Source organism: Mya arenaria, chromosome 10 (assembly GCF_026914265.1).
Source record: "Mya arenaria isolate MELC-2E11 chromosome 10, ASM2691426v1".
NCBI lineage: Eukaryota > Metazoa > Mollusca > Bivalvia > Myida > Myidae > Mya > Mya arenaria.
In genome coordinates this window covers 33,340,422-33,442,326 of record NC_069131.1, presented here as the reverse complement: position 1 = coordinate 33,442,326, position 101,905 = coordinate 33,340,422, and the positions used below count along the sequence as shown (strand labels likewise).

The window sequence follows — 101,905 nt, the reverse complement described above, 5'->3', positions numbered from 1 at the left end:
TATTTTATGTGCCTAATTAAACATTACATTTTATACATATTGCAGCTGTTCAAAAGAGTGTATTGTGTCAATGAATTGCTGTTTCGATGAAATGTACTCAAACGAAAGAGATGAGGCCGATGATCTGACGTGTACTCCTTCTGTAGTCGGAAACAAGCACAGAGAAGATAAGTTTGGGCTGTACATGATCACAACATGTCCAGTAAGTCATTTAATAATACTAACATGTCTCGGAAATGCTGAGGCTATAGCCTTGTTTTTGGTTCGGTTATTTTAAGAGTAGTCGGTATTTTAAGAGTAGTCGATACTCATGACATTAGTTTTCACATAATTACACATAATTGGCATTGTTAGGTTTGCTGACTTTTATTGTAATTTATACTTTTTGATAAGCACGATTCATGTAGAAGCTTGAATAGTATTTGGCACGCAAGCCGATACATCTCTCAGTGTTGATTATTTATTCAAACAAGAGCTGTAGCAGAAGTAGCGCGCTTGACTATTACGTCGCTTTGTAGTTTAAGGATCGTAAATTGATGGTGAAACATGCATGTATCACTGTGAATTAGATTATATGCAAAACCATAACCAGAAGTCAAATAATATAGGGGCATAATCTGCATTATGTGCAAGTTATAGTTAGTATACTTAGTTGTTAAAATGTCAGTAAGAAGTTGCTGAGCTATTGACTTATATTTAATCGTTTAACGAAGTAATGACTAGAGTAAAAATGAACTTTGACGACCAGCAATTTTGTTTTGTTCAGTTCATGTTGCCAAAACAAACATTACACATACCACAAAGGGTCCTACAATTTTTTTCCAAGACTTATAAATACATGCAACGGGTCAGATTCCCTTGCATCACCGGAATTAGTAAATATCTGTGAAAAGGCTCCAAATATGCCTGTTATGTCCGCAGATTATCCTCGTGTTATTTGGTACAGAAATTTGTTTTGTCAGTCCTGCCATAGAGATCAAAAGTTGTGTGAACATCCAAAGCATGCATTCATGTCCTATGGCAAACACTTCAACCCATTCGGGCATGCAGGTTCTTTTACGGTGATGATAGCGGGCAAAACATCTACCGAGATGAGCATGCCAGTCGGTGCTAGACGCGCCTTTTTGAGACGTGTGTGCACAGTATGGGGCATCGACAACGTTTGTATTATTATGATGATGATTTTATAGTACATGTTAGCAAGAGTTTTCAGTCCAAGCTTCTGCTTCGAATGTTACTTAAATTACTGGGACAATCTACCGTTTCTAGGCGCTTCCCCATTCGACTTAATTTTAAGTTTCTATATATTTACTGTGACGTGATATGTTAATAACATTGTTTTTAATTAACCATTTCAATATTCATATAAAACACCTTTCCATCATTAAAGTTTATTTCTTGTGTCTAAACATCAATGTTTTATATAAAATGTCAACGTACAAAATACGCGATATACCTATTCCGTGAAATTGATGTTTTACACCAAAACTGTGACAACGTTTGAAATGTTGTTACATTGAATGAATAAGTATACATCTTGATGAACAAAAAAGACAAACATGTGAACATTAACATATTGTTAATTTTTAATATCATACTTGATTTTGCTTTCTCTTTAGAAGGATGTAAAATGACATTGTCTTTCTAGATGTGTACACCTGTATTTTGTCCCAGTACCCGGTTAGTAAAGCCAGATGGAACTTGTGGACCTCCCTTTCTTGATCTTCTTATTCCAAAGTTCAAGATTTATCTCCACTTTATGCTGACTCCTAATATACATGAACATCTATTCTTAGATGTGATCAGAAAACTTGACGACAGTGGGAAGCAGTTCCCAGTAAACTTCAATTCGCCATGGGCAGAGAACTGGACAGTTATTACAGGAGTAACGTACTACGGTAAAAACGGAAACGTGGAAAACTTCATTTATATGTTGCTCAGAGGAAACAACCGGAAAACTTATGCTGAAGTTGTGTCCGATACTGAACGTTTATTGAACATGCAGTGGCGTATTCGTGTTGATAACAAGGACTTTGTTGTAACACAAACGTTCAGCAGATTTCGTGATTTGTTACAATAACAGGCCCATCTAATGCTGGATCTTCAGATGTTATTCCAGTTGATACTGCATCTGTTACACCGCATGAGAGTTCTATTTTAAGTCAATATTCAGAGGAAATTAAGGCTTTTTCGACTAATGTCCATGGAGACATTCATGTTCAGATCTCTAATTACTTCGTGTATCAAAATTTGCGTTGTTTATAGAATATGTCTTGAGGAGCCGATGATTTCTGGTTCTACGAAAAGTGTATATACCGATTACAGCTACATGATTCTCTTGTATTTATCATTTTTCATCAGTGTTTGTAGCTTCCATCCCTGCTCAATGATTATGTTTAAAAAAAAATCTCGGTAGGTTTTAACTATTGTTCATGTTTACAAAGGAATCACATGTTATTCAGAAATTTTAAAAGAATATATCCAAAAACGAAGTTTCGGAATGTGAATATCAGGTGTTTAAAAAGCACAAATTTTCGACCGAGACAGAGGAACGTTATCGTTATTTTTCCGAAATGAATGTCATATTTTTCATTTTGATCGTCATGTTTGAGTTTTTGACTTTTCATTTTCTTCAAGTGAATATGATTTATTTGTATTTTTAATAGAAACTTTATCTTAAAGGAATACAACTGATGTATCAATATAAGTGTTCAGCTTTGAAGTACATCAAATAGAGATGACGTTTGTGATTACGAGACAAATGAATCATTTACGGAAAACACTTTATAAGCACGGGTTGTTACAAGAAACACTTTTGGAAATCTACGAACATTAATTCAAAAGCAATTGAAAAAGGTATCGTATTACAAATCATCTGAAAATCAAGTAATCGATGTTTGATTATCTGTAAAATAGTGCAAACTTTATCATATCTTACAGAAAATGACGAAACGTATGTTTGAATGATATGGGGGTTCACTCTATCAAATAAAAACTTATAAACAAATTTGCAATTTTAAGCTCTCTTTAACACATTTGATGCTTTCAAAAATATCTTTCGACAAATCATATCCATAACAAGAGCTTTATTCATGCACTAGAGTATTTGGTCATTTACAAAACAAATTATAATAAAAAGCAATTTGAAACAAACTTAAGCATTAGCCGTTTCACTCATGTAAAACAGAACATAACCATTTACTTTCCGAGTTCGATGAACACTTGTTTGGTGTCCTAATTGTTTTAATGTTTCCGGTGTAGACATTATCCTTAACATTATGCGAAATGTCTATACGTTTGACGTTTCTAATGATGAAAACTAAATATTTGTTACTACTGTTTAATACGCATAACATGTTAAAGGGCAGTTTGTGTGTCCCGTTAGTGACGCCTTGTCAGAAATTGAATATCTATGTGATATATTGTACAATTTAAGGGAAGACTATATTCAATTTACTAAACTCTATTGATTTATGAAAAAAGGTTCATGTGCTGAATAATACACTCTGTTTCACTAGGTATGACATGTGAGCATTTGAAATTTTTAACTCGTAAATTACTTTTTAAAACAAAATACTATAAAATGTATCTGGTCGATCACATTTGCAATTATTAGCCTGAATGGATTTTTCATTCTTGTTTAAACATTGCCGAAAGAAAGATGGTTCTAATGGCATGAGTTTTCAATACCATTTATCTAAGTAAATAGTACAATTTGCAATTTATAACGGCCTACTTTTTGTCAGCGGTTTGGAAATATTTCCTAAATGAAAAACATTCATTACAACTTGTATGTTGTTGTTGTTGTTTTTTGAATGATAAAACGTGCGTGTTTTTCATGATGTTTTCACCTGATAAATGACAATACAAATAGGCTTCAAATGATGTTATTTCTCACACTGTCCTTGATCTCTCGGTTTTAATTCATAGTTTTTAGTTTAAGGGTATTGATATAAACACGTTATCGAATGAAAATTGATATGAAAACTACAGCTCAGTAGCCAAAAGTTTAAAAATAAACCCGGTTCAATGGCAGAGGGTAAATGCCAAAGACATATAACACAAAACAAAATGTCACAAACAAAAAACTTTTGCTCTGCCTTTGTAAGCCTCGAGAGTATTGTGATACTTTTCTCTATTAGGTATTAAGATTAAGTTGGTTTATGCGATTTGGCCTTTAACGAATTTAAAATTGCTTTGTTGGAGACATACTTGTTCTTCAAAAGTAGATTATGGTTAACACTACTGAGTTTAGTTGACTAGTATTTCCAAAACAATTGCGTTTGAGGTTGGTATAAAAGGAACGCCGAACACCTGTTTAATAGTTCTGTAAACTACCAAATAGGGGTATTATTATAAAGAAATATTGTTAGCTTGATCAAAACCATATAACGACCAGTCAGCTCGCCACTTACCTAATATAAAAAATGGGAGATAAGATAATGGGCTTTAGGAATACAAATATACATCGTTTACAGTTCGACTACTGGTTGATGCGAATTATGTTCGGAAACAAAGTTTCAAAAACAAGTCTAGGAATTCACCTAAAATATTTCTAGTCAATTCTAAAACTTAAAAAAGAAATGTTAATGAAACAAACATCCAACAGCACTTAAAAATCTCGAGTACGTAGCCACATTAATGTAACGCAAAGTGGTCGGAAGGTGACATGGGAATCCGGATTCACGTTGTAATCAGTAAAGTTTTGTGTTATATCTTCTCATATATCTGTAAAACAATGATTTGCAGTAATTATCAGAAAACAAAAAAACAAAAAAAATCTGACGCAGAAAAAAATAAATGCGATCATTATTTGGTTGCGTCATTGAAATAAGGAATACAATGATAATATGGTTATAATTTACATCATATATCAGTGTTAAGCAGAAAAAGAAAAATCAGAATAAATTGTATTTATGCATAGGTTTACGCCTTATTTACTTACAGGACGATTGATTTACTTAGATTGGTAAAAAACTTAATAATACCCTATTTCTACCTAATGTGATAAACAGGCTGTATGTTTTTAATGAGTTGTCTAACCTTTTGATAAATTTGATTCATGTTTGTTATATGCAGTTCATCGAAATAACTTCCTGAATTGTTCGTTACTAAACTGTCATCAATACAATGAACATGAACAAGAACGGTATGCTTTGAGTTAGATGTTCACATGTGTTTGGTTATAACTGAACAGTAATTCACACACGAGCATTTACTTTTAAACAATGGTCCGATAGTTCAAGGCAAAATAAAGGTTTTTAAAACAAACTTCCTTGTTCATTTAACAAGCTGTTAGAGAATATTTTTAAATTGAAAGTCAGAATTGTTTTGGATAGAGAAGTAGAATCTTCTGAAGGGCGAGAATCAAGAGTACGGCGTCATAAAGTACTACTAGGATTGATTTATCGTCAAACAGGCGAATGGGAAAATACACAGGGAATAGCTGAACCAAGGGAGAACATACAGGGGGAAGAGCTGCTTGTTTTACAAGGGTTACTAGATCCGTGCTGTACTAGGGAAACCTATTGGACAACCTAGAAGTATACAAACAGTCAGGTGACAAACAAACGCTGTGATGACTATTAGAAACTTGGGTTTGGTGGGGTGAAATACAGGCAGTTGCAAATTATGGAATTATGGGCATAGTCACAACACATGTTTTATTATAGAAGCTATGGTAAACCAGTTTCATTGAAAAGAATGTGCTTTCAGTTCTAGCAAAACCGTTGCTTTAGCTCAATTGACTCCGAATTTACCACAAGTGTTCTAGCACTCGTTGGGCTCAAGATATGCACTGACTCACTTTCGCACGAAGGCTAGCGTTACTAATTAAATACCGTTCATGAGTGTGTCACAGTATTAAATCACTCAGGTCAGACAGTCAGTGAATTTTGTTATCCGAAAATTTTAGTTCAGTTGGTAGAACAACTCACTAGCAAGCAGAGAGTATTTTTGTTTTACCGGAGCCAATTATTTCATTTGATAAAGCACGCAACTTGCAAGCAGATAGTCCTCAGTCCAATCCCCGTACTTGCAACACTCTTTTCGGAATGGAATTGAAAAATATAATGTATTTCGATACAAACCAGTCCCCCAATTCACTCCGTCAATATTATGGTTATCTTCCCTCTGCTCTGAATATGATAAATTATATTGTCAGCACCCACCCCCGAGTTACCCAACTCACCGTTTAAAACCTTCAATAGTGTCTTCAACTTTCTGTGGTCCGTGCTTTGGTTGCTATGATGATTTTGTAAATTAATGACAAAGGACTTTATTGCTACTAAATCAGTTTACAATATATGAGTCTGTTTATAGGTCGATTACTTTACTGTTAAATGCACATAACCTTATTTCAATGTTTAGTTACAATTGCAGTTTCGATTTCCATTGTTGTTATCACATATTCAGATTGAAATGAAATGAAATATGTGAGATCTCTTGGTTTTCGTTCATCAACTAATTCTTATATCAGAAACTACTAGCCTTTTTATAAATTTGCGTGCGGATAAATAACGATATTTCAATATATATTTGCTGTTTATTGAACGCTGTTCTTAACAATGTTGTACAACAACAATAATGTCCTTCATTGCATATACGATTAAAACTACACCCTTGTGAAATAAAACATTCACCCTTTGCGTTCGTAATAAATTAAATAGCTCGAAAAGTGGTAGTGCAGTATACTGTTCCTGCTACATTCATTTAAAACATTTATATCATTTTTACAACAATCTTAAAACTAAAAACTTTAAATCTAGTGATACATTTTCTAAAAACACAAACATTTGTTATTTCTGTATATGACAAGAACAATTGAAACATTTAAATGAATCGATATAAGTCGATATAAAGATACAACACAAATACATAAATCAAAGGTGAACAAATGATTATGTCGTGATGTTGAAAGTGCCTACCTGATATATCTACTCAAAATAGATTAATTGAACAATAGAAATCGAAACAAAACGACAATCAGGAAGACATTTTCTTTCAGGAAGTAAATATGAGACTGTTTGTCTAACTGCAATGTAAATCCATGTGTATTTCACAATACGCTCTGAGCTATTTGCATTCTATCAGTGAGCGAATTGATCACTTATTAAAAATATCTTATTTTATTTGTTGAAAGAGCACAGTCTCTTTGTCTTTTCGGCGCCAAATTTTACATAGCACTGTACATTAGCTATGTTTCTTCAACATACACTGCTGGCTCATCTCTCGTTTACATGCGGATGCTAGAGTTTACTGTTTTAAAGACAACCCTGAAGGTATCAATCCCCATATAGGAAAATACCTCACATTTAGGTAAAAGTCTTACCCTTAAATAAACATATCGGGAGTTGTCGTTTCTGAGACAAACTGGATTGTCATTGCATCCTTTATTAACTTCGTCTTATCACAATTGCTGCCATCCCTGTTGAAAACGCTGTTCGTCTATGTAAGTTCTATTAAATATATCTATGAAAATGGTCCGCCACTAACATTTTCCTGAAATATAAAAGAAATGTGCTTAATAAGAAAAAAATCAAACCATCCCCAATTTGAATTCAGTTTAAAATCCGTTCAAAACGCGCGAGTCTTTATAAATTATGTCATTTTTGACATGGAAATGTTCACGTTTTCATCTAATTTCGACGTCAAACATGATCGTTTTATTGATATGTTATACATTTTCTATTATTTTAAATTTGTATTGAGTACATTGAAAGAAACCTTTATGGGCTTTAAACCAACGTACGGTTACATACGAATGAAAGACACAGTGCATGCAAACGGAACACTTATATATATTTTCAACTTGAATAATTGTGGTGGTGGTGGTGTTGGTAGTTTGTACTCCGTGTCCCGGAGTGAGCACATTGAAGGGTCCCGGAGTGATAGTTCAACCACCGCACACCTATCCTAAGCAGACTATCAGGCGGTTAACCAGTACTAGGTGCCTTCATCTCTGTAAGGAACCCTTTCAGTTACAGTTCATTGTCATTAACTATACTAATTTCTTATGTTGAAATAAATATCAAGTGATCAAGTTTACTCATCTTCCTGTTTGATATTACGACAGCGTGTCTTCAAGAGTATAAATTTCATCTCAAATCTGGCTCGCATACTTTGTGTAAAAACACTTCTGTCGGAATGAATTGAATACGAAACACAACGGATTTATGAATACTATACAGACAAATAATTCCATTTTCGGTGAAACGGAGTAGCGTACACCAAAACATAAGCGCAATGTATGCGTGTGTTATTATCTTCATACTGGTGCGAGGTAAGGTTTTCCTCGTCTTACTAAATTTAAAGCTTCAACTTAATGCAATATTTTCAAGAATTATAAAGTATTTGCTTTTATTTTTCATATCTTTGAACGCATTGATTCATTATTAAAAATGTGAATATAACTCAATACATTAAATTTTCTCTGAAGATACAAGTTTGTTAATAAACGGTTTATGGTGTCCTTACATATTAAAAATGATACTTAAAAATAATAAAAAGAAATAAAAATGAAAATAAACACAAAATGATTAACTGATATAATTGAATAGACTATGGATAATTCTTCAAGTCGTAGACACTGTCTTAAACTATGACAAAGGACCATACATATTATTTTGAACGTGGTATTGAAATAGAGGCATTAATTCTCTATATAAATCAATTAAATCAAACTGATATGACGTCATACATTTGATATATTTGCTTCTAAATCCATATAGTATAAGAGACACAGCCCTAGTCCGAAATAAAAACGTGTTTATTTATCCTGAGATCAATGTCAAACTGTCTTTAGATTATGATTTTTTAATGTGAAATTAAATCACAATACCATGCAAATATTTTTTACTCATTTGATTAATATATAAGCCTACAGTAACATGCATTTTACTGTTCATATTTATCGTTTGAAAATGATCTAAAAACATGCCTTCGTTTAACACGTTTTGGCCTGTTTTTCATTCATTCAAAAGATACGTCACTCGTTAAGTGTTTTATTTCTATATATTAACGATGTATTAACTGTAAGCACTGATAATATTACCTAATGCTCAAAACCTAATAAAATAGCTTATAAAATGTTAGTAAATTCGAGAAACAGATGTATTTATAAAACTTTATTTAAAAACCAAACATTTTTTAATGAATACACTAGTATTTAATCGGTTCAAAGATATTAATCAATACACATGTCTGTCTGGAAATATAAGTATACCGCCTTAAAGACAATAAGCAATAGTAACAGAAATTAAATTGATATGTAATTGCATATGTATGGATAATTGCTCATGTATTGGCCATTCTTTACAGCTGTCTGTGCTCAGGTGTGTTCTGAGTGCCAGTGTTGTGCTAACGACCGCCTTACAAATTGTGAAAACGGCTACTGTAATAACGGATGCATAGATGGCATTATGGAGACAATTGTATGTACAAATGTAGAATTCAGAATTGCCTTCAATGTGATCGTATCAATGGCAATTATTGCTCAAAATGTAAAACCGGATATTACTTGAATTATAATCATTGCATTGAGTGTGGCACTCACTGTTCTTCTTGTGAAACACACGGGTGTCAGGCGTGCCAGAACGGTCACTATGGAACTACTTGTAAAAATAAATGTGCTGAACATTGTATATCCTGTGGAAAATTGGATGGTTATTGCAAATCATGTAAAGCAGGATACTTCTCGTATAAAACGTATTGCAATGATTGTGGAATTCACTGTACTATCTGTGAAACTACCGGATGTCGTTCGTGCGAGATCGGCTACTACGGAAATACTTGTGAATGGAGTTGCGCTGCACATTGTTTATCCTGTGAAAAATCGGATGGTTCTTGCCAATCTTGCGAATCTGGATACTACACCCATGGCAATAAGTGCTATAATTGTGGAACTAACTGTGCCTCCTGTGAACCTACCGGATGTCAGTCGTGCGAGAACGGATACTATGGAAATACTTGTGAATGGAGCTGCGCTGCACGTTGTATATCTTGTCGAAAATCGGATGGTTCTTGCCAATTGTGTGAATCTGGATACTACATCGATGGAAATGATTGCATTAATTGTGGCACTCACTGCTCTTCGTGTGAGACTACCGGATGTCAGTCGTGCGAGAACGGATTCTATGGAAATACTTGTGAATTGAGCTGCGCTGCACATTGTACAACTTGTAAAACCTGGAATGATTATTGCCTATCCTGTGAACCCGGATATTTTTTGCATAATAATTATTGCCGTGAATGTGGAACTCACTGTTCTTCATGTGAAGCAAACAGGTGTCAGTCTTGCATGGATGGATACTTTGGAAATACTTGTAAATGGAGAAGCGCTTCACATTGTATATATTGTAGAAAATCGGATGGTTATTGCAATTCCTGTCATTCCGGATACTATCTGGAAAATAATTATTGTTACTCTTGTGAAACTGATTGTGCGTCATGCGAGTCAACCGTTTGCAAAGCTTGTTTTGACGGATATTGGGGAAGTTCATGTGAACATCGCTGTGGCCCTCACTGTTCATCATGTAACCAAAGTAACGGCGTGTGTATATTTTGTAAGGATGGGTACTGGGGAGGTCCATGTACTACTTGTGGATCTCAATGTAGAGTATGCAGTCAGTCAAACGGATGATTGGAGTGTAATGCTGGATACAAATGTGACAAATACCATTGTCATGGCTGCAAAGAATGTCAAAAAGGGTATTTCAAGCATGACAGCTATTGTCATGAATGTAAATACAAACAAGAAGGATGCCCATGCACTAGCTATGAAGAATGCAACGGATGTATAGAAGGGTATTTTCTTAACCTAATGTTGTGTGCCGAATGTCTTGCTCCATGTACCTCCTGTAAAAACCATTCTATGTGTACTTCCTGTATTCCTGGGCGATTTGGACAAACCTGTCAGCATGGGTGTTCTCAGAAGTGCACAAACGGGATTTGTGTGGAGAAAAATGCTATATGTCGGTGTTATCCGAACTATAAAGGGGCAATGTGTGACCAATGTCTAGATGGTCGATATGGAGACAAATGTGGTGAGCTTTGTTCACCTTGGTGTGAATTTGGTACTTGTAAAAAAGAAACTGGATTTTGCCCCTGTAAACCTGGGAGATATGACAATAAATGCCAATCAACATGTCCAACTGGATGTGTGAATGATATCTGCAACAGATCAGATGGGTCTTGTCACAGTTGCAAGAAAGGATATGTTGGAGAACGCTGCAACATAACCTGTCCATCATTATGCAATAATTGTGACAATTTTGGTGTTTGTACCGAGTGCAAACCAGGTTATTCAAATGAACAAAACCAGTGTACATGTAAAAGAGACATATGTGTGCATCAGTTAGACTGCTGCAAATCGTGCACAAATACATCTTTCTTTGCAAATGGTGGTGACTGCTGCTTATGCAGTCTTGATAATTGTGTTTCCTGTTCGAAGGCTTTAGACACCATTAATTGCAAGATTTGCAATGAGGGATATTATCCAAACAGTAGTGGAGAGTGTGAGCTTTGCAATTCACAATGCGTCAATAATGAATGCGATTCATCTTCGGGAGAATGTTATCAAGGGTGCACGTATGGTTACTGGAATAAAATCTGTGACAAATCGTGTGATCCAGAATGTGTATCTTGCAGTCAATCAGATGGATCGTGTACACAATGCAAGAATAATACTAAGTATGGACCTAACTGTAGCATGGAATGCAGCACTACCTGTAAAAAATCAATGTGTGGCATTAATGGAGATTGCAGAAATGGATGCATTATAAATAAGTTTGGAAAACAATGTGAACAAGCTTGTGAGAATTATTGTACGCAAAAGGAGAACAGAACAGTTTGTTCTGAAAAGACAGGAATGTGCTTATATGGCTGCAAAGAGCGTGACAATGGATCATTTTGTCCTTTGGGTAAAACTAATATTATTCTCAAAATACTTTCTATACTTTTAAATTCAATGTTTTTACGCACCAATAATATTTTTAAATTATGAATATAATCTGTTTAATTCACAACTTCTTGAAATTGCCATACACAGAGTTTATGTAAATGCGTTACAATTTATTATATGCATTATGTATCTTTAAGTTTTCTACTCTTGACCTTTAAAGCACAAGCAGAAAAACAAATGTCAACTGCATTACTTGGTGGGGGAGTTGGAGGTGGAGTTGTTGCTCTTGCTGCCATTGTGGTCGTTGGATTGATTTTGCTTCGAAGAAGGTGATATACAAAACAAAAGCATCTGACAAAAGCAAAATACATTATTGGCAGTTCAACTAATACGTTTTACAGTAAATTATATTAATAGATAGCTTGCATATGAATTGGAAACCGCTTTCACTTTCAGAAGAGGCAATTTGAGCAACAAAAGTGAGCGACCTGAAAAAGAGCGTGATAACTCGTGCGCGTTATACGCAACGGTGAACAAAGGAAGTACGTATGCGTTCTGTAATAATGCTATATTTTGTGTTTATTTCTACCAAATATGTTGCTGAAGGATATTGTTTCCAAGTTTTAAAAACTGTCAAATCAAACCGGGAGAAGAGCATGTCACTTATTGTTTGTTAACTAAAATGACTAACTGATATAGCCCGTAGATGTTCATCTTATAAATGAACGCCTTATTAAAATATTAAGCCTTCGTGTCTTTAGGAGCACATCATGCCAATGAAGATACCGATAATCTCCACTCTGTCACCATCATTGAAAACACCAATTACCAGAGTCCACCACCGAAGAGTTCTGACAAGGAAAGTATGCGTATTTTGACTGAGAACAATCTTGAAATCGGTAAGTTGGTTATTGTAATTGTAACATTACTAGTTTGCATTTTGACAAGAAAGTTTCTACTCAAATTGTACGATGTTTCAGACGCAGATGATGTTTCTGCACGGGAAATCGCAAACATGTTTGAGACAAATGATGGTGTTTATTACAACAACGCAACAGAAATCAGCAAATTCAAACTGACTGTGGTCGAATTACCTGAATATGTACAAAACATATGTATTAAGGATCTAGAAGAAGAATTTCAGGTACCGTACACTGCCTTTATGTCTAACTCATGTTTCTTAGTCGTGTGTTTTATAACATGTAATACAGTTGTCTAATTTGTAGGTACACGCTTATGTAAACATTGACGTTTTCAATTTATTTTCGAATATGAATATTTTTAAATTTGTATCGCGTTTATTGATTTCATTGTTTTTTTCAATTTGTAGAAAATACCGTACGGTCTCAGGAGACCTTATGAAGTTTCACAAACGAAGCTGAGCATGCACAGAAACAGATACAAAGGAATTTACCCGTGTAAAAACCAGTTTTCTTCTTTCCTTGTGTGCTTTTTGATGCGTTTAAATGTAGCAGTGTTAAACTTTGTGTCCGAATCATTTCTGTATGTTTTATTGAGCACGATTGCAATGACCTTTTAGTGTTGTACTTGTGTTTGCAAATGTGTCATTGATGTATATTTTAGATGATGATACGCGTGTTGTAGTACGTGGAGGAGACACAGACTATATCAATGCAAGTTATATAGACGTAAGTCCATACATGCAAAACGTATCATAATTATTATTTCTTTTATAATTCTCTTTTTCTTCTTTTTCTTCTTTTTGTTCTTTTTGTTATTGTTCTTGTTCTTCTTGTTTTTGTTCTTGTTCTTTTTTTCTTGTTCTTCTTGTTTTTGTACTTGTTCTTCTCTTCTTGTTCATTTCTTCTTCTTGTTCATTTCTTCTTCTTGTTTTTGTTATCTTCTTCTTTTTCTTCTTCTTCTTCTTCTTTTTCTTCTTCTTCTTCTTCTTCTTCTTCTTCTTCTTCTTCTTCTTCTTCTTCTTCTTCTTCTTCTTCTTCTTCTTCTTCTTCTTCTTCTTCTTCTTCTTCTTCTTCTTCTTATATAAGCGCCAGGAGTTTGAATCGAGCCTTTATTCAGAGTAGAGTCGCACTACGTTTGGTTCAGTAATAAAGGTAGGGTTTAATTGAAATAATAATTTAAATAGGTTTCCAGTAGACTTGGCATGAATAAATACTATAACTACTTAATTTGAATATTGATGTATTTAGCGTATACAGAATATACATGTTTATAAGCGCTAACCAAGGGCAGTAACAATGATAAGCAAGTAGGGAGACTTCACGCTAAGATTGCCCATACCAAGACAGCATTAAAATCGCACCATTCAACATGAAATAAGAAATCGTGAGACTCATATTAAATACAACAGATTTATATCATAATATGATTCGATATTTATTGTTCGTGCGTGAGAGCGAAGGACATTATTATGTCACTTGCATTCAAATCGGTCCAAAAACAAGGTACCGTGTACATTTTAGTTTGTTAGGATAGTTAACCATTTGATGTTTATATACAGTCAGCTGGCCATGTCTCCGCGAAAACGGACTTCTCCATTCTGATATGTCACCGGAAAAGCACGATAATACTTCAGAATCTTATCAATAGTCCGCCAACAACTGACCTAAAAATATACCCGCCCTGAAAGTTATATTACGCAGCATAGAACTGACACTTGCAAGGAAATTGGCCTGAAAATCTACATGTGCACTTACCCCTCACGCAAATTCAACGATAGTTAATTCCATTTCTGTGGTGAATGAACACATGGCACTTACAACAGAAATAAGTTCTCTTTTTGCCGATGTAGTCCTAAACATCCAGCACGTTATTCATTAATATCAACATAAATTAAATCCATTATTATACATGTGGCGATTGTTTGAACACTCGTGATCTTAAACCATTATGTATTAGAGTGCAATTTTGACTATAAATATATTGAATAAAATTGAACAGTTTTTAGCAACATGGAAACAACTTGTCCCCCTTTTTTAAAATGTAATTAAAAAGTATTAATTTTAAGGTAATCCATCGTGTTTTAATAAATAAAGTAATATGATAAATTTAATTATAGTTTAGTACCGTGGATAAAGGAAGTTTATCCTAAATGGCGGAGGATTTTATCTGGTAAACCGAAGGTCAAAGGCCGAAGACAGTTCATTGGTCGTGAACGGTGTACATGAACAGTATGATACTCATCACATATGTGCCCATGAACTCTGATCTTATGAATGAGAAAAAGTCGTTTTTAAATTGATGCATAATTTGTTTTATGATATATTTTTAAATTTATTCATGAACAATTCATAATTAATTTAAGATATTCTCAACAGGAGAAGTAGCGATGCCTCAAGTTTAAAATCACATATATGGTATGAGGTTGGATTAAGGTTATCAAATGCCAATGTGTTAATATTTCCATGTGCTACAAATACCTATCAATGTATACATGTTTTCTTACCACCCCGATAAGTAGATAGAGCCATGCTAAATATCTTCATCTTTCCATGGATAAAATATTAAGACCTACCCGTATGGAACTACTTTTTAATTGTCATCACGTCCCGTGTTGAAAACCGTCAACTGTAGCACCATTGTAATCTTGTCTTGTGGCAATAATTAAATAAATTAATCATATCTCACTAGAAATGGCATCAAACAGTTTTCACGCTGCATTCAAGAAATAAAACTGCAATCTTCTTTGAACATTTAAAAGCGAAAAAATACATTTCACTTTTATTTTGTTTTAAATGAGACGGCAGAAAAAGGAACTACCATGGCCGCTCGTGAAATTTGGTTCATCTCTACTCTTGGGCAAGGTGTTGTGTGGAAACTCTTAAAAACTTCGTATCCGCAATAAACACTACGATCAGGTAGGGATGAACCTATATTACACGAGTGGTCATGAATTTACTTTTAATTTCAAAAACAGAATCATATGTTTTGATGAACGCTGCGGAATTCCTATACAAGATATTGTAAAAATTTAGAATTTGTTTATGAGTCTATGATGTTTACTGTGTCTTGCTTGCCTAGCATACAACGCTACATTTCCCCTAATACAATTTTAAATAAATCAAGTAATGTTAAATTATCAATTCCGTAAACGACTACTTTTAACTCATGTAAATGAGAATACTCTATCGGAAGTAACAATATTTATCTACCTAATTTGTTTTCTTTTAAGTGTATCCGTACAATGTTCAATGGTAAGCACTTATCTAAATTCACTTCCTTATATGTGCGTATAAATATTTATTCGTTGCTTAGATATGACTGGTTGAAAATATGTTTAAATAGAGGTTTGACATTAAATCGTAATCAAGTTGAAAAACATGACAGTACATTTTTGAAGTTGTTATTTAATTGGTAAATTAAAGTAATGTTGGGATTTAAGCGTTGACAAAATGAATTTAAATGTGCGTTAATTTTGTTTCATTTATAACTTCGTTATGGAGATAAGTTTCATTGTGTTGTTTCTTTATCTGAGATTGGTGCAAGCTCAAGGTAAGTATTATCCTGTTCTTCTTTCTATCAACTCTCCATTTCCATTCTTGGTAAAGTTGTGTGTAACAAAATTATATTTTAGATAATATATTCATTAAAACATTATAGTCGTGTCGTTACAATGACGCCTGTAATGGGTTAAAACAAATAATTGTGTATATCAAACCTCCAACATATATGACGCAATGCCATTGATCCAGGACAAGTTACACGGTGACATTTTTCTATATTGGGTCAACAAATGTATATCGTACCAAAATGGCGTCTATTTTCCGATTATGATGAATAAATGAAACATTTAAACATGTAATAGGGTTGTCGATGTGATATATAGGTAAGTAGGTGACCCGATATGGGATTTACGGGACGCAGGAACCCATATTGGGGTGAGATCTTTGCTCTCACCCGATATATTTTCCTTTGCACCGTATATCCCATAAAGGTTCAACTACTTACTGTAACTTATAATAAATGCTATTTTAATAATAGCAATAAAGTAAAATTAAGCTAGTCTTTTTCTTCTTTATATTATTAGACAAAACTGAGGTTTTCACTCTCCCCCTCCTCCCATATATTCAAGCTCCAAGTGGCGAGGGTAGAATGATGAATGCAGCTTATAGAGTAAACTGTATTCGAATTCCATACGAAGTAAAACAATGAGACATCACTACAGATATTAACATGTTTTCCATTCACAATAAATCATCGTTCTTGCGAAATTTCTTAAGAACACATACATACATTCTTTTTGGGGAAAGCCCTCAAACACCTGTAGGACAATTGACATATATCTGTTTGACTCATGGCGAGGGTCATGTTCGAATTGTCCGACTGTCAAATCCAGGAACTGGTGCTTGGCTCGTATATTTAACACTAAATACAACCTTAATAGCGAAATAGCGATCTTCTTTAAAATAAAATGTCATTTTGATGTAGTATGCCAGTATTATATACGTTTGATAGTAAAACATCTCTAAAAACGGAAACGTATGACGTACACGCTGCCTTTAACTGATATTTTTTTCAATTATATAAATGTTTGGTGTAGCTTAATGTTATCCTGTAGAAGTGATCAATAATGATAAACGGCAAGGCAAGTGTAACAAATATCAACATGTAATAACAAGTTATTTGGCGCTAGTGTCATCTTCAAACTATTTAGGTTACAAGCAACTTGTTTTCTAGCTCGGTTTGTTCGCTCGTCATTTAGTTAAACAAAATTCGTTATTCTTGGAATGAATTAAAGAGAAACCTAGGTATACAACACTAGATAATGTGTTATTGTTTGTCCTAATTATACCGGAAAACCCTTATTGATTTAAATTGATAAATCCATCAAAACTTATAGAAACGGGTTTATTTTAATTAAAAAGGCACAAAAGGCAATAACAGAAATATATAAGTATGGAAAATAATATTCCTAAATTGTTTTTTTTTTAAAAGCAACATTCAATACGGATTTTCCATACACAAAGAAGAGTTTTCTTACATGCTTTCGTGTACCTCTGTGCTCTGAAACAGGATGTCCTTTGTGTTCATATTTCCCTTATTAAGCCAAACCAACCTTAGTTTCTTTAATGTATTTACATTTCGAATGCGTATTAAATATCTTGCACTCTCAATGAGCGTATCCTTAAGGATAAACGGGCAAAAGCATATATGATATAATGCGTATGAGACTATTTTTCAGAAGACCCAAATCTCCGTGATAGTATTGAGCTGTAAAATCAGTCCTAACGATTTGTTTTGTATTGAACAATGGTTCTCATTATTCGTCCTCTTCTTGTTTTCCCCAGACATTCCAAGTGAGTGTCAGAGCTGTGGTTGCTGTAAACCCGGTCAAGATAAATGTTTTAGTGATGGTTACTGCAGATATGGATGCCTAGATGGATATTGGAGTACTAGTTGCACTTTGAAATGTAAGTACATGAACTGTAAAAGGTGTGCACCTAGTGATGGCAACTACTGCCTTGAGTGTAAGACAGGATTTTATGACAACGAATGTGGATCCTCATGTGCACCTAATTGTGAAGGATGTCGTAAGCGGGATGGTAGGTGTAATTCTTGTGTGAATGGATACTGGGGAAAGTATTGCAACAATAAATGTGGAGACCGGTGCAAAACGTGTAACAGATCGAAAGGTTGTACCGAATGTAACAATGGGTATTATGGCTCTAAATGTGAAAAGAACTGCAGCGACTATTGTGCCAGTTGTGATATTCAAAACGGATGTACTGCATGCACACCTGGCTACTATTCCGATGACGGAGTATGTAAGCATTGTCAAAATAAAAACACTGGGTGCACCTGTACGTCATATTACAATTGCGTTGGTTGCACTAACGGGTATTTCCTAAACACTGACAATTGTTTACACTGTCCTCATTATTGTACATCGTGCATTAGTTCCACGCAGTGCACTTCTTGTATGGAAGGTCGATTCGGAAATACATGTCAACATCAGTGTACAGGTGACTGCGACAACGGTAATTGTGATTCATCAAAAGCTACTTGTCAGTGCAATGCTAATTATGTAGGCGAGAAATGTAATCAGTGTGTTGCCGGGTACTATGGTAACGGTTGCAAGCAGAGGTGTTCTGTAGGCTGCTCTGGTTCATGCAATCAGATTGACGGATCTTGCACATGCAAATCCGTTTGGCAAGGGGATACATGTGATACATGTGCTGATAAACACTATGGAAACATGTGCAATAAACAATGCATCAGTAATTGTGTATCATGCACTGATACATTTAAATGTCAGATTTGTATAGCTGGCCATTATGGTTCTTTCTGCCAACTTAGATGTGGAAAAGGCTGCATAAATGACACGTGTGATATAACATCAGGGTATTGCCAGTGCAAGAGTACTAACTTTATTCCAAAACATTCTACAACATTTTGCGATATTTGTGTAGCTGGAAAATTTGGTCAAACGTGTGAGCTAAGATGTCCACCTAAGTGTACAACATGCGAAAACGAGACTCGCTGTGACTTATGCCATGACGGATTCCATGGCATATTCTGTCAGAAACATTGTCCGGATGGGTGCTTCGGGAATACATGCAAAAAGGAGGATGGATCGTGTTTTACGTGCAAATCTGGGTATTTCGGAAAACACTGTAATAACAATTGCCCGGAATTATGTAAATCGTGTGACCAATACAATTCATGTTTAGAATGCAAATCTGGATATTCAAACATACAAAAACTGTGCTCATGTAGAAGAGATGTTTGCGTCAATTCGGTTGATTGCGACTCATGCACAAATACGTCCTATTTTGCAAGCAAAAATGAATGTTGCTTGTGCAATCTTGATGACTGTGTCTCCTGTACAAAGACGTTTGGTACCATTCATTGCAATATTTACAGAGGTGGATATTTTCAACACAAACACGGGAAATGTGAAGCATGCAATTCCCAATGCGTCGAGAATGAATGCGATTCGTCTTCGGGAAGATGTATTCAAGGATGCATTAACGGATACTGGAACCCAACATGTGACAAAAAGTGTAAGCAAGAATGTTTATCTTGTAATCAAGCAGATGGATCGTGTTTACAATGCATAAACACTACAAAATATGGACATGACTGTAATAAGGATTGTAGCAATACCTGTAAAAGTTCAATTTGCGACATATCTGGAAAGTGTACAAATGGATGCATAACAAATACATTTGGAAAGCAATGTGAAAACACATGTGATAAACATTGTATTAAACAGGACAAGAACACGCTTTGTTCAGAAAAGACGGGAATGTGTTTATACGGCTGCGAGACTGGCTATGAAGGAACATTTTGTCCTCAAGGTAAAACTGGCATACCTCACAATATTTGTTTCCAAATGGTCTTTTGACGTAATTTGTTGTTCACAAAACATAACGACTCTGTAAATCAATGGAAATTTTAATATTTCTACATGTTCTTTGCAGAGTAAAATATACATGTTGTGCAATTCTGTATTTGCATGGTTTATATTTCATTTAACTACGACAATCTTTCATTGAAACAGATGATGAAAAACAAACATCGGCAACAACACTTGGTGGAGCAGTCGGTGGAGGAGTTGTAGCTCTTTCTGTCATTGTAGTTTTGGGACTATATTTGCTTCGCAGAAGGTAAAAAATAAAAGCAAACTTATGTCTTAATAGTAATGCTTTAATTCTTTCTTCCTTAAAAGTTAACTTTAAATTAAATCACAAACATATGCAGTTTCAGAAGGTCAAATTCGAACAATACAAATACAACGCCTAAACAAGAATCTGAGGACTCTTCATTGTACGCTACGATGAACAAAGAAAGTATGTATGTATTATGTTTAGACTGTAACTAATGGTATTGTTTGTGTGTTAATAGTAATAGTCTGACCGGTATTTAACACAACAAAATGCTGTTGAATGATAAAGTTCCCAAATGTTTGAAGATATATCAATTACGGATAATTAAGTAAAATGAAACCGGGACAAACTGATGAACGTTGTGCGCTTTGTTAAGGAGTTAACTGAAAGGGCAAGTTTATGTTGACTACCTTAAAAAGAAAAGCTAACTACTAATATACTAACTAGTTTGATGTTTTTAGAAGCTAACCGTGCAGCGTATGCAAATGCGGCTACCGACGATGTTCACTCGGTATCCAGGATAAAATATCCCAATTACCAGAGACTACCACCAAAGGAAAATACGCCTATTTTGACTAGGGACAATCTTGAAATGTGTACGTTTGTTATCATAACTGTTATACCGATATGTTGTATTTTGAAACAAAAACATTTCGACTGCAAAATACCCTGTTTCAGACGCAGATGATGTTTGTGCACGGGGATTCACTGTTATGCCTGCACTTGAAAATAATGGCGTTTATTACAACGAAAGAGAAATCAGCAAAGTGAAACTGGATGTGGCCAATTTACCTGAATATGTACAAAACTTATGTATTAAGGATCTAGAAGAAGAATTTCAGGTATCCTGCAATGCCCTGATAAATAACTCATGATTCGGTGTACGTTTTTATTACATGTAATACAGTTTGCCTTTTTTAAGGTACACGCTTATATAAACCTTAACTTATTCAATTGTCGAATATGAATATTGTTTAAAAGTGTATAGTTTTTCATTTATTTATATATTTCTTTCAATTTGCAGAAAGTACCGTCCGGTCTCGTGAAACCTTATGAAGTTTCACAAATGAAGCTAAACATGCACAGAAATAGATATAAAGGAATATATCCATGTAAGAACCATTTCTCATCTTTCTGAATCAGGGTTATCGTGTTTCCTTTCATGCGAAGAATAGAAGTAGTTGTACACTTATTATTTGTTACATATTACATACTAGACGCTTTTAACTGAGATTGTTTTCTTGAATTTTCTGGTTTATTTTCATTTTCGTTGATCACCTTTTTACAATATTGAGCACGATAGCAAGGCAAGGGAATACAAGGCCTTAAATTGCTGTTTTCGTGTCGTATTTATTGTATCATTGATGTCTGATTTAGATGATGATACGCGTGTTGTAGTACGCGGAGGAGACACAGACTATATCAATGCAAGCTATATAGACGTAAGTCCATACAAGCAAAACCTTTTATTATTATATTATTATTTGTTTTTATTATTATTATTATTATCATTATTATTATTATTATTATTATTATTATTATTATTATTATTATTGTTATTATTATTATTATTATTATTGTTATTGAAAATTCTGTCTGCTCTTTGAAATTCCGTCCTATCATATTTTTAAACCGAAATATTATGTGTTTCATTAAAACAGATGTCTTTGTCAACATTGTTGACATGATATGCTTGAATTTACCGCTGCATAAATGTTTTTTTCATATTGGAGTTACTTTTGCTTGAACAGTTCAGACGATTTAAATCAATGATGAAGGAGGGATGGGATTTGAATTTCCTTGAATAGTTAGTTATTCACACGTCTATTCGTATACACGATGTTAATGATTGCAAACCTAATAATTGAGCTATTGGTATTCGTGCATACACCTTGAAACTATTATGAAGTTTAATGACCATAGGCATAATTAACAACCTCTTTCTTCCAGGGTTTCAGGAAACGAAATGCATACATAGCTACTTTGGGTAAAATGATTATTTATTAACGTTTGTTTAATAATAATATTAATGTATACAGAACAAAATTTAAAAAACCCAAACAACTTCATATTTAAAAGGAATATATTTCAAGTTAATATGGTTTAATTATGTAAATGTATTTGGTAAATATTATGCAACATTAAGGTCCAATGGCTCAGCAGCTGGGCGATTTCGGTCAATTCTGGAGAATGGTCTGGCAACAAAAAGTTGAAAAGATTGTCATGGTGACCAACTTAGTAGAGGGTCAGGTAATGTACTTTTTATTAACATGTGTGTGACCTTCTCAGGCAAAGGATGTTGTGGTTTGGTGATAAATGGACACGAAGTGAAAATAATAAATATATACGTATAACTACAACGATCTAGAATTTAAATAACAACAGTATAATTTAAACTATGGTTTTCCATTATCATAATGAATACTATAAACAATATGCAGATGGAATATCATGATCTATCCGTATTTAAAAATATTGAGAAAAATGGTTATGATTATGAAATATTTTATAATTTCACTTTTTGAAATTTTATGAAGTATTTCACTTTTGCTTCTCTGCCATTAAAATGCCATATCCATAAGTCACTAAAATTTTAATACTTAAGGGCAACTTTATTTGATATAGTTAGTAATTAGTTAATATGTGTTTCCTTGCAGAAATCCAAATGTCAGCAATATTGGCCTGATCGTGGTCAAAGTAAACTTTACGGCGATATGGAAGTTATGTGCAAGGTTGAAAAACTGTACGCAGATTTCATTTGGAGACAGTTTACTTTTTCCAAGGTAAGGTTTTATTTACTATGAAGGAGAAGACTATGTGAAAATTAAGATGTCATCTCTTATTGTACGCGGAAGTTTCTCCCTTAAAATATGAAAGAAACACTGCTTTGAATAAGTGTTGTTTCAGGAAGGGAGGCTAAAACTTCTAATTATTTAAAATGACTCAATGTTCACCCACTTGAAAATAAGATCTTTAATCAAGTATGTGCACTTTAAGTGTCAAGGGATCAAGCGTGTGCAATGATGACTTCCTTAAAGGTTAAGTTTTTTTTAAATATGTTTACTATTTCAATTTCAAATCAACGTTTTAACTTACCGATTGTTTTGCTACATGAGCTTTTACATTTTCTTATTAATATTTTAGAAGGAAAGTTAAACAGTAGAGCAAAAATAAGTCAGTAATAAACACACTATAAAAACAATATATACTCATGGATTGCCATATCCATTTCAATATAATTTTCATTTTTCATCGTTAATATAATACTTTAACAGTGCGCTTTCGAAACATTTATCATATGAATAATATGTAAAAATCTTATATTTCCTCTTTCAAAAATAAGTTTAAATATGATAAGTTCATCAAATAATTATTATTTAAATGAAAACAGCATTTACTAGTATCTCATTTTCAATAAAAGATAAAAGATATATGTTAAAGCCTGGTGATTATATTTGGTTTTCTTAATGAAACAGTTCTTTCATCGCTCATAAAAATATAAACGATTGATATAACCCGATGGAATTAGAAATTAAAGTGGTGATACTCCTCTTGGTTTCAATAACGACAAACTTGTCTCCTTTTAAGAAAAACTAGTGTAGGGTAAAATAATTTCAGCGTTCATTTTTTATTCAATGTGAAAACGCTGTCACCTAACTAACACACGTATACACCTTGTTGTTTTCAAAATGTATATTTAATTTACCATTTTAGAAATGGTATGCATCGTTGAAATAAAACATCGTAACACAGGGTTATCAATATGAACCACTTCTTTACTTTCATTTTCATTTTCAAACAGGTTAAACAAAATTCAGAAAAAAGAATACTGCACCACCTTCAGTTCACAGCGTGGCCAGACAAGGACATTCCTGATAACGTCACATCAATTATAGAGTTTAGACAGAAAGTGAACGCCTTGCCGAGTTCCTTTGACGGACCAGTGATAGTGCATTGCAGGTGGGGTGTCAAGCTGTGGTTTAGATTATTTAACCGTTAGCTTCAAGCAATTCTTACATCGTTTCAACGATTGATGAAATAATTGTATGTTAGGAAATCAATTCAAAATATTTAAGATCGAAATAAAAAAATAATAGCGAAGCGATTTACATGGGAGTCTTGATCGATTTTGCAGTGTATTTAGTTTAAAAAAACAACAGGTTTTAAAATAAGTTATTAAATAACAATCAGATAACACTTGCTTGGAAATGTGTATTTGAATTTGATCTATACTAGAATAACCAAGACAATTGTTTGGTGCTAGGTATCGAATACGCCGCAATGATTTGGCTATCAATTCAATTCTTTTTGGACCGGGCTTTTCTGTTAACTTGATCGTTCGATATTCTGTACGCAATAAATCTATATAAGTACATGATGTGGAATTAAAAAGTTTACAATGCATTATATCTATTAAAAACAGATTTACTACATGACTAATTATTTTCTCATCGTATCGTTATAGAGACTACTAAATGGTATGACATTTTCCTAGTAGCATTCATACTGTTAGCCGTATTCGTATAACGAGAAGTGTCCAAGTAGCCTTGATCTGACATGAAACAAATGCAATTATGACCTAACCGTATGTAGTAAGAACATGTCCTTAAACTATTATATATTACTATTATTAAACCGTGATTAAACTCGTAAACATGCATTCCATGTATTTATAAAAGTCAACGGCCTTATCTTAGAATAGTTTGTCATATAATGGTATCAAGTTTTAGTTGCAATACTTAAAAGCATTATCATGTATGTTAAAGAAATTACTTTCACTCATGCAAATCATTTACTTATCACACTATACCAGAAATATTGATATAAATACATTCTACGATTTACAGGAACACTATCGTGGAAAACTAAAAAGTATTAAAGTAAACACATTGAAAATAGTGGTACTGGTAAATCAAAGTAAGCTTAATAGAATTGAGTAAATAAAATGAATGCATGTTCTTATGCTCTCTTCTGGGCAGGTACATAGACAGATATTGAGCTTTGTATGTTTTCAGTGCTGGCGTAGGAAGAACGGGAACCTACATAGCTCTGGACATTCTGACCAAAGAGGGTGAGGAAGAAGGAGCTATAGATATCCCGGGATGTGTTGTCAATATGAGACAGAACAGACCCAGCATGATTCAGACTTTGGTTAGATGTTTACTGATATATCTGCAGTATAAGATTAGTAAATGAATAGGCGTGAAAACGCGTGGTCCGTTAATCGATAGGCGCAGTAGGGCGGCGTTCGATATCCATATGTTTCACGGAATAAATTTCTAAAGTACTCTTTTATAAAAGAGAAAGATGAAAAATGCGATTTTGTCCATTTAAATCAAACAATTGCATTTATAGGATAAAAAAAGTTTGAATTATTCCTTTTTTGTTTTATTTCTTGCTAGTTTCTTTCACTTATTACTTAAACTTTAATCTGATTAAAGTTTTACGACTTAACATTTTTATGCCAAATGCAGTTCAAGGAAATGTAGCATTAATTCATAATATAAAGTATTCCAGCAGTGCGTCCAAAAGTCAACACTTAAATCACTATGACTACTACTTTCAGAGTCAATACAAGTTTCTACACCAAGCTTTGGTCCATTCATTGACTCTTGATTGCTCGATCATAAAAAGAGACCAGTTCCATGAATATATGCATATCATGTCCAGCAAACAGGAGATACAGAAGCAGTTTGAGGTAGGATTGTTACTCAAAGTATCAAAGGTTATAATGAATCAATGTTTAAAATTAATGTAAACACCGTCGGGACCGCAATAAACGATATCGGTATAACGATAACTCGGATTACCAATTTTCGACAATGATAGCGTTCGTGTATCATTGGAGGCTTAAAATATTCAGTCGTGAATTTTGCAATGTCGACTACATGTTAATATGTTGTTTTCTTGTTAGAATGATCGTTTTCAATATTTTTGATAATTGTTTAAAAAATACCAAATTATGTTTTATTAAACTTTTTAATTAACCCAACGCTGTGCATGTAATTCAAATAACAGCACATGCATGCATTCGTAACATAGCACAAGTTATGAAAAACATGTTTAAATAGCAATGAAAATACGTTTCGTTTGGCTCTTCTCCGCTTGTTCTGCAGCGTGTCGTGTGAGTAATTTAAATTCGGCGTTAGACATTTCAAATCATACTCAGGCTGTGTAAAACAGCCATCTTATACAAACTAAAGTCATCCCAAACATATCACTCATGATCTGACATCGATGTATAATACAGACGCGTGCTCAGTGTCTGTCTCTAACAAGAAAAAACTGTACTATATTATCAACTCAGGCCGTGATATAGTGTTAAACTATGAGGATTTCAATTTACGAATCCGAAGGATGATTGCTAACTAGATGTGAAATATCGAATCAGGACTGTAGTTTTGACTTTGAAATGGCGATCAATTTGAAATGGCAATATTGGATTTTTGATCAAAAGTTTATAAAGTCGAACACACCGGAACGCAAACATTAATTATAAACAACGATTTATTTGTTTAAACGTTGCTCGAATTTACAGTGTTTAAATGTACTATGTAATTTCTATATATCAAGTTTGTATAATTTACGTTAATACTATTCATATATAATGTTGCATTCTGATTATATGTTAGAAAATGCAAATAAACCATGAGCAAAAGTCGGATCAGGAACTACAGGCTATAGAAAGAATCGGCTTCTGATAAAAAAGAACAGGAAACACGCAGATATTCCAGGTACCACGATTACTATGATTGTAAAGGTGCAGCATATCTTTAACTGACTGAGATAATATATCGCTTATATCTCAAAAGCAACTATTTAGACGAAAATACAAGATATGAACATTTTCAAAATACGGTTATCGTTAGTCCAGCCACATACATTTAACTGTGATGATGATATATTATAATCTTGTTCAAAGGGCCGGTACCCGTCCTAATGACCGTTGGTATAATCTTTCATTTGATTTGAATGTGCCACCTGCTGTCGTGGCGAGGTCTCTGCTGTTGCCGATTGATCATGCACCCTCATACGTACATGCCCAAATCCCGTCCATGCTTTTGATGAAGAAACGTTGAAGTTTTCTCTATGTTCACATGATCTATATTCTTTGTGTTGTGTATTGTCAGGTGATGCCAACAGACCACGTCTTTATCTGTTTTTGAAACCAGGCGAATCTGATTACATCAATGCGATGTACATCGACGTAAGTATATGCTCTAACATAACTTGATAAATTGCTCTAAATATATTGCTGGATGAGATTTGTAAATCGCTCACTATGCCTCAATCTTAACAACGGGCGTGCGATAACATATTGTTAGATCGTTATTTTATATTGAGGGTTGTAATAATATCGTTGTTGACATAAACAGGTTAATTTGCCAGTTTTAAAAAAGTGTGTTTTATTATGGAGGTACAGTGTTAAAATGAAATCGTTACGCTGGCAAACGTTTTCGTTCAATATTTATGTAAAAAGCTACTGAAACAAGCTCAGTAGCAAAAAGTTTAAACATAAACCCGGTTTAATGGCTCTGGGTAAACGCCAAAGACATACAACATAAAATCACAAACATGGAAGAACATCACAAAACTCCACAAGCAGCACAGTGCATACATACTATATATATAAAACTAGGTATGTTTATCAAGGATTGTTAGGTACCGCCTTTGAATGGTCAGTAAAATGTGCTTTCAATGTTATGATAATTTGTCGAAAGCATGTTAATCTGATAGCTATATAAGTATTTGGTTTGTAATAAAATACACAGTCAGCAGAAGATTTGTTGGCTTAGTTTAACATATTTTACTGAGCAAAAATAAACAAAATTTGAATATATATATACATGATTACATTCCTTATCATGTTATGATAATTTGCAACTGGCATTTGTTGCAGTTATCGCATATATAGTTAATATCATTAAAGCTTTTATCATTTATTTAACACAGATGTACGGATATGAGACTTGATGAGATTTGTTGGTTTGCTGAAACATATTTTTCTTTACATTCGTTTTAAAAAAAAAACTACTCAAAAGTTAACATAAATGTTAATAATACTCTGTATGAAGGCCTACCATACGCTTAAGACATAGTTAGATGAGTAAAATGCGTTTATGTCACTTTCAATTTATTTTTAGAGTTTCAAAACAAAAAACCGCTTCTTGGTAGCACAAACACCTCTACCTGACACAGTTTCCGATTTAATTGCACTGATTGTTCAAGAAGACTGTTCCTGTATTGTTAGTATGGAAGCACAGGTAAATGTTTGACAAGTCAGATACTTTGAAAATGAATTTATGTTAGTACTTTTACACCTACCATTGGATGCTTCACTGAATTTTAATTGTTTTAATTATGTTTAAATCACCAATAACGCAACTATTATGAAATAACGTCATTACACGTTTATAGGTATATACAAATAGTGTTTTAAGTTATAACGTTACGTCATTGATTAAAAGCGTTGCAATTGATACAATTCGCTATAATCATCTATATATAGCGAGGTATGTGTATTAAGCAATAAATGTCATTATTAGAATTGTTTTTATAAAGCTTAAATAGGCAAAAAAACATCCTTATCGGGTTATAAAGCCTCTGTATCTTATTCAGATTTGAACAAACGAACTGGTTTTCGGTTACATATATTGTTTTATCCAGGGGATTGGCTTGTACGTTCCTGGTGACGATCAATCAATGATGAAAGGTGTGATTACCATACTTTCCACAAGAGATCGAAGTACAAGACACTTTGTAAAAAGAGAGCTGCATTTTAAACAAGATGGAACGGTACGATATAAAGCAGTATAATTGTTTCGAAAAATAGCAAAATGTCATTTTTCACTTTTGTTTGAAAACTGGAAATATATTTTGATAGTGTCCTATTGTTGACATAAAAACAAATATGTGCTTTCTAGTCTAAAATAACTGAAAATAACATCAGTAACAACAACCACAAGCCCACCACCACCAACAAACGCAGCAACAATAATAATACAACTACCAATACCACAAACAATATAAATCAGTTATGCGTTTGCGGTATTATATCGCAGGCATTATCTCATAAAATATAAATTCTTTGGATTTAAGACCAAGTCGGAAGTGAGACTACCACATTATGAGTATTTGGATTGGGATAGAAATCACAATACTCCGAAGTCAGCAGAACACTTTGTTGCCTTCATCAAAGAGGTTGAAGACGCATCCAAATCATCTCACATGAACGGACCGATACTGGTGCATTGTATGTACGTACACTCTTTGTTTTAGCTCCAAGTTGCCTTCAGATTTTATCTTAGTGTTACTATCAAAATAACCTTTGATATCACAAGAAAATAATTAATTAATACGATCGTTAACACCAATCTTTACACGACATGTTACCATTGTGACAGGAACGGCGCTGGAAAGAGCGGACTTTTATGTGTTGTCTCGACATTACTTGAAACACTGAGTGAAGATAACGAAGTCAGTGTGGTCAATGCGGTGAGGAAAGTCAGAGCAAGACGACCGCTTTCCATTCCAAATAAGGTAAATATAAAACTACTTTCTCAACCAAATCATATCATATGACTTATGCTTGATATTTTTATTGCATCCCAATGGTACAATAAAATCCACAAGGACAAACGATGAGCTTGTAGAGAGGCGCCAAGTTCAAAACCTAACATACACTGAACGAGAGACACATTGAAAAACAACTGCTTGCTTTATACGAATGTCAATGAATGATATTAACACTTATTAAACAAGAATTCACTTGAAGAGTTTGAATCATCTGACATTTTAAATCCATCGTTTGACTCTTTGTTATACTGATAAATATTTTTACTTGCATTTTAAAGGTCACATCTTCGTTAGTCTTTAAGCCAAGGTGACCACCAGCTTGCATTAGAAAATAAGTAGCGTTGCTATTAAAACGCCAAGATGTCATGATTCGTTTGACGTTGTTAATTGTATCGAATCGCTTGTTTAATTTTTGGAGATACTATTCAACATTTAAAAACACTGGCTATGCATAAATATTATTATTATTGCATTTTTGTACAAGTTTGATTTTTTAGGAACAGTTTTACTTTTGCTACGAGTGTGTTCTCCAATCGTTGAATACAACAGATGACGATGTGTACTACAATACGAGCGCGAATATCCAGAGGGAATGAAGACGACAGATACATTTGGAACTTTGACAGTTGGTGTGTTGCCCTTGACACAAGCACATTATATACATATATAGAAATATAACATATTCAGCTACATTAATTATCATTTGCATGGGGACACTTGCAAACGGAAAATGATTGCAGTTTTATATAACCGTAATCACATACTTTAGAAAACGCTAGCATTTATCTGTCGATCTAAACATTGTGTTGTAAATATCATTGTCAATATTTGCATAATTGCTACTTTTATTTGTACCATACTGTAATGTGTTTTATTTTATCTGAACGATATCTCATATGAAAAGCTTAATTTGCAAGCTTACCGTGCTATAGGTAGCATTTAATAAGATACAGCGATATTTCAATATGTGCACACCACTACCTGCACGGTAAGTTTGTCGATATAATATAGATAACATTTTACTACACCGAACACGTGTGATTGAAACTATTTATAACTGGAGCTTTTGGCGCGTTGTGAATAATTTCAGTCATGAAGTGGACGTAGTGGATGCAGTAAGTATTGCTTTTATGTTTTATGAACGCATTGTACATTAACATTATCATGTTTGTTTCACTGTAAATGTAAACGTGTACAAAAACGTCAGAGCAATTAAACTTTTTTTAATTAAAATATTTTTTCGTTGATATCTTTTCTAAGAAAAGAAGATTTGCGCGTAATAGAACATTTTATTGATTATTTTCATCTGTGTATTTTGGATTAGCATTACTGTTGCTTCACAGCATATATAATGTTTTATATTAGTTACGTTTTAAATTTTAAAATAATATTCTGATATTTTATGTTTTCAATCATTGTGCATTAGCCGTAAACATGAACTCCAAATATCTTGTATACAACTAAACAGTTAATTTATAAATTAAATGACTGCATTATTTTTTACCAAAGGGCATTTGTTATATTTGAATGTGTTATCTTATTCGCCTGGTTTGTTTCTTTGTAAATTATTTTACGCGAAATGTAGAATAGTTAACATGTTCAATAGAACAAAAATATCACGCCTCACTTAAACTTGTTTGACATACATTTTATAGTGCATTGATGATTTAAAAAACAACAACAGGATTCTGGTCTATTTAATTGATGTACGTATGCCATATTGCATTTAATGAATTGCATTGAATGTATTGAAATGTTTTGATAGCTCTCCATATAGACCTATTGCAAACATAAATATGTTGTATATATTCTAATACCTAATAAAATATCTTCTTATTTGTCTATGACGTTATAAAACACTAACTATCTGAAGTTCAAAGATTAGCAAGTTAAGACAAACATGAAAACAAGAAATAAATAAATAAAGTATGTTCTTGATATAAAACAAGTAAGCCTTCACACCATTATATTTAAATTATAATTGGTTATACAATTAACAAACGTGTTAATAGTAGTGTTATTATTACATTAATAGACAAACAATTATTTATTCTGTCCAATGCTGAAAGAGATTTGTCGAGGTTCGTTTTAGAGATTTATTATTTGTACTGAGTTTGAGAGTGTTTCCGTCTTTGATTTCATATGCACCACATGTCATTAGTTACACAGGGGGTATAAACTTGCAGCGATCCTGGGTCGGTGCCGTGACTACTACCTATTATTTTCCCGATTTCGATATCGGATTTTGCTTTTTAACTGGATAAAGTAGGGTTATATCGACAGTATTTCAATAAATTTAGACGACATTAGGCATTTAATTTTAGTGTCGTCTATAAGTGAGACATAATACGTTATTTATCATTGACGACCGAATGCGGCAGCACAAATATATTGTATGCTTTTTTAGGCCTTTTTATAACGATTCATTCGATCGGCGATATTTGTTCTTCATTATGATTTCCTTCTTTTATGTTTCATCCTGCAAATTTAAAGCCATTGAAAAACAAGATTTAGACGCAAAGTCAGGTACATTTTAATCTATAAACGACAATTATACAAATACTCAAATTTCTATTCCTGTTATCTGTTCGTTTTTGTAAGCCATCGTAATGGAAGTCGAGTTTATATGGCCTCTAGCATGACGCATACTACCCTTGTTATGCAAGAGAACTGTTCCTGTATTGTAAACATTGAACCCCAACAGGACAGGAAAAGGGTACATGAACAAAACAAAATTGTATCTGAAAACATCATGTATTTGTGTCGTTATTTTTGTGCGTAACCGAAACACTGTATCTCATGTAAAATCAGTTGTGCATTGAACGTATACTAATTTTAGGATGTTGTGTTGTATTTTCCTGCCGACAATCAAGTACTAAGCTGTGGTTCATTTACCGCAAGCAGTCAGAAAGAGGTGCAGCCGAACTTCACGAAGAGAACACTGAAAATTGAACATTCAGGAGCAACGGGGGTAGTTATTGTAAAAATTGTATAGAAAATGCAATTGTAAGTTGAATGGAATTCAGAAATATGTGGCTTGTACAAGAAGCACTTATTTTTGATAATATTTAAAATAAAAGACAACAAAGAATTCATCAGAATCTCTTTTCTTAGTGTTCCATTTTCTATTTAGAAACATTGCATTTGCCTGTTGTAGTGATATTTTAGTGAAATGATGTTTACCAAGACGGGGCAACCTAAAAAATGAAACTGACGCCGTAGTCACTACAAGAACACATTTTATTTAGCCTTTGAATGTTTATAGATTTTGTGTTTCATTTTCAATAAAACTTTGTCTGCTATTCAATAAACAGCATAATCCATTCAACGTTTTAATTATTGCGAACATATTCTGGTATTCGTATTTCAGTTGCCCTCAATCATTCAAGTATTGTCAATGCATCATATTAAAACTATAAGTAAGTGGTATAACTAGTTTTACCTGCATACAGGTATGTTTGTTAAAAAATTCGATATGAGCGTTGGTTTAAAATATAACTATTCTACGACAGGGTTAATACAGTATTCAAGTATTATACACCTGTAGCAGTATACAATGTATGGGCATGCATGACATAAACTCGTTTACATGTTTTATTACAAAATCATCATTAACAGCAATCTGTTTTCTTACCAACTGCTCTATTCAACATTTTATCTTTTAATTAATCATCGTAGCACGGAAATATCAACGTTTCTGAACTCCTCTCGAAAGTAATAGCTTAAATGATATCAGCGTATGATTTCATGAGAACAAGTTAAATAGTGTATATGTTATTAAACTGACTACCGCATTTTTTAATCGAAACAATTATAGAAATGTTACCAGTTCAATAAGGACTACGTGTGACAACTTCTTACAGATATAGTTTAGAACATGATTCTTATTTATTTTAGTCAACCACAGGACACTCTGTACCGCACCTTCAATTTACTGACTGGGACTAGGAGAAGGCCGTACCCCGCTCTGTTAAAACGTTCCTGCGTTTCATTGAAGATGTGGAAGTAGCTGCAAACTCGTCTCCATACAATGGGCCTATTCTCATTCATTGTCTGTATGTACACATACTAATCAATGTGATCCATAACGTTTTAGATACTTGTTATTGGTAAGACTTAAATAATACGATCATTTACCAAGTGTTTCTCAGAGGTGGTTGCTTATAATTAAATACTTTGTTAATGATTTTATGAAAGAATTTACATTAGTTAGCTCATTTTTTATGCTAAAGCAAAACAAATGTTAATTTTATTCAAAGAAGTATAAACTGGTACATTTACAAATCACATATAGCAATAGATTTAAATATTTGTGGAAAACTGCACACACATGATAAAATATTTAGCTCCTTTTTACAATAAGCTCATTCCCTTCCTTTAACAGGGACGGTGCTAGCAAAAGTGGTCTGTTCTGTGCGGTGTCTTTCTTAATACAGAAGATGACCTGTGAAGGAGAGGCCAGTGTTGTGAATGCAGTTCGCAAGGTCAGGTGCAGGAGAACAACTGCCATTCCATGCAAGGTAAACACCCAATAATTAGTGCAACGTTCAACATTACTATTCTGTTCGGCAAAAGATCATATGAGAAGTATACTTTGTGCTGTCTTCACTTTTGCTGCGATATATTTTCCGACGTTTCGAGATAGCTTTCACATTGATAATCAACAAAAGTATTGATAGATTGCTTGTTTCAAGAGAGCCAAAATCAATCAGATGTTGTCAAGAAATCATCATCTCTTGATATCACAATTGTTAGATATAAATGATAAGGTATCAATTTTGGTCCTCTTCAAAAGACGTCAGTTAACAGTGTTGAATTTTGTAATAATTATACTATAACATTTTCTTTTTTGAAGGAGCAGTTTCAGTTCTGCTACGATTGTCTACTGGAGTTTGTAAACACACATGATGGGAGCACTTATTACAACTTTACATCATCAAATTATATTATTACCTATAGTTCTATTTTGTAGTGTAATTCCATTTCTTTATAAACTGTACTAACAGTTAATCACGCCGGCATTTGTACCTGTTTATACATTTCTAGTTTTGAGAGCAATTGTGTCATTCAGCTGATCTATTTTACTACCAGAACTAACTCAGTAATGTGGAAGACGCCATTGCTGTGAAAAATGAGTTTTTAATATCGAATAGTGTATTGTTTATATTTTGCATATTGTAAATAGTTTGCTTTAACAATAATCAGATTTTATTATAAATAACTAAAAATGCAACTTTAAATATATCAGATTTTACAGAGTAGTTATTAATACGTTTTAATAATATGCTTTCTGGTGTTTTTTCAGAAATTTGCCGGTGAAAAAACATGATATTGAAGTTTTTAAAACAGTCAAAATATCATTTTAAATTCCTTCGAAAGTTAGGCCCGCTTGAAAACACGTCAAAATTAAACGTCTATGCTTAGTCACAATTACCACGAACTCATTTCTGAAATTGGCTGTTCTGTAAATTCAAATTTCATTTGGTATTCATGGAAAATAAGCAGGAAAATGAAAATATAGAATATTTTAGTGTTAGCTCACCTCATGAAACAGCAATGTAAATAGTTTGCCAATTGTGAAATAAAAGTTTAAGGTCTGACTTGGTAAAATATATGTTTCGATCTTGGTCTGAAACAAATAGTTTTTCCTATATGTATTTGTCAATAAAATTGTATACAACCAGAACATGTTTGTTCTCATTTTTCAGTTTTGAATTATACATGTATCTCGCACTGTAGATACAGAATTTTAATCCACAGAGGTCATGATATATACATATATCAATACATAGAAGGTAATATATGCTTTTGTATCCATCCCGTTTTTAATTTTAAACGCTGACAAATTCAATGAAAAAATTGGAACATTGATATTTTAATCTAAATAGATAACTTAATTCACTGAAGGTGATGCAATATATAGTGATAAAAACACATGTCTGATTCCGGTTCAAAACCCCTGATAGAAATAAGTTTCTAAATAACACCTACCGTTCTGTCATCGCGTCAGGCATACATTTGTCAGTCTCCATCCCCTGATCATGAAATAAGGGACTTGGACCACCTTAAATTTGTTGCTCAACAAAATGCATCAGAAAAAAAGTAAAACATAATAACTATTAAATAATGTCAAATTGTTTAATTAAAATGTCAGTTGAGAATGCGATAAAGATTTGACTTGAGTAGTTTCGTGATAATGTGGCCCGACTGGTTAAAACCTGATGAAAACGTAAGAGTGTCACGGAGCGAACGCAAATGCTCGTCTGCGGTTTTAGGTCGCACTAGGAGCATAACTCTTGACCCTTTAAGGCATCCATCTATAAGTCTATCCCTAGTTTTATGTGAAATTTTTTTTCATATGAATAACCTGAACGTTTTGGTGATGGGTAACATTCTAGTACATATTGCCACTAGTATGTGAATATCTTAAACAGTCTGTAACGTTATGGCCGAGGTCATACCTTTAACCTGGCATCATGTTAATCGAGATGTGAAAACCTCATTGTTTCATTCTTAAATATTGACATTCTGTACAACTGATTAAAATAATCTACAGATCCTACAAATTTCTATTGATTTGGCTTTTAGCATTTTGTGAAATGATTATCAGGGATGATCTATAACATAAATGTACACAGTTAATGACCAGATGCGCTATATTTCACTCCCTGTAATAGTGTTGGAGTTGGTGGGCAAGATAAGAATTTCTAGCATGGTCAAATTTTTGGATCTACTTATCTGAGGTGGGAGAAAAAGTTTTCTGTCATGCTTTACGATGAAATATGGGGTTTAAACAGTGAAATAACAACAGTGAAAATATCAATTTGATATTTTCACTGCAAAATAAGGAGTGAAAATATTAACTTTCAGAACTACTTTTAAATTCCTTTGTTGTTACATGTACTTGCCTTGATCAAAACAGAACACTGGACTTCAGTATATTATTTAAAAAAACGTTTAAAAAAATAAAGAAATATTTTATCAATTTAAATAAATATATAATTGGAAATTAACAACTTACCGTTTATTACCGGTTATCCCGTTTATCAAACCTTTTACTGATCTTTGAAGCTGAATGTTCGAACATTTGCTTTCATACCAAACAAATTACAGACAAAAACAACTGTTCGAACATAAATAAAATTTTATATCATCGTTCAAATGTATTTTGAACTGTTAACCGTTGTAGTACTTAAAATGAGCTTCCTGGAGAATTCACACAAAAATTTACAGATAGATCCGATATTTTTTACCCCACGCACACCTCAAAATGTGTCAACAAACTAGCGTGGCATTTACTCTTTATCTGGAAAACAAACATTTTAAAGCGAAACAGACTGGTCTCTGATAGTAAGATGATTGAATATTAACTTACTATAAAAACACGCGTACATGCAGTCTTAAACTAAGAAGAATGGTTAAAATCCAATGAGTATCCACAATTGTTTTGCTAACACATTTGACCTTCCAAATTATCATTTTTTAAATAGCGGCGTAGTAATTTGGTTATGTATTCATGCCCATCTTGTGCACTAATAATACTTAATTGTTTACTGTTCATAAAGCTTTGCAATAAAAACGAGAGAATATTAAGCTATAAGAATGTATAGCAGAGAACTATTTCTCAGCAAACCGAAAGTAGAAAAGTAGACAGCTATGATTATGCATGAGGGACGCCCCACGGGTAGCGGCGTAAAGCCCACTCATTTCAAAAAAGGGGGTAATTCAGAAATAAATACAAACAAATAAAACTCCGAAAAATAAGCATAAAAGAAACAGAAAATTTGTTTGTTTGTTTGCTTCGCCACTCGTGAAAATATGTTTTTCTATGACACTCGTGAAATAAAATACGATCTCACACTGAAATAAACAAATATCCTCTATATCATTTCTCAGAAACAACAGAGAGTGATCCAATTGTGTATAACAATTCGCTTATCAAATGAGTTGCCCTTGTTCGTTATACAATGCGGAATATGGTACGCAACCTAAAAGCAGAACTTTCAACGATACATTACTGCAAACTATATTGGAGGAAATAATTAGTGTATTTGGCATAAATCTGACACTCATTTTTTTGTTGGCAGTTATACTTCATTCCTCGAAATCGAAGTTCATAAAGTGTAATAAGTATTTTCAATATTTCCTTCAGACATCCAATAAAAGACACTCAACCTAACCTGTGAACCATTCTAAACGAGTTGTTTTGGGCGGTATATTTTAACAAAACAGAATAACATACGTTAAATACACTATAAAGTGAATAACAATGTAAAGATAGCCTATTGAGGACAAAATGATCCCCTATATCAAGTGTGACAGCCGTAAAGACATTCCATTTTGCTCAGAACAACTTGTGTTGTTGTTCGTTGTTATAAAATAATCGTCACAATTATTTTCACATCTCTTTTCAAACGTATTGGTAATTCATCCATTTTACCTGGTCCCTTATATACTCAAATTCCCTATTCATACGGCTTTGCCCTTTCTTTTTGTATTGACTTATTTTTTGGCAATGGGAAGGTTTGTGTCATTAGCTGCATGATTTAGTGTGTAGGGGATTTGGAAAGACATGAAGGAGGATGATTCTATCAAAGTTTTGCTCACGACCTTTATACATCCAATAACTGAAGGCCGTAGACAGTGTGAACATATATTACTACCAAACTGTTCGGTATCATACACTCAGACGTTTTAACTTTAAATATATATGATACTAACAAAAGTTAGATATATTGACTTAAAACTGCTAGTTAAAACTAATTTTGAAATCATTAAACGTTTACTCTGACAAACTCAGTATTATTGATATGATAATATCAATATGTACACGTATTCTGTTTCTAATTATGAAATACATGTACACTTTGTATGAAGCAAAATAATTGTTTTAAAATAAAAATGTATTTCATTAAGTTGTACATGTATGTACCATTATTCTACCAACGAACTTTATGACACTTTGCGGACATACAAATCGTTTATTTGTCAACCCAAGTACTTATAAGTCACAAACAATGAGCTCACTGTCCATCGATACAAAATGAATTCTGATCTAAATGAATGCTCATGTAGGATGTATTATTATTTGACATTAATACTGGTTAAACGGAATTGAGAATCCTTTATTTGTTTTAAATATTTCATTACATGTCAATTTAATGTGTACTCGTACTAAGTTGTAAAAACACATGCACACACATGTCTGATTCCGGTTCCAAAACCATGATAGAAACAAGTTTCAAATAACAGCAACCGTTCTGTCATTGTGTCAGACATACATTAGTTAGTCTGTATCCCCTGATCATGAAATAAGTGGCTCGGGGCGTCTTGTATCTTTTTCAAAATGCCTAAATTCATTACTTACCTCCATGTTAACAATATGAGAAATAGCTCTTTAAGTATCTAATAGTATTTCATTATTAGTAATTACAATTGTAAATAATGTAGCTAAACTAAAATGGTTTGATACACTAGCAACAATGGAAAACTGGTATTATTCAGTGAACACGCCGTTAACGACGGGCTTTGGGTTTGATAGACGGATACCCGAACTCATTGTCAACGTGACATATATATGACACGAGTATAATTGTTCATTTCCTCTGAACAGTCTGTTCAAGATAAAGAAAATATTTGTCTTATTTCGACACGCTAATGCACACAGTAGGGAATTCGTATACCAGTATATAAATATATAAGAATGGATGTGCCAAACGTAGAAGACTGGCCTTTAGTGTGTATAGGGACAAGTGGGAACAATTTTAAGGAGAATCATTATATGAACGTTTTCTTCACGATATCTTTGCATCCAAAAAATATCATTACACTACAAAAAAGTTAATTTACCAAGAGTTGTTATATTAAAACCTCATGATAAATGTAGTAATAGACCTGGAACAAGTACAAAAAAATGATTACAGTAAAACAAATTTCATTATGAATGGTTAACAGAGAGGTACTCTTTGGCCCTTGGTCCTAAATATGACTTTTTTATCCACCCTGGCTAATGAACGTCATGCATTAAAACACAAACAAATGCCGTTATTCAACAAAAGGGTAAAAGGCTTGCAATAGAAAGTTAGGAGAGGCGTTGTTGGTTTCAAGATTAGGGACGCATATTTTTCGCATAAAATTTTGTCCACAAAGTGAGCTACCCTCTGAGATCTAGTTTTGCATCCGAACCTGGCAATCATTTTCATGTCTTATATCACAAACAATATATGGACTTATGTAATATTAATAAGTCTATCTTTCGGAAGTTTATGCAAATATTTATCATAAAATGTATTGTTGGAATAAATGTTTTTAAATGTATAATCATATCTGTTAGTATGAATGCATTCAAGCATTCATGTACAGTGTTTGTATTACTAAAAGTTCAGTATACAATAAGAAGCGTACAGTCTTCTTTCAGAGAGGATGCAGAAGAAAAAGTGTTATAAATATTATAATATTACCCAAGCACTGTCAGAAAACTGTCCAGATGACCTTGATGGTACATTTCGTCATCATGTGTCAATTTTGAACAGGTAATATACACGGGTCTATTACATGTTGCCTCTGACCATTTACCTTGCTTGTAAATACAATTCCAATAATCTTTTTTTATTGTAACAGAGAAGACCGCTTATTCGGTGTATGAATAAATAAATTAATTGATTTGTCCAATTTAAAAGTAAATCGGTCTTAAAATATTCCTTGTATGATGTTCTACATCTAGTTATTATTATATCGTATTGTTACAAAGAAGACGGCTTATTTAGCTTATAAATTAATAAATTAATCGATCAATTTGTTCAAAATAAAAGAAAATAAATGGATAATAAAAATAACATTTGAATATGTTTTTGTTTTCCATTTAATCTGGGAAAAGTGTTTGATACTTAAACATGAATGGGTCCCTTCAAAAAGGGAAATCGTATAATAATCTGATTGAAATAAAGGTAAAATATATACCCACCACTATTATGATAACACAACTGCTTGTTCCCTTCACTAGCGCTAATCAGTTAAACTACTCGTGGAATGGAGAAAGTGTATATTTTAACCTGCTAGCAAGCTCATATTTTTTATTCTACGACCAAATTGTTCTTAACATCCTGTGTACGAGCGATTTAAGGAAAGCCATACCAAAATGTAAATGGGGTTCAAACAATGTACGCTTGCAGATATGTACTGTTCCAAGTCCAAGTTAATGAGCATTGGAATATCTCTCTAAGACAAGCATCGACTGAAATTTGAAACACATACATTTATACAGTATAAAATCATGAAAAATAGAAGCATGCATACAAATTGGCCATACAATCGAGTAATTAAGAATATCGGATGTATTAAACAACACAGTATATGCTAGAATGTGGAACTATGTTTTGACGAAAACAAACAGTAGTATAATGACTGTCAATTATCACACTCAAGGAACCCTTGATTATAAAAACAGAAAAAAAGTGATGTGATAAAATTTTGTCTTTACTACTGATGATCAGTGTATCAGCATTACTTATTAAACAAAATACTGAACACACATTTCAACAATACAAGGGTGTTCTCTAACCTATTCGATTAACTTAAAGTCATAAAAGTGAGCATACCAGGAAGGAGATTAGCAAGCTCTTTCTATTTAAAGTTTGTAATGTTTTAGTGCATCTGGGATCATAAGAAAAATGGATAAAAAATCGCGAATTATGAAAAAACGAATTACAAGCTGATAATTATATTGTACTTATATTGTACAGACATAATGTTTGTGAATCATTTATTGATATTTGGCACTGCCACATTAAGAAAATATGTAAACCATAATATTAAAAGGCTATTTCACTTCCTGATCAATCATAACAAAGATATTGGTTTCAAATAGCAGGTGGAGAACAATTGTTGTACATATCGTCAGTATATAAGTAAACGAGCTTCTGAGGTTCATTTTTAAACATAATATAATAATCATAATGTTTATTTTTCTTGCTTCGATACTATTGTGTTTAATAACTGTTGTGGTTTGTGGGAGCTGTCCACCCGGAAAGTATGGTGCCATTTGTAGCAATAATTGCTTTTATCCTCATTGTTTCTGCACTACCGAGCAAAACTGTGATGAGTGCGAAGCCGGGTATTGGAACACGAGTAAATATTGCCAGAGAACATGCATTTCTTTAACATGCACATGCACCAACTATACTAATTGTCTTTCTTGTAAAGATGGCTACTATGGATTGGATAGTAAATGTGACAAGAACTGTTCTTCTGGATGCGATAGCCATAAATGTTACAATGGTGGAACGTGTTTTCCTTGCAAACCGAATCATACAGGAATCAGATGTGATTCGTGTGTAGATGGCATGTATGGAGCAAACTGTTCTTTGCAATGCAGTCAAGGTTGTGAGGGGAAAGTCTGCAGTTCGCGTGATGGATCATGCAACTGTAGTTACAATTACACAGGGGAGAAATGTGAATCTTGTATTGAGGGTCGGTACGGGTTGAGCTGTTCTAAACCATGTAGTCTTGGATGTGTACACGATGATTGCACTTCAATCAATGGAAATTGTGATTGTAAAGAATATTACAAAGGGGAAACATGTGACGTTTGTGTCGACGGGAGGTACGGTCACGACTGTTTGAGTACATGTGAGTTCTGCCAATGGTGTTATTTATCTTTCTTCAAACCATTGACGTATTATTTTGGCTCAAACAACCTTGACATACGATATTATTCTCAAACCCAAACTTAATTTGCATTTATTCGTGAATATCGGCCAAGAACACGTTGTAGAATAACGAATTAAAATATTATACATTTTTCTCCATTTCTGACAAAATGCACGGATGTTTAAGTATGTATAGACAAACATGCCTTTGGTAAAATATTTTATTTTATATAGCCATGAGATGAATATGCATATATTTCAATTAATAAAAAAACTTTATGTTATACAGATATGAGATTTGAAACAATTATATATAAATCATACTCATTTACACTTTTATTAGACGAATTGACATTAATTTCCAACAGTATAGTTATTGACATGTCATTTTTGTTATTCAGTACAAGTGCCAAAAATCAATATTATAAGTAATACGTGTATAGTATATCACTCCTAAGGATATCTATATGTAGACCCGTTTCTCTTGCCAATTTATGACTTAAGCACATAACGTTTGCTTACCTCTTTCTTTAATAAGAAGGAAATATCATTTTACGCATTTTCCAACATCTTAAAAGGAGGTGAGCTTCTTTATAGTGTTATTCCTATCTTTTATGAATTAGTCTGACACCCTATATTCCCGTGAGGAGTTGCATGGTAACATGTTTCATTGTAATTATGAATAAGCATATCCAGACTAGGCACTTCTCTGACTTTAACTGCTAAATTACACATTTAACATCATCCTTCGCAATGATAGCCTCCAGCTAGTCGTAACTGTGTGTATTATTGTCGTCAATATTCTGCACACCAACCCTAGCTTGGAATTAGTCTTACTAAGTCATACGTAGAAGTTCTATTACTATTCTATCACTAATTTATCGTCATATTTTGATGTGTAATTCCATTAGAATGTTTTTCTTATGAAAAACAAAATTGTTTAATTACATATATATTCAGCACAAAACGATGAACATACAGATACAGATAGACCAAACTTTGGGGCGGCTGTTGGCGGTGCAGTTGGTGCTGTTCTTGTAGTGATTGCTGTTTTCGTTATTGTGATCATTAGCAAACAAAGGTAGTTTGTAGATATTTATTGATAACGAACACTATTCATAATACAATTTAGTAAAGTTTTGTATTTAGCCAAAAAGTTTAGAATATAATTGTTTCTTAAAGGTTAGTTTCATTGTTTCATGGTTTTATTTTTAAAGGAACGAATTATGCTGCAATAAGCCAAGAGATGAAGAACAAATCAGTGGCGAAATACCTACATCTCAGCCAGTTGTGTGTGCTGCAGTGCCAAACAATGGTAATGTGATAGTAAAGTGATCGTTTTTTTCAACGACTGAGTTACAAGTTATAACTTCATCATATTAATCATTTTGTTGGCACCTTGTTACACGAGAATGTGGTCTTGTGTTAATGGAGGGAACCGGAATAACCGTAAAAAAATCCAAATTATTCGGCTTGGTGACCAAAAATTAAACACAAATACACGCACGACAGGAACCGAACCCGGTACGCCTTACTGAGAAACGAGGGCGCTAACCACGACGCTTACATGATACCACAAAAGACATCTTAGTCGTATTTGTAATACTTCTTCGACTCAAAATTGACATATTAACAACATATATTAAACGAATTAAGAATATAATAAACAAGAGGAAACATGCTTAACGAATGAGCTAAAAAGTCTTTATTTTAGGACCTGTACACACCCAGCAAAAGGCAGACCGGTCATGTCTATCTAGCAAAACGACCTTAGATTTCACTAACCGAAAACCGTGCTGAGACTGGTTTGATCATTATGAATACTTTGTGGAATAACTACTCAGTAAATCTCGATTACAAAATCAGCTTTTATTAGATATTTATCACTTTCGACTCTATATCCTTTTTCACAGGCCAAGAGAAAGTATTTGTTAATAATATTTGTTGTATGAATTTTTATTACAATGAAATTATCAATACAACATAAATAGGATTGTATGGCATTGTAAACAATTAAACATTCATCAAACTTGCAAAGCGATTGGGCCACGAACTATGCCGTCATCAGCTTCGTCCATCTCAAAAACATCAAATTAAATACCAAGCGAATGTTTTTGAATAGTAAAGATTGTATGAACATGTGTTGTTTTTGAATAGCTATTTTATGGAACAATGTAGTGAGAAAATCTTAGTGAAATATGTGAGTAAGACATACAAGAAAAGGGGGCTTGAAAAGTAGGCTCTTGCTACCAATTTTGTTACTATATACGATATGTATTTTTATGAAACGTTGAACTTCTCTAAAATATATTGAATGAGTTTTTGTTGCTTCGCAATTGTGAAGAACGCTTGACTTATGATATAACGGACGAAGTAGGCTGTAAAAATACAAATACCGTTATCGTTAAATGTATGCGCTGCTATGTACAGAAGGTGTATTAGACCTTTAACCGTTTGCATTCAAACAAGTTACAAGACTAATTTTAGGCTCTGTACTATAGCATCATTTTAAAACGATTGAAATTAAACATTGAAGTATTAAGATTGAAATGACCGTCTTTATATGCTGTAGGAGGTGAAATAGGTGAGCCAGGACGATACGAAACATTAAATACCACCCACACGGAGGAAAGTGATAGGAGTGATACCTACACCGGCATATTTGCAACTGGACAAGGTGGAGTTACAGAAGGTGTCAACCCTGATAGTGAATCGGATATTCCAACGAGAAATCCAAAGTTCCATTTATACGCTAACACGATGATCAGGAAATGAAAACACTGGCACTTCCTATTTCAACATATTCTACAATGGTCGTTTCTGTGTTTAAAAGTGCTAGACTACAACATCGAAAAAGAACCAACGACATCAAAAATCACCAGCTGTGAACAAACTTATTGTTAAAGGAAGCTAGTTTACAATACCTCCAAAGAACCAACATCACATAAAACCACAAGGTGAATAAACTGAATGTTTAACATATACGTGAATGTGTAGATGTTATCTTACTAAAGTAGTTTAGAGAAAAGAAGCACAATAACAGGACAACAAAGATAAACTTATATTTATTGTGTCACCATAGAGCAACAACATAATGTTTGTATATACATATGCACTTAAAGATCTTCTTAAAATGCAGAGTATATATTTTATCAGCTAGTAAAATATATTACTCATTAAGGTCGTGAGTGAAACATTTATTTCCTATTCAAAAATTGCCAACACCATAAACTAAACATCTTCTCTGGTAAAACGTATCCCACATCACGAGTTAGGAATCGGGCTTGTTTTTGGCATCGAATACCTACTGCACATGATATTAAAACGTATTCAATATTTATTAACGACATCAAACTAAATGCACGTTAATGAGTTATGTGCAAAAATATATTTGAACTGTTTATGTTTACCACATACAAACGCTTGAAAGGATCATGGAAATGGAAATCCATTTGGGTTTGAAATGTCTGGCTTTTTGGTGTGAATTCTGACGGCGGCCACTTCAGCAAGAAGAATCAAACACGATATTGTCCGTCCGTAAAATTTATGTCAACATGGTTGTTACAGTTGAAACGAAATTAATTTAACCATTAAGACACTAAGTCTTGTTATACGGTTTGTTTGATCTGTACCGACAGGTGGTCATCTTCAGCAGACTTTTATCTGGTCCCCTACAACTACATCTATCAGAAGACACCTACATTAATGTATACCTTTGCCATTGTAAATTGTATAGTGAGACTCATACACGTATTTGTCTGTAATATAAAAACAACAACAGCAAATAAATATATTGTTAAAACAATATTTTAGTATATAAATCATCAAAAGAGAAAGTTGGGCTCATCAAAAGAGAAAGTTGGGCTTGGGAAATATTGACTTAATGAACGAATTTTATCTCTGCAAAAAAAGACTGCCAAAAAAACCTCGAGTGGCGAAACACGAATACAAACTAATATTCTCAACTTGTATTGATAAATTATATTGTATTTTTTCTCTTTTCAGTTTTAATAGTTAAAATGAAAAATGAAATACACCTTGAAAATCCCTCATTGTCATATCCATGTCATGCTGTCCGGCACCTTTCCCCTCCCCCCATGTTTTCTGTATAACAATTGCTCCACCACGATCTAGAACACTGCTACACGTCTTTTACAAAATGTTGTTCGGCAATTGCCTACCCATTTCAACATAATTTTCAGTACCTCTCACTTCAACTAAAAACATCCGATCAAAATTGTATTGAACCAAAAACATCTATAAGATCGGATTTTCTTAGTGTTGCATTGTTTCTAAAATGTAGTTGTTTGGTACGATCATTTCGCATATTATCGTCACTAAAAGTGCAGTGTCACAATAGTAAAATATTCCGTAGTATTTTACTTTATAATTTTTCACAGCAAGAGTATTGATTTTAAACATCTATAAAGCGCTAATAAGGCAAGTTGTGCGTAGGTTTTATTGTATAAGATTAAATTTCTTACAAGATGCAAATCTTTAAATATGTATATGGATCATGACTTTATGTAGAAATACATTAGACCAATTTATTGGTATAAAATTTTATATATAGCTATTTTGGTAATGGTAATGTCTATTTGAGAATCTTTATCTCTTGTTATGTTGTCAATTGATGTTAATGAAGCAATTGACCAACTTCCACTTAAGGGTCAAATTGTGGCCGCATTGCCTGTTAAGCTTTGACTTTAAATTTGTTCCTTTGTATACATAAATGTGTTGGGTAATGGCCTTGTAGTTTTCCTTTTTTTTTATAGAATATCTGTACTGTGTTGTTTGTGTTGTTTTTAGCTGTTGTTCCATGTTTCTGGTTTGTGATTGTTTGTTTTTGTGTTCTATGTCTTTGGCGTTGACATTGTGCCATGAAAAGGAGGTTATGTTTAAACTTTCAAATACTGTGCGTGTTTCTGGAGTTGTTCATATAAATATTGTCATAACAGAAAGGCTCAAATATCAAATGGAGTAGTGTAAATATACAGTAAGATAATGAATAAATAACGCTACTGATCGGTGTTAAGTTAAGAGTTTTGCTTGCAATATGTTTGTATTGATTAATGTTGTTCATGCGATTTGTCCACCCTAAAAATATGGTAAAGGCTATACCAACAAGTGCACATATTATCATTGTTTCTGTAACCAGTAACAGAAATGTAATAAGTGCGACGATGGATTTTGGAACACAAGTTCACATTGCATGTCAATATGCCAAGCTCGAACATGCACGTGTCCCAACTATTCGAACTGTCTTTCCTGCATAAACGGATCTCATTGATTGGACAGTAAATGTGACAAGAATTCTTCTTCTCGATGCGATGACAATACATGTAACAATGAAGGAACGTGTTTGACTTCTAAAACTAATCATACAGGTAACAAATGTGATTCGTGTGTAGAAGGCCTGTATGTAGCAAACTTTTCTTTGCATTGTAGCAAGGTTGTGCGGGAAAGGTCTGCAATCCACGTGATGGTTCATGCACCTGTAGTATTTATTAAAGTGGAGTAAAGTGTGATTCTTGTATTGATGGGCGGTAGGGAGTGAATAGTTCTAAACCATGTAGTGCTGGCTGTGTATAAGTTAATTGCTCTCCTAGCAATGCAATTGTTATTGTAGAGACTATAAAGGTGTTACCTGTGACGTATGTATTGACGGGCCGGACGGTGACCACTCTTTACGTAAATGTGAGTTCCACCATTGATCTTATAAACCTTTCTTCAAACATTTTACTTAGTAGCTAAATCAACCTTAGTTCGTAGACGATAGCGTCCAGCAAGTCGTCGGTGCTTGTATTATTGTTTTACATATTATGTTCATCATCCATAGCTTGTAATTTAATGCTGCTATTACTATTAACAGCATTAAATCACAAGCTATTGATGATGAACATAATAACTTATTAGTATCTTACACATTTGTAAATATGTATTCAATTTTTTGGAGGTATAGTGGTTGTACTATTCAATATATTCATGTTTTGATATGTTTTTCAATTAGAATACAACATAATTTATTTAGCGGAACATAGGACCAACAACACAGATACACCAAACGTTGGTGCGGGTGTTGTTGGAGTAGTTTGTGCTGGTTGTGTAGTGGAAGCTGGTGTCATTATTTTCATCATTATTAAACGAAGGTATTCTGAGATCCTAATTGTAAACAAACATAATTCATTACTGGGTAAAAACATGGTTTTGTTAAGTAAAACACTTAACTTATTATAATAATACAATTATTATTATTATTATTATTATTATTATTATTATTATTATTATTATTATTATTATTATTATTATTATTATTATTATTATTGAATATTTACTAATACTAAGTATCATTTGTTTTCTATGTTATAATTTTCAAAGAAACGAATATTGCTGCAAAGCCACGAGGTGAAGAACAACTCAGCGAAGAAATACATACACCTCAGCCAGTTGTGCAGGCTACAGTGCAGAATAAAAGTAATATGATAGTAATAGTAATTTTAGTTTAGATATAATATTTTTATCAACAACGTTTTTGAAACAAGCTATTACAGCATTATACAAATAACTCGCTCGCTCGCTCGCTCGCTCGCTCACTCACTCACTCACTCACTCACTCACTCACTCACTCACTCACTCACTCACTCACTCACTCACTCACTCACTCACTCACTCACTCACTCACTCAATCACTCACTCACTCACTCACTCACTCACTCACTCACTCACTCACTCACTCACTCACTCACTCACTCACTCACTCACTCACATCCAATCAGAAACGGAGTATGTATGTTCGCCTAGACAGAAATATCATAAGAAGGAGAGACGCCTGAAACTGAACCAAAACCAAAGACAGAAGATTATCTATAAAAAGGTACAGTGTTTAGTTTTCCTTTTTAACAATACTGTTATTTACAATGATTTTCTTGTCTATTATTAATGCCATGGCAGTAAACAATTCTGTTAACTTAATTTATAATTAGTTACACGTTGGTGACCGATCGTAAATACAGTCATCATTTGATACTTCTTATCTTACCTTTTATTGAAACTATGTATCAATAAGAAGTTCAATAAGGTCTCTGAAAGTGCTTCCTAGACGATCAAATAGCGAATAATATGGCAAACACCGAAGCAAATGAATTCACCCATGTTCCGTTTAATTCAGTTACATACTTGTGTTTAGCTTAATCTGGGTGATAAAAATGATTTACTCGTAAATATGAAGATATAGGGTTTGACTTCTATGCCAGGATAATGTGAAACTAAATGGTGTTAACGTTATCGCCTAAATAAAAAAAGGTTTTCAAGAAATGTTGGAATATAATAATTACATGCATGTGTAAAACACGTAGATTTTTAGGTATCATTTCAAAGAAACAGCTGAGTTAACACTGAATTATGATGCAGACGACAAACTGAATATTTGCATTTATCAGTACGATGATAAGAATAGACTCTCTGATTTTTTGCGGGCAACACTTGTGTTATAATAAATTTAAAAGAACGTTGGTTTTCTTTTATACCACCTGTTGTTTTATTGAATTGTTAAAATGTATCATAAACCTTCATAATGCTGTTTCAGGTGATGAAACAAGATTAAAGATAAGAGGTGGACAATCCGAGTGTATTAACGCTAGCTACATTAATGCAAATGGGTATTTTCAAAACCTTTATAAAGTTTAACTTCCTGATGCATACTCTGGATTAAACATTTCTTCCTTATTCAACAATAGAAAATCTTGTTACAAGTTTAAACAGATAACTTCATTTATTGGATTAATTTATTACTCTTTCAATCTCCACTTTTTTTCAGGGTTGTAATAAACGAAATGAATACATTTCTACTTTAGGCAGGGATTTGATATCCTGTTAACATAATTGTCAATGCGAACTTCATTATTCAAAAAATACAATTTCAACTGAACATTTCACTAAGTGAACTCATTTGAACTTGACATATTTTAAAAGTGCGAACTATTAAGTAAACACTATATTAAAATATCATCATAACAATTATCAGTACTCGTACAAGCTTTTAATGTTCATTTTTCCGATTGGTCAAAATGTATGGTTTCATACGATTTTAGTACATTTAATGTTGAAACATTTTAACACAGAACCCATGTCGAAGCAACTTGGATAGTTCCGTATTATTTGGATAATGATATGGCAAGAAAAAGTTGAACAATAGCGCAATGAAAACAAACCTGGATAATGAGTAAGTATATTGGTGTAATGTTAACATGTTTTGTTATAGAACTTTTTAATGGTTCTGTTGCGATATATTTCATTAACGTATATCCCTTCAATTACGTTCATATTTTGTTTATGGCAACATATAGTGGATATATGTAATGCTATAAAACCATGGAAGATATTTGTTCCCCAGAATCCGAATTGTGAGCGGTGTCGGCCGTATTCCGGTATCTATATTTATATGGAGAAATGTTAAGTTAAAAGCGAAATCGAGCAGTCCTTTTCAGAGCTTATAAAGAGGTCATTCATCTCATTAAGGTATATAAGCCAAGTTCTAAATTTGAGTATTCCGTTAAACTCAATTTTCCAAAACGTACGTTCCGTATATCAGAATGAAATGGAACCACTCATATGTTTTTTGAATAACACGAACAGCCAGCAGATACTGTTATACGTAATGGTGGACTTATATCATATATACAGTTACTGCAGATGCTTAAAGTCACGTTACCAATTATACAAAGCAAATACTAATATTTTGGTAACTTTAGACAGTGTACGTAGTTTACACAAGGATGTTAAAGATCCCTGTTTTATGTTGTATAATGTCTCTAATGGCTCTAAGCAAAGGATATTGTTACTCTTTACTTCTACAAGGATGTTCCGGATGATGTCATGTCCATCATTAATTTTAAGAAACACTCCAAAACGGTATAATGACATGCCACATTGCTGGAAGACAACATAAATCAAGGCATAAGTCTCAGTCGTATATAAATGTGTTGTTTTGTCTTCTATTTCGTAAAGCAGTTCTGTTGTTCCAATGCCTGCGATCTACCACAAACAGCATTTGGCATATGGTACCCGTTTTATGTGACCTAGGCATACTTTGTAGAAACTAAACCTTGTTTTGTACCTGCAATGAAATAGGATGTATAAGGTAGCCATGCAATTATGTTGGCGAATTGATGACAGCCTGTCAAATTTCGAAAGAAACACTAGATCAGACATCAGCCGACACAACTTATCGATATGCGTATGGGTATGATGTAGAAACAATATTGTTTTCGGTCTTTTCATACATACCATTACGTCTGTTTCTACATAACGAACTGACGGTCAGCTAAAAATGGGATAAAACACATGCAAATGGTATTGTACATGAAACTGAAATAAAGCAATCTACATATAACTTTAGGGAAGATCGAGACTAAACAAATTGGTTGAGATTTTAATCTCAAATTATTAATATTTCTGTTGAGATTGACCAGCCCTCCGTCATTTCTAATGACTTGCTTAACAGTTTCACCCGTTTAAAGCTTGTTCGCGGTTTAGACTTATGTTTATGTTATTTAAAGTGTTTATCGGAATAATTTTATGAATAGTTAGTTACTGAACTGACATCACAATGCATATTATGAAGCTCTGCGGTATCCATTGTTTACGTTTCGTTGTATTCAAACATTCAGATCGTTCACACGGGAGCGTATAAGGAAAACAAGGATAATAAACAATAGTCAAACGCAATAATAATACTTTTATTAGAATATAATAATGTTAATTATATATTAGTGTTAGTAGCAAATATTTGTTCAGCGTTGTGAAAGAACAGTCAAAATAAATATCATTCCAAGTGGAGTATACATCAATATATTTCTAGGGGAATCGACCTTAGACAACTTTAGTTAAGATTTAATCTCAATATTTCCTTATTTCTCTTGGGATTGACAAGCCGTCCGTCATATTCAATGACTTGCTTAACATTTTCATCCTTTCATGTGCATGGTAAACTAATGCTTATGATATTGCGGTGGTTATAGACATAGTTTTCTTAATATTGAGTTGGTAAACATCACAATGCGAATAATGAAGCCCTGTGGTATCCATTGTTGACGTTTCGTTGAATTCAAACAATCAGATAGTTCACACGCAATCGTATATGGAAAGGAAGGATAATGAACAAACACACAAAATATAAATCGACAAAAAATAATTTCCTTGTTCAAAAAACTGGCTTTCAAACATTTGCAAAAGAGCGTAATCAAATATTTCTACAACAAACAGACAAAAAAGTAAAAGAAAATATCTTCATGGACGAAGAATTGTATGAGATATATCAGGTTGGTTTGGTCACGGTAGAAATATCATTTAACTGTTAAACAAGACTTACACGAATGATTTATCAATTTGATTTGCAATATATGTTTTTGTTCATTGCAATATTTCAGAGCGTTGCAAGCCCAGACAGCTTCAACACCTTGAATTAACTGCTGGCCAGAAAAAGTGTACAGAAGGATGTGCAAGGAATGTTTGAATTCAGACAAAAAGTTCTGAACATACCTGACCGATTTGAATGTCCTGTTCTCGTTCACTTCAGGTATGTTTGTCATATTTGGTCTAAGCTAATTAGTTTACTTGTTTTTATATTGTTTTCATGGATTGTGTTACATTGTTATAACGTTTGTGCCCGTGGTTGATAAAGGGTTGCTGTAATCATCAGGCCCCAATTTCTCGAAACTTCTTAAGTCCCTTATAACAGGATTAAGCTAAACTCACTATTTTTGTTGTTCTATAATATGCGTTATATTTACTTTTTTAAGAGTTTTTTATAAATTAAATAAGACAAATCTGTATGCTGATTAGAAGAAACCATTTTTCATATATCAAAATCCATTATTAGTATGAATTTTGGCTAATTGAAATAAGCGACTTAAGCCTGTTAGTCTTAAGAAGTTTCGAGAAATTAGGGCCTGTTGGATAAGCAACATGCACAAATGGAGAAATTCATTTTAAGCAAATGGTGTTATTTTGTTTTGTTTCTAAATGAAACATGGAAACAGGAATGTTTTCCAATATCCGTTGCATTTTTGCATTTCAAAACATGTGCCATTGGTTATTTCATTGCGCATGTATAAGGAACTTCACATACATCGCTCTAGATATTTTGTCAAAAGAGATAGAGAGGCCGGGATCTACTCACATTCCTGGTTGTGTTATTAACATGAGGCGAGACAGGGCAAACATGTTTCAGACAATAATACGTTATGGATTCAGGGGTATCTTAAAGTCCTTATAGATCATAAATGATACACAGAGTTGGCATTCTTGCAGGGTTATCTAAATTGCTTTCAGCATCTACACTTACCATGGTAGCAGTAATAATATTTGCAGGTATTGTAGCAAATGCTATATTATATTGCAAAATGTTAGTAGACAGTTTCTAAATCATACAGCTGTGCGATCGGTCTCAGCCCCTCATCCTATCTTCGAAATACATTGATTTACATGTTCATTTATAATGCAATAATTAATCAACCAAAATTGTTATTACTGAAGTAGTTGTTGAATGAATTGGCCCAAACTTGCTAACGTAAGCTGAGCACAATAACTAGCAATTTTATGATGCATGTTTCTGTTTAGAACTTTACATAGAGTTCTGACCTGTACACTGATTGATATCAGCAAACCATATAAGATGGGGAATAAATATTTTTTTTTTTATCATTTAGATCTATAAAGACTGTAGTCAACATATACTTCCTTTTCTACCGGAAAGAAAATGCTGGTTTTGCATACGGATTCATTGTTTATTTATAATTACTTGTACAGAACAAAATTGAATGCCGTTTCATGTCCATGTTAAACCAGTATTGGAGTTAATATTGTGCACTTAAAGGCATCAATTGTGTTTTAGTATGTCAGTTTAAAGGCCAATTCGACGAATATGAATTTGGTAACACCGTTTATATTAGTATGTTTAGGAACGTTCAGTCAGTGTGAGATGTGTGCTCCTGGAAAGTATGGATTTACCTGTCAACAAACTTGCGGTCATTCGAACTGTGTTTGTACAGAACAATGGAACTGTGTATCGTGCCAAGCAGGATTTTGGAACAAACAAAATAACTGTTTATATGTCTGTATAAGTCCAGCTTGTTTTTGTTTAAATGGAAATAACTGCGAAACATGTCAAGAATGGTTTTATGACCCAGGTGTTGGACTTTGCGAAGGAATATGTTCTGCAGGATGTAACGAAACAAAATGTAACGATGACGGTACATGTACGTGTAAGCCTTACTATACTGGAAACAAGTGTGACTCATGCGTAGACGGTAGATACGGGTCAGAATGTTTAGCAAGATGTAGTAAAGGTTGTTTAGCAAACACCTGCAGTTCATTTAATGGAACCTGTAAATGCAAACATAACTTTGCTGGCGACAAATGTGACACTTGTGTTGACGGATTATACGGACAGAACTGCTCTTTTACATGCAGTTCAGGCTGTTTAAATGATACTTGCTCTTCTGCTGATGGAAAATGCAATTGCAAAAGGAACTATGATGGCAAAACGTGTGATGCTTGTGTTAATGGTTGGTATGGTAAGGATTGTATGAATCAGTGCAGCAAAAATTGTGAAGACTATATTTGCGAATTCAATACTGGGCGCTGTTTAATTGGATGTATAACAGGATACGTAGGGGCCAATTGCACGTTTTGTAAGTATTATCAACGACAGTATTATGAGTATCATCACATGATATACATCAACTGATACTAATGCTTTGTTAACCCAATGATCAACGTAACGAATGTTTATGCTAGTTAAGTTTTTTTTTTGTTATTGCAAACATATAAAATATTTTTTTCGCGTATGGTTCTTAAAATGCCTCTTAAAGGAAATGCAATTACTCTATTTATAAACTGGTAAGATAAGATCTCGACGCTGCTCATGTTAAATTTGACATATTCCAACCATGTGTGAGATCTGCATGTTCATTCAAAATGATGCCTTCATATACTTCTATGCTGATATATAGCAACGGAAGAACATATTACGAAGAAGAATAAATCAGAGGTCGAAGCAGCTGTTGGTGGGTTGATTGCTGCGGTTCTGGTTGATGTCGCCGTTCTTTCCGTTATCATCATTCTCAAACGAAGGTATGTTTTACATCGAGACGATAGTGTATTTATGTATTATCGTTCCGAATGGTATTACAAAGAATAACGCATGAGAATCTATCAATATGTGTATTATTTTTTTAAGAAACCAAATACACTTGCAAAGGACACAACACACCATCGAAGAAAGTGATACACCTCAACCAGTTGTGTACGCTTCAGTGCAGGAAAATAGTAATGATTGTTTAATCATGATCTTTTGTCAATTCCTGCTAATCAATGCAATTCCTGCATTGGCAACATATTGGTTTTACCATCATTATAAAATATTTTATAAACGATATTAAAACATTGTTAATGATGCTAAAATGTTATTTAATTTTGCAGATTGCATTTACAAGTATGTCAAACAAAATGACAAATAAAGAGCCTCAAAGTCAAGTAAATATAAACAATATATATTTGACAGTATTACTGAACAAAAATAATTATGTTTACATACGTATTTAACGTTGATCGTCTTTTGTTTTATCCCAAGGCAATATGTTTGTAAATAGTCAGCAAAGCGAGTCCGGTGATGGAAATCAGACACAACAACTTTGCACTACGTTTACAGAAAATGGTATTATATTTTATCATGTTATGTCATTATTAGCATGTCTTTGTGTTTTAATCATATTTTTATTTCATGTATGTGCCAGTGTCTTTGAAAACCTTCACCAATGCCTAAACTACAAGACTTATCTCTTATAAGTTCATATATGAATATTTAAGGAAACAATATAAAAAAACTTGTTAGAAACAGTAAATTTGAAGCAACACACTGCGAAATTTGGCTGATAAGCTCTGAAATGTAATTCTGAACTTTCGGCGATTTTTGCGTCATGTTTCATAAATCACAAAAACAACTTTTACTATCAAAGACTTATAAAAAGAAAGACGAATGCCTTATCATTTTTTAGAAACAATAAGAATGATGTTTTATTTTTGAAAAAACGGTAGTGAAAGGAACAATGATTTTTGAATAAAAGAAACCTATTAATTATGGCGGTTGCCACAAAATCATGTGTAAGGTATAGGGAAAGCTCTATTTAGATCTGTTGGAAAAAAATGCTTTAACCAAATTCAAATTTAACTCTATTTCGACCACAACAGGAATTGTATTTAAAAAAAAATGCATTCTTATAATGAGATATCATTATTCATTTTTTCCAGAAATTGGCTCATATGTCCATTATGTTTTATATAATAAGTTCAATTCTAATTTATAGGTAACAGCTTATACGAAGAAATAGTCAACAATGCTGCAAACAACGAACGTGGTATTGCAAAAAACGATTCAGGACACGGAGTATATACAGAAACACAACAAGTTGAATTGGTAATGGAAGAGGAAATTGAAGATGATTGTCTTGAATAGGAATACTAATTATCATGTAGTTCAGCAAATGTTCAAATAACTAGTTTTTATTTTATTTCTGTTTACTTTCTTATATAAATGTTTTAATATGTTTTCGAATATGATTTAAGTTGAAAAAAACGTTTTCTATAATTGCTACTTATTAATAACAATTATTTTTATAATTATTACTCATTTGATCAAAATACACACTATGACAATTAAATATATGTGTAATGGATTAAATGTTTGGTTGTGTAATAATATGGCCAGATTAAAAATGATGTTAATACATTGTTGTCTTTTAACTTTAAAAAAAAAATCACTTACAGCAATCAAAAGCAATCACAATAATTTTCCTTATTGATCTGATGATCTGTTCAAATTTTTAACATTACTTTTAACAAACTGTCTATATATATCATTCAAATAGTATTAAAAAAACATCACTTGACCCTTTATTTAGTTATATGATCATTGTAAAGTAAACTCAATAATGTTTTGGTTATTAGATACTTTAACATAGTGTTGTAATAACCAAATCTGGAATAAAAAGAGTTCATCCTGACGGGAGGAATAAATGTCACAGGAAAGATTTCTTCATTATTTGAAATGTTTAATACCCTATGCAAAAAGGAATCACCCACTATTCACCAAAGATGACAATTAGCAGCAAATGAAAGCCGGATTTGTCAAGAATCACCAGGATTTTCTAACCTCCAAAACTGTGATAGTGAGAGCTAGGTTTAGAAAAAACTGCAATAGAGGTACAACCGTTCTTTTAATATATAATGTAGGAAGATGAAGATGAAGGTCACATACCTTTGACAAAAATCTATATTTATTTTTTTTTATTTCAGGCGTATGATAAATATCATGCATACATAGAAGCAAATACATGCGTTTTCAAATATTTGAATTACAATATTTTTTTTATAAATTATGCATTTGATCGTAACAAGTTGCCACGATGACCAGAAGTCTAACTTATCTTATGCTACAATATAATTTTAACTGCAAACATTTGTTTCAAAGTAGATGATTGGGCATTTATGCAGCTAAAATTGCAAAATGGTGCAATGGTTATACTTAGTACGCATTTATCAGTCTATAATGGTAGAGGATCTGGAGAGAAAGAGTCGAGAAATATTATCATGGCGACAATAGTTATATGAAAAACTTCAGACAAGCTCAGTAGCCGAAAGTTTAAACATAAATCACATTTAATGACACAGGGTAAAGACATAGAACACAAGAACAAACAATAACAAACAATAAACATGGCACAACACAACTAAGATCCACACACAAGACAGTTCATATATACTTTATAAACAAAACTATGTGTGTGTATCAATGATTGTTAGGTACCGTCTAAGAACGGTCAGTAAAATGTAACTTTACTGGGGGTTAAACTAGCTTGTGTGCACAACCACACTCATATACCAGCAATCCTAAATAAAGTAAAAACCCTAAATGGTAAATATTATCAAAGTGCGCATTAACTTGAGGAAACTTCAATAAAACTTTTTAAAGAAAAGATGCGGTTATTGTTTAAAACTATAAAATTACCACACAGTCTGCCTTAGCAAATAAAAGGTTTAAAACGGTGTGATCATAGAGTTTCATAATGATTTATACTTGTTACGTATTTTGCAATGAATTAGTCTTCTTGTTTCACTAAATTGCAGTAAGCTGTAGTTTTGCTGACATGAGGATAATAGTTTTCAAAAAACAATTCACAGTTCGGTATTGTGATATACTTTGATTAGCATCAAATGTTAAAAGCTATCGCTTTAAACCGTATTATTTTCCTGTTGGGGTTCAACATGAAACTCGCTTACATTGCTACATTGGGTAAGAGACAAGCATCAGGAAGTATTTGTACTTTGTATTCATTTCATTTAAGTATGACCGAAATATACCTGCAAAATTGCATTCACCCGAATGATTAAATATGTGAACTCAATGTAACAGAAACATGGTTAAAACATATGAAATATAACAATGAAAGCTACCAATGGGGATAAATACAGGAGAGGTTGAGAAACACGACGAGAACTTGTTCGTGTACGTGTAGTAATAGTTATCATAGTTCGTGTTTGCTAAGTGCACAGCTACATGTATATCTCTTTATCAATCTGTTCAACATCATTAACAAAGCTGTGTTCACCATTTAGTTCAGTTACTAAAATACATAACATCTGGTCAACTATCATAAGGCTACGCATTTGATTTTTTTGATGTTTTTTATTTATGTCGTGCGCACTACTTAATTATCTCGTGCGCACGTCTTAGTAACTCGTTCGCACGACATAATATCTCGTGCGCACGACTTAGTATATCGTGCGCACGAGCCAATTGAAATGCACTTTACATAAGATAATAAGTCGCACAAAAATCAAGTTGTGTTGTCATCATTGATATCACCAATTAAGATATTTGGCATGATGCAATAAACATATATACGGTAAAATAATTACACAACTTGATTAATGTGCGACTGTCCGGCGGATCAAATGAAAGGGGTAGTAACGATAGAAGAGGTATTGATGACTAATCGGCACATAAATCGGGGGAGTCCTGTTAATTCTGGATCACACCTCGAATATTGTGTAAATATCCTACTGTAACACTAGAATTCGCATCACTGTTAAATAATATCACTGGCCTTGAAATAAAAATACAATGTATAAGCTCTGTTTGATTTCAAATCGTAATATGTATACGTCCTTCAAATGCCTAAATGAGCATACCGGCCACCACCACCACCACCATCACACGTCAGTATACGTTTTGGAAACTTTAAGGTTGATTTTAAAGGTGTTAGCTTTACGCGGTATGAAGAAAAGTTAGATTTTTTTGTGGGATTGAAAATTGTGACATATAGCGTTTGTTGGATACATATATCACTTAGTATTTATCAAACGGTGAGCGAGTGACTTGTTCCTTACTTTTCGATGAAAGTTTTTTATATATACGGGGCAGGAAATGTGTTCTTATTGCATTTGACAGAATTTCCTTTGTCTGGGCGAAAAACCCAAATTAATCAAGCGCGAAGTTGATAAACAAGGACACATAGCATATCTAGCATACCAGAACTATTATACCTATTGTATTTGTAAAAAATACCGTTAAGTGCTCATCGTTAATTGATCACCTTGTCAATATCTTTTCAAAGACCTTTTCGTCACGCATGAACATACATCTATTCAAAGAACCGCTACACCGTTGGACATAGCGGTACATCATGAGAAACGACGTATCACAGTGGCGAGCAACAATTGGAACATTTTCCCAACCAATCAAAAACAGAAATACCGTTAGAATGATTAAAGTATCAAATAGACATGTGTCGTTATGCATAGGAATAGTACTTTTCCTGTTGCTTTCTGCCCAGTGCATTGAAATGAACCCCGGCCCCGGCCCAGAACTCGGAAATTCCCGACAACGTACTGGTGGACGCGGTGGCCGCCTCTCATCAGTAGCATCAGCCAACAACACCCCAACTGTCAGTGACTCCGAGAGCAATCAGCTCGCATTGTCACAAGACAATCTCGCCGAGCTGACGCAGACTTCCCATGGACAGGCGTCCATTTCCTCCTGGTTGAATCCTCGGCCTCAGGGGAAGGCGTCGGAGGAGGAGTGTGCCACCTCGGCTACAGGTACGGACCACAGACTGACTATTAGCGTTGGAAAAACTGACATGACGTCGGTTCTTCTAGACAGATGAACAAACGGTTCGACGGGTTAGAAAAATCGGTAAATGAAATCAAAACTGAAAACGCGGAAATTAAACAAGAAAATGCAAATTTGTTAAGTACTGTAAATTCGCTTACACGGGAACTTACGTCCGTAGATGAATTATCTAAAAGTAGTTGTAGAAATTTGAAACATATATTCGCAGAAATAACCTTTAATTTCATGGCCTACACCAAACTGAATATGAAACAGCGATAGAAATTGGAACTAAAGTGAAACATTATATAACAAATACACTTGGTATCGACGGTGATCAAATGACATATGAAAGTATGTACAGACTGCCCGGCAGAGGCGATCGCCCAATACTGGTTAAATTTGCTAATTATCTTGATCGTGTACGTGTACTGCGCGAATTTCGAACGAAACGAAAAATCGGTAACGTAGATGGTAGGGTTGTAGAAGATTTGCCGGAAGCAGTAGTTAAAGCTCGCACCGGTCTATATCCGTTTCTCAAACAATGTATCGACGATGGGAAAAGGCTCATTTCAAATATGACAGACTTATGGTAAGTGGAAGTGCCTATTCTTACGATGATTTGAAAAAAGGCCAGTTCTAGTTGAAAAATAGGGCTGCGGCCAAAGTCTTGAATACAGTTTTGTAAATAGCAATTTTACCGAACTTAAGATTTGTTAACTTAATATTCAGGGACTGTGAAAGTTTGAAAGTGACTATTTATTTTCTGACTTTGGTGCTCAGTTTAAAATCATTAGTCTCTATGAAACATGGGGAACTACAAATGATGATTTTAGTTTATATCTGTCAGGTTATACTTTGTATTCCGAATCTCGTATATGCTCAAACAAACGAGGTTCTGGTGGAGTAGCTGTTTTCATGAAAGGTTTGTAAAATGACCATGTTAAACGAATTTACGATGATTTAGACGATTGTATAGTCTTCGTCTTGGCAAAACAACTAAACTGTCTGTTAAAAGACATTATTATGTTATTCACATATGTGCCACCCGAGCGGTCGACAATTTATGAAGAAACTAATACAAACGGTCTATCTATGCTTAACCAAAAAATAACTGCGATTGTATCTGACTTTTTGTCGGCTGATCTTATAATCGCTGGAGATCTAAATGCGCGTATCGGATTGTTGCAAGATTGTATTCCAAACGATGACTTGGACTTCGTATTCGGAGACAGTGATTATCCGTCTGATAACTTTGCTAGTCCTAAATGTAATAAAGACACAATAGTGAATACATTTGGGACATCGATGATAGATTGTGCTGCACACATGACATTCATACAATGAACGGACGTCTGTTTCACGATAATAACGGAGAATTCACATGTACCGCGAGCACTTGGCGAAGCGTTGTAGACTATATACTTGCATCGACGTCACTGTTCGCTAACATTTCTAACTTTACAGTAGGCTGCGAATCGTTCTCAGACAATTTTCCATCAATGTGTACCATAAAGTGGCCCCATAATGACACTCAAAAAGTAAAACATAGACAATTAAATATTGCGTACTATTACAAATGGAAGGAGACGATGAGAAGTGACTTTGTGATTACTTTCGGTTATTTCGTGTTTTCGAACGCACCATTATTAAACATAAATCAAAGTCTAATTGATTTTATACATGTATATGAAGAAGCTGGGGCACTTACGAAAAGGCAACGATGCAAAAGTTATCGTACAAAAGTAAATGAACAACCTGAATGGTGGGACGTTAATTGTTCACAGTTGAAATATGATAGATATAGCAGGCTACGAAAGTTTCGTATTGCAAATAACCAAGCGGAGTATGAGCAATATATAATAGCAAATAATGCTTTTAAAGCTGTATGTAGATCAAAACAATATGAACTTCAAAAACGGCGCCGAAACGATCTCATTAATTGTAGAAATGAGTCAAACCTCTTTTGGAGTACGTTGAAAAGCATAAAAGAGAATAATCATCCGAGTATCAATTGTATATCGGACAGTGAATGGTTCGAATACTTAAAACATTTATTTTACGACCCCAATAATTACGATAATTGGGATAATCGATCAGTTTTTGATGATATTACACGACCTGTAAACGGTGACATCTTGAATGAAGTAATAACAGAAAGTGAAGTACTGGAAAGTATAGCACATTTACGAAGGAACTGTTCACCGGGAACTGATGACATTTGTATGGAAATGTTTAAAAATACCTCCCAATTGATTATCCCGTATATGACTGATCTTTTTAATAACATATTTAACACGGGTAACTTTCCATCGGGATGGAGTGAAAATGTTATCATCCCTATTCACAAAAAGGGCCAATTAAAGGATACCAATAATTAGAGAGCAATTTCGCTTACAAATAGTATAAGCAAAATATTTGTTAATATAATGACAAAGCGTCTTACTAAATGGTGTGAAGAAAATGGCATCATAGATGAGACCCAGTCAGGGTTTAGAAGTAAATACTCTACAATAGACAATATATTTACGTTACAATCATTGATTCAAAAACATATCTCACGCCAACGAGGAAGATTTTACGTCTTTTACGTGTACTTTAAAAAGGCGATTGATAGCTGTCAACATAAAAAACTATGGCAATGTCTGTACAGAAATGAGTCCGTGGTAAATTTCTAGTGATATTACAATCTATATACGAACAATTAAAATCTCGTGAAAATACCAGGTTCCAACGTATACCTACCGATGATATCCGATCCACAGCAACAGGCGGTTTTACGGACTACTTCTGGTGCTCCATTGGGACAAAGCAGGGCTGTGTGTCATCTCCAGTAATATTCAAATTGTTTATGGATGACTTAGTTCACTATCTTATGGCTAATTCTACGAATGGGATATTTGTAACCGACAAAAAAGGGAATTTATACGCTCTAATGTTTGCCGACGATGTATCGAGTTTCGCAGACACATCTATAAACTTGCAAAGACAAATTACCCGTATTGAATCATTCTTTGCAGATACTGGTATGGAACTTAATACTGACAAATCGAAAATAATGGTTTTCCGAAACGGTGGTATTCTAAGACACTATGAAAAATGATAATATCGTGTTACTCAATTGGAAGTTGTATCCCAGTATAAATACTTCGGAGCGTTTTTTCACTCCAAAGCTCTCATGGTCACTGACTAGGGAATCAGGCGACAAAAGCCATAACAAACATATTAAGATATCAAAAACATTTTGGTTATTTACACCCGAAAGACGCTTTTAAATTGTTTGACTCAATTGTACAACCTAGTTTGTGTTATTGTACCGATATATGGGGATACCGTTATTCTGAATGTACGGAGAAAGTCCATATTGACTTTTGTAAACGGAATTGTGTTTTGAACCAGTTTCTTGCTAACTTTTTTGCATTAAGTGAGTGTGGAAGAAACCCTATGTCCATACAATATACAACACGTTGCATTAAGTACTGGTTAAAACTGATACACATGCCAGAAAACCGTTATCCACGACAGAGTTATCTTATGCTTAAATCACTGGATGAATCAGGTCGTACAACATGGGCAACAAGTGTGAAGAAATTATTATTTGAGAACGGCTTTGTTTATGCGTAGATTTCACAAGAGATTGGAAACCAAGAACATTTCTTAAGGCTAATTATTGAAAGACTCAAAGATTGTGCTGTGCAACAACTGTATTCATATATAGAGGCAGTCCATCATAAACATTTCAAAACTTCTCTTGATCCTGAACGATATTTATCATGTGATCTATCATATACATTGAAAAGACACTTGTCGAACTTTAGGTGCTCAAGTCACCCCCTGATGATTGAAAAGGGTCGACACCTTAATATTGAGCGAGGATTTAGATTTTGCCCATATTGTTTGTCCAAACATATATATGTCATTGAAGACGAATTCAACATATTCATGAATTGTCCGTTGTATGCAAACTTGCGAATTGAATATTTCAAACCTAACTGGATTTTGTCTATTCCCACGCAAGCAGTTTTCTACAACATTATGTCAGAAATGTCAAAAAATAGTATTGTACTGATTATAAAATATATTCACAACGCTTTTATAAGAAACATTTCTTAAACATAATGATAACTCGTTATAGTGTTATTCACCTGTGCCTTATTTTTGGACGGTACTGCGAAGCAGTGCCGTTCATAGGTATCATGCTACTTTTCGACAGGCATGCATCATTTGGTCCCCGGCTTCATACCTCAAACAGAAGCGTCCAGGAACCAGTTTTAAACGGAAGTGCACGGCCAAATAAAATAGATCTTTTGTCCGCTATTCATAAGTACGCGAGTCAAGTAGCGCCCAAAGGCGGCTGATTCATATTGTAAAATATATTCTTCTACTGTAATTCCACACTATTTAACAGTGCATTGTTAAATAAAAACACAATGGTTACAAATGAATTGTTGGTATGTTATGCCTTTCTCTTATGACACTAGTGTTTCAAGAAAAACTGATTCAGATCGGCTTCTTTCAACAAAACATCGCCATTTTGGAACTATCTTATGGTGCGCGTTGTCTTGTGCTAAAAGGCTGACTTGAGAGCTGACCATATAAATGAAGAGGGAAAACGCTGACCAGAAAAATGGAAATTGAATTATTTCTGTTGAATTAATTTTAATGGGTTATTTTGATTTCCTTGTACTATTGATTATAACTGATTTATTATAAAAAAATGTATAATTTATAAGAGCGTTTAGTTTAAGATAGATGACTTTTTTATCATTTTTAGATATAGAAGTATCAATCTACATCTAGGCCACACCACGTACATTAAATACATTTCAAAACTCGGCAACCCATAAAAATATAAAAAAAATATATCAAAATATGTTCATTCGTTTTTTTTGGTCAGCCTATTCCCCTATATCTATTGTTCAGCCCTTAGGTCAGCCTTTTAGTATATCTCCGTTCTCTTGCCATTCGATAATACTTAGCGCTGGGATCTGTGTTTCTTATCTAGGAAAACAACAAGTGGGATATAGACGCGGCTAGCGCGTCAAGATAATTGAATTTCATACATAATTCGCAAACAAGTACCTAACTATGCGATTCAAGGAATTTCATATGTTTCAAATGATGTATGCATATACATCGTTCCAAGCATCTTCCAATAATGTGCCGGCAAGTTTCGGTGAGTGACTACTTACAATAGAATTTTCGAACGAATTTAGTTTGTTCTGTATCTTGAATTTCGCTGATTTTGGTATCTTGTTCTGATATTTTGAAAATGATATGTAGAAGCACATTTCGGTCAGACATTAAGCTATAACTATCTTAATTTGTAGGAAATTCGAAATTTTGTTGCTGTTATTATTTTCGTACAGTTAAAATTCTTCCTTTTGACAGGAGTCCTTCACACGCTTTCACGAAGATTTACAGAACAAAACAAGGACTATGCAAGCGACTGATTTCAACGTCTATGTGTATAGTGAGTATTATTATTGCTATCTAAACGTGAAATTATTGTGCATCAGTTTTGTATAGCCTGTCGGTCTGTATTCAACTGCATTTAAACAGAACTGTGCAATATAGTCGTTGTTTGTTTATCAACATCCAAGTCTAAAAATAGACGTAGAAAGTAGGTTAAAGAGAACGAAATAAATCGGCCCCTTACCAAATCGGCCTACAACCAAATCGGCCCCTAAGAGGTTTCGGCTCTGCCATTTCGTCCCCTTAATTAAATTGACTCGAGACGTTTCGGCCCCTTACTGATTTTCAACAGAGACATTTCGGCCCTTTAATGTTATTGTATTTTTTTATTATTTTGAATTAATAGAAAAAACATAATTTGTCAAATTTTATTTCAAAGAAGTGTAAATGAGATCTGTAAACTCACAAATAGACAAATATTCATGAAATATATTCCTAACATTGATAAAAAAAATCATTCAAATTTAACTTTAAATTTAAACCCTTATTTTTAATATTAAATGTTAAAAAATGTAAGAACGTATTTTATTATATAACTGTTAAATATCGGCGGACGATAGGTGCTTGAAACAGTTTTAGATAGTGGACTTGATATAAAACACATATCATTATACCTCTTGTTAATATATAAATATAAAATAAAGCATAAATATATTTTCATTTGAATATATTTTTTATCAATAAATTTGTATGCATATATAGCTGTTTGTGAATAAACATATCTCATCATAACCTCTTTTCAAATAAAAATTGAAATGTTATGCTTTAACTTATATTTAGAAATTAATAACAAAATAAAAATAAGGGTCGAATCGTCTCCGTAATCAGGGGACGAAACGTCTACAGGATGGGGCCATTTTGGTAGGGGGCCGAAAAGGTAACCGTTTCAACTAGGGGCCGATTTGGTAAGGGGCCGATTTATCTGGTAGCCGGTTAAAGCATAGGGTTACTCATAAGACTGCATTACTTTTACAGTTAATTTAGGTTTGATTTGTGCGTTTACTGTTTTTATTGCAAATGCTAAAAATTCATGGTGTTGCAGGTATCGAGTGTGCCAGTACACAGCTCAGAAACAATTTGTTCATTTGTTTTGTTTATTGTTTACCAAAGGAAGCAACAACTTCAGTTCTTTTCCAAGAACTCAAAAAAGCTATTACAGGTCAAGATCGCTTTATTGGGAGATTTCAATTATGATCAAAATGAAAGGGATTCTATTGCGCACTTATTTCATACCAATTTCAATCTACGCCAGTTAATAGATTCAGTTATAACTGATTATGGCTCATATTAATACCATACTGTATATACACAAACTTGGATTCACTTGTTTAAGATCTTACAGCACTCTAGAATCATAATACTCTGATCACATACCATTGTACATTGTACTGAAAGTTGACTAAATTTTAGTTAAATGCTTTAATATGATTTTATAGTATATTTTTGCAAGAGTTTTCAGTCCAAGCTTCTGCTTCGAATGTTACTTAAATTGCTTGGACAATCTACCGTTTCTAGGCGCTTCCCCATGCGACTTAAGTTTAGGTATCTATATATTTACTGCGACGTGATATGTAAATAACATTGTTTTTAATTAACCATTCCAATATTCATACAAAACACCTTTCCGCCATTAAAGTTTATTAGTTGTGTCTAAACATTTATGTTTTATATAAAATGTCTACGTACAAAATACGCGATATACCTATTCCGTGAAATTGATGTTTTACACCAAAACTATGACAACCTTTTTAATGTTGTTACCTTGCATGAACAAGAGTACATATTGCTGAACAAATTAGACAAAACATATGAACATTAACATATTGTTAACTTATAATATAATACCTGATTTTGCTTTCTATTTAAAAGGATGTACTATGACCTTGTCTATTTAAGGTGTGTAGGCCTGTATTTTGTCCCACTACCCGACTAGTAAAGCCAGATGGAACTTGTGGACCTCCCTTTCTTGATCTTCATATTCCAAAGTTCAAGATTTATCTCCACTTTATGCTGACACCTATCATACATGAACACCTATTCTTAGATGTGATCAGAAAACTTGATGACAGTGGGAAGCAGTTCCCAGTAAACTTCAATTCGCCATGGGCAGATAACTGGACAGTTATTTCAGCAGTAACGTACTACGGTAAAAACGGAAACGTGGACAACTTCATTTATATGTTGCTCAGAGGAAAAAAACGGAATTCTTATGCTAAAGTTGTGTCCAATACTGAACGTTTATTGAACATGCAGTGGCGTTTTCGTGTTGATAACAAGGACTTTGTTGAAACACAAACGTTCAGCAGAATTTTTGAGTTCGTTCCAATAACTGGGTCATCTGGTGCTGGATCTTCAGATGTTATCCCAGTTGATGCTGCATTTGTTACACCGCATGAGAGTGCTATTATAAGTCAATATTCAGAGGAAAATAAGGCTTTTTCGACTAATGTCCTTGGTGACATTTATGTTCAGCTTTCTAATTACTTTGTGCTATTAAAATTTGCGTTTTGTGATCAAATCGAGTTTTTTATCTGATGAGCTCTACGTATTTAGAAACAGATATATACTGTTTGTTAATTCTTCTGGGCGGATTCTGTTCTCAAATGAATTCAACACATATGTTGATCCAAACACAAAAGAGACTGTTTATAGGATATGTCTTGTGAAGCCGATGATTTCTGGCTCGACGAAAAGTGTACGTACCGATTGCAGCTACTTGATTCTCTTGTATTTTCATTTTCATCAGTGTTTGAAGCTTCCACCCCTGCTCACTGATTCTGTTGAAAAAACAATTCTCGGTAGATTTTAACAATTATTCATGTTTTCAAAGGAATCACATGTTATTCAGGAATTTTGAAAGAATATATCCAAAAATGTAGTTTGGAAATGTGAATTGTAAGGTATTTAAAAAACACAAATTTTCGACGGAGACAGAGGAACCTTATCGTTTTTTTTCCGAAAAAAATGTCATATTTTACATTTTGATCGTCATGTTTGAGTTGTTGACTTTTCATTTTCTTCAAGTGAACATGATTTAATTGTATTTTTAATAAAAACTTTATCTTAAAGGAATACAACTGATGTAACAATATAAGTGTTCAGCTTTGAATTCATGTTGAAGTCCAACAAAAAGAGATAACGTTTGTGATAACAAGACAAATGAATCACGGGAAACACTTTATAAGTACGGGTAAGTTATAAAAAACACCTTTGGAAATCTACGAACATTAATTCAACAGTAATTGAAAAAGTTATCGTATTACAAATCATTTAAAAATCAAGTAATCGATGTTTGATTATCTGTAAAATATTGCAAACGTTATCATATCTTACAGAAAATGACGAAACGTATGTTTGAATGATATGGGGGTTCACTTTATCAAATAAAAACTTATAAACAAATTTGCAATATTAAGCTCTCTTTTACACAATTGATGCTTTGAAATATATCTTTCGACAAATCATATCCATAACAAGAGCTTTATTCATGCACTAGAGTATTTGGTCATTTACAAAACAAATTATAATAAAAAGCAATTTGAAACAAACTTAAGCATTAGCCGTTTCTCTCATGTAAAAACATGACATAACCCTTTACTTTCTGAGTTCGATGGACACTTGTTTGGTGTCCTAATTATTTTAAAGTTTCCGGTGCAGACATTTTTAAGATATGCGAAATGTGTATACCTCTATGACGTTTCTAATGATGAAAACTTTATATTTGTTACTACTGTTTAACTCGCATAGCATAATAAAGGGCAGTGTGTGTGTCCCGCCTTGTCAGAAATTGAATATCTATGTGATAGATTGTACAACTTAAGGGAATATTATATTCAATTTACTAAACTCTATTGATTTATAAAAATGTTCGTGTGCTGAATAATACACTTTGTTTCACTAGGTATGACATGTGAGCGTTTGAAATTTTTGACTCGTTAGTTGACTTTATAAAACAAAATACTTTAAAATGTATCTGGCCGCTCACATTTGCAATTATTAGCCTGAATGGATTTTTTATTCTTGTTTCAAACATTGCCGAAAGAAAGATGATTCTAATGGCATGTGTTTTCAGTACCATTTATCTAAATAAATAGTACAATTTGGAATTTATAAAGGCCTACATTTTTGTCAGAGGTTTGTAAATACTTTTAAATGAAAAACAATCATTTCAATTTGTATGTTGTTGTTGTTTTTTTTGTATAATAAAACGTGCGTGTTTTCATTATATTTTCACCAGATAAATGACAATAAAGAGAGGCTACAAATGATTTAATTTCTCACACTCTTCTCGATCTCTCTTTTTTATTTCATAGTTTTTAGTTTAATGGTATTGAGATAAACACGTTATCGAATGAAAACTTATATGAAAAACTACAACTCAGTAGCCAGAGATTAGAAATAAACCCGGTTTAATGGCACAGGGTAAACGCCAAAGACATATAACACTAAACAAAAAGTCACAAACAAAACACCTTCAAAGAATCTAATGTTAATAAACAATTGTGAATAGCGTAATGTACGTCTTTGCTTTGCCCTTGTAAGCATCGAGAGTAGTGTGATACTTTTCTCTAATAGGTATTAAGATTAAGTTGATTTATGCGATTCGGCCTTTAACGAATTAAAAATTGCTCAGACTTTGTTGGAGACATACTTGTTTTTCAAAAGTAGATTATGGGTAACACTATTGAGTTCAGTTGACAAGTATTTTCAAAACAATTCCAATTGAGGTTGGTAAAGAAGGAGCGCCGAACATCTGTTTAATAGTTCTGTACATTACTCAGGTCAGACAGTCAGTGAATATTGTTATCCGAAATATTTCATTCAGCTGGTAGAACAACTCGCTAGCAAGCAGAGAGTATTTTAGTTATACGGGAGCCAGTTATCTCATTTGATAAAGAACGCAACTTGCAAGCAGACAGTGTTCAGTCCAATCCCCATACTAGCAACACTCTTTTCGGAATGGAATTGAAAAATATAATGTAGTTCGATACAAACCAGTACCCGAATTTAATCCGTTAATCTTATGGTTATCTTTCGTCTGCTCTGAATATGATGAATTATATTGTTAGCTCCAACCCCCGGGTAACCCAACCCGTCGTTTAAAATCTTCGAGGGTGTCTTCAACTTTCTGTGGTCCGTGCTATAGTTGTTAATATGCTTTTGAAAATTAATGGCAAAGGAGTTTTTTGCTAATAAACCAGTTAACAATTTACTGACAAATCAATATAACAGTCTGTTTATAGGTCGATTACTTTTCTGTTACATAGCCTTATTTCGATGTTTAGTTACAATTGCAGTTTCGAGTTCCAGTGTTGTTAGCACAAATATCGATTGAAATAAAATGAAATATGTGCGTTCTCTTGATTTCCGTTCATTAATTCGAATATCAGAACAGTAACTACTAGGCTTTTTATAAATTTGCGTGCGGATAAATAACGATATTTCAATATATATTTGCTTTTTATTGAACGCTGTTCTTAACAATGCTGTAAAACAACAGCAATTTCCTTCATTGCATATACGGTTAAAACTTCACCTCTGTGAATTAAACATTCACCCTTTGCGGTCGTATATAAATTAAATGGCTCGAAAATGGAAGTACAGTGTACTCTTCCTGCTACATTCATTTAAAAATTCAAAATTAAATATATTTTTTACAACTATCTTTAAACTAACAACTTTTAATCTAGCGATACATTTTCTTCAAACAAAAACATTAGTTATTCCTGTATATGACAAGAACAAATAGAAAATTTAAATGAAACGATACACGTCGAGATAAAGATACAACACAAAGACAAAAAACAAAGGTGAACAAGTGATTATGTCGTGATGTTTAAAGTGCCTACCTGATGTATCTACTCAAAATGGACTAATTGAACAAAATAAATCGAAACAAAACGACAATCAGGAAGACATTTTCTTTCAGGAAGTAAATATTAGACTGTTTGTCTAACTGCAATGTAAATCCATGTATATTTCACAATGAGCTGTGAGCTATTTGCATATTATCAGAGAGCGAATTTATCAATTTATTGATAGGATCTGATTTTAATTAATGAAAGAGTAAATAAAACAGTCTCTGTATAAACTTGATAAATTTCTTTGTATTTTCTGCGCCAAATTTTACATAACACTATACATTAGCTATGATTCTTCAACATACACTGCTGGCTCATCTCTCGTACTCATGCGGGTGCTTGAGTATACTATTTAAAAAAAAAACAACATCCCTGAAGGTATCAATCCCCACATAGGAACACACGACTGCTTACGAACTAATTCTGCTGTCACGTGTACATGTATAATTTATGATGGTTACAACATTCTCAAACGTACATGAAATGCTGACAAAAAATGCTTTTGATATTTTATTGATATATTATTCAAGAAAAACGTATGTCTAAATGTCGTTTCTGAGTAACTCGATTGTCATTGCATCCTTAGTCACTTCGTCTCATCACAATTGCTGTCATCCCATTCGAAGCGCTGTACGTCTATGTAAGTTCTATTAAATCTATCTATGACAATGGTCCGCCACTAGCATTTTCCTGAAATAGAAAATGTGCTTACAAAAAAGCAAAATTCAAACCATCCCGAATTTGAATTCAGTTTAATATCCGTACAAAACGCCCGAGTCTTTATAAATTATGTCATTTTTGACATGGAATTTTAAACGTTTACATCCCATTTGACGTCAAAAATGATCGATTTATTGCCAGAAATGTTATACGGTTTCTATTATTTTAAATTTGTGTTGAGTTCATTGAAAGAAATCTTGATTGGATTTAAACAAACGTACGGTTACATACGAATGAAAGTCACAGTGCATGCAAACTGAACACTTATATATATATTTTCAACGTGAAAAACTGAACATGCAATTTACCCTAATATACGGCATTTTGATTACTTGAACCCCGGGGTAGGCACACACAACGGATGTAGACACATTACTTATGTTGTTGCCTAAATCCCCTCCATTGAGCTAGGGAAACACATGGACAGCACTGGGCTCTGAGATGTTACAGGCATAGAAAATCCTTTGTCAAAAACTATAGTGGCATAGCATATTTGGTAACAGTCAATTTAGTAAAACAAATTTCTTGATAAAAAGATTAAAGATGTTTTATATAAATATTTCTTACATATGTCATGTTGCCATTTTCCCTTTCAGGGACGTTGGAAAAGTCAGTTGTTTTATTCGTCCCTTGTAAATCTCTTTCGTGAAGAGTCTCATACTGAAGATCGTTGAGTTCAATCTCACAAATATTAGTATCCACTGTGTCATAATCTATTTCGACTAAAACGAAAAAACACACACATAATATCTATACCAGTTAGATAGATATATATTATTTTATAATTACCATTTGATATAAGCCAATTTAAGAATTGTAAAAGAAAAGTGTTTAAATACACGCATTGACAATATATGACGATAGTTCATCAATGATATATTAATATTGACTATGAGTTTGTTCTATTATTACTATGTTTTCGCAGTTTTATAACTTGCCATCATGAAGTAAATTATTGTGTTCCGTGTTTGACCTTCGCCTGAAATGCAGCATTGGAAAATTAGTTCCCACTCGTAGTGAACTTAGTGCCCTTTACATATTCTAAAACAATTTTAAATTAACTGTTTTATGCACAAATTATCATTCTGAAGCGTTTTTCAACTTTTTTTTTTCCAAAAAGTCGATCGAGCACTTCAGCGACCTAGCGGCATAGCGGCGTGGAATTAGCGGCCTAGTAGCCTAGCGGCCTAAATTGAATCCTATTTCAAAGCATGTATACATGCATTTTCTTCTAAAAAATGATATTTTAACTGTTTTTATGCACGAATTAACACATTGAAGCGATTATCAACAGTTTTTTTTTCCAAAAACGTCGATAAAGCAGTCAGCTAATTCAAAGCATTAAACATGCCTGTTCATCTAAAACAATGATGTATTTACTGTTTTTATGCACAAATTATCATTCTGAAGCGTTTTTCATTTTTTTCAAAAATAGTCGATCGAGCACTTCAGCGGGCTAGCGGCCTAGCGGCCTAGCGGCCTAGCGGCGTGAAGTTAGCGGTTTCCTATTTCAAAGCATGTATACATGCATTTTCTTCTAAAACAATGACATATTAACTGTTTGAATGCACAAATTAACACTTTGAAGCAATTAGCGATAATCAACATTTTTTTTTCCAAAAAAGTCGATTGAGCAGTCAGCTATTTCAAAGCATTAAACATGCCGGATCTTCTTAATCAATGATATATTTACTGTTTATGCGCACAAATTATCACTCTGAAGCGTTTTTCAACTTTTTTCAAAAAAGTCGTGGAGCACTTCAGCGGCCTAGCGCATGAAGTTAGCGGCCTGGCGGCCTAGCGGCCTAGCGGCCTCGGCCTAGCGGCCTAAAATGGTTTCCTATTTCAAACCATGTATACATGCATTTTCTTCTAAAACAATGACATATTAACTGTTTGAGTGCACAAATTAACACTTTGAAGCTATTAGCGATAATCAACATATTTTTTTCCTAAAAAGTCGATTAAGCAGTCAGCTATTTCAAAGCATTAAACATGCCTGATCTTCTTAATCAATGATATATTTACTGTTTATATGCACAAATTATCACTCTGAAGCGTTTTTCAACTTTTTTTTCAAAAAAGTCGATCGAGCACTTCAGCGGCATAACGGCCTAGCGGCGTGAAGTTAGCGGCCTGGCGGCTAGCGGCTAGCGGCCTAAAAAGGTTTCCTATTCAAACCATGTATACATGCATTTTCTTCTAAAACAATGACATATTAACTGTTTTTATGCACAAATTAACACTTTGAAGCTATTAGCGATTATCAACAGTCTTTTTTTAAGAGCGTCGATTAAGCAGTCAGCTATTTCAAAGCATTAAACGTGCCTGATCTTCTTAAACAATGATATATTTACTGTTTTATGCACAAATTATCACTCTGAAGCGTTTTGTTTATTTTTTTTTCAAAAAAGTCGATCGAGCACTTCAGCGGCCTAGCGGCGTGAAGTTAGCGGCCTGGCGGCCTGGCGGCCTGGCGACCTAAAATGCTATCCTATTTCAAAGCATGTATACATGCATTGTTTTCTAAAACAATGATATATTAACTGTTTTAAGCACACACTATCACTCTGAGGCGATTATCAACCTTTTTTTCAGAAAGTCGAACAAGCAGTCAGCTTTTCAAAGCATGTGAACATGCCAATCCTTCTCAAAAATATGTTGATAATCGCCTCAGAGTGATAGTCTGTGCATAAAACAGTTAACATATCATTTTTTAGAAGAAAATGCATGTATACATGCTTTGAAATAGGATAGCATTTTAGGCGCTAGGCCGCTAGGCCGCTGAAGTGCTTGATCGACTTTTTTTAAAAAGTTGAAATACGGTTCAGAGTGATAATTTGTGCATAATAATGCATGTTTAATGCTTTAAAATAGCTGACTGCTTTATCGACGCTTTTGAAAAAACTGTTGATAATCGCTAATAGCTTCAAAGTGTTAATTTGTGCATAAAAACAGTTAATATGTCATTGTTTTAGAAGAAAATGCATGTATACATGGTTTGAAATAGGAATCCATTTTAGGCCGCTAGGCCGCTAGGCCGCCAGGCCGCTAACTTCACACCGCTAGGCCGCTAGGCCGCTGAAGTGCTCGATCAACTTTTTGAAAAAATAAACAACGCTTTAGAGTGATAATTTGTGCATAAAAACAGTAAATACATCATTGTTTTAGAAGATCAGCCATGTTTAATGCTTTGAAATAGCTGACTGCTCAATCGACTTTTTGAAAATAAGTATGTTGATTATCGCTAATAACTTCAAAGTGTTAACTTGTGCATTCAAACAGTTAATATGTCATTGTTTTAGAAGAAAATGCATGTATACATGGTTTGAAATAAGATACCATTTTAGGCCGCTAGGCCGCTAGGCCGCCAGGCCGCTAACTTCACGCCGCTAGGCCGCTAGGCCGCTAGGCCGCTGAAGTGCTCGATCGACCTTTTTGAAAAAAAGTTGAAAAACGCTTCAGAGTGATAATTTTTGCATAAAACAGTTAATTTAAAATTGTTTTAGAATAAAAGGTAAAGAAAAATATTCTGCATAGATAAAAATTTAAGACCGCTATGTAACTATATGAATAAAAAACCTTGATTTATCATTGTTTTAAAAAAAAACGCATTAACAATTGCTTGGAAATAGAAAAAATAATTATGCCGCCAGGCCGCTAGGCCGCTAGGCCGCCAACTTCACGCCGCTAGGCCGCCAGGCCGCTAACTTCACGCCGCTAGGCCGCTAACTTCACGCCGCTAGGCCGCTAACTTCACGTACATCTGTTTTTCTTTAATTTATGATTTTTTGATGTGAATGTTTTTTCTGAAAACAAATATCAGGTAAATTTAATATGCAAATCAATATAATTTAAATTATATACAAATATTAAAACAATAGAGTTTAATAACAGCCATGGCGAAAGAAGAACAAGATTATGACGAACATATTATAACAAAAGTACCTTTAAAGTACATGCACAATAAAGATTTAATGAATACAGACTGTATAAGATTCAATTTGCATCAATAGTACTTTGGTGCCGATGTAAAGTTTTGAAAAAAAATAAAACGAGACAGTCAAACGTTTTGAAAGTTTGTGTGATTTTCTGTCTTAGAGCTAGATGTTTTGGCTGTTGGAACAGTTATGAACAGAACAGATTTTTGTGACTTAAGCATAACGGGTCATCGTCACATTACACAAATATAAAACAAAAATATATAAAAAAAAAACGCACGCATGCACGTACGCACGCACACAAGAACAAGCACGCACGCGCGCTCGCACACATACACACACACTCACGCACGAACGCACACACGCACAAACGCGCGCACACCCCCGCCACACAACACAAGCAATCAAAACTTATATATTTACATTAGACATCGTTTTGAATGATTTTTGTATCAACAACTGATTTTTTAGAAATTTCTCAAAAATGGAAAGAAAATGAAAAACATCAACCACGTTGCACACAAATCAGTGTGCAGGATGGTTGCTATGAAAGTTAGAATGTTCGAAATATATCATTTAACACATGAACCTTGAATATTACAGAAATAGATAAAATGAAATAAGAAAACAGAAGCAATATTTCCGTATATAAAGGCACCTGATACATATAGATTGGAGATACACCGTTTGTGATAAAACAGCAACAGATAAACATGTAAAAATTAAAAATAAGACTGATTTAATGTTGTTCGTTTTAATCATATGCATTGCAGTGCGTTTTTAATTAATAATTTGAATTATACTTCTAAACGTTTCCGGTCAGAAAACAATAAGATTCATTTTTTATTAACGAAAACATCAAAACACTCTTGAAAAACTGCAAACCTTCCATTATAAACGCCTAAACCAAGCTGACTTAAAATACCCATCACAAGACGGTAGGCGGAGTCGAACTAACAAGACCGACCAATCAACGATCCGAATCCGCTACAGAGATAAGCACCCTGTATCGAAAAATGTACTGGACGCGTGGCCTCTGTAAACACCCGGGGATTAATGGTCTTATCTGATAAACAAATACACAACCACATACTACAAATGCATTTGCGTATACGTTTGGAGAGGAATTATAAGCAAGTTATTAGTATGATTTTTTTTTCAATTGCTAAAGTGAATTTGATGTTATATTTTAGATACTTAGGGCATATGGTATTTTTATAAATATAGACATAATTTAAAATAAAATCCTTAAACGATATTAAAGTCATTTCTGCACACGTTTTTGTTTTTGATTCTGAAAATTGATATGGTTTCCGTTAATGTAGGTCTTATACATTTGATTTAATCATAAAACATTACCAATGAGGCATTCATTTAATGAACGCTACAAAACAAGTATGTGTTATTTAATATCATTGTAATGTCTCAAGACCTATTTCAAACCTTCTTTTAGTGACAAATGATCCCCGGCCCGAAACTCGTGTGAATAACTTCTGGGTATTGATCTTTCTTTCAATTGTCCTGTGTTCCTTTTTTACATAACATTTATTCAGCATTAAATAGTGTAAAAATAAGCACCAGTAGCAATATATGTTGAACTAGAACGGCACCCTCTGTATGTTACTTGACCTGTACGAATTGTAAAATATGTTCTATAACTGTATCAATTTAAAACAGACAATTGCATTTTATACAATACATTGCAAAGCCTTCGATACGATGCGGAAAATAACGCAAATTCAAACAATTGGTGTTCTAATGTACGCACTGTATTACAAAATGCAGGATTCAATGAAGTATGGTTATATCCGGAGTCGATTAATATTGATTATTTTATTCCTTTTTTAGAAGAAGATTAATCGACTCATTTATTGGACAGTGGAAAAATGATATAAACTCATTAAGTTCAATAGTGTTAAATGCTGAAAGAGGCTGATATGTTAATATTGAAAGAAATCAACGTAAATGTGTTCATAATGATATCGAAGATGAATATCACTTTGTTTTGATTTGTCCGAAATATAATGACAATAGGAAAAAATACATAACTAAATTTTACTATGCAAGACCAAGCATGTTTGAATTCATTCAATTACTAAACTCGGAAAATGCTGCACGTCTATACGAAAACTAGCTTTGTATTGCAAACATACTTTTAAGCTACGATATACTGCTTTGAATGATAATGCTTTACTTTTAACATGTTGAAATCATTGATAGTTTATATTTGTATTATATCTAATACAATCTCGCATTTATCAACTATTGCCATGTTATGTGTTATGTTATTGTAACAACGATAAACTGTAAATGTTAAAGATAACAATAAATGTTCTGTTCTGTTCAATGATATATAACGTTCAAAGACAAAATGCAAAAACATATGAAACAAATCATCGTGATATCATTTCAACCATCATGCACACTGAATTGTGTGTAACTTGGTTGATATATTCTTTTACTCTTTTATTCTTTCGATTTCTGAGTAATTTCTAAAAATTCTGTCAATGATAAAAAAAATCATTTAAAACGTGTTATACATGAAACTATATATAGTTTGATTGTTTATGTGTGTTTTCTATATTCTTTTTTCTATTCATATAAAATGACGATGAGCTTTTTATGTTTACGTCAAAAATAAACTTTCTGTTCTGATTTTTTCTATCAATAGAGAAATATACTATACATCATAGTATCAAATTCTTAACTTAATAATGTTCTCGATCGTTACAAAGATGCATACTATAAATATTTACTATTAACTTGGCATAGTTTTTTCCGCTGTCTGAGGAAAAGGGTAATACATTTTGTTTTGTTGGCCAAAAGCAAACATATGGTTTACAGAAATGATTTCGTAGATTATGATGTTTTTGACATACAAAATGATATTCATCTCGATTGCATTCATGTTACAATAGCTACATATTCTATATTTTCTTGGAAAGAGATGATGCCTTCCTGTTTCGATTAAAAGGTCATGTGAGGAAATGTTGTAACGACCGTTCTATATTTATTCATGTGCATACTGTCTAGATATTTTCATGCTTGAGTTCATTTTTACACCAGCGATATGTTTCTAGTCTGTTCGATTCATTAATATCTGCATTCCATATATGTCAATTATTCTTTGTCTTATTAGTTATTATTTCGATCACAATCATAATTGAATGTAAAATATCAATAAATCGTAGACTTGCCTTTTTGAAATTGATTTTAAATATTTTTATTAAGACTGCTCCACATCAGTCTTTTAAGAAATATTTGAGAATTAAAGTTCAAAAATATCAATGAGAGTTATTTCTCTATAGTTCTTTGGCTCGTCTTCATTGCCCCCTTTAAATGCAGGTATTAATAATCCCCCCTAAAAGGATCTTGGATATTCTCCTGTGGTAAAGATACGATTTAATAGTTTCAATAGAAACGGTGATATATCTGTGAATATGGTTTTATAGATTTCAGCATTACAGCTTCATTAATCTGCCAATATTACCATTTTATCAAGATTCTCATCGCAAATGTTTATCTTAATTTTGAGTTGTAAGTATAATCAGAAGTACTATATAGTGTTTTGTAATGATCATATAACTCGGACGCATTTTGATTCTCAGATTTTGGTTGACTTTTTATATTCGTTTTTATTTTATTTCTAAATATCGTTAGGGTTTGATTTGCTCAGGCTCTCACGGCTTTTTGGGTAGCGATTTTCTAGAAGTTGTTTCTTTTTTTTGGCAGACCGACACAAAGACGAATATTGAATTATATGTATGAACGAAATCGTTGAACCATCAATTTTTAAATAGAATCTAATTTTCTACAAATCAAGACAATTGGTTATATTTGAATGACGAATTACTTTTAAGTTCATCAATTCTGGATGGATTCCATTTAATTTTATTATCATTATTGATATTATTACACTTACTATTATTTTTGGCATTATTTTTTCCTACCTGCTTATTACAAGCGAAAACAATTTATGATTGATTCGAAAATTCGTTTGGATCTTGTATTTGAAAGTCTGAAACAGAAAATATATTTTGAAGCTGAAGTATTTAATAATCCAATACGCCTGATTGATTCTTTTAAAAAAATGTATATTCGCCCATACCTGATCGGTGTGCAGTCGACTTTTAACAAAAAATCAAATTTGGATTGACATAACTCGATGAAGCGTTTAACTTGTGTAACTAGCACATAATCTTTTGAATCACGTGGTGAAATGTAAGCACAATCAGACAGCTGATTACCCGTCGAATGTTAGGTAATCTATGATTTAGAGCTACTGCCATAAAGATCCGCTGTAACCAAACATTTAAAGTTGGTAATCCTTTTCAAAACCGAAAACAATCAAATTGATCATATCGTAATAGTTCACAGTCACTTTATCGGTTTTTCTCAGCAATTTCAAAATATTTGCTAAATGATTTGTGATGATAATATTCATTTCACGCGTTTCGTTAGTATAGCGTTAAATATTTGTCTTGGCGAAATGATAGTATTTGAATACAGTAGTGGTCAGTCTTGCACGAGGATTTCGTGCTATATTGGTATATTAGCGTGAAGAGTCATTCTACCAGTCGACTTCACTCAGTTCACTTCGTAACCTAAATTTTCACTTCAATATTTTTAGTGATTTTGTTTCACTGTTTTATATCCATATTTGAAACAAGACAAATGAATGAGGTTCGACATTCATACGTTGTGGATCGACACTTGGCAAACAAACACAGGTTTCCAGAGTTAACCGTCTTTGGTTTTGCCTGGCCGGTCGGTTGCACTGCATAGGACTTCGCCAGTGAATTTCATTGTGTTGTGCTCTACATAAATACATGTGCTCGTTTTATACTTACTCAACCTGGCTTCACGTCATCATCTAATAAACAACTCGTCTGGTATTGCACCTTTGTGTTGTTGTTTTAGGGTAAAAACGAAGTATAACAAAGACATTGGTATGCCACCGCTTATTTCAATTTAAATGCTTAAATAAAAAATATAAGTATGTTTAGAAGTCAATGTGTCTGTTGAAAAATGATATCAAACTTATTAATAATGTCTAAAAGGCTGTTATATTACTTTTGTTATTGAAAGACTATTGATATTCCGTGATATAAACCTTAATTATGACTTCTCTTGACTATGCACTATTGCCAAGGCGCTTGTTTAGCTTATTTTATCTCCGATCTAGGTGGCGAGCTGTGAAGCTATAGAAATGCACCAATACATCTTGTCTTTTAGTTTATGTTGCTTTCAAATGGTGATTGTATCATAATGCCTTTAAATAAGGAAAAGAATTATGTAGATAGTCCGTTTATACAATTTAACCGGAATGCGTCACAATTTGGATAGAACAATGGTGACCATTCAATCAAAATGGATTTAAATACATGTCATATAACTATTTAAAAATAATTATTATTTCCAGGTGGTTTAATTAATAAATACATTGGCTAAGCACATTGTTTAAATGTGTTAGTAAGACAATGCCAATTTCTAATAGCAAAGCGTCTACTCTAAATGGCTCTGAACACGATACACGAGTACACAGAAAATGGCCCCTACTGTGACACCAGTGCGATTAACGCATGAACCACAGGATGGGTTAATAATGATAAACATTTTTAAACTAGTCCTTAAGCACTTTAAAAATGACAAAGTTTGCGCACTGAAATGATTCTCAAATTCACAAAATGTGGTCTACAATACAATGTTTACGTTTTCTAAAATAAAGACGGGAACCAAGGTTAGCAGAGCGTATTAATAAGACGTCAAAATTACGCGGTGTACTTAAGTTATAATATAATATAACGTACTTTTCTTTATATTTCATCATAATAGTGGCCATCAATATTAAGTGTTAGAGGCTTTTATACATGTTAGCATATGCACAAACCCTAAAATCTCTGACTGGTAAATACCAGCTAACGTTTTACGGGCGTCAACATCACCTCTATCTAGTAGTTTAAGCTCCCAACAAAATTCCCCACACTGGTATAGAAACATCTGCGGTACAAGACCATTTATGTATTTTTATTCAAAAAGTAAATCTACCCAAAGCGCCTTCATTGGTTGGGATCAGGTTTGAGCACTAGATTTCCGCTACGTGCCTTTGTCCGGTCTTCGGGTGCCACATCGCGTCTTTATAATAGCATGAAACCCATCCAGTGTCAACAAACTGGCTTATAATAGAAAAATACGTGGTTCTCTAAGCTGGCCCTTGTTTGCTGATATAAGATGGTAGTTCAAGTTGTCCCCTTCGTACCAGTATCCGGTCTTAAAAAGTCAAACCACATCGTTCTAGTATTTTGAACCATATTATTCATAACATATACTATTTATTATATTAATAACGAATGTTAAGTAATTCACCATTCATCAGCCTTCATGAAATATTTCCTAATTTGCTGTTACGGTAATATTATTTATTAATACCTTGGATATTTGTTATATTTCGACGTAACCCGCATAGTTATTTGTTTTAAGCTGCGTTATTTATTGTTTTCATTTTTTATCCGTTATCCTTGGTTGGTTAAAATAGAGCCTATATAAAGTTCATGTCAATCACACATGGAGTGAACCTCAGTTACAGTGATTTATAAATTGACTGCATTTTTAAAAGTTTCTGTAGATGCTCACAGTCATGCGATACACATTAGTCATTACTGATATCGCAGAATGAATTTGAATTTAGCAACTAAGCACTCAGTCGATGGAAAGAAGATATTAATTATAACTGTTTTTTAAGTATAGTCGACTCAGGTTATTGCAGATGTACGTGTATTAGGTATTAAGTATGAGTAACTACGTTTATTGTCTTCGAATGAACATTTACATGTTAAAATATTATTTTGGGATACAATATTTGATCTTGAGGATTTGGGGAAAACTAGTTAGATATGCCGCTTGTAAACCATACACCATCTGATTAAAATGTTTGTTTTTGGTGAGGAGGTTTAACCCTGAACTGATTTTGGTTTATCAGTACATGATAACACATTTCGACGTATTTTATGATTTTTGCCGTCCATTTGAACAATAGATTATATTTGCTTAACAGAGTTCCGCTTTTATGTCGGAATAATTGATTACAAGACGTTTGTTCGGGTTATGTTTTATATAAAGTGTTTCGTCTGAAATTTTTATCTAGTAGTAACCCAGAGCATTTTTATCTAGACATGAAGAAAACGTCTTGTTGTTATGGAAAACATGTACCTTACTTTAATATATGAACTCATAGTGGATTCGTCATTTTGATGTTATTCTAAAATGTAATCAATGCATCAATATATGTTAATCAATACAAATAAAACATTAAAACAATTCTATATCATTATCTGAAATTCACTATCAACTAATGATAGATGACTTCTCTTAAATTTTAAATGTTGGTCAGTTATAAATAGGCAGGGAACTTGAAGCAGTAAACGACATGTTATATGTAAACCTATTTGTACCAGCATCTAAGGATTGAGGAGATATGGCGAAGTTACTGTTTACACTGCATATATAAATAGCAGATATTTGTTTATCTACTTTGCAGAACACGTGTATCCCCTTGAGAACGAAGCATTCTTAATAAGCTTAAAACAACCTTATCTATTAGAACGGAGTGATGGTTTTATGCGTAAGATATTAATTGTTAAACCTTTGATGGATGAGAATAAATGCAACCCAAATTTCTAATTACATGACCAAAACAAATCCGATAATCCATTCAAATTATCGCAGGAAAAATATCATACGCCAAGAAATTGATTTTGTTGATCACTGAATATATATGTAATGTTATCACATAATTGCTTTATAAATCAATATACTTTTGTGTCTTGGCCATAATTAGATAGTTTGTAAATGGTCAAAGGCAAACATGCCGATTCGCCAATAAACTCTTGAAACTCTTAATCACGAAACTCATAAACATCAATTAAAATTATAGAATTTTTGCTATAATCCCTTTAAACATTGATTTTGTTTTTGAACGACATTTATCAAATTGATATTTCATATTCAGGAAAATTTATAAACTCTTTAGTTGACCAAGGGTCCATTCTGGGACACCTCATGTTTTATATATATAAATATATATACATCATAGGCATTCCCTTTGAAATACAAAATCTGATTGTCTTGTATATGGATTGTGTCTTACCTTATCAAAATAATTAACGTAAATGCACAAAAAATAAATGTACGTAGAAACTATTCTTGCACAGCATATCAGAGTGGTGCGTATCGGAAATAAAAGCTATCACGTGTGAAGAAAATAATAGACTTTAACTAACAGGTCCAAACAAGTATATTGCTTAGCAGCACATATTTAACGTTTTTTACAACCTTTTTTATTTTTTGTACAGAAATGAGCAGAATTTTTCGTAGTACTAAATATCTGCAAACCAGCGATAAAAGACTGCTGATAAAAGACCGCAGATTTTCATAGTTCCGTTCTTAAATTTATATTTAAGCTAAAAGTGTTACTAACTGTTTACAACAAATGCATAAAACATCATATTTCGAACTTAAATAAAAAAATATCTGGGACCAATTTCTGTCTGAATTCTTATATGCCTTGTTTACACGCATTTTCACATAATTTGGCTCGTTCTAAAACAGTCGTCACAACGTTCAATCTGTGAAATAACAGCTTTAAAACGCGAATAAAAATTGTTTGAAAAAATAAAACGGATTCAATATATAAACGATTGGTAGTATCAAACAGCTGCATTTGAATATTAATCCTTACTTAATCGTCACACTAGCTATTTTTGAGAAATCATAACTATATCTTATACTGCAGCAATAGGACATCGTCTCTAAACGAAGAAGATATCGCTCATTTTAGGCATACAAAACAATAGAAGAAACACATGCTTGTAGAATCAACGTTTAGAACTTTTACGAATAGATAAACATCAATCTAAAAACATGTAAGAATTGCTTTACAACATCAGATGCAAATAAAAAATTGGATTTTTGTGTAAATTCTGTTAGATACATATTAACAGATAACCTTTAATTGTATTTACGATATTATAGTTGTTTTAATTGATCAATATACTGTCTTAAATACATTGTATGTGTTCCTTAATTTACTGTAAATAGTTTATAAACATTTTATGTGATAACATGATGGTATCGATGGATCGATACAGAATGGTGTAATCTGTGAGTGTGCATGTGCGCGTGTGCGAGCGTGTGATACACGCGGGCATTCATAATTCTTATAAATGATTGATTTGTTTAATTGAAAATGTTTTATTGGACTAATTGACTTGCGTTTGATTGTTTGTTATGTGATGCTAGAAGTAGCCGGGAAAGCTGCGTTATTGACCGATAGTATTGATAATTCTGATTTTGCGGTCACAATGGACTGCATATGCAACAAAATCAAGTATCAGTGTGACGTTATATCTATTTTTTAGAACTGCACAAGTTGAGCTCACTATGGCAGAACCAATTTTATATATACTACTCGTATCAGATAATGCTTTAAATTAAATATAAGTTAATTAAAATGTTCCTCATACTAAACGTATTGTCATTCAGGAACGGATGTTGTATATTGAGCAGAAATAATAGCCTAAAATCATAGTAAAACTTCAAAAAATCAATCTTTAAAAATGTATATTGATTGAGATAATGAAAAACGAATAATAAAACACCAAGTGTGCAACTGTTTGCAGTCTTTTTGCAATGGAAAACTAAAGTATATTTTGTCAAACTATCTTTAATTGGTGCAATTTTTAGGATATATTCAAGGAGCTTGAAAGACCAAAACTTATAGTCCTCGACGTTTTGCTGAACCCGTGTTGAATGGTCCATTGTGAAGAAAGTAAAGTTTACTGATAAGTAAATTAACAGTTTTCGCAATCATTGTAAAAGAAGTAAGACGCATATATTAAACAGTGAAGGCGTGTCACGTTGGAACTGAAATATACGGATTTCAAAACAATGTTTTAAGAAACGCAACATTTTGTGTTGTTTACCATTATTTTGATTCCTTTGATGATAAAATTTCAGCCAACATATATACAAATCAAGAACACTACCGGGCGGTCGGTCTTAAAGCTAGTTCTGCATTAGCTAGACTTAGCTAACTTAATTTGTAGCCTAATTGTTTGTTTTCATATTTTGTGTATATGTATTGTAAAACACATTTGGACGTATATTGCCATATGACAAGAGTGCTATATAAATCAGGTATAATAATAAAAATAATAATAATAATAATAATAATAATAATAATAATAATAATAATAATAATAGTTGACTAGATCCTAGATTTCTTACAGGTAACCAATGGTTTCTACAAAACTTTGAAATGATGTACTGACTACTGAATCTAATATAATTACGTGCTTACTATCATGATACGAAATTATGTTAAATAAATCCCGAATCTCTATACTATGTTGATCTTAATGTGCGATTGCCTGTAATTAAACATTTGGCTTCATTTAGTAAGAAACCATAGGCATAAGTATTCGTATATATTTTTAAGAATAATGCCGTTTGACTTCACGAAACTGTATTCACTTTATTGAATGTAATAGTTTGTTTATTCCATGTTATACACGATTGGTGTAAAAATAATATTTGTCAACATTTGTTCAAATTGCTCGTTGTTTATATAATTAACACCATTTAAGAAATCAATTTCATCCGCCATGCGGCCGTTAAAATAGCCATTTAATGCAACTATGCCAGCAGTGCTATATATTTCGATTCCCTGTTCAATAAGATCGAATAAATATATTTAAAATTGTTTTAAAATAGTGGAATTACTTGGTGGTAAATATAGACTGCATATATATAAATCTTCGAATGCTGAAAGAACACCTAAACATATTTTAGTCTACAAAACAACATTTGTATGTATTTCAATAATTGTAATATTTTCTCTAAAACTATCCTTAAAATAATTGGAGATACCTCCCATTATAACGATTTTCTTGTATTTTTATATTTAGTACCAAAGAAAGGCTCATAATGAAAATTTCTTATGTCTAAATTTATAGTATGTTTTTTCTGATAGGCATGTCTCTGTTAAAATTACTATATCATATTCACATATAATGTTCACCAATTTAGTATCGCCAAGTTTTCTACGAAGTCCATTTGTATTTCACGATTGACTGCAAATTACAAGTACTACTAAATTGGGAGCTATGTTTTGTTATATTAACAATTACGGATAATCATTTAGTCGTAATTATATAAAAAAAAATTGAAATTATCACTTGACCTTTGAAACTGTGCAGATAATAAATGTTTTGCAAATCAATAATTAACTTACGACGTAAAGTAATCTTGAATAAGCATACACATAACGCACAATGACTATTGGTCGAAAGAAGATATGACCTTCTGGTGAAAATTTTCAATGTCTCCCAAAGGTCGCAAGATGTTACCCAAAGGTCGGATTTGACCAAATACTTTGGACACTATTTACAAGCCTTTTTAGTATTTTCTTACTGTGGCTCTACATCTGCGATTGAAAGTGTCATGTGGGTGATATTTCGTTTCTCATACATGCAAAATATTCACGTAATAAAAGTATAAACCCATCCAGATGAAAACAATAAACAAGCAATCTTGATACTAATTTAGTACGAATATCTTAGGTTGTACCGAGTACTCTCGAGATTGCTCACCATTTGACATTTGTATTAATTCTTTTATTTGGAGAAACATTCAGCGAAATATTTTTATCTGATCATCAATACGCCTTATCAAAATACCATCAGATTTATACCTGTCCATACAAGTAAAACGCTTATTAGATGAGTTTGGCATACATATATGTAGCATAATGCAAATGTTACGAAAGTTGAATTGGAGATGTTAATCCAACGTGCTCATGATCAATGCGTATTATGTTGGTTTGAAGATGCTAATAATAGCAGAAAGTTAAAATCGTATGCAGTTATGAGGAAAAGTTATATATATGAACCCAATCTTAACCATATTAATATTATGAAGTATAGAATAGCATTACCACGATTCAGGTGTTCTAAACATAAACTTATGATTAAAGAAGGTATATACAGAGGCATCGATTGATGAATAATAGATCTGTATAATAATGTCAAAACAAGAAGTCGTTTTCACAAGTAGCCTCAATCATGCACCATTGAATTGTAACCAGCCCCTCCCCCAACCCAGGTCTTGAGAATAGCGGAGACTTTGACTTTCAGTCCAGCTAATCCTTGGTAAAACCCTGTCCTGCGTAGAGACAGACGACAGTCTACTGGTCAAATCCACGCCAATTCCCCTGCACCCTGAGGTAAGGCCCATTCCCCTGGAAGGTAAATAACCGCTCGTTTCTCTCGTTATCCCCTTTATACCCCCGGACCTAGGGGTCGTGGTTACAATTGACTGATTCATAACCTGGTGCATAATGCACGTTTAAGGAACTTATTTCAACATTAATTTTGTTATTCATTTTACTCCCTAAACGCCACAAGGCAACTGATTCACACCACATGTAAAAATATTCTTCAACTGTAACTCCACAGTATTTAAAACTGCACTATTAAATAAAAATTAGTAAAATTACACATAAATTATTATATATGCATGATTTTAATATGAGCATATATACTTTTGTCGTGCTTTTTATAGTCACTGAAACTGCACCGGCAAAACATAAGGCATCTGGCATATTGTTTGTGTCTAAAATGTTGATTAATATCATTGTGGGTACATCGTATATTGAGATAAACAACACATCTGAACAAATTTAATGTCTTTGATATACAAGAAAAGAAACAAGGTATGTAACTCATACTTTCCAGATTTCACAGTAGAGTCCATTTATTTCAGTTTCTTAATCAACATACAAACAAACCATTTTAAAATGAGTGACATGAAAAGAGGAGCCAATGCCCATTAAAATGGTATGCGATATGTCGGTATAACTTAATTGTCTTTAGACAAACAAGCCAAATCCAGTGTCACATTCTCGTCTTTTTCTGTAGTCGGAACATGTACAGCAAATTACAATTCTCAGTGTATCCCCGTGTAAACAGGTCTACACACAGAAATATTTTAGAGATCTTATGCTTTGGTATAAATATTACAAAATGACAAACGCACTGATTTTATAAACAACAGTCTTCAAACTAAATCCACATTAAAATTTCGTAAAGGTGGCCACTTTCCTTGCAATCGCTTAGATGATGATAATAAGCAAGTTTCAAGTTTTATTTTCATCATCACATATAATATGCATGTGATATCACAAAACAATGAAACACATTTCAGTTAACATCAAAAGCAAGAAGCGCCGGCTTCCACCATCTTGGAAATTGTGCGCGATAATTTGTTGTTGTTGTGAAATAAGCAATAAGTTAAAAACACACTAAATTTTATTTTGTATCGGAGATCAAAAAACGGGCGGCGGAAAAAAAAATAAAGTTAGGAATTTGAATATTTTTCTTATTTGGGTTTTGCAATATTTAGATACGGCGCTCCCGTAAAACGAAAAATAAAAAAAAATCTGGCCTAAGATATGAGTAAACAAAACAGGCGGGTCCGTGTAGATGCGTACGTGCGTGGGTGCGTCAGTGTTTGCGTAAGTGCGTCCGTTCGGCTTATTAACACTATAAGTTGAACATGCAAGGAGGATAACGAGTGTCAAGATTATAGTCTTAGCTTTATAATAATGAACATTTCTAGAAATAGCGATGACTGATAATTATTTTGGTTTAACAAGAAATATATATCTCAACACATTAACATAATTATAAGACAAAAAGAAAATAGTAGCTCGATTAGATAAAAGGTCTTTATTATTTATCACGTACATAAGTGCTGAAATAAGTTTATTTATGCAAAGATCTTGAATAGCTTAAACACCATAGACATATGATTCTTTTAAAAATGATAAATTACACTTTAATCAACAAGTTATTTATTACAGCAGTACAAGTAAGTCCAGTATAAATGCGTACAAAAAAAAACGCTATGGCGTATAAAAAAGGATAATTTCGAACAAAATATTACAAAAATGCTATTCAAAGTACATGAAAAATACAGATATAATTCGTTTAGTCTGTATAAGATTAAAACAACATCAATTTTATTTTGGTTACGATGTATATGTAGTCTTAGGTGTCAATATATTTCCACCTTTTGTGTGGCGTCTCTTCTTGTGTTCTGGCTTTTAGTGACGTTAAAGCTTTACGATCACTTCTGATTTATCTCTTGCTAAAATCATTTTTCATACAACATTTAAGAAACATAGCAATAAGTCTTATAAAGAAATATGCAAAACGTGTTTTGTGGCATACTTCTCACTAACTACATTCCCTGCTTTGGGAGGGTTTCTGCATGTTGCCTAAAAATACATCAAGGCAAAATCTGCATTTTAGTAACGTAATAATACTGCCCTGTATCACACATAAGTCTTATTTATTTCATTATATTTCATTATATTACTGACAATTTCTTATTTCAATATGGGTTATTCATAAAAACACACACCTTCCCTACCATTGTTTTGTTTTTGCTGCCCGACATTTTAAGGAACATTTTATGTGACTGCGCAAAACAACTGGAGCCAGCCAATTCTTTGAAGGTTTGTGTATTTTTTCGTCTTAGACTTATGCTTTATGGCTGGTTGTTGGTACATTCATGTTTTCTGTTCTTTTTAATAATAGTCAGTGTTCTCTGTGACATCTTGTTAGGAAGAGGCAGTGCATTTTTTTCTTTAAATCATATAAATTTGACTTCCCAAACCTTTTCGGTCAGAAACGATCACAATCAAAAATGAATTAACCAATACAAAATACTGCCATCTAACTGTTATGCTTTCATCAAGGCTTCATTTATAAACAATGTGAAATATTTGAGCTATAAACGATTAAACCCAGCTGATTGTGAAAATGCCGATCACCAGACGGTAGGTGGAGTCGAGATAACAGGACTGACTAATCAACAACCGTATCCGCTAATGCGGTATGCATCTTCTTATAAAGAAATCTATGTAAACACCCCGAGAGGTATAAAGTCTTAACTGATAAATCAATATACATCACCATAAAAATGCACTGAAGATAAGTATGAAAGTTATATTATGCAAGTTCACTTTTTATGCTTTATGGCATTCGAAATCATTTTTTTTTTCTTTTGCTTATAAAAGTGAATTTGCTGTTTTATGTATCTTTATAAATGTATATGTATTTTGAAATATAACTTGAATTTTTTTTTTTTGCTTTTTCTTGTGAATAAAAGATATGGTTTCCCTATTCTTTGTCTAATACATTTGACTTAATCATTAACCTAATAATAAGAATTTCAATGTATGAACGCTTCAAATATATGTTTATTTATTTGCATTTAAATGTTTCAAGCTTATTTAGATTGAACCCACTATAGGCGCTATAAAATGCTGTTTAAATAAAATAAAATTAGATCGTCCGCATAACAATGTTAACATTTTCTAAAACGAAGTGGGTAACCAAATATAGCAGAGCGTACTCATAAGGGGTCTCTGTTTAATAATTGCTTCCTATACGGACGTCAAAATCACACCAGGCGTACTGGAGGTTATAATATACTACAATTATGGCGTTTCCTCCATATTTTATCATACTGATAACAACCATCTTCTAACTAGTTTAAGAGGCATTTCTAGTTCTTCACATTTGCACAAATGCGATTGTTTCAACTGGTAAATGTTTAACCAATACTTTGAGCGAATAAGCCAGGACACGGTGCCTTTGGGTGCCATTATTCGCTTATACCAAATATTAGCCCTAGATGTCCCATACGTACCGGTACCCAGTCTTTAGGCGTCACACCACCCCATCTAGTAGTATTTACCGCCAACAAAAATCCACACGCTGGCTTATAAAGGAAAACTTTGTGGTCCTTGACACTTAAAGTAATTTTGAGTAGACCTACCCGATCCTCCCTTATTGGTTCGGGTCCGGATGGTAAACTAAATGTCACCTACCTGCCTGTATCCAGTTTCCGGAAGTCACATTGCGCACTTATTATCCTCCCAGCCCAGAGTCCACATACTCGCGTATAATAGCAAATTCCGCGGTTCCTGACATTAAGACTCATTACTAGTCAACTTGACTCAAAACTGGCGGCCCTTATTGGCTGGTATCAGATCGTAGCCCTATATGTTCCCTACGTACCAGTACCCGGTCTTTGTGCGTCACATCACCTCCATCTAGTAGTTTCAATCTTAAAATTTGCATATATACCTATTTCGTTTAAATATGTAAAGGATGAATTTACACCGTTGCCCATATCGCTATTTCTGAAAAAGGGTATAGGCGTAGACAACTTTAGTATATATATCTAATATTCACATGTTATTTAGCAATTCACCATTAAACAGTCTAAGTCATTTTTGTCTAACTGGCTCCTACGATGATATTATATGCTAAAAACTTGGTTATACTTTTTATTTCGGCTTATCCAATCTAGTGATTGGCTTCTGGTTGTAGTTATCATCTTTTTCATTTGTATCAGTTATCATCACTTGATCAAAATGGGGCCTATTGTTTCATGTGGCGCTTGTACCCCCTAAACCTTCAGCTCAGTTTGAGGTTTAAAGGTTTTTTCCTGAAATAATTAAGTTAAATCAACACAAAATGATAAATTCAGACGGTTGGCTTCCTTTTAGACAATGAATTATGCTTGGGAAATAAAAGGTGCAGGGGCTGCTGCCCAATTAAACTGCATGTTTAATTTAATTAAAAAAAAACACAGAAACTTATTAAGTTATAAAATGTAATCGAATCAAATGCATGATTATTTTATTTCTGATACAAAAGTTAGCTTTTAAATTAAGCTATGCATGTAATTTTGAAAATCTTGTTGTTCAACTGTACGACTGGTTAGGGGGCATTTCTACAGCTTAAATCAAGAAAATCATTACAAATGAACTATATATGTATGTAAAAAATAAAACATAATATGCATGCAAAACTTGATTTTGAACACATTGATTTTACGATTCGATTTGTGAACAAAGATCTGTGCACTTAATTAAAACAATACCCGATTAGTTTTAGCAATATTCTAATGCATTCAACTAGACCACTTTTTTCTAATATAATAGTTAATCAATATAAATACAACATAATATTCTCGATTGTTATATCTAATATGCAATAACACCCTAATGATGGCTGACTTCACTTTAATTTGTGATGCTTATGTGTAAAACAGCTAGGCTGGAAACTCGAAGCAGGAAACTAACTGCTAAATGTATCAACTTATCTGTACCAGCATCTTAAGGATTGGGGGAAAATGGCGAAGTGTATGTTTATACAGTAGATATCAATAACAGTGTTTGTTTATCTACCTTTGAGAACGTGTTAAACCATTTGAGAACGAACCATACTTAATCAGCTTAAACAACCTAATCTCTTTACCCAAGTGATGATGCTATGCGTTAGAAATACCGTTATCAAACCTCTGATGAATGAGAATGAATACTAATCCAATGTCTAATTAAATGACCAAAACAACTCCAATAATCCTTTCGAATGCAGACAATTGATTTCCCCATCCGGATGAAAATATCATAGTATTTGAATAGGTTAATCACGAAATTCTTAAACATCAATTAAAATATATAATTTTTAGCTATAAGTCCTTAAAACATTTATTTTTGTATTTGAACGATATACATCAAATTATTAAGCTTGAAATGAATGTTCACGAAGATTAATAAACTATGTAGTTCTCCATTCTAGGACTCATCATGTTTCTTATGCATGAATGTAAATAGCATTACCTTTGAAATACAAAATATGATTATCCTGTATGCGGATGGTATAACAAGCAAGAATTTGAATGTTTGCAGAAAATAAACTTAAACAGCTTGTCGGAGTTGAGCGATTGGGAAAAACAGTAACATGTGAAGAAAATAAGGCTGCAAAACAGGTAAAGACAATTATATCTATGAAAACACGACTCGTTTAAAAATAGAATTGATTAATATAAATAAATAAATAAATAAATAAATAAATAAATAAATAAATAAATAAATAAATAAATAGATAAATAAATAAATAAATAAATAAATAAATAAATAAATAAATAAATAAATAATAATATATACTTATTTACTTTTAAGCTGAGAAATATGAGGTCATATTGACCCAAAATAAATTATTGAACGAGACGATAGAATAGAGAATATTGATTTTGAGGTTAACAACAACTGTATATTATTTCACAAAAAAAGTTAATAGCTGTTTATCTACATGATAACGCATGACGTAGCATCACGTCATGATAACAGTATAGTTAATTGAGAATTCAACTGATATTAAACGCATTGCCAATCAGGTACGACAGTTGTATATTGATCAGAAAGAATAGCCTTTAATCATAGGTCAAATTAATCAATCTTAATACATGAATATTTATTGAGAAAATGAAATACAAACTATAAGATCTTAGTGTGCAAATGTTTGCTGTCTTTTTGCAATGGAAAACTAAAATTTATTTTGTCAAACTATCTTATATGTATTGCTATGTTCATTATTCGGGAACTAAGGGACAAATTCAGAACAGCCGCTCACACTAACACTCCAACCACATTCCCGCAAGGGACACTGAAGTGACTTTAGTGGTACAAGGGGGATGACACTCAAGAGATATGTTCGTAATCACACGCCTCACTAACACTCCACTTCATTAAGTCACCAATACAATACCAAATACATGTACTTGTTCATGATCATTTCGGATTATGGGGGTGTTTTCAGTAAACATTAAAAAATATGTTTATATAAGATTTGGGTACCTTATTGTTAGAAATGGTGTCAAATAAAAGACAATTACTATTATAATTTGAAATTAATATTTTAAAACAATAGCTTGAATAAACATTTTGGAAATAAACAAAATGATGCAAAACGCATTGAAATGCACGTGTGTGTGTGTGTTTTTTAATATGTAGCCGTTATGCAATGTATCACGTTAATTAATGTGTTTTCGTGTATAAATTTATTTTTTGTTTGTTTGCAAAAACTGTTTTTTAGCGTTTAAAAATACTAAATGTTAAGTCGAAAACACATGGACAGAATAAGCGAATGAATCGGCTTCGGGTGTGAAAATAACACATCGGAGTGAATACCATTTCAAGTGATGTAGAATTTTTTTATAATAATAAATATGATAATAATAATAATAATAACAATAATAATAATAAGAAGAAGAAGAATAAGAAGAAGAAGAATTGCTTCCTAATTCAAAACATTATATATGCGCTTTCTTCTAAAATAATAATTAATCTTATGGTCCTATTGACAAATCAATATGCGAATACCGGCATTTTCCCTAAATGGATTGGTGATAAAATTTGTTTTATACTCGCTTTAGAGTGTTGATTGTTTCGTAAACAAGTATTGTTTAAGAAGCAAACACATATAAAAATGATTTGTGTTAATCTATGAATACATATGCTTTGATTAATCATTGTTTTCATAAAATGAAACAAATGTTCAATTGCATTGAAGTAGAGAAGTAGGACGCTAGGCCACCAACTTCACTCCGCAAGGCCGCTCGTTCTCAGATAATATTCAAAAGACCGGGATAATCCATTGAAGTACATTTTACTTCAATAAAGTGGACTTCAAAAATTGTGTTTAACTGGAAACAAATGATAAATCAATGTTTTATTCACAATTATATTATAATAGCGGCCTTATATTATTTCTTATTCAAAACATTTTTATATTAGTTTTTTCTAAAACAATGCTAAAACCATTTTTTTATGCAAAATGCAATACTCTGGAGCGATTATTAACATTTGTTTCAAAAACTTGATCGAGCAATCCAGCGCAATGGCAGCGTAAATCTTGGGGCCTAACGGCTTGATGGCCTAGCGGTCTAAAAATCCGATACCACTCAATCCAGCAGCCTAAAAATAAGGAAATATGCTAATATGTTCGTAAGAACGTTGACCTTTGAATAAAAACATCTAATTTATCATTGTTGAAAAGAACGCATATTAAAAGTTTTGAAATACGAAACGTTGTTAGGCCGCTAGGAAGCGGGACCGCCAGGCCTCAAACTTCATGCTGTTAGGCCGCTAACTTCGCGTACATGGTTTTCCGCAACATGTTCATTTCAGACCTTGGTCAGAGAAATAATATGTATTTTCCAGCCTACATTCAGTTGGATTTATTCTATTATTATTATTATTATCATCATATAATGATATTATTATTATTATTATTATTATTATTATTATTATTATTATTATTATTATTATTGTTGTTGTTGTTACCGTCATCATCATCCGATCATAGGCTCCCTACATTTCTTGATTTGCTTTCAGTCCGAGATGTAATTTTCTTTAAAAAGTAGATTCATTCGTTTATTATTTCCATATAATGTGCTTTTTTATAAAGTTTTAATTTATTTTCAAACTCTAAGACTACTTTATGCAGACTATATTACACTATTCGAATACATATCCATATCACGTGATACTATTGAAAACGGTTATATTTAAAAAACAACAACAACAGAAAACGAATTTTAACGAATTTTGGAACTGTTATTTTAAATATTCACAATTCAAAACATATGTTAACATTAAATACTGTAAACACCACCATAGTGAAACAGATAATCCGATATGTTCATGAAAACATACATGTATTTGTACTGAATTGGTCATTTGATGAGATGGAGTGTAAGCGAGGCGTTTGAAAACAGAAAGATCTGTTGAGTGTCATTCCATTCATTCAACTCAAGTGATCACTTGAGTGTCCCTAACGGGATTGTGGTTGGAGTGTGAGTGAGAGTGCATGTTCATTCGGCCCTAATTTTAAAGAAGATTTTTAAAATAAGACTAAAAAAGGAAATGGAAATCCTTGTACCACACAGGGCCAGTCTAGAGAGCAAAAAACCTTAATTTGAACAAACTGTGTAAAGCACCATTACACCAAGCTCAAAAACTTTATTTCAAGGGTCTGCGACTTGCGGTTTCAGGAAATTTTCTTTATTTTTTTTTACTTCAGACGCTATTTACTAAGGCCAAGGCATGCTTTGGCCAAAGGAATATTATTTGATTTTTGTTAGTTAACAGCAAAAATATGAGGCTACATAAAACTTATCAAAATTCTTGCCCTTGTGATGGAGAAACATCTTGGGCAGGCCAATTTTTGGAAACAAAGCAATCATTTTATGTTGTTGTAAAATTGGCATTGAAAAAAAATTGACGCACGGAAGAGTGAACACCGCCTCCAGCACTCGTCCACCAATACTTGCACGTGTCTTCTAGGGGAAGGCCTTGATCTTAGATAAAACCAAACACACGTTCAAAAGCATGCCAATATCTTAGTGGTTTACAGCCATAGTCAGACGCGTAGCTAGCCCTCTATTAATGAATGTGCTTGCACCCCCCTCGGAACATTTGTAAACCACGGTGCAATCTGGTTCATTCTGGTCGTTCTGAGGTGCTTTTGTAGTATTTTTAGTATTTTTTAAAGTATTTTGAAATAAACATCAGGTAGTCAAGTATGCGTATTGCAACGTTGTCTGTTTTGTGTCAATATCATATGGATTCAGCCGAGTACTCGTATATCTATATTTACGCGCCTGATAGTCCATTTAACTCTGAATATTACTAACCTGTGACGGATATCGACCGACACTTGTATCCGAGAACAAGGTGCTGGAAGACAAATATATGTGTATAACGGCCAAAATAGACCTGCAGTTCTACTGTGAACATTGCAGTGTAATGGGGATTTGAACGTATGTACAAGGTAATATTATGATGCACACCAATTGCTTGGTCCGGGGTTGTAAGAATCCAATTCAAGCAGATAATAAGTGTCATCTTCAATGTTTCGATATACACTTTTGCAAAGAGTGGTTGTTATTGGGTTGATTGTTAAAACAAGAAGTGCAAAATGCATTGTTTGCACAATATCACAGACTGCGAATTTTGTCACCACATTTTCACAGCCCATTCCTGAACTTAGTAGTCTGGGTCTGTTTCAGCATTGATTCAAACCCGCCACTACTAAATAAAGTTGAAACATGCGAGAAATTTGAATTAGCTCGGGAGACAAAGACATTCTGCAGGTCACAATTATAATGGGTTGTACCTATAACCCCGTTATTGCACTTTGGACACTTATTCATCAGAATTTTATGAGGATGTGTGTACTGTTGCATTAAAAATCATATTTTTTCATACTTTAAATATTATATCTAATGTGCATGCCCTGCTAAAACGGGCCGGTGTTTTTTGAGTGCCTTTTTGACATGAACAATGATGACCTTAACCCTAAACTAAAAAAACAACATGAAAGTTATTTATACGGCCGCTTTTTAGAGTCATGATCGCGCCATGGATTTAATAAAAATAAATACCCTGTTAAATACATCTGATAAGTTCAATTCAAATTGACGAAAGTTGTGCATTGATATATTAACGCAATTGCATGTATTCAGAAAGTCTCTGACGTGTGGCTGAACCAGTGTTAAAATGGCCATAGTGAAGAAAGTGATATTTACTGATTAGTTAATTAAGATATTTCGCGCTAATTGTACAATAAGTAAACAGTGAAGGCGTGTCACATTGGAACTGAAATATATGGATTTCAATACAACTTTTGAAGAAGCGCAACATTTGGATTTTTTTACTATTATTTTGGTCTTTGAAGATATTATTTTAGCAAACTTTTATACAATTATCTAAACGAAAAATAGCTCATTGTGATAAGCATACAGATAATTCGAATTCCCAAAACGCTTAAAAGGGTAAAATGGCACAAATTTAACCAAACAAAAAATCGGCTGAACTTAATACTGTTTTAAGGGACTTAAGATGTATCGAGCAATTGGGGCCGGAGGTCTGAAAATGGTTCATGATAAAGCTGTCGTCACAGTAATCTTGGACCCTGATTTTATTATCGAAGATCTAATCGGCTGACAACGCGATCTGATTATTTTTGAAACTTATATATCGCCCATGTGCATTTTAGTCTTAGCAACAATAACTGTTTATTCGTCGTATTGTTTAAAATTCGAAAATCATATCACAAATAACGTTTGAAAAGTGAATTCTTCGACAGTGTATACTTTTGAAATTCTTTTTCGGGCGGATTCATCTTTCATAAAAACGTGGTTTAAAATATTCATTTCAATTTGAATATCATAACTATTGCATTGAAATTGTAAAAAATAAAATAAAAAGTTCATTCAATAAGTTTTCATAGAAAACATTACCGATAAAAATAGGAAGATCAACCATAATTTATGTCCACTGCCTCATGGGTTTTAGACCTATTTGTGTCGAAATGAGAAATCCTGAGATGAATTGTGCGGCGTTTGCAGTCTGCTCAAAATTACATGTAATCATAACGAATGAGATTTCGGCGCATCACCTTCTGCTCTTAAGAAATGGTTTGATCAGTCCCACAGAAGTACCACAAAGGTTTAAAACAAGCTTGACACTGAAGGGCTGGCCGGAAGGATAAGTATTGAAAATGTATCTATTCACAAACTTTGACATTGACTCATAGATGTGAGTGCGAGGTTGGTGCCACGACACTTGAAAGTGACGATAATGCAAATGGGGCAATTACCATAAAAATATAAAAATGAGTCATTCTCACCATGCGGTTGTGCGGCATAGTTGTTTCGCAAGAGACCCTGCTTCGAATCCTAATCCCGAGTGGAACTATTGCTTATCTAGGAAACATAGTATACTGGATATTTAATATTGGCACCGTTTAGGGGCCATTTTGAGTTAACAGTTTTCGGTTTCTGACTTATATTGTCTGAAGGTTGCAACTAAGTTAATCTTATCACTTTCAGCTGTTAAATAAAGCTTAAAAAGATCATTGCTTGGGTTCGCGTCTAGGCCCTCACACTAAGTGACCGATATTCTATACTGTAATAATTAAGAAAACCCAAATTATTTTTCTTATAAAGATTACACATAGTTGAGAACCTAAATGTTGAGAAAATGCATATATCAAGGTTCTGAAAAAAATATCATTATGTCGGTATAGAAGCTAGAAGCACATACTTGTACAATGCACAATCCCCCCTTGACCTACAATCACGCCTACTGCTTTATTTTCAGAGATTCAATCGACTTTTCAAGATATTTATGGTGTTTTTCACATTTCAATTTAAAAGTCAACTACTGTGTGTCCAAAGTAATAAAACACGACTTGCATGAACATATATCCTTATATACTCGGTTACAACACATTTAATTGTCAACATTTAAAAACAAGTATCTCTAAGACACAAGTATTATGCTATTCTTGAAAATGTTAACTCTTACTTACGCTTATATAAAGGCAATTAAGTATCCATGAGTTATTTACAACGACTAAAACATACATGATATGAGTAAAGGGTCTTGCATTTACAGAATATTCATTTGCATATGGTAGACATATTTCATGCATTACTTGAGAAGTGGTAATGCAAACAACACAATGGAACTACTCAATGAAGTCCGAATTCCTCGGTTTAAGTGTCAGCGGCCAGTCATTGTCAGACGGGACACTAGTGTTGTCTCTACGTCGTTCAGTTTTAGGATTCAAGCGATTGACTGTTGAATGTTCGCAAAAATCATATTTTAGTATTCTTAGAATTGGACTTTCTTTGGACATTAAGCAAGAGAGGACTTCTGTGACATTTCATGTGTTTCAAATTTAGTTGAAGAGTTACTGGTCAAAAGATCTCATTTAAAGATTCACTCTCACGCCCAAATTAGAGTAACCGCAATTGAAAGAAGTGTTTCAATTTATCAAAATAAAGAAATATAATTAAAAATATAATGAAGGACACCGTCTGTAATATGAAACAAAGGAAAAACGGTATTTCGTTTTTTTTTCTTTTTTTCTTTAACTTGATGGCTGTTATTATCTTAGGACCCACCAGTCATTTAGGTTTTGTACGGTTTTCGCTACTGAATACACGTTTATAATCTTGTTATGAGTAAGAAATATTTTCCATAAATGCATAATTTCGCAGTTCGTTTCGCCGATAATAGTTAACACATAAATA

The 101,905-nt window shown here is 33.1% G+C and overlaps 3 protein-coding genes and 1 long non-coding RNA gene across 4 annotated transcripts; all 4 read left to right on the top strand.

The window, feature by feature from the left end:
* Positions 1–16,173: 16,173 nt before the first annotated feature.
* LOC128205799 (multiple epidermal growth factor-like domains protein 10) lies at positions 16,174–31,904 on the top strand. Its single transcript, XM_052907762.1, is given in 21 exon segments — positions 16,174–16,372; positions 18,169–20,181; positions 20,385–20,490; positions 20,585–20,673; positions 21,169–21,332; positions 21,515–21,602; positions 21,868–21,932; positions 22,441–22,477; positions 22,637–22,740; positions 23,148–23,273; positions 24,293–24,450; positions 25,506–25,641; positions 26,057–26,188; positions 27,123–27,140; positions 27,143–27,224; positions 27,621–27,697; positions 28,635–28,754; positions 29,158–29,286; positions 29,590–29,747; positions 29,895–30,030; positions 30,564–31,904. Coding segments are annotated over 21 exon segments (4,092 nt in total). The 5' UTR covers positions 16,174–16,317; the 3' UTR covers positions 30,663–31,904.
* Positions 31,905–33,999: 2,095 nt separating this feature from the next.
* Positions 34,000–35,597, top strand: LOC128205808 (uncharacterized). Its single transcript, XR_008256335.1, has 3 exons — positions 34,000–34,121; positions 34,451–34,586; positions 34,922–35,597. It is a non-coding gene; the product is annotated as an uncharacterized LOC128205808 (long non-coding RNA).
* Positions 35,598–41,724: 6,127 nt separating this feature from the next.
* Positions 41,725–45,770, top strand: LOC128205794 (multiple epidermal growth factor-like domains protein 10). Its single transcript, XM_052907756.1, has 4 exons — positions 41,725–42,693; positions 43,674–43,794; positions 43,931–44,028; positions 45,286–45,770. Exons 1-4 carry the CDS (start codon positions 42,021–42,023, stop codon positions 45,486–45,488), a joined length of 1,095 nt encoding a protein of 364 aa, XP_052763716.1. The 5' UTR covers positions 41,725–42,020; the 3' UTR covers positions 45,489–45,770.
* Positions 45,771–55,249: 9,479 nt separating this feature from the next.
* LOC128204613 (uncharacterized) lies at positions 55,250–57,228 on the top strand. Its single transcript, XM_052906016.1, has 5 exons — positions 55,250–55,283; positions 55,727–55,847; positions 55,954–56,042; positions 56,347–56,430; positions 57,080–57,228. Exons 1-5 carry the CDS (start codon positions 55,250–55,252, stop codon positions 57,226–57,228), a joined length of 477 nt encoding a protein of 158 aa, XP_052761976.1.
* Positions 57,229–101,905: the final 44,677 nt, after the last annotated feature.

What these genes read in the sequence shown, in the direction of transcription:
- LOC128204613 (XM_052906016.1), top strand. Translation starts at nt 55,250, where the DNA reads ATGGCAAAACGTGTGATGCTTGTGTTAATGGTTG. An exon ending in ATCATCATTCTCAAACGAAG is followed by an intron (nt 55,848 to 55,953) that starts GTATGTTTTACA and finishes TATTTTTTTAAG; the next exon opens with AAACCAAATACACTTGCAAA. An exon ending in CGCTTCAGTGCAGGAAAATA is followed by an intron (nt 56,043 to 56,346) that starts GTAATGATTGTT and finishes TTTTATCCCAAG; the next exon opens with GCAATATGTTTGTAAATAGT.
- LOC128205794 (XM_052907756.1), top strand. Translation starts at nt 42,021, where the DNA reads ATGTTTATTTTTCTTGCTTCGATACTATTGTGTTTAATAACTGTTGTG. An exon ending in TCACGACTGTTTGAGTACAT is followed by an intron (nt 42,694 to 43,673) that starts GTGAGTTCTGCC and finishes ATATATATTCAG; the next exon opens with CACAAAACGATGAACATACA. An exon ending in TGCTGCAGTGCCAAACAATG is followed by an intron (nt 44,029 to 45,285) that starts GTAATGTGATAG and finishes TATATGCTGTAG; the next exon opens with GAGGTGAAATAGGTGAGCCA.